This window comes from Pinus tabuliformis, chromosome 7 (assembly GCF_031772625.1).
Source record: "Pinus tabuliformis cultivar Carrire ecotype Pingquan chromosome 7, CPIR1, whole genome shotgun sequence".
Taxonomy (NCBI): Eukaryota; Viridiplantae; Streptophyta; class Pinopsida; order Pinales; family Pinaceae; genus Pinus; species Pinus tabuliformis.
Window position 1 is genome coordinate 1,569,784,409 of NC_142293.1, and position 144,179 is coordinate 1,569,928,587.

The window sequence follows — 144,179 nt, forward strand, 5'->3', positions numbered from 1 at the left end:
CCTCATCTCTACACTCCCCCTATAATCAATAATAATTCCACTCAGAAACTTCTTCTCCGCCTTTGACATTAATGGAAAAGGACACACTCGAAGAGGAAAGTCCCCCTCAAACTTGGTAGCCTACTCTTTAATTGATCCAACAAGATAAGTAGTTACCAATACCCATTCAAATTGAGTTATTTGGCTGTAGGAGAAACAACTCCCATTTTATATCTAAGGTGTTCAATGAGTTCTTGTGAAAGTTCATTTATGAATATATCTACAAGCTATTCATCAGTGGCCAAATATTCCAGTCGAACAACATCAGCAACAACCTCTTATCTTAAAAATGAAACTTAATTGGAATATGCTTGGTCTTTGAATGCATCATAGGATTTTTAGAGATGTTGATAGCACTAGCGTTGTCGCACATGATTGGAATTGAATTATTCAACTCTAACTTGGTGTCCTTTAAGTTCTACTTCATCCAAAGAATTTGTGTGCATGAGGTGGTGGTAGCAATGTAATCAACTTCAGCTGTAAATAACAAGATTGAGACTTGTTTTTTGTTGACCCAAGATAGAGGACAATCTCCTAAAACAGAATGTTTCTCCAAGGTTTCCTGCCCAATCTGAATTAGTATAAGATTTTAACTTAAAATATTTACTCCTATCATAACACAAGCCAGAGTCTATTGTGCCTTGCAAGTATTTAAAAATCGTTTTTACAATATTGACATGGATTTCTCTTGGGATGGCTTGAAATCTAGCCACCAAGCCCCTATCTTGCATTATGTTTGGTCTAGAGGTAGTGAGGTACAACAAGATACCAATAATTGATTTGTAATTTGTTTGATTTAGACGAGGAGTTTCATCATCCTTACATATCTTAAATCTAGTAACCATGGTAGTTTTAACCAACTTACATTCTTCCATCCCAAATTTCTTGAGTGTTTCTCTTAAATACTTGAATTGAGAGATGAAGATGCCATTTTTAGATTCATTAATTTACATCTGAAGAAAGAAGGATAGTTCTCCTATCATAGACATCTCAAATTATTTCTACATGGACTCAGCAAATCGGTGTCCCATTTGTTCCAAATCACCGACAAAGATAATATCATCCACATAAACCACAAAAATTAGTAAATGATCATTTTATGTTTTAATATACATATTACTATCAATAATTCCTCTTTTAAAACCTTGTTGTTGAATATATTTATCTAATATAGCATATCAAGCTCTAGGATATTTTTTTAGTCCATACAGGGCCTTCTTCAGTCTGTAGACATAATATTCATTCTCTGAGAGCGTGAACCATTCTAGTTATTCTATATATACTTCTTCTTCCAAATATCCATTGAGAAAGGTTGATTTCACATACATTTGAAATACCTTGATATCATTATGATTGTCAAAGGAAATAAACATTATGATGGCTTCCATTCTTGCTCCAAGTGTAAATATTTCTTGAAAATCTATTCCTTCTACCTATGCATATCCTTTGAAAGCTAGCCTTGCTTTGTTTTTTTAATACTTGACCTTTTGTGTTTAGCTTGTTCTCAAATACCCATTTGGTTCCTATAATTTTTTTTCTTTAGCTCTGGGGACAAGCCCCCAAAAGTTATTTTTCTCGATTTGATAAAATTCTTCATTCATTTCCTTCACTCAGGACTTCTCTTCATTTTCCTGATTGATGTTTTTATTTGAGGATGCGGTAGGAAAACTATTAATTCAATTTCTCCTTAATATTAATAATTTCTTGTGAATTTAATTTATCTTCTTATGTTTCTCTTATTATATGTTCTTCATCAAACAATTATCAAGAGAAAAATAGTAAAGGCAATGGACATAGAAATTAGGCTCCAAGCCAAGGCAAAACCCCTCCAAGGGGAAAACCAAGAAAAAATATTCTCTTCTTATAGAATCTGCTTCAAATGAGAAAACCAAGACCCAAACCACAAGACCAAATCCTCCTCCAACACTAAGTCAACCTTCCAAAAATACCTTCTAATTAGGTCAAAGTCAAACCAAGTCAACAAGAGAATTCCTTCTAGATCTGCACCAATCTCAGAATTTCATCCCCCCAACTTCAAAATTTTAGACTTGTGGCAGGTCTGAAACTTAAAACCTTGAAATAACACAATTACTTCACACGTGTGAGAGAAAAACTAGGGCAAAAATTCAATTTTTCTTCCTTCTAGCTCTTGCTTCTTTTTCCTTGCCTATCTTGACCTTCTTCTTCATCTTTGCACTTCAGATTAAGGTCCTTGATTTAATATCAAATTCGTGAGCAAATGTGGTTGAACAAATTCTATTTATACTCTTATGGGTGGGTTGAATACCTGTCTTTGGGCCGACTTATCTTTGGTAGAGCCAACTTGTGCTAGGAAGCTTATTTTGACTTCTCTAACCCAATATAATTTCTTTTGCAAGGTACATATTACCTAGAATGAGATTAGAATCATGTTGTTGAATTTCTTGACTCATGACAATAAATCCTATGACCTAACAAACCCTAGAAGCATGAATATCATGCTTTTACCAAGAAGACCATCAATAAGAATCATGAAACCCATGCTCTAAAATAATATTTTTCCTTTCTTCTTTTGTTTGTTACATAAGATATACATATTGACATGAGTACAATAACAATTATGAAGATCGAAACTAGTTACATTATCTAACAATTTCTGGGCTCGATTTGTGATAGAAGAGCAAGTTTTTCACATCTTCGATTGTCGATGCATTTCCTTCTAATTTGGACACTGAGTTTATAACCACCAATAATTTGAATTTCTAGGTGTTGTTTCTACACATACCTGGAAGGATTTTCATGCCTCTGTATTTTCTCTTCTTCTTCTTCCTTTGCTTTTAGTTATTCTTAATCTCAGAATTCAGAGGATGAATACTCTTCTTCACTTGAGTTCTCATTTTCTCCAGAAGGGTCTGAATGTGGCAATATTTCATCCACTACAATCATCAATGCAATATTCAACCATTTTTTTCCTCTTGTTGATGCACTTGCAGCCCTTACTCTTAACTAAGTATCCAAGAAATATGCCCTCATTAACTGAAGAGTCAAATTTCCCAAGATTTTTATTATTTTTCTTGACCTAAAATTTGCTCTTGAACACTTTGAGATGTTTCACTGATGTTGGTCTCCATTTCCATAACTCATAGGGAGTTTTATCACTTTTAGGATTGAGTTATTTCTTGTTTTCTAAATAGATAGCTACTTATGTTTTCTCTCCCCAAAAGGTGTGTGAAACCTCCCCTTCATCCATCATTGCTCTGGACATCTCCTGAATTGTTCTAAGGCTTTCTCCACACTACCCCATTCTGTTGTGGAGTTCTAGCCACTAATTACTTCCTCCTTATGTCACATTCTTCAAAATACTCTTAAAATATCTCGAGGTGAATTCTCCACCTCTATCTAATCTTAATAATTTAATATTTATATCTTTCTCATTTTCAATATGAGCTTAAATATTTCAAACTTTTTCAGAGCTTCTAATTTTTCTTTAAACAACATATGTGGCCCTAGTAAAATCGTCAGTAAATAAAATAAAGTATGTTTCTCCCCTTGGGCTATTTGTCCTTGTATGGCCATAGATATCTATGTGAACAAGCTACAAAGTTTTTGAGGTTGAGAATTACTTTGTGTTAAACTGAGTCCTTGTCAGCTTGCTAAACTGATAAGACTTGTAGACTAAGCTATGGGGCTTTCAAAATCTTTACAATCCTCTGATTGCTTCTATTTTACTGATCTTTATTAGGCTGTCAAATTTATGTGACCAAGTCTAATATGGAACAACCAAGCTTGATTTGTCTTACTTAGGTAACAACTCACTTTGGAATCATGAAACACATATACATTGTTGCGAGTCCTGACTACCTTTCCTACAAGCTTCAAATTCTCTTCTTTTTGCACCTCATAGTCTTTAGATTAAAAATTTATAGTATATCCATTATCATACATTTGACTTACACTGAGAAAATTGTGCTTGTAGACTTCCACATACAACATTTTGGGCCTTGGACTTCTTATCAAGACTGACTATGCCATTCCCCTTAAGTTTTGTTGGACCATTATTTCTAAAGGTGACATTATTCCCTTTATATTTTTATTTTAGAAATAAAAATTTACTTTCCCCCCCCATTCATGTGTTTAGAGCAGCCACTATCCACATAACATTTTTTTTCTTGATCATGTGCATACATATCAAGTCCACATTCATCATTTTTCTCAGTGTTCTGCTTCCAACTCCTCTTGTTCTTAAACAAAGTTGGTTGTGCAGTGTACGATAGTTTAGAGGAGTACTCAAACTTGATTTTGCACTCACTTTCATTATGCCCAAAACTATTACACTGGAAGGATTCAATTTCATTCATAAGGGGAGAGAAATGATTTCTATTCTTGGGGAATAAGTTCCATGCTATAGAATTTTGATCATTTCTATATCTGAAATTTGCATCTCTTTCAACTTTCACAACTCTGCAATTAATGGATTTATGTCCAAAGATACGACTTTTATAGCAATGACCATAGAACAATTGTGGGTGTATGATACTTAAAATTGTTGAGCATGAGTTGGTCGTTTGTACCTTTGTTGTCTTGTTGACTAATTTAAATTTTTGTATGGAGGTGTATTTTAGAGGTTAACATTCTTTCCCCAATGCTACGTGCTTCTTGATGAGCCTCATCATCGGGTAATTATATGGGCCTTAATTCACCTCCTAGCTTAGTCAAACCAACTTTTCTCACAACTTATTACATGTTTTTGATTACATTTTGTTTCTGAGATGAGTTAGAGTTGGATGTGATGCCTAGTGGACTAATAGGCATTGAATGCATGATTGAAGGAGAAAATCAAGGAATTTTGGCAAATATTAAGGTTAAAACTCGAATGGGGCAAGGGAGAGGGATTGTAGGAGGAAAATCCTCCTCATTTACTTCTCCCCCATTCGAATACTCCTCCATCCATCACACCAGCTTGGAGTGCAAGCAGCCAAGCCATGAGGATTAGAAGGCAACCAAGCAAGTGAAAGACAAAGAGCTAGTTTATCTCGAGTTTGGGAGATGAGCCACCCTAATTTTAAGGAAGTCATTGGGGACTTCAGTTGTATAAGTAGAGAGGCCTAGAGCCTCATTAGGATTTGAATTTTTGTTGTAAAACTCTAAGCTATTGTCAAGCTCCAGACTTGTGAAAGTTTTATTGATGTAATTTTTTGTTTTGGTAATAAGAATGAGTTTTGTTTTGAGCGAGCACTGAGTTAACTCAGAGGGCTGAAGCTCTTGGGTTAGGGTCAAACCTAGTATCCAAGGCTCCTCTTTTCTGTATCTGTATGTTTATATTAGTCTCATAGCTTCATTGTTAATTTTCTTTTAGATGTGTTTTCATTGCAAGTAGTGTAGATTGGATTGGTTGTTTATTAGTCTGCTTCCATTTGTGAATTATTTTAGTAGCAGGTTAGCAGGGATAAAAGGATTACTACAAGGTTTTGAATGGGTGTCTTGGCCTCATTTCCTCCCTTTGGGATCATTATTTGAGGAAGGGACCCTTGTGTAGCCCCAAAAACACAGATTTCTATTTATTGCATAAGATTTAGAGTTTATTGTATTTAAGTTAGCATTTGATCAGTTTTGCAAAGTAGGATTTCATTGCCATCTCTTCTATCTTCACTCTTGCAGTAGATCTCATCCATGCTTTCATTCCCTTCAACAACTTTCCTCATGCATCATTTAGGCATTTAGTTCGTTAATTCTGCTTTTTTTAGCTTATGAGAATGCTTCTTGTTTACATAGCTTTTTTGGAATTATACATGTTTTATGTAGAGAAGGTGCTTCAGGAAGAGACAAAGACTTCATAGCCAGCAACCACCTTCCACTCCATCCACCATAGTCATTCCTTGTTTTCACCATTGCATTCACTAGTTTTCATCATTTTTCATAGAAATTCTTCTAAGCACATTGAGCGAATCCAACCATCCTCTATCTTTGTTGTTGACTTCTGAGTGATCCTAGACCTTTCCTCACTTCATTCCACCCATGTACCACCTTCCCTAGGCCTTACATCACCTCCAACACCTCCCTTTTTTCTCTTGGCTGTATCCTGTAGGTTTACAGGGAATCCTATAGGTTTCTAGTACATCTTGTAGGTTTTCTTGAAATGGCCTGTTTTGAGGCCGAATTGAGGAAAAACCTCTCAGAAGTCACCAAAAGCCTCCCAAGGGTCTCCCACACCATCCAACCATCTCCTAACCCTTCCATCCATCCTCCAACATCCTTAATTCACCTGCCACATCACCAAAAGAAATTAGTTTTCATACTTGATTTTGCATGAAAAGACAAAAAGACAAAAACAGATTTAATTAAATAATGTCTTTCGGTAGAAATCACATGAGAGATTTTTTTGGCCGACGTGTTTCGAACCAACGCATCGGCCAAAACAATATCTCATGTGATTTCTACCAAAAGACTTTATTTAATTCATTATGGGTCACAGAAGCTTGACACATTAGTGATGTTTGATGCTTCTTACTTCCATGCTTAGGTAGTAGCATTTGGTTGATGTTAATTTAGAATTATTGCAAAGCATAGTTTCTTGGCAGTTAATTAGGAAATGGTGTGATTTAGCATTGAATTTCGGTCTTTTCCATTATTGCAGTAGAGTAGCTCTCCCTTAGAGCAGATTTCCCTTTCTTCCATCAAGAAACCACACTTATTCTGGATCCATAGAAGTCTGGATTGAAAACCCGAGTGGTATATCGCCAGCTGAATCATGACAAAAGGAAGAACCATCACTTTTACTTGTGTATACAACACTGTCACCTCCATGTTTGTACGAACCCTTGGTTGACAAAGTAAAGCTGGTAGCCCAGGAGTTGCATCATTCTTGATGCAATAATGGCACTCATCACTTATCTAGCTTGTTGTTTGTTTATCTTCATTGACTCTGCTTTGTAACACCATTGCAAAACGTTGGTGGGCTTCAAATCCTACAAACTTCAAACTTTTCTTCCTTTAGAAGAATTTTGTGATTCAGAGTATCCCAGATTTGGCTTGTTCCCTTGAGGCCTTTGACAACTCAAAATTTTATTTAATTTATCTATTCCTTCAGCAAGCTTTCTATCTAAATCCTTCTCAATTGGATCTCTCAAGGGTTGTTCTCAAAGAAACAATTTCTAGTTCTAGCCTCCGTGACAATTTTATTCCCATTCAAGAATCAAATCATTTAGAACCTCTTCCTTTCATTTTCCTTCCTTAGAACTTGAAATTCAGAGACAAAATTTATTGTTTACATGTTTCTGAAATCATCTCCTCCTATTTCTTGATCAACTCTTGTATCAAGAGTCTATTCTCATCCTCTAGTTTTTCATACGTCTTTTGTCTTTCTTCTAATTGAAGAGCTAGGTTGTCTTTTGTTTTAATGGATTATTCAATTTTCTCTCTTTGATAAGAAAAATCCTCATTATCAGAGTTGTTCATACCTTCTTCAACTCACAACAATTTTTATTTTAATTTCTTGTTCTTCTTTCTATCATTATTTAACTCATTAAGAGCATTAATGATCTCCCCTTTCTGATCCACTACTCCTTCTTTCTCAAGGTCTAAGTCATTCTTGGATTTGGAGTCGGCTTTGAATTCCACGATTTATCACTCATTAGGATCATCTGTAGAAGAATCCTCATTGTTTTCTTATGATACATAATTGTCTTCGTATGAACCTTATCCTATTTTGGATTTTCTTTATAAGGAAAATTAGAAGGGTTCACAACTCTTCCACAATCAAAGCATTTGAAGGGTAGATTTCCTTTATAGTACCTAAATCAAGTTTTAATTTTCTAGAAAAATGAACTAGCTCCTAATCAAATTCATAGTTGGAACATTCATGGTGATCTGTGTGCTCCTTGGTCTTCTTAAACACTTTAAATGCCACCTCCTTTGCTTCAATTTTCTCTATTCCTAATCTCATCTCATATGTTGTGAGGGTTCCATGTAGCTGGTCCATTGTGATATATTTCAAGCCGATCATTTCGTCGATGGTTGATATTTTTGCATTGAACCTTATAGGAAGAGATCTCAAAACCTTTTGAACAACTACTTCATGTTTGAGATTTTCACCAAGTCCTATAATCATGTTTGTTACTTCATCAACTCTAAGGATATATGCTACAATAATTTCTTCTTCATTCATCATTAAACTCTCAAACCTCATTCTAAAGGTTTGAAGCTTGGTTTGCTTAACTTTCTCATCCCCTTCATTACTCTTATTAAGTTTATCCCACACTTCCTTTGCTGACTCATAGTGCGTAATATTTACAACTTCAGATTGACTATGACCAAAGAGAATGACATTCTTGGGATTTGCATTGTTCCCATAAACCATTTTCCCATCTGCATTTGTAGGAGGAGTTGTTGGGACAACATAATCTACTAACAAAGAGCTCCAAACATCTACCTCTAGGGACATGAGATAGGCTTCCATCCTAAATTTATGAAAAAACATATTTTGTCCCATGAAAGATTGGTATATTACTTGAGTAAGCATCTTGATTATCTTGTCTAGACATGATTTCTTATAGATTTACCTTCCAATGGTTAAATTGTTCCTGAAGGAACTAGGCTCTAATACCAATTGTTGGAATAAGGAATTACTGGGGGGAGAGGGGATGGGGGGGGGGGGTTTGAATTAGTAATTCAATGCTAATTTTAACAATGAATCTAAATTTTTATTTTTCTCTTAACTTGGAAATAAAAAATATGAGAATTCACGACTAAATACATAAGAAACAATGTAAACCATTCACATGAACACACAACATCAATCATGATTAGCATACACACATGGAAATAGATATTTAATGTGAAAACCAAAAAGGGAAAAGCCACTAATATATTTGTTATCATGATGTAATAATATCTCCTAATTAATTGCATTACTTTGTTTGTGGGAACCCACTCACTGGAGGCCCCAACCCCCTTTAAATTAGCAAGACATACCTTACTAAGAGGAACTAACCTCTTATGAATGCAGGCCACAACTTGCTTCAACCAACTCTCCTATTTTTCATACAATTTTCATACTAAGAACAATGGATTACATCTATTACAACAAGGCTTAAAGAACCTAGTCTATTGTCTCTTATAACACTTTCCTATTTGTTGCGCATCCACACACTTTGCTACTTTCTTTCTTACTCTTTCATCTTTGTTGCACACACTTCTCTTCACAACACCTTTATAACTTTCCCACCCACTCCACCTTTCAACCCCTGCATGCAAGCCCTCTCATACAACACACTTATGTTATGCTTCACAAAACATGTATTTCTTTCAAACCCATTCCATGATTCAACCTCGACATCCAAGCCATCTCATTCAACACCCTTCTTCTTTGCATACTCAACACTGTCTTCAACACTTACATCCAATCACTATTCAGATGGTAGACTTTAGCAAAGCCTCGTAGTTTTGGATCATACATTAATTGAAACAAAGTACCTCAATTAGAAGTAAAACAACATACAATTAGTGAATTTAATTTCACAGAATGGTTTCTTTCATGAAACCAAGGACATTTAGTTTTCTGGCGTGGAGCATGTTGTTTGTTCAATTTGATTTCCTCAACCAACTTGATCATTCATTGTGACTTTAACTTTCTTGAATGACTCAAGGACTTGGTTCATTCAATTTTGGTATGGCCTTGTGTATTGTGTCTCTCCAACCTTTCTTAGGACCATGATTTTTATCCAACTCTCTATAGATCATAGAATTTGATAGGATCTTGAGGATCAATGCCTGTAGTAGATTTGACCTGAAAATATATTAAAATTGCAAATATACCCAAAAAATATCAAGATAGATCCAAGAATAGAAATAGAAATGCTTCTTTATCAATATCAAAAACCTTGAGGTAGGGTAACACCATACAATCACTCCTTAAAGAAGGAGATCACTCTATAGACCATATGCTTATCAATACAATAACTCTTGACACCTCTCAATGGGGAGTCTCTAGCCTCTATATAGGCATCATACATACAATACTATGGGTAATTACCATGGGTCTCTCAATACCATAAATCCATTACAATGGGCTTATCACATTATTCCCTAACTACTTGTAGTCCCTTAAATAATGTGGGTTAACCACTTTATTTATTAATTATTGCCCATTATTACATTACATTATTACATTATTCCCATGGGTACCTCCCTTTGTACCCCATATTACCCCCCCGAGGTATACTACATTCCACCCCCCTTAAACATGTTTTGTCCCTGAAACATGACAAGAGTAGTCCACTGGTACCATGCACATGCATCTAGCCACCCCAGAGAAAGGTGAACACTCGATCTAGCTAGTACCTCGCTCACTTGAGATGGATGTTGGTTCTGGTGGTTCCTTTATGTTGATTTTTTTTGGGTGGATTGCCACACCTCTCTATCAGTTGCCCAGGTGTTGTTGTCCTTATTGCCAATTTGTTTCCACCTTGTTGGTCATTGCCTTGCTGGGTGATGTGGGTGGTAATATGTTGAAGCTTTAACTGATGGAATATCTTTCATTAATTCCTCTACTCTTGGTGCCTGAGTGGTGTCTGGTGCTTTTTCTGGCACCTCCATTATTGGTGCCTGAGTTGTGTCTGATGCTTTTTATGGTACCTCGTTTGATGTATGTGTTTGGTTGTCGACTATCAAAGGCTCATCATCTGATGCGTCAGTGTCGTTAAAGCTTTGTGCTTCTGCCTCCATAGTCTTTGCCTAGTTCTTAATGGAAATATCTTGCAATGTAATTTTATTCTTTTTATACCAGAGCTTCATGAATTTGTTTTGCACATTAATATTGATAGTGCCCACCAATTCCATCCAAGGGTATCCCAAAACAACATCCACATTATCCTATCTGAATGATAAAAATCAAAATGCAACACATACTTATACATAGAAAACTTCAAATCTTTATAAATTTGAATATCCTCATTATCAACTTGTGATTTTGCAATATGTTTTGTTGAAACTTGTAATTTTTATATATTTTCAGGTCGGTTATACTACAAGTGGTATCAGAGCACTCTCTTGGGCGAAGAGGGGGAGCATTGTTTTCATTTTTTGTAGGAATTTTTTGGGCGACAAGTTTGCAGATAAGATATGAAACTTTTGGTGCAAAATTTGCAAAAAAAATCATAGGTTTGGATTCTTTGTGGAAAAATACCCAAATTCAAATCACAAATCGGTCGAATCGGAGTCAGGATGATGTAGATATCGCTGATTTAAAATTAGATGTGTTGTAGAATTTTTTAGGATGATAATTCGTGGGAGGCGACTCTCTAGTCAATTTTTGCAGTTTTTTATGCAAAATTTTAGAAAACATATCTAAGCTCCTCTTGAAAAATTACCCAATTTCAAAAACAAATAGCTCTAATCAAAATTCCACAATGTAATTTTCTTCTTTTTATAGAAGAGCTTCATGAATTTCTTCAGCACATTAATATTGATAGTGTCCACTGGTTCCATACAAGGGTATCCCAAAGCAACATCTGCATTATCCATATTTGAACTATAAAAATCAGAATGCAACACATACTTATCCATAGAAAGCTTCAAATATTTATAAATTTGAACATCCTCATTATCAACTTGTGATTTTGTAATATGTTTTGTTGAAACTCGTAATTTTTTTGCCACGTTAATATTGATACAATTATACTTGCAACTAGGATTGATAGACACAATGATCTTCTCCTTCTGAAAATATCCATGAAACTATAATAAGGAGATACTGTCAGAAAATAACCCCTTATGTTTCTCATTATCCTATTTTCTAGCATGAGACCATTTGTCTAAAAGGGATTTTTCATATTCTTCATCACGAAGGCTTACCAACTTTTTGCTATAAAGTGAATCCCACCATATGGTTGCCTCATGCTTAAAATAAAATTGTGTTATATTATTCCAAAGTTTCATCCATGTTGACATAATAATTTTTTAGGAATTCTTCAATAGTAAGACCATCATCACGTCTTGTAAAAATCATCACAGTAGAAGCCATGAAGTAGAATGAGGGTTTTGAACAAAAAAATTACCTACTTTATGCGGAAAATTTAAAAGGGCCACAACTCGGTCAATATGGCTCGGAATCCTTATTATAGCCATTTTCAGAAATAAAACAACCATTCTCCATATTTTGAGTGATAGAAATCCCGATCTGGGCACTCTGGGATTCTAGATTCGTGCTGCAACTGTCCTGCCGTCACAAAAAGTTATAAAAAAAGAACCGATTTTAAATCAACAATATATCCCTCATTCGGACTCTGATTCGACAATTGGGAAATTTTTCAAGAGGAGCTCAAATCTGCAATCTTTTTTTTTGAAATTCTGTACAAAAACTGCAAAAATTGACTAGAGAATTGTTATCCATGAATTTTCATCATAAAAAATTCTACAACACAGTGGATTTTAAATCAATGATATCTCCCTCATACGGACTCTGATTTGGTTGATTTTGTTTTTTTGAATTTGAGTATTTTTCTACACAGAACCCGGATCTGTGATTTTCTTTTGTAAATTTTTTACTAAAAGTTTCAGATCTGATCTGCAAACTCATCGCCCAAAAAATTCTTGCAAAAATGAAAAAAAATTATCCCCCTCTTCACCTAAGAAAGTGCTCTGATACCACTTGTAGTAGATTTGACTTGAAAATATATTAAAATTGCAAATATACCCGAGAAATATCAATATAGATCCAAAAATAGAAATATAAATGCTTCTTTATTAATATCAAAACCCTTGAGGTAGGGTAACACCATACAATCACTCCTTAAGGAAGGAGAGCACTCCACAAGCCATATGATGGTCAATACAATAATCCTTGACACCTCTCAATGAGGAGTCTCTAGCCTCTATATAGACTTCATAGATATAATATCATGGGTAATTACCATGGGTCTCTCAATACCGTAAATCCATTACAATGGGCTTATCACATTATTCCCTAAGAACTTGTGGTCCCTTACATAATGTGGGTTAACCACTTTATTAATTTGGAAATTTCTCATTATTACATTACATTATTACATTATTCCCATGGATACGTCCCTTTGTACTCCATTCTATCCCCCCCTAGTTATACTACAAGGCCAAAACATTTGATGCCACCTACCATCCTAACAATGCTAACTATGCAACATTAAACACTTGAACTCCTTGAGCATATCACTTAAGTATGCAATTCAAATGATTTAAATATTTTCTTGGTGGCACAATATATCCCAAGGGAAATATTTTTTACCTTTTTATCAAAAAATAAAAATGGACATAGTTCGTACAACAACTAGTATTTTCAGACCATGTTTGTTTTCATAGTTATGAATGAAACCTTACTTCCATGTAGATCAAATATGATCAAATGTGATGATCAAACCAACCCAAGCTTATCATCATAGACTAAGTAATGACCAATTATCTGAGAATTCAATCATGATGGCTACAGAAGATAATTTCCTCATAAAGGTATAATCAAAAAATTAAAACCTTTATCTATTTGTATGGATGATAACAAGCACAACTAAGGAACATATGAAGAGGCATTAACCTCTAATGGGCTTGGGTATAAACGTATCTTAATAACCATAAAATTGTTTACCTCATTTTAACTTTTTCCTTGAGCTTCGAGTCCTAGAGCTATAGGTATAATATGAGATACCCAATGGAGATGGCATTGACTTCCCAAATACCAATGTACGCAAACTAGAACCCAACCTATTATAGTCAATGAAAGGAATATGTTGATTAATATATGCTACCTTCATAAGCATAGGAAATTCCCTCATCACTTTTGATCTAGCCCAAGGATAATTTTAGGGGCGAATGTTCGCCCTTTGGCGAAATTAAGGGGTTTTAAATTTTTAGTGGGCGAATATTTTGTATCATAGTACATTTTTACAAATCACCTCAAATAGCCCACCTTATTTTAAGGGAGAGGGTAAAAAAGGTAAATTTAGCCCTTGAAATTAGGACTTACAACCTTCCATTCGCCCATTTTCAAGAATAGGTTTTATTGTAAATTAATAAAAATATAAATAAATGAGAGGTATGGTAAATAAATATAACATTTTTTATATTTACTCCATAAGTCACCTTATATACATGTAAGAGTAAAGTGGAGGTATGGTAAATAAATAAAACGTCTTTTTATACTTACTCAAAAGGTATGGTAAATAAATAAAAATATAAATAAACTAGACGTATCGTAAATAAATAAAACCTCTTTTTATATTTAGTCCATAACCCTCGTTCTATTTATGAAGGCTCAAGAAAGAGGTTTTATTTAAGTGAATCCTATGGGCCAAATACCAAATATAAATAAACGAGAGGTATGGTAAACAAATAAAACATTTTTTTATATTTACTCCATAAGTCACCTTATATTTACGAACACTCAAAAAATGGGTTATATTTAGGTGAAACCTATGGCCAAAATACTATGGGACAAATACCATGGACTAGATTGTTAATAATACCATGCAAAAAACCATTATTAACCCTAATATTAGAATTAATAAAAATAAAAATGGCACATCGTATTGACCCATGGTATTCACCAAAATGACACATGGTATTGACCCATGGTATTCACCCAGAATGTAGCCTATTTAAATGGGGGAATTAAACCAGCATGTAGCCTATGCTAAGATTCACTAGGACTTTACAAAGTTTTATTATTTAGTGAAAGACTCGCCAAGATCTTACAAGATTTTATAATTGAGTAAAATATTCGCCACGCCTGGTGAGAGATTCACCAAAAAATTATATATAGATATTATATTATTGATAAAATCGCCTTCCATTTTTCCTATATACCATGGAGATTCGCCCATTTATTATATTTATAAATTTAGGGGGGGTTCTTAAAATTTTCCCTGATCTAGCCTCACACTCCACTTAACCATTGGAACATAGATCTAGAAGCATGATGTAATAGCCCTTTCCATAGATAACTTGAAATACATTTTATTCAATAATTAGGTGTGATAGATTGGCATGAAAGTGCAATTAGGAGATTCAATGCCCATTTCAACTAAGTCAACCCTACTCATAGTGAAAGGCATGTTATATGATATAGTGACCATGCTTTGATCCTCACCTAGATTTGGTACCTTCAAGGACACGTCAATTGCAAGTCCCTTAGAGGTTGCACCCACCACTCCCTCTTATGCCTATTCTTGTGGCATACCTTTTGTACTTGTAGATACCAACACTTCTATAGGTGGATCCATCCTAACCCCCTTCAATTTCTATCAACATTGCTTAAGCACAGTCCTTACACTTGCCATTTGAATTATACCTTCTTTGAAACTTTCAAATATGCCTAAGGAGATGTGTGATCTTAAGCAAAACATATCTTCAATTTTGAGTTAACATACCTCATCAACTTTGTCTCCTTCTTCCCTCTTTAATCATTAATTATGAACCATTTACATTTGTGAAGAGACGCCTTTGCTTGGGAAATCTCATTAAATATGTTGTTCGAAGGTTTGTTGATTTGGATAATGTAGATGCATTTTGATTACAAGAGATGATGGGAGTTGGGGCCAAAATTATTAGGAATTTATCCAAGTTTATGAAATGCTAAGATTTTTTTTCTATTGATTATGTATGTAGTCTAGGTGTTTGACTACGTGGTAGAGAAAATACATCATGAAACTAAGCAGCGCTACGTTTCTTCACATGAGATTTAGAGCTAAGTTTTGGAAAAGTGTTGTAAGGTAGATCCTTCGATATTTTTTTTGAAAGGGTGGAGGAAATTGTATGGGTGGATGTAGAGCCCATCAACATGGCCCCCCGTTGGAGGAATTAGAGGATAGGCAAAGATTGTGTTGGAGAAAGATTAATCATTTTTTCCTTTTATAGAAGCTTAATGCCGGATTAAGGCATGCATTGATTATAGAGGGAATTCACATCATATGCCAGTTCTCTTTCAGATTTCTAAAGGGGGGCTTAAATCCTTCAAGTCCCTTTAAGTTCAATCATTGTTGATTAGAATATGAATATTTTTTAAACTTAGTAAAAAGGGATTAGAAGTATTGTGATGTCTCTTAGAGGGAATCCACTAGCATTGAATTTTCCTTCAACCTCAAATCCTCAAAAAAAGAAAAGAAGTGTAATAAGTTCATTTGAAAATAACATAAGAAAAAAGAAGATTTGATTTCACTAAAACACCAATTGTTTTAATGTATAAAATTGAAAATTTTAAATTGATTAACAATTTGTTTTTTTAGTAAAGAATATACCAAACTATTAATTATGTGATCAAATGATTCCATATCACTTATTTTAGAAATAAAAATTTACATAGTATAAGTTTGAAACTTATTTTATGAGGTTTGAGTCTGATTTTTTTAACTTTCAAAATGAAAGATGTTTGAAGTTTGTTATTTATAAAAATACTTTAAATTAAAAGTGATTAGAATATTTGAAACAAACAATTTATCTACTATGGGATAATTTGTCTTTGAATTTAAAATTTTACATGAAGTTTATATTATTCTTTAAAAACTAATATAGAATGACTTATAAATAAAAAGCAAAATTATTGTATAATGTAAAATAAATTATAAATACCAAATAAATATATTATATAATATAAAATAAAATTATATGTTTTGTTTTCTAATCTCATTACAAAAGAAAGAGAATAAATAAATAAAAGTAAAAAATAAATTATATTGGAAACAAAGAAAACATGAAAATGAAATACATTTTAGCATCTGCATAAAAGCTTATGGAGAAAGAACTGTCCTCAAAAGGCAGCCTTGAAAATGTAAAATTACAGTGGACTTGTTGCAAACGACATATCGTGAGGTTTGATAATAAAAATTTACGGTGAACCTGTTGCAAACAATATGAAATGAGATATAATGGAAAAGTTTTGTTGTAAAAATCTGAATATCCACACAAATGCAATGGTACTGCAACGCGATGTAAACACTCCACTACTACTTGTCATCTGATTAGACTGCACCACTCATCTAATGGTTCCATCCTCCAATATTGTTAATTGAAACGACCCAGCCGTGGATGAATGAGATTTTACATTAGGTTGTACTGCGAAATATAAAACATGTACTAGTGTTGGATTCGGCGTGCAGGAAATATCAGCGAAATAATGTACTTTAGGTTGTACGCTGAAATTATTAGGGATTTATCAAAGTTTAAGAGATGCTGATATTTTTTTTGGCTATTGATTATGTACGTGTTTGACTGTAGGGCAGACAAAATACATCATGAACCTTTGATTTTTTTTTGAAGGATGGGAGGAAATTGTATGGTGGCTGTAGTGTCCATCAAGATGGTCTTCTATGGGAGGAATTAGAAGATACTCTAGCATTGTGTTGCAGAAAGATTAACCATTTTCTCTATTTAGAAGCTTTGGTGTGGGACCTATATAGAATTAAGTCATACATTGATTACAGAGGGAATTCACTTTATATACTATTTATCTTTTAAATTTCTAAAGACTTGAATCATTAAGTCCTTTTAAGTTTAATCCTAGATAATTAGAATACTAGGGGTTTTTAAACCTAGTGAAAAGAAATTGGAGATATTTTGATGTTTCTTATTAATTTGCTTTCAATTTCACATCTAAAAAAAGTCTTAGATTTATTTGAAAATAACAGAAGAACAGAGAAGACTTATTTCACTAAAATACCAAATTATTTCAATGTATAAGAATGAAACTTATTTTCAAATGACCTTTTTTTTTTGCTAAAGACGATCCTTCTATTTCATTAATCCAAAAATAAATTACATATTTTACAACTATTCACTCAACAGAGTAGACTCAAAACAAGAGTGTTGTCCGCCAAATGTAAGAACTTTCAACCCAAAAACGAATAATCGACAGATCCTTATGGAAACCGGCCCTAAACATGCTGACTAAAACCAAGCCGAGCAATTGCCCGCATCAGCACTCACTCAACCTGCCTATTAAGTCGTGGTCTCCCAATCCACGTCTTAAACTGATGTCAGAGATGAAAATAACCCCAAGGAGGCGGACCGAACTTAACTCCCCGGCCCCACAAAAATGCACGACCAATCCTGATCGTTGATCTCTGCCACAAGATCCGACAGCTGGAATGAAAATCGCACCACCCAACATGTCAATTTTTAGCATGCGATCAAGGCGGTTTTCCAAACGGCCCCACTGCCACGTGTTGTTCACTGAATGGGATCGTTGCAAAAAAGGAAAAACAACTTCCTGCTCGTGAGGCTCACGATCACCCCAAAACCGCTTTGGGTAAGGTATTTCGATCGGAGGCAAAAGGTTTAGGTTATCGGGGACGCCACGGGCTCCCAGCTCCCGATCGCTTGCCAAAACAGCGCCGCCAGGGACATTGTGAGAAAAGGCTTCTGCCAACCTACCAGAAACCCCTAGAAATGAAACTCTCGCTCTACCACCGCTGATGACCTGATTGAGCGTGATTCCCCGAACATCAAACTGCTGAAGCTCATCACTTGCTATAAACCCAATTATGTGCTCTCCTATGCTCATATCGCTTCTGAGTTATTTGTTCTGCCCTCCATAGTCCTGCTCCAAAACACCAACCAATCTTCCTCTGCCTGGTCTTGGCATTTCGCATTTCGAGCTAAATGGGAGTTTTCATAATGTTATAAAATCCATGTAATTACAGGTTGACTGTTTGTTCTAAATGAAATTATTGAAAAAACCTCGTTATCCATGTAATTACAGGTTGACTGTTTGTTATAAATATAATTATTGAGTAAGTAATATAATTATTGAAAAACCCCGTTATCTTTAACTTGTCAATCAATTTTAATTATTAGTATTTTTTTTTTAATTCCTTGAGGCCTTTCCCAACGTCGTACCCCAGCTGATTCTCTTCACTGAGTTAATGATTAACTTAGAATTTGCTTCCACAATGACATTGTGTCAATTATCCTGAATCAGGAATTCTAAACAATGCTCCATAGCCAGAACTTCTGCCATATTGTTGGTGGCTCTCCCTAGGTGACCATAGAAAATGAACAGGATGTTCCCTCTTTCATCCCTTAAAACTCCGCCATGACCCATCGTACCCGGGTTTCCCTTTGAGGCACCGTCAACATTGTACTTCAAAAAACCCTTGGGGGGAGGGTGCCAAAAATCAAGCTCAAAGTCTCTAATGAGAATCTTCCTTTCCAGGCCCTGAGGAATGAGACCCTGTAACCCTAGCTGACAGAGGATCCTCCAATCTGGTGCCGAGGGAGGATTCTTAGGGAGATTTCAGACAATAGAACCCACTGTCTCTTGAAGCTGTTTTAAGATTTGATCTATAAGGTAAAGGGGTGGTTTTTTTACATCCTTGAAAATTATGTTATTCCTTTCTTTCCAAATGTTCCAGATGATGAAGCCCGACGTTAGAGCTCAAGCAATGCTAAGGACTTAATTATTCAAAAAATTACTTCTCCACTTGTTTAGGGTGTTGATGATGCTTCCTTTATCCCTACCCGACTATTGGAAAATGGAGGCGAAAGAATCCCACAACTTGGAGGAAAAGGCGCAGTTGTTGAGAAGGTGCTCCATTGTTTCCTCTTGAGCTTCACATAGCTGGCACCTGGAAGGCCCCAAAACACCTCTTTTCCTAATATTGTCCCATGTCAAAATCTTCCTATGCTGGACTAGCCACATGAAGAGTTTAATTTTCATCCAACCTTGATGCCTCCATAGTCTTTGCCATGCTTTGTTCGGAGCCTGGGAGGCCAAACCAAGGAGAATGAGTTTAGCTTCCTTAAGATTAAAGGTGCCCTCATTGTTGTTGCCCCATCTCAGCTGATCATTCCCTTCTGAAACTAGAATTTTCCTTCGATCTAACTCTTGCATTAGCATTTCAGCTTTGGCTTTTAAGGGGTTGTCATACCTGAAATCAAATTTCCTCCATGTTCTCCACTTTCCTACACTGTTGGTTTGATCCCAGAAATCCTTTACTTTGGTTAATCCTTTAGCATCTGTCTCTGCCTTAAGTTCCTTCAATTCCTCTTTTAAAAGAATGGGTTCTTGTTGCCATCTGTCCTCCCAGAACAGAGCTAAGTTTCCCTCTCTGATTTCCCAGAAGCCATTATCTTGGACTAGACCTCTATTGTTCTAGGCCTTGTTCCACATGTGTGATCCCTTAATGTTTCCATCCATTCTTATATGGTCATCACTTTTCCATGAGCTGGCATATTTTTCTTTCCAAATTATAGCCCATTGAGTCTTTGGTTCCTTTAGCCAGCACCACCATAATTTGGCTCCTAAAGCTTTGCTTAAAATTTCTGGATCATCCAATCCTAGACCTCCATGTTTTCTAGGTTTGCAGAGTTTTTCCCAAGCTACCAAGGCCCATTTTTTCTTTTCCTCCCCCTTGCCCCAAAGAAAGTCTCTCTGTATGGTTCTAAAAAGCTACAAGACTCCTTTAGGAGCCGGGAGAGCGGAGAGCATAAAAACTGGGATAGATTGCAGAACAACCTTTGTGAGCACCAACCTGCCAGCCAAGTTTAAGGACCTCATAGTCCATTTCCTTATTTTGTCTTGCAGTTTATTGATCATCGGCTCCCAGATGCTCTTGTGTAAAGGCTTAGCAGTAAGAGGGACCCCCAAATATTTTGAAGGGAGAGAATCTCTTTGAAAGCCCAGAATTTTAGCAATGTTCCTTTGAATGGAAATATTAATATTGAAGAAAATATCTTAGATTTGGATAGATTAACTTCCATACCTGAATCCCTGGCATATTCATTTAGGATTTGTTTGAATGCCTGAGCTTCTTTGACTGTGGGGATTCCCTGCAGCATGGTATCATCCACAAACTATTGATGTGTCCAAGCCTGTCCCCTATCAGAAAGTTGGAGACCTTTGATCTTACCGATTTATTTAGCATGTTTGATAGACCGACCCATCCCTTCCATCATGAGGATGAAGAGAAAGGGAGAGAGAGGATCCCCCTGTCTAAGGCCTCTAGAGGGAAGAAAAGTATCAGAAGGGGAGCCATTGACCAAAATTGAGAAGCTGAAGGAAGTGACCAGGGCCAAGACCCACCTCACCCAGTTGTGAACAAACCTAAAAGCTATGAGAATTTTCCTGATATAATTCCAGTTCAACTTATCATAGGCCTTAGCAATGTCCAATTGCATGATCATACCAGCCTTTCGGTTGATAGTCAGAGAGTGTACCACCTCATGTGCTTGAATAATATTGTTAAGAATTTGCCTTCCTTCCACATACCCAGATTGTTCCATAGAGACAAGGATAGGAAGGAGAAGTTTGAGTCTATTGGCCACCACTTTTGATATAATCTTGTAAACCACATTACATAAAGCTATCGGTCTGAACTTGTCAGGAGTTTGGGCTACCTCCTGTTTAGGGATCAGGGCAATGAAGGAAGTGTTCAGAGCTTTCAGAATAGTTCTATTTATCCTAGAATCTTCTACAACATTCAGAATATCTTGTTTAACAATATTCTAGCAAGCCTTGAAGAAGTCTACATTGAAACCATCTGGGCTAGGTGCTTTACCGTTTTGCATTTCTTTGAGCACTTCATTGACCTCATCTTCGGTTACTGGCTTGTTAAGGTTGTAATTGTCCTCACTGGGCACCAGCCTAGGTATATGTCTTGTGAAGTTTCTGATGGAATTCTCTTTGTCATATCATGTTTCCTTGGCTATGCCCCGAAAGTTCTTAACAAGTGCTTCTTCTATCTTTGCATGATAGTTGTGAAGAATACCTCTCTCGTCCTTGATTACTAAAATTTTGTTGTGAACTCTGTTCGCCATAGTGGATCTGTGGAAAAATCTAGTATTTCTTTCTCCTTCTTTGAGCCATTGAACCCTTGATTTTTGCCTCCAAAATATTTCCTCTTGTTTGCATAAATTCTCCCATTCTTGATTACATTTGGTGGCTTGATCATTTCTGGTTTCATCAAAGCCATCTGTGATAAGGGCTTGGTTGAGTTCCTGCATTTTACCCTCTACTGCTTTTTTAGCTACAAAAATATTGCCATGTTCCTTCTTGTTCCAATCCTTGAGCTGGAGCTTGATGTGTTTTAGTCTTTTCTGAAGAAGGAACATTCTGGATGGGAAAGCCAGATGTTTTCGAATTGAAAAGGTCTATTCAGGGGAGTACCAATACTCTGCACCTCCAAAGGGTAGAGTTCTTACCGATATTTCCTTATCATTGAGCATAAGGTCTTCTGATATTATAAATCTGTCTAATTTTGAAACCACCTTAAACTCTCCTCCTCTTTTGTTGTTCCAAGTAAATATGCCATTACTAGTTACCATATCCACTAACTTCATACTATCTGTAAAAGACTGAAACTTCAGAGAGTCTTTACTTAGAACTCTGGTTCCACCTTTTTTCTCCGAAAGCAATTTAATCATGTTGAAATCCCCTCTCAGTATCCATGGCATGCCTGAATGTCTATCTCTGAGTTCCTCCAGAGAATCGAGAAATTTGAGTTTACTCTCCAGTATTTGGGGGCCATACACATTAGTGACCAGGTAGGTTTCCTTATCTCCTACAGGATGTATGACCACAAAAAGATATTCTCTAGATGCCTCAACATCTAAAATGTCTATTTTATTTGGATTCCAAAGGGTGAGTATACCACCTGCTGTATTCTCTGCTTTGACTTCCAGAAACTCATAACCATTGAGCCATTTACTATGAATCTCTTTTAATTTTTGAATGGAACATTTGGTTTCCTGGATGAAGATCACATTCGGAGCTATTTGTTTCATTCTATTACTAATCAGTCTCTGTTTTCTTTTACTACCCAGACCTCTAATATTCCAAGAAGTAAACTTCATTATTAAAGATTGGTAAAGGAGTAGCTAGTTAGGTCTTTCATCTTACCTGAGTCTATCATTAGCTTTCCACATTCCATCAATAGTTCATTCTGCTTTTTCCTGCCTCTTTTTTTCCTAGGTTTCTGGGTGCTAATCCTGGTGTGGATTTCACCGTTTTTACCCCTTCGCTGCTCTGATTTTCCTTGTTTCTTTGCCTCTCCGACCCTTTGTTTTGGGTTTTCCATATATATAGTTGCTGGACTTTGTTGAACTCCTCTGGAGGTAAAGTGTCAATCCCTTCTTTGGTTCCTTGAATCAAAAAATCCTCCAGAGCTATATTCTCTTTCTCAAGAATCACCTGAAGTTCTTGATCTTTTGTTTCCATCTCACTTTGGGTCATCTCATGATCCATTTATGTTTTAGCATCACTCACCAACGTTTCCGTCTGCAGATTTTTATCTGGTGTTTGTTCCTTGTCCTCTTCTTTCCCTTCCTCCATTAAACCTTCTCCCTTCATCTAGTCTACTGTAGTTATCTCTTCTTCCTCTTCCAAGACTTGGAACCTATTTTGACTAGCTTGTTGCCCTTCATATTTTTGTGTCTTTGACCCCCTCTTGCTTCCTTTTCCTTTGTTTGCCACTATGAAAGCTTTCAGAGTCTTTCATTGCAATAGTTTTACTCTTATTCTCTATTTTAGTGAGAGGGCAATCCCTGAATAGGTGCCCATGCTCATGGCATTTGCAACATCTAAATGGAATATGTTCGTAATCTACAGTTTGAATCCATTCTTCATAAAAAACTTCCAAGATTACCTTATCTGGTAGAGCTCCAGAGAGATCCATCTCCACACATATTCTGGCAAAGGAAGTATACTTTCCCCTCCTAGTGGCTTCAGAAGCTTTGAAAAACTGACCTAACTTATTTCCTATGGCTGTTAAGGACTTTGTTTGCCAATAATCAAGCGGAAGAGAATAGAGCCTTACCCAAACCGGAACCGAAGTAAAGGTTTCACATTCTGGGACAAAATTCATGATCCAAGGTCTCATATAGAGACCTGCTGCAACATAGAAGTAGGGCCCACCTTCAAAAACTCTATCCTTATCTTCGATGTTAGCAAATACCACAGTAAAAAAAACCTTTGATCCTAGGTGTAGATCAATGCTTCCTTTTGGTTTCTAGTGATATCTTATCCACATTTGTAAGGCTTTTTCAGTGGGCCATAAACCCATGAATTTGCAAATGATTGCATAAGTTTGCATATGGTCCCTATTCGCCTACAGAGTAGGCTCATTTAAAACAACTCTGGGAGTCACAACAGCTTTTGGCTTACATGGGCCCATGTGTGCTTTGTTTTTTGTTCCCTGTTCCTTGTCTTCTTCCTCATTTTCTTTAGTAATATTATTCTCTTTTGACTTCTGTCCATCTTGTTCCTCTTCACTGTTCCTATTCCTTCCCTTTGAAGGTCCTCTATCATATTCCATATATTTTTTCCCCCTGCTGGTCACAGCCTGTTTGAAGGAGGGAGTGGAGCTCCCTCCTTTGCACTCCTCCATGGAGAACTGCCCTTGCAACAGCTCGGAAACCCTAGATGTTTCGTCCTTCGTCGCTCCGTCCACCGCTCCCTCAGGTTCCTATCGTTATCTCTAGTTTTGTTTTTCTCATTCGAAATTAAGACATTTCATTATGTAAATGAAATATTATTTTCAAATGACTTAATCATTTAATATTTAATTTAATATATTATAAAACTAATACTAAAAACATAAAACTAATATTTTAAATATAAATTTGTAAATTGATTAATAATGTTTTATTTGAAAAATATAAAATAGAGAATATGCCCAACTATTTGATTACATGATTCATATCATTTGTTTTAAAAATAAAATCTTATATTTTACATAATGAAAATTTAATATTTTTAAAATGAAAGGTGATTAAAATTTGTTATTTTTAAAAAATGGTTAAGTTAAAATTTTAAAGTGATTAGAATTTTTCAAGGAAGCCATTTATATATGATTTTATATAATAATAAAAAAATTAGAAGTTTTGAAATTGATTTAGTTCTTTAGAAAATAATATAGAATAAAATGTAGGTATTTCTCTAGAGAGGATATATAATTAAAGGCAAAAAAGAATATTTAAAAAATAAATTATATTAAAAATAAAAATCTTTTTTTTAGTTATAGTGAGTTTAATGGTTAAGAGTGTGTGTTTCTTTTAAAGAGATTATAGTTTCAAAACCAAAGGGGTAGAGTATGTATACCTTTTTAGAATTAGAATTTAAATGACCACACGGAAGTGGATCTCTTATCCCACCAAAAAAAAAAATCTCACACACCAATTTGGTGTCTAGCTTGACCATGAACTTAAAATTAGATAATCATAATAATAAAAATAATATATGAATATTAATAAATAAAAAACAATAAAAACATGAAAATGATATACATTTTAGTATCTCCATTAAAGCTCATGCTCATGGGAAAGAACAGTTGTCAAAGGGCAACTTTGAAAATGAAAAATTACAGTGAACTTGTTGCAAACAAGATACAATGAGGTTTGATAATAAAAAGATTTACAGTGAAGTTGTTGCAAACAATATGAAATGAAATAAAGTGGAAAAGTTTTGCTGTAAAAATCTGAAGATCCACACAAATGCAATGGTACTGCAACGTGATGTAATTACTCCACTACTACTTGTCGTCTTATTAGACTGCACCACTCATCTAATGGTTCCTTCCTCAAGACATTTTCGTGTGCTTAGATTGCACCATTAATGTAAAGATTAGAGAAGTTCTTTCATTGAAGATCTCCAGTCCACCAATTGAGTTCAAAAGGCCAATGAATTACCGCCGCGTTGATATGTATAGAATGCAGGGATGGCCTACCCTCTAAAAGATTGAAACATGATTGACATGCCCTAAATGAATCTTCATATGATCAGATCTTCAATCTAGTGGTAAGAATTATTATTCAACTAGCTGACATCTTTAGGCGCAAATAATTATTTTGTTGTTAGGATGTTGCAAATTATAATTTTAAATTAGCAGTTGCATGTCAACAACATAATAATTCATACTTCAGGATGGAAATAATCATTCCACATGGATATTGGTGGCCATTGAGTGGGATGTTGTCATCTTCCAGCCAGGATGGATTCAGGGTATAATAAAAGGTAGTGGCAAAGAAGTTTTTATAGCATTGGGTCCATGTTGCACGAACCATTAGTGTCTATAGTGTGCACTTGCTTTACATCTCACCTAGTTGGACCAAAAGCTGCAACCATCCAGTGCTATGCCAAACATAATTGTTGGACGTTGGACTTCCACGAAGGGATCTTTTTACTTGAAATCAGGGGAGGGAAGGCCAATAGTTGTGTGGCCTTCTTATATGGATCAAAAATGACATCTCAAGTGTTAATTCCGTTGTACCACTTATGTCACTCACTTGCCTCCACATGTCTTTTTCGTGGAGTGGACCTCACTTTTGTTTTTTTGGCACTGTTTAGGATTCCTTCGATTACTCAACCTTGTTTCACTCCCTATTCATTTATGTTCACGGCTGAAACCTTCTCGTTATGCTCCACGAGTGGTTGTGTGTGAGGTCTTCATTTATGGTGAGGTGAACCTTTGTTATCGCTTGTTATGACATCTTGTTTGCTTGGTGCATTGTGTTGTTTGATGCTGCAGTGTGTTTAGCCGCAGAGGTGGGGGTGTGGGCATAGTAAAGGGTTTCGTTGTTCGACTGCTACGGTGTATTGTTCGACCACAAAGGTAAAGTGTGTGCGCAGTAAAGGGTTTTGGCTCTTGGGTGGCATTGCATTGCTACAGGGTTGTATGTCGTCGATGCTGGTTCAGAATTGGAGGGACCTTTGTTCGATTTCTCTCGCTTGCACGACCTTGTTTGACCTGACAATGGACACCATGGTCGGCTTGCTGTAGAAGGTATTTAGAGCTTGGCATTGTCGTTCCATGGTAGGATTCTTAATCTTGCCAGCCATACTAGCAACTGTGTTTGTCAACACCTCTATTTGCTCAGTATTGATTGTGGCTTCAATTCGTGGCTTTTGTGGCTAAATTGGCGGCTTTTGTGGCTTAGGTTGAAAGATAAAATTGGGGTTTATACACTGGTTGGCTTTTTTGGATTTTTGTTTGCCTTGTGTGAACATTTGCAGTATTTGTGGCTTCAATTCATGGCTCATGTGGCTTAATTGGTGGATTATGTGGCTTAAGTTGAAAAAAAAAATGGGGTTTTTGCACTAGTTGGGTTTTTTGGTGGCTTGTTTGCCTCCTATGGATGTATGGAGTATCTGTGGCTTAATTGGTGGCTTCAGTGGTTTAGCTTGAAAAAAAAGTTTGGGGTTTATGAACTAGTTGGGTTTTTCGGTAGCTTGTTTGCCTTCTGTGAATGTATGGAGTATTGGTAACTTCAATTTGTGGCTTTTATGGCTTAGTTTGAAAAAAAAATTGGGTTTTTGTTTTTCCATTGGTTGGGTTTTTCGGTGGCTTGTTTACCTTCTATGAATGTACAAAGTATCTGTGGCTTATGTGGCTTAGGTTGAAAAAAAAATTGGGGTTTATGAACTAGTTGGATTTTTCAGTGGCTTGTTTGCCTTCTGTGAATGTATAGAGTATATGTGGCTTCTATGGCTTTGGTTGAAAAAAAATGGGGTTTTTGCACTAGATGGGTTTTTTGGTGGCTTGTTTTCCTTCTGTGAATGTATGGAGTATACGAGGCTTCAATCCGTGGCTTCTATGGTTTATGCTTAAAAAAAAGTTTGGGGTTTATGCACTGGTTGGGTTTTTTGGTGGCTTGTTTTCCTTCTGTGAATGTATGGAGTACCCGTGGCTTAATTTGTGGCTTTTGTGGCTTAGGTTGAATTTTTTTTGGGGGGTTTTGCACTGGTTGGGCTTTCTGGTGGATTGTTTGCCTTCTGTGAATGTATGGAGTATCTGTGACTTCAATTCGTGGCTTCTGTGGCTTAGGTTGAATTTTTTTGGGGGTTTTTTCACTGGTTGGGATTTTCAGTGGTTTGTTTGCCTTCTGTGAATGTATGGAGTATCTGTGGCTTCAATTCATGGCTTTTGTGGCTTAATTGGTGGCTTCTATGGCTTAAGTTGAAAAAAAGGGGGTTTATGTACTGGTTGGGTTTTTCGATGGCTTGTTTGCCTTCTGTGAATTCATTGAGTATCTGTGGCTTTAATTCATGGCTTCTAGTGGATTCTGTGGCTTAGGTTGAAAAAAACAATTGGGGTTTTAGTACCATAATAATTATTTTGTATAACAGTATCTGCATAATCCACTGAGTTGCTCGAGCGAGTCTCTGCATAAAAAATTATTTGTATAGCAATCTCTTGATATTCAAATAAATTATTATGACTGAAGTCTCTTGAGATTTGTTTGTATAACTGATTATTATTACAAGCAAATTATTATGCAAATAATTATTATTACAAACAATTTGCAAATTATTATAATTGTTTATTGCAACTGATTATTATAACTGAAGTCTCATGAGATTTGTTTGTATAACTGATGGGGCTTAATTGTTATGAATTCACATTACTATAATGGCCACCTTCATCTCTCTTTAGAGTTGCAACGAAAACCTTGAGTATTTCTTATTGGAGACAATTTCTTTCTTATTACTGTCGCTGTGTACAGAATCCTGAGCCTTGGCACTCTCAGCATGAATTTTTTGTATGCATCATATGGACCGTCTCTTTCTTAAGGGTTTAATTGCTATGAATTCACATTTCCCTCATGACTACCTTCATCTCTCTTTAGAGTTGCAATGAAAACCTTGACTATTTATTATTGGAGACAATTTCATTATGATTACTACTGTTGTGTACAGAATCCTGAGCCTTGACACTCTCAACATGGATTTTTTGTATGCATCATATAATTATGAAAGAGAGACTTATATTGTAGTGGATGAATGAAATTTTACTTTAGTTTGTCTCGTGATTTAGTTACAAATTGATCCAAAACATGTACTAGTGTTGGGTTCAACATGCACGAAATATTAATATGTGCACATGCTATACATATCAACGACTTAGATAAATGTTGAAATAATGTAATTTAGGTTGTACTGCTAATTGGTTCCATTTAGCACCAAAAATCATTTTCACATGCTTGACAGGGGATGTGATACAAGTGTGTACTATGGGCATAAAGGCACAATGATCAAGAACCATGAAAACTGGGTCTACTAGACTGCAACTTATCAAAATCTACATACCGTAAAGGAATTTTGTTAAGTAAATCACAACTAATTATTTATTTAAACCCTCCTTGCATGTGGGAACCCATCCTATTGAAAAGTCCTTGCATGTAGGAACCCATCCTTTTGAAAAGGTTAGGTATGTTATAGGTGGTATCAAATCTAAACTTCAAGCTAGTAAAGATGAAAATTTGATACCCACTATCCTTAAACAAATATTAATGGAAAAAATATGTCATAATCCACATGCTCCATATATGGTTCATAAGTTTCATGGTAAATTAGGATATCATCAAAGAATACCAACACATACTTTTCTAGAAAAGGTCAACAAATATTCTTCATAGGGCTCCAAAAGGTGCATGAGACATTGGAAAGCCCAAAGGGCATCACTAAAAAATCATGATGACCTTCATGGATGCGAAAATTTGTTTCAGGAATATATGCCTTCTTCATCCTTATTTAATGATAGCTTGAGTGATGGTCCAATTTAGTAATGAATTTAACATTGTCAATCTCATCTAGGAGATCACCAATAACTAGGAGGGGAACTTTGCTTTTTATGATTAGCTTATTGAGGGAATGGAAATAATACCCTGACCATAGATGATTATTATGGTCTAGTACTTAGATGAGTGCCCCTTTATTCTAACAATTCCTTAGCAAATGTTTCAATGTTTTAATTTCATTCTTCTAGTAAATAGAGTTCCAATAAGGGCACACATTCGGTGGTAGACTACATGGAATCAATGGGATACTACGGTCATGCTCACATTGTGAAGGGGGCTAACCCCTAAGCATCTCAAATACCTATTGATGTTTTGTTTTGACCAATTGAAAATTAGGGTGCATCTCTTGTAGAGGAATATCCATCACTTAAATGGCATCTAATTGGATGATATCACCAAAATGGATTTTCTTTAGGAGATTCTATATACAATGAGAACCAATAATTTCAAGGGAACCTAACTTGAGCCAAGTGAGAGTATGTTATAACCATCCTTAATAAGGCTAATGGATAATTCCCTAAAATATATGGTGATAGAACCTAAAGTTCATAGCCATTCTACATCGAGCATTGCATCCCACCCTCTCATTGTTATAAAGAACATGTCATATTTGAGTTGATGCTTCTCCAGTTGTAGTTCAACATTCTCAAACATACTTGTGCATTTCATAGTACTATCATTTGTTAACATAATTTGGAAGTTGTGCATTGTTTGGAAATAATAAAGGGTTCATTCTACCACTTGACAAAGAATGCAGTTGTGGACGTTATCATAGTCAGTTAACATAACCACTTTGTCATATTTGATGTATTCAATCAACTTCAAGGTTTAGGGGAAAACTATTGGATAACACATTGAGGAAAATTAGGGGTTCCACTTGAGATGTGAGTTATACCAATTCCAATGTTGGGTTGTGTTATATTCTTTCCACGGTAAGAGGGGGGGTGGAGCACCCCCTTCCTTGGGCGCGATGGTTTTCGGTCTATGGTATTTTGTACATCCGGTCAAGGGAACTACGATGACATTCTAATCCAGGGTTAATGGATTGGGGTTTATGGATGCTTCGGGATGTATATATGTATATATACGTATATATATGTATCTATATCTATATATATATATAGATATATATAGATATATATATATATATATAGATACATATATATACGTATATATACATATATATACATATATACATCCCGAAGCATCCATAAACCCCAATCCATTAACCCTGGATTAGAATGTAATCGTAGTTCCCTTGACCGGATGTACAAAATACCATAGACCGAAAACCATCGCGCCCAACGAAGGGGGTGCTCCACCCCCCCTCTTACCGTGGAAAGAATATAACACAACCCAACATTGGAATTGGTATAACTCACATCTCAAGTGGAACCCCTAATTTTCCTCAATGCATTATCCAATAGTTTTCCCCTAAACCTTGAAGTTGATTGAATACATCAAATATGACAAAGTGGTTATGTTAACTGACTATGATAACGTCCACAACTGCATTCTTTGTCAAGTGGTAGAATGAACCCTTTATTATTTCCAAACAATGCACAACTTCCAAATTATGTTAACCAATGATAGTACTATGAATTGCACAAGTATGTTTGAGAATGTTGAACTACAACTGGAGAAGCATCAACTCAAATATGACATGTTCTTTATAACAATGAGAGGGTGGGATGCAATGCTCGATGTAGAATGGCTATGAACTTTAGGTTCTATCACCATATATTTTAGGGAATTATCCATTAGCCTTATTAAGGATGGTTATAACATACTCTCACTTGGCTCAAGTTAGGTTCCCTTGAAATTATTGGTTCTCATTGTGTATAGAATCTCCTAAAGAAAATCCATTTTGGTGATATCATCCAATTAGATGCCATTTAAGTGATGGATATTCCTCTACAAGAGATGCACCCTAATTTCCAATTGGTCAAAACAAAACATCAATAGGCATTTGAGATGCTTAGGGGTTAGCCCCCTTCACAATGTGAGCATGACCGTAGTATCCCATTGATTCCAAGTAGTCTACCACCGAATGTGTGCCCTTATTGGAACTCTATTTACTAGAAGAATGAAATTAAAACATTGAAACATTTGATAAGGAATTGTTAGAATAAAGGGGCACTCATCTAAGTACTATATATATATATATATATCTATATATATATATATATATATATATATATAGATATAGATATATATATATATATATATATATCTATATATATATATATAGATATATATATATATATATATATATCTATATATATATATATATATATATATATATATATATATATATATATATATATTGTAACATTGAAAGGAACATAATGAAAAAATCAATCTGGTAGTCCCGGTTTTGAGATCCCGGGGAAAATCTCTGTGTATATTTGTTTTATGCGTTATGATCTTGCCTTCGTTTATTTTCTGTTTTTAGAATTCGTATGCAGCTGATTTATGTACGGGGTTAAAACCTACATCCAACTCGGATGTGGCTTCATGATACCTTTCCTTAGAGTGGTTAGGTTGGGACACATATATTTCTAGTAAGTGTTTTCCCTTAGATTTATGCCTTTGACAATACCTTTTTTCACAAGTATAACATATTTGAGGCATTAACGTTGTACCATTCCCATTAGGGACTACTTGTGGACTTTCAAGGGCTGAGAAGGAAGAGAGACAATTGTAAAAGGCATAGGGGAGTAAGGGTAGTACATAAATGATTTATTTTTCACCTATTTGTTAATAACAATTGTTGTGGCTCAAAAAACCACCCCCTTGGGTCCACTAGAAGGGAACATCATCTCTGAAGTCAAAAAGTCAAAAGTGGTTTGTGAAATGCTCCAAAAATCATGAATTGGTGTCTTCAATGCTCTTGTGCAGTTGTAGCCAAGCAACACTAGGCCTTACAATGCTCTGTGTACACTAGCTTCAAGCAACAAAGAGCCAACAATGCCCAAGTAGCACTGTGTTGGAGAAAGAGAGTGCAATTTTTCATGGATAAGGTTGGATTAGGTCAAAATTGATCAGTTTGAGAAGGTAAGGATCAAAGGACAAGACATGGTCAAGAAAGTGTCTGCATTCGATGTGATAAATCCCTAACAAAACCCATAAAAGAAAGCTCTCCATAGATCCCAAAGGGGGAAAATCAACATATGTCGAAGTGTTATTAGAGTATTTACATATAGTTTCTATATGTGATAAGATCGCAGAATAGGTTCAATAGATAGTGAGTGTTGGTGAAGAGGAGACTATAGGCAAGGACCTCAAGAGAGCACAATGATGCACAACATATTATTATTATTATTATTATCCATTGAAAAAATCATAGCTTTCTATTAAAGATATAAAAAGTTACATATATTAAATGCTATGTAGCACATTCTCCAACTATGGAGAGGAAACATGCTTCAGGCTCAGAAAAGAGTAGGCCTGCCATCAAAATTATATTAATCCATATAAAAAATACATATCAGAGTCAAAATTAACATTAATTCATCCTACAAATGCTCAAAATAAATATATATGTTTGTCTACTATTGAGGATCCTGAAACTCAAAATATACAATATAAAGATAGTGATATTTCTACTTATAATATAATATCCAAAGTGGCACGTGTCCAAAATTGTAGTGTGCTGTAAATTAATCTGTAATAAAAGAAGGATGTTGGTATTCATGTGTCCTTTTGTCCACATGTTCTAGAACCTGTCAGGAGCCCAGATGATATCGAGAGACGTCCTCAAACAAGATATCCACTTTAATGTTTCTTTCCTTGTAAACGTGACAACAGGATACATGGTCAAATAATTGTTTTTACTGTAAAATTTCCTCAAGAATAGGAAGTAGTGTGAGATTGTGACATCTGTGTGTGGCATTGAACCAGTTAATGACATTTAGTGAATCCCCAAATATTTGCAAAGATAGGCAGTGATGTTCGTGTAACCAACATAAAAGTAGTTTTAAAGAGAAAAGTTCAGCATAATTGTTGGAGCCCTCACACAAGACAATTTTTGACTTAAGGAAATGTTGTTCTTTAGGTGGAGAATGAGACCACCACCACATGAACCATATTAATTGGATGGCCCATCAAAATAAGACCAAGGAATTTGTTTGTTAATTAGTTCCTCAATGATAGTTCTTTGTATTTAGTGATGTTTCTTGGAAGGTAAAAGGACGTAACTAGCCCCTACTTCAGTATAGATGAGATTAGGTGCAAAGGATAAATCCCTAAAAGTGGATTTGTTCCTATCCAACCACACCCTGCCAGCAAATAAGAGGTAGGATGTTTCTCCAAGCAACATCATTAGAAGCATCCCACCAAGATGTCCAAATCTCCAAAAGAATATTTCCCCTCGAATCTAGAGCACATCCAAGATGCTGCTTGGATTTTGCCCATATGCTCAACATGATGAAGGAACATTGCAAAAAGAAATGAGTAAGCAATTCTTCTACATATTTTCATAATATACACCAATCTGGGTTTTCTTTATGTCACTTTTGTATATTATCCCAAGTAGGGATTTTATTTCTAAAGATGCACCATAAAAACAATCTAGTTTTTGTAGTGGAAGCTAACTTCAAAATTTTCTTCCACCGCCATTCTTGTTTATCTCCTACTCTATTAGCGATCTGAAAGCTATATCCAGCTTTTGGAGAGTAGTTTCTAGAGGGAGAGTAGATATAGAAGAGAGATTCCTCTATGTCCATAATCATGACATGTGATTGTCTTAAGGAATTAATGTAATTTGTCCATAAAGATGCAAAATCACCTTCAACGTTTAGTTGGGTCACAGAATTACATCCATGAGATAAAATTGATGTCCTATTTTCATCCACAATCTGGTTAATGAAGGTGAGCCCTTGCTTGTCAAGGACTTGTATTAGATATATGGGAAGTGTAAAATGTACATTTCATCTGACCCATGGATCTAAACCAAGTATGACCCTTTCTCCATTTCTAACGTTCCATGTGATACCATTGCCAACCACCCCAAAAGAGGATGTGACTGCTTTCCATATGATGGATGCGCTAGAGGCTCATTTATTAGGCAACGGAATCCAATCATCCAGAGTGAGGGGAAATATATACTTCGTAAGAACTACAACATTCCAAAGGCTATCCATTGAAAGAATTCACCACCCAACCTTACGAGCTAAAATTTTCACGAATAGGTTAAGTCCCTTTAGCCCCCAACCACCCCAGGATTTTGGAAGTGCAATATTATCCCATTGAACCCAATATAGAACCACATCTTCTATGGATATTGCTGAGAGAAAACAAAAACAAATTTTTGGAATGGATCCAATGGTCCCTTTTGGTACCCATGTATGTGCTATCTAGTAAACCAAAATGGCCTCGAGTAGGGACTTGATGAGGATTAAGCTACATGCACGAGACAACCACTTGAAACTCTAGTGTTTAAGTCTCTTTTCAATTTTAGCCAATAGCCACATCTAGATTGCATTATTATATTAAGTTGGCTTTATATAGAATCCAAGGTATTTTAGGCTATCCTGAAAAGTTTTAATAGTAAAAGGAAATATTGCTATATCTCTCTTGACTTCACCCCTTGACATACCAAAATAGGAAAGAGTAGACTTCTAGACATTAATGAGAAAATAGGTTACCTTCTAAAATAAACCAAGGGCCTCTTTAATAACATCTAGATAATGTTCAAACCCATTACAAAAGATTAAAATCTCATCCACAAATAAAAAATACGTGATAAATAAGTTGTTTTCCACCTCGATCCCCTTGATATCTCCCCTCCTCTTTGCAACCAGAAAAAGCCTTCTTATTCCTTTAGTAACTAAAAGGAAGAGGAGGGGGGATAGGGGAAAACCATGTCTCAAGCCTCTTTCAACATGAAAAAAAGGAGAGGTTGCTCCATTTATCAATATAACAAAGGAGGTAGAAGTCACGTAGCTCATGACCCAATTGATAAAAGGAACTTCAAACACAAGATGAGTGAGGATCATACGAATGTAGACCTAGTTGACCCTATCATATGATTTTAAAAGGTCTATTTTAGCCAAAATACCTTTAAGCTTCCACAATTTGATGCTATGAAGACCCTCTTGAACCACTCCAATCGCTTCATGAATCTAGCAACCCTCCAAGAGACTAAATTTCTCTTTGGAAGCATTCTTGGAAAGAATAGGCTTGATCTGAATGGCAATGATTTTTTCTATGATTTTGTAGATACAATTGCATAACAGTATAGGCCTATATTCATCAAAGGACCGAGGATCATCATTTTTGGGTATTAGAGTGATGAAGGTCATGCTGAAAGGGTGATAGAATGTTCTGCTCAATCATGTGTCCTTAACCACCTGAAGCAAGTGGTTCCCAATCAGATAAAAAAAACCTAAATAAAATTCTACAATTCATCCATTCAGACCCACGCTCTTATCCTTTTGCATTCCCTTTAAAATCACCTCCAGTTCCGAGATGATATTGGTTCCATCAGGTTTTGATTATCATCCTCATGGGAAAACGTGGGAAAAACTATGACATGCACACCACTTCAGCAACAATGGCCTCCTCCAGTGCCTTGAAAATATTTTTAAAGTTTCCCAAGAGAAACAATCTCATCAAAAGTAGTGGCTTTACTTCCGTTCGACCTAAGCATCTCCCATATTATGCATGTCAATGTTTGGCCCTTATCATAATTTTGGAAGAACTTGGTGTTCTCATCACCATAGTTAATCCACACCACTTGACTTTTTACCCTCCACTGTTACAACATATTATTGGTATAATACAAATTCAAGATATTTTCCCCTGTTTTCTCATGTTCTTTGTTTATATTTGCATGTTGATTATGGATAATTTTTATATGTGTATGTGCTAATAGTTATTGTGGCGTACAGATTCTTGGCCCTTTTCTTTTTTTTGAAGGCATTCAAGAGTAGGGATGGGAGTGTAGATATCTGAAGGATTTTCCTCAAGTTCGCTACATCAATTGGAGTTGTTTGTTGTGATATAAAGGTATAAAAACTCACCTTTCTCTGTGATTTACAATCTAAATGTGCATGCAATGGGATTTTATTGAGTTGTATTGTGATTTGATTGCAACATCCTTCGTCTAGGTAGGCCTTTGGTAGGCCTATTGGGTTTAAAGCAGCGTGCTAGTGTAAGATTTTTTTTTCCCTTAAACAGAATTAGCGACTCCATTAGGGAGATCCCAGTGGATGCATTTTTATAGTACCATGGCATTAAAGGCCCTTCTATTACTTAGTTAACTCTGCAGTAGAGTGTTAAGCTATTCTTGCTCAGTTTTCTCTACACTAAAGCATTGAAACCTTTTTTTTTGGGTTTCTGCAAGGTTTAACTTGGAATTTCTTCAGTTTTTTGGCACATGTTTTCTCCCACATGGTGTTTATTATCGAATCCATATTTTTTTGTGCATTTTTATTATGTAAATTAATCTGAGTTTCATAGGGTTTTGAACTCTCTCTTCAGTTTGACTCTCACCAGAGAAATTGGTGGTGAGATACCTCTTTTTCATTATTGTCTTATCATCCCTCTTCTATTCACTTGCTTATGAGTGTGTTACTATGATCACTTGTTGGATTTTTCCTATTCATGCATATTTTCTTGTATACTATGGTTTTGGTTTTGAGTGTGTCTTTTTTATTATTTTCCTTTGGTTTCTTTTGTTGTTCATCATAGTCGTGATTCTGATTTGATTCTTGTGTCTGAGATTTTAATGAGTTTGTGAGGATTTTTTTCATTATTTCATTTGAAAAGAAAAGATTCCTACCCTTCTATACATAGGTTTCATTGAAGATCAATATTTGCATGAGAATTTCTTTGCATTTTTTTCTTTGAAGGACAAGTCTAAAGAACCACATATGATTCATCCATATGACCTTGACATAATAAACAACCAATTAAATTAATGCCTAATTAAACTTTATTTGAGATTTTTACTTTCTCTAGCAGCAAACCCACTGTAACTCAAGTTAGGATCTTGGATTAGGGTAGTGAGGTAAAATATCTAAGCCCACAAAAACAAACCTAGTATCTTGAGTTAGTGAGAAAAAAAATAATTTACAGTGGCATGTTTCTTGCAAATCCCTTCTCACACAAGGGTTAATTGGTGAGCCCCAATATTGTAGCAATAATGCTACAACTCCTGGAACTCCCTTCTTTAATTTTATCAACCCGGTAGTTCGTAACAAACTTGGAAGCGACAGTGCTGTATGCACAAGTACTAGCTCTTGCCGCAGCTGTCACTTGGTCAGCTGGCACAAGTCAACTAGGAGCTTAAGCCAACTTCTATGAGCTCTTAGAAGAAGCTTTTTAATTGATGGATGAAAGCTAACTCGAAGGAAGTTAATCTAATTGCAAAAAGAAACTGAGAGCCAAAAAGAAACGCAAACCCTAGCAAACCCTAATTCTACCAGCTAGTCCTACTGACGCAAAGGAGAGCATGCAAACTACTGAAAGAGATACCATTACTTCTATGAAGGTAAAATACATGTGTCTAGACTACCTCTACCTGAAGAAAACATCTTTTTGTATTTTTTGATTAAGTTGTTGGAATTATCATGCATGTGCTTTTAACTATTTTTGACTGTGCAGAGGTGGATCGAGGAGGAGAAATGCTTGGGAAATGTTGGGAAGGTTCAGAGAGGGTCTAAGGGGTCCCTAACACCCTTCCAGAGAGTCTCACAAAGTCTGGCTGCCAAGAAACTGTGTTTATGAGCTTCTACAGGAAGTCTGCAGGGGGTTTCTACAGGAAGTTCAGAAGTTCTACAGGATGTTCTGTAATTCTTCTACAGGATGTTTCGAAATGGGATTTTGGAGCATGGATGGAGGGAAAAAGATGGAGGAATGAGTATGGAGGTGAAATAGGGGTGTGAAGAGGTTTAGGGCTTGTTGGATGAGGCTAAGGAGCGATTGGATTTGTTCAAGGATGGAGGAAGCGATGATGCACAAGAAGATGAGAATCATGACAAAGTAAGCGAATGAGGCAAACGTAAGGTAAGGGTTATAAGTGAAGGGTGAAGCAGGTAGGTTGGATGGAGTATGGGCAGGTAAGGAAGGATAACAGGTACTCTGCAAGTGGTTTTTCAAACTGAACAAACAAAGACATGCAAGAAAACCAAGATCTAGTTATGCTACCCTAATATGATCTAGCTAACAGTAACAAGAATGGACAGCAGCTTTATTTGCAAGGAAACCATGTACAACACGTGAGCAAGAACATTCTAAAAGATCTGAATGCATGACTAACTTCTACCAATCTATTCTAAACATAAAAAGCTACTTTAACCATCAAAAGAAATCTAAATAACAAAGCAAGATCTAAATCTAAATAGCAGATTTTATTTTAAGAACGCAGCAAAGACACATGATAGTAAACAAAGGAGGTACTGGGCACTTGAGATGGGCCCAACCCCAAGAGCTACAGCCTCCCAAGAGAGATTTAGAGCTGGTGCAAAGCTGGATTCATCTTTATTGATCAAGAAATGAAGAGTTACATCAAAACTGTCCACAAGAAGAACTTGAACATGAGCTGAAAGCAAAGCTAATCTATTGCCTAAAAATCGAACTACAAAATGACTACAATAAGACTATGAAATGACTAACTACCAGCTACTATCTACTGGTTAACCAGCTAGCTAACCAAAATGAGGCCCTAAGCCTTCTTATTTATACAAATTGAAGACCCCAACAGTCCTCCTAAAATTTAGGGACTCGGCTGCCCAAAACTTGTAGTTAACAGCAGTCCTACTTGACTTGCTTGGCTGCCCTTGTGCTAATTGATTTGGTGGCCTTTGAACTCCGAGCTGATGGTGGAGAATTTGAGGTAAGGGCCCATAAATGAAGGGGACACCTTCCTACAAATCCTCTCCCTTGTTCTCCCACGAATTTGGCTGCCAAGTGCTCATTAAGACCTTCAATTTTGTCTCCAAATTGACCAAAAAGGCTACACAAAGCACCCATTAGACTTGTTGGCATAATGACTAACCAAATTCACTCTATTAGCATAAATATAATCAAAAACATGCAATAAAATAATGAGAATGGTGGATTAAGTCAAATTAGGAGGTTGAATGAGCCCAAATAATTATCCATTTTTGGGGCTCATCATCACCCCCCTACTGAAAGTGTTGCTCATCCTCTGAGCAACCAATCTCTCTCCTCATCTTTGATGGCCCTGGTGGCCTCCTTGTCATGCCAAGCTTCTGAAGTGATGTCCTCTTTTCTGTCATGAAACCATGCTTCTTTGCTTCTTCCCACTGCCTGTTCCTTTTCCTAGTGAATTCTCAGCCTTGGTATGAGTGTGCAAGTATATTCAATCTGATGGCAGCAATGGTGGCGAAAGGAGATGAAACCAGTGGAGGATGGAAGGAAAGAGTGGTTGCATGTCTCCTCAACAGTCTTCAAGCTTCAAATCCCTCTCCATAATTGATTCTAGCCTACCCAAAGGCTTCTACAGGATGTTTCTGGTAAAAATACAAAACTTCCTGTAGAAAGTTGAACCATGACTAAATTGTGTCCGAACCCTGAAAAGAATGAGTGTTCATAGAGGGGATGGATGTGCTTAGGGTGGCCAACACAGGTGCTACCTCCTTAGCTAAAATCTCGGCCGATTTCTCCTTTTGCTGCCCTTTTTCCAAACTTCCTGTAGAAAGTCCTGTAGTGGCTGTTTTCTGTCTTCCTGTAGAAACAGTCTTCACTGTTTTGGCATGCTTGGCTGAGGGCGCCTTCTCCTTGACTGTGCTGTGGTTACCTTGGGTGTGTCCCTACTTGTTTTGACATTTTTAGTCCTCTCTGCCCGTGTTTGAAACCATTTCTCCCTTGGTGTTTGTGCCTTCATTCCTCCCACGGTTTTGGCCTCAACAATTTGGCCTTTGCTCCTTTTCTTCTCTGTTCTTGCCTTGCCTGAATGTCTTGCATTTCTTCATCATTGGTTTTCTCATATTTTTCAATGTGTTTTTCTTCCTTGCCATCCTTTATTTTTCTTCAGCACTTCCACTAACTCATCAACATTAGTTCTTTGAGTATCCAGCCTTGTCCTCCCCCTCTCGCTTTTATTTGGCTCCTTGTATTTCTCTTGATCATGTAAAAGATCCCACCTATTCATTGTATGACTGTACTATGACAGGACACAAACTTTTTGTTCTTGGTTGGTTAATTACATGCCTTGAATGGTCCAACCTATGATTGATTTCCACCTTACACTTATTTCATCTCATTAGTCTTATGGTCAACTTTAAGTCGCACCAATGTTTGTTAACTCTTCATTTGTGCAATTTTGGCCACCTTCAATTAATCCTTCTTGCTGTAACTGGTTGTCAGCTGCCAAACTTGATCTGTCACAGTAAATAAATTTTTCATTCCCAGCCTGATCGCTTTTATAAGCACTCTCAAAGTAGTGTTCCCCTATTCTCGATTTAGACAGCTCCAAACTAGCTTGGATCTGTGACATAATCCCTTTACAATCCTGGATCACCTGCATAAAATTCTGATATGATACCTTACTCTGTTTTAACAATTATGTTCATGCATGCAAAAGACCCTAACCACATTTTTTCTTCTGTTCTCTTCTTTTTTGGTAGAAAGAGATCTGAAGGACATTAAGAATTCTTCAGCTATCTGGTTATGAGAGGAAGAGTTTGCTTCTACAGATAGAGGACAGAGACCAAGTTTTCTTCTCAGGACAAATTCAGATATGAAAATTTTAAAAGTTACATCCACAGGCTGGCTCTCACAGCTGCATATGCCTTCTTTATAAGAGAATTTTAGACCAGAAACGTGGAGAGATGCAGAAAAACTGAGAAATTCCATGCAACACACAATCACACTGCTATTTTTGACTTACATGCAAACTGGTCTCTAATTCTCCTGCTCCAGATAGTTCAGTTCACAACCTTTCAAAATATATATCATGTGTGGAAGAGTGCTTTCGAGCCTACCCTTCTCGGAACTCCAAATCTGATGAGGGAAAGCTCAGGTTTCTTTGTTCCAAAACGTTGTGTCATACTTCCTGCAGAAGACCCACCTGTTTTCTGTAGAACACCCTTGCATAGGTGGGTTTAAGAAAAAAATGGCTGAGAAAGCTTGGTTTGCTGCTATGGGGCTGGTATGGAGCTTGTTGTAGCTGTAAGGAATGTGATAAACTAGAAACAACATCGGTGAGAGTTCGATTGGCCATTATGAAGATTTCCGTTGATGGAGGGTGAGCTGGCCAACTGCACGTTGGCCCCATGCAGACTGTTGGTCCCCACTGTAGTGTAATTATGAACTGTAGTCCTCTGCCTGTAATCACTTGCCATTAGTTGCACTGGAGTTTGGAATATCCACAGCTGTCTGTGTTTTTTTCAAATTTCACATGAATGACCATACACGTATGCTGCGTGATTTTTGGCTGATTGCTAGAGAATTGGAAAAGGAACTTATCGGCTCAATCTTGCTATATTCGTGCTTTAATTCCACCATTCCATTTGTTTAAGCATTTCTTCAATTAGATTCATGCAACAGAGGAACAAGTTTTAGTCACGTACCTGAAGTCGTGCATGGTTGCTGTGAAGCTGAGATCTTTCATTCGCTGCATGCATTTGTTTTTGTGATTGCATGTGGCTTGGCTGTTGATTTTTTTGGTTGTTTTCCTTGTGTAGGTGTCCTCTAGCCAGATGCATGCTGCAGGAGTTCATTTCCAAGCTCAGATCTGCACCTTGAAGCTGCTGCTACTGATTTTTCACATGACCAGAACTTGTTTTCGCCATTACTCCCAAACGGTAAACCGGATCGATCTGAAAATAGCTGAGCATGTTCCTATCATCATGATGCACCTCCCATAGCAAAATCGTGATCAATGGATGCACGAATTTCGAGAAAAATGGAAAATGGCTGAAGATTTCAGAGATCGATTTCTCGGAAACTGTGCATCAGAATCGGCTGAAACTGCTTGGGTAGGTTACCATCACTCATATGCATATCCCCATGAAACAGGTTTTGAAACGGATGCACGGATATGGAGAAAATGCAAAAATGGTTGATGGTGATGGAGGCTGATTTCTTGGAAACCGTGCACCGGAATTGGCTGAAACTGCTCAGGCATGTTGCCATCACCCTTGTACAATTCCCCATAAAACGGTTTTTCAAATGGATGCATGGTTTTCAAGTTATGGCAAAAACAAATTTTGTTCTAGGTATTTTTGCTTCAAGGCATTTTGCATTTTTGTTGCATGGTATGAAAAATGAATTTGGGTTGTGATGCAGGTATGGAGATGATGGAGGAGGAGTTGGAAGATTGCATGAGGACTTCTGAACCCTTGAGGAAGCTACCATGTTCACCAAACCACCTTTTTGAAATCCATTTCTAGCTTCCTACAATTTCTACAGGAACTTCCTGTAGAAGCACAATGAAGAAGCACAACGAGGTGGAAAAGATGATGGAAAAGGGTGAGGGATGGACACAGAGGTGCTTGCAGGCCTAAACAATATATTCCAAGCCTTAGATTCCCTTCCAAAATCGAATCTGGCTCGCTTGAAGGTTCTACAGGATGTTTCCTGTAGAAATATAGAACTTCCTGTAGAAGGCACAAAACTCCCTTGGACTTGGTTGTGAGTGATCCTCCTGCCCTGCAATGTCCTTGCTGCAACCTGAAATTAGCCAATGGAAATTAGTTTTATTTTTCTTTTTCTTTTTCTCCTTTTTTTTTTTTTTTGAAAAACAACTAGGGCGCCTCATGGAGGTTTTCACCCTAATTGCCTGCCCTGGGCGCCTCCAAGGGAGGTTTTCACCCAGAGATCTTATTATCTTTTCTCTTTTTTTCAACCCATTGACCGCCTCATGGAGGTTTTCAATCGATGAGCCAATCTAAGGCGCCTCCGAGGAGGTTTTCACCTTAGATTTCTATTTTCCTCTTTTTTCATTTTTTTTCTTTTTCTTTTTTCTCTTTTTTTTCTTTTCTACCCTACCCTACTTGAAAAACAAAATCGTTCTCAAGTATAAGAATACTTCCAATGGAGCCATGTGCACATCGAGATTAGAGAAAAAATGATGTGAAGGCTCGAAATGCATGCTTGGACAACTATCCGGACTTTAGAGACCAAATGATCCGACTTTGAAGGGATCAAACATAGCTAAGGAAGAGAGTACCGCTGCAACTTAGTGACCGTCTGAAACCATATCTCAATATAGCTTTGATATCCATGGTCCTTTTGCTGATCTGGATCATTCTTCATGTCACCTTCTATCATGACCTTCTCATCTTCCTCTTTTTGCTGATCTTTCTCTTGAGTACATGGAGGATTTGATGGTAACCATGAGGGAAGTTTCTCTTTCTCTGCTTCTGAAGTCTTCTCTTCATCAAGTAAAGCCCATGGTTCTTTGATCTCCTCTTGTGAATCTTCTTTTGCCGGATGTGATCCTTCAATGCTTTCAAGATGATCTCTTTTTTGCAATGCTTTTCCTGAGCTATGGTGAAAATCATTGAGCTCAAGAGGAGTCATTTGGATATGTTGTGCCTCAGCTTTGCAATTGGGTTGAGCTGCTCCATTGTATGGTTTTGGAAATGGTGGTACGAGTAGTTGAGTGGAGGTGTGTAATTGAGATGCAGGTGGATGGCATTGTGGTTGGGTAGGCATTTGGGGCTGCCTTGGTGGAGTAGGAGGTGATGGTTGTGGATGAGCAGATGGTGGAGAAAAATAAGCAGGAGGAGTGTTGTATTGGGGCCTCCACTCCTAATGAGGTTCATTCCACTGAGGCTGTGGCTGAGCATAAGAGTGAAACGAATGAGCAGCTGGTTGGGCATAATATGGATCTGTGAAGGAACAAGGAGGAGGTGTGAACCAGGAAGGATGAGCAGGGGGACCCCAAGAAGGCATGAAAGTGGCTTGATAGGGGTCATAATAGGTCTCAGGTGTCCCTTGCAGTTCCTGCTGGTAAGATTTAGGTCCAGGCGGCCTCCTTTGGTTCATATGATAGAGTGGTTCAGTGGCTCCTTTAACTCTTTGATATGCAACTTTAAGTCCAGGCAAGGAAGGGCACTGATTCGTAGGATGGTATTCTTCACAGACAAAACACACTTCTAGGGAGTGCATTGGACATTCGTTCCTAGGATGCTTTCTAGTGCACCTAGGACAAAAGATGACCAAAGCCCTCTTGGCTTCTTCTTGCTTCTTTTGGATCCGCAAGGTATCCAGTTGCATGGCAAGAAACTGCCTCATATCACTCTTGAAATCTTCCAGCTGATTTGCAAACTCGTCTTTGGACAAGGTACTGCTCCCAACATTTCTGCTTGTAGCCATTTGCTCTAGAGGAATGGTTTCTTCTTCTTCTTCCCTTGAGGTTCTTCAAATATGTCTTGTTGTCCACCTAAGGGTTCTTTAATCACAGCCATCGAAGAAGAGAGAATGTTGGCTGTGTGAAGCAGTGGGGGTGTTGTGCAATCATTTTTCTAACTTATCTCTACTCCTGCAAGGCATGAAATGAAATCTTTTTGGTTGATTTTTTTGCTTTTTTCTACTTCTACCTGCAAAACTAAAATAGGTTGAACTGCAACTAACTATCTTGCTGAAACGAAAATGCGGAATTGAAATGAAAGCATGAAAGGACTAATCTATTTTGCACAAATGAAATTGTAAGAATGAAATGCTAGGCTACGCTTGCGGAATTGAATTGCTAATCTACACTTGCAGAAATGAAATTGCGGAATTGAAATGCTAATCTATGAAAGCGGGAAATTCTAATCTACTTTTGCAAAAAAGAAATTGCATAATGGAAATGAAATAAACTACTTAGCAGAAGGTTGTAGTAGAAAATAGAAGAATAGCAACAATCACTAATACTCTGATGCTTCCCCGGCAACGGCGCCAAAAAGATGGTGAGCCCCAGTATTGTAGCAATAATGCTACAACTCCTGGAACTCCCTTCTTTAATTTTATCAACCCGGTAGTTTGTAACAAACTTGGAAGCGACAGTGCTGTATGCACAAGTACTAGCTCTTGCCGCAGCTGTCACTTGGTCAGCTGGCACAAGTCCACTAGGAGCTTAAACCAACTTCTATGAGCTCTTAGAAGAAGCTTTTTAATTGATGGATGAAAGCTAACTCGAAGGAAGTTAATCTAATTGCAAAAAGAAACTGAGAGCCAAAAAGAAACACAAACCCTAGCAAACCCTAATTCTACCAGCTAGTCCTACTGACGCAAAGGAGAGCATGCAAACTACTGAAAGAGATACCATTACTTCTATGAAGGTAAAATACATGTGTCTAGACTACCTCTACCTGAAGAAAACATCTTTTTGTATTTTTTGATTAAGTTGTTGGAATTATCATGCATGTGCTTTTAACTATTTTTGACTGTGCAGAGGTGGATCGAGGAGGAGAAATGCTTGGGAAATGTTGGGAAGGTTCAGAGAGGGTCTAAGGGGTCCCTAACACCCTTCCAGAGAGTCTCACAAAGTCTGGCTGCCAAGAAACCGTGTTTATGAGCTTCTACAGGAAGTCTGCAGGGGTTTCTACAGGAAGTTCAGAAGTTCTACAGGATGTTCTGTAATTCTTCTACAGGATGTTTTGAAATGGGATTTTGGAGCATGGATGGAGGGAAAAAGATGGAGGAATGAGTATGGAGGTGAAATAGGGGTGTGAAGAGGTTTAGGGCTTGTTGGATGAGGCTAAGGAGCGATTGGATTTGTTCAAGGATGGAGGAAGCGATGATGCACAAGAAGATGAGAATCATGACAAAGTAAGCGAATGAGGCAAACGTAAGGTAAGGGTTATAAGTGAAGGGTGAAGCATGTAGGTTGGATGGAGTATGGGCAGGTAAGGAAGGATAGCAGGTACTCTGCAAGTGGTTTTTTAAACTGAACAAACAAAGACATGCAAGAAAACAAAGATCTAGTTATGCTACCCTAATATGATCTAGCTAACAGTAACAAGAATGGACAACAGCTTTATTTGCAAGGAAACCATGTACAACACGTGAGCAAGAACATTCTAAAAGATCTGAATGCATGACTAACTTCTACCAATCTATTCTAAACATAAAAAGCTACTTTAACCATCAAAAGAAATCTAAATAACAAAGCAAGATCTAAATCTAAATAGCAGATTTTATTTTAAGAACGCAGCAAAGACACATGATAGTAAACAAAGGAGGTACTGGGCGCTTGAGATGGGCCCAACCCCAAGAGCTACAGCCTCCCAAGAGAGATTTAGAGCTGGTGCAAAGCTGGATTCATCTTTATTGATCAAGAAATGAAGAGTTACATCAAAACTGTCCACAAGAAGAACTTGAACATGAGCTGAAAGCAAAGCTAATCTATTGCCTAAAAATCGAACTACAAAATGACTACAACAAGACTATGAAATGACTAACTACCAGCTACTATCTACTGGCTAACCAGCTAACCAAAATGAGGCCCTAAGCCTTCTTATTTATACAATTTGAGGACCCAACAGTCCTCCTAAAATTTAGGGACTCGGCTGCCCAAAACTTGTAGTTAACAGCAGTCCTACTTGACTTGCTTGGCTGCCCTTGTGCTAATTGATTTGGTGGCCTTTGAACTCCGAGCTGATGGTGGAGAATTCGAGGTAAGGGCCCATAAATGAAGGGGACACCTTCCTACAAATCCTCTCCCTTGTTCTCCCACGAATTTGGCTGCCAAGTGCTCATTAAGACCTTCAATTTTGTCTCCAAATTGACCAAAAGGGCTACACAAAGCACCCATTAGACTTGTTGGCATAATGACTAACCAAATTCACTCTATTAGCATAAATATAATCAAAAACATGCAATAAACTAATGAGAATGGTGGATTAAGTCAAATTAGGAGGTTGAATGAGCCCAAATAATTATCCATTTTTGGGGCTCATCATTAATCACGAGGTTATATCATGGCCAACAAAGTGATCTACACCACTTCATTTAGTATTGGTGTTGTTGGTATGAATGTATTACTTGGGAGCCTATTTTGGAAGGTTTCGGGCTTAGATACACTACCCTTTCATACCTAATCAACAAATATTTCCATAGTTTAGGTTGTTGAACATGGTATAACACATAATTCATTGAATTTGGACATAAATAGTGTACGCAGAATTCATAAATAACCAAAAAACTCAAATATAGTGATGTCCTTGTAATAAAATTTTTCCAAATTTAATGAAATATGTGTTGTATCCTTAATGGCCATTATTTTAGGGGACTAACAGAGGTGATGGCAAGGGATTCATCCTTTTTGTACACAAGGCAAAATCTAGTCAGGAGTCTCTCGGTTTTCCTGTAGGGTGCTCCAAATTTTTTAAGAGAAATTAATTCCGAGTGTAAGAGAAATTAAGCAGGAGGCTAACATAATTTTCCCAACCATTTTCTCATAGACAAGCTGGGAATTCATTAACTAGGTTCTAGATGTGGGAGGATCCCTTTGATCTCTCATTTTCTTGTTTTCTCCCTTATATTGTATAGGTGAATGTTGTTTGGTCATGTCTAGTGGCATTAGGGAATTTGTTTTACATGTTTGTGTCACCTTGGGGTGGCCACCATTGCAAATTTTCATTTATGTCATTCTTGTGACCTTGAGGGTATTTCTCCCTATGTGGAGGGTCCACTTAACTATAGATGTAGACTTAAGCCTACTACTAACATAGATACACTTATGTCATGACTCACTTTGGGTGCTACTCAAGCGGCCGAACCTTTTTTTCACTGAGTGGTTGAAAGATGTCTTCCACCTCATCTATATACCTCAAAACTCATCTCTCAAGGTGGGGGTGTATACTTGTCTAGATATTTGTACAGTACTTTACCCAAGGTATTTCTAGATAACACCACTACCTCTATGATGAGACTTACTATGTCCAAACCTATAGTGATTGATGGTCTACCACCAATCACATCCACATATACCCTTATGACCATAGGTCTTGTTCACACCACATTCATAGAGAACCCTTTCTCACTCTAGTAGAATCCTTATAGATCCCTTTTCCTTCCATATAGCACATCAACTATGGGTACCTACACATCATCGACCACATCATCTCCATTCATATTTGGTGGAGGTTCTAGCTTAGCCATGTCTAACATACCTATGTCCAATGTTGGAAGTTTGAACTTCTCATTCACATTTGGATTCTTGGGCCCCACAATGGGTATTGGTATATCAGTAGGGAGTACTATATACCCAATAGTGGGTTTTCTTATAGTTGGAATCCTTTTTCCCAGACCATGTCATCCTCTAGCATAATTGGGGGCACTTTGTTTCTATTGGGTTCACTAATCCTTGGGGAGGTCAATTGTCAAGGGGATCTATATTCGAAGGAACCATGTGATTTCCATGGAATGTCCAAGGGGCAGGGAACACTTTACATTACAACATGTTTAATAATTGGGTTATTAATTCTTTTAGTCAACCCTTTGGAACACCTTTTGGCCTAGTAGGTCAACAACCTTTTGGGAACCCTTTTTCCACTAGGGGCATTCATCATTGGGGCATTAACCATCATGATGTTTACGTGGGTGTTGGAGCTAACAACTCTAGCCAGACTAATTACATAAGTCAACTTAACACTAGAAACCAAGATATGGGTGGAGCACCTCATCCACTTGGGTCATACGGGGCACCTACCCCCCACCCCCTCTAAGCATTGTTCAACTAACCTTTCTTAAATACACTTGATTTTCCTAATTTTTTTTATGTTAATGAATGATCCCATAAGGCATAATCATGCATGGCCACTAGTACCACATAAATTGCTAGAAAATATATCTAAGTTCGGTGGTAGGCCTAGAGATGTTGTAGCCCACATTACCACTTATGAATTGTGGTGCTCTTGCAACTCCTTTATGGATGATAACATTCAAATGCATCTTTTCTAGTGGACTCTTACTAGTGATGCTACCAAATGGTACATTGAAATAGAGTGTGATGCTTATGATAATTTCATGTCTTTAGCACAAGACTTTGTCAACCACTATCAATTTCCTAATAATTATGAGACTTGAATTATAATTCTGACTAAATTCTATCAGGATACATCTAAGTGGTTCACCAAGTCCCTCTTGCCTAGGATTGTTGAAGATGTGGAAAAGGTAGAAGTCCAAACCAGGGAGCAAGCCATCATGCATTCCCATCAACTAGACTTGATTTATTCTCAATAGGGTACCTTATATGATTTCATTCTTAATGCTCCTTGATCATCGACTGATCCACTGAATCAGAAGCTCAGAACACATGCCAATGGTGTAGTGGGGTATGTATCCTCTAGAAAAATAGGCAAAATAGCTTCTAATATGGGCCAAATGAATATATTTTCTAGTGCCTTAGTTGGTAAGCCTTCTACTCAAGCTCCTAATGCTCTTGTTCCCACCTCCAAGGTGAACTTTGTTTAGTCCACATCGAAAAATAACCCTTAGCAACCAAGAATTAAGAAGAAAAAGAACAAGCTTAATAAAACTTCGAATAAGAAACAAGGAACATCATAAACCCAAGAACACAAATTTCATTAAAATTGGAATTATACCATGGATTTAGAATTTTTTTACTTTAACTAGATTGGGTTTTTCCAAATATAGGAACTAGAAAATCACTTAATTCACTGCTTTGAATGGATATATTCACTATTTTTGTTATAAAATTATCATAATAAACTACGTAACACATATTTATATAAATTTGGAGAAGAAAATATTTCAAGTCTTAATGAATAATAATAAGTTATTATTAATTATTTTTATTCTTGTTTTCCTTTTTTGTGATAAAATTATCATGATAAACTACATAAAATAGATTTATATAAACTTGCACAACCAAATATTCGACGTCTTAATCTTGGGTTCAAATTTCATCTAATATTATTTATTGTAGTGTATTAAAAAGTTGACTAATATTATTTGATGATAAGAATATTATATATGTTAGTATTACTAATCAATTTAATTATAATTTGATATAGTAAATTTTAAAATAATTATGACATAACCAACCTTTTTGACCTTTTAACTCAAAAAAACTATGTTGATATTGGAATGCTTCTCTTAATGCTTTCCGAGCATAGAAATAAAATTCCAAATATTATGAGTAATCAATTATGCCCTAGAAAGGTCCAAGAGACTATATTCACTCTTAGTGGATGTTAATCATCATCATCATTGCCATCATCATTATATATTATTATAGGAAATTTAGACCACTTTATAGTTGATAAGATGAAAATAAATTATGGATTGAAATAGTAATATAATTCATTTTTATTATTTGTGTTTTTGTGTTCAAATATAATTTGATTGAGGCTTGCTCATGAATAATAGATTAATGCGTGAGAATTATCTTTCTTATAAAATTATTTAATGGAAATAACACTAGTAATGTCCATTATCTATTATTAATTATTTTAGCAATCATAGTCAAATATGAATAACAATAACCATAGAGTAGTATAGATCGGTTTTTTTCAAATACAAGAGGAAAGAGGGTATACTGACTAGACTAGTTATTGCATGTGTTCAATATTTATTTTTGAATTGTTTCAATAATTTTTTAGAGAAAAAGGATAACGTTTTTATTAATATGTGAAGAAAAAATAGTACAGGACTAACTTTTGTGGAAAAATTTACACACAAGGATCCATTACTTCATAACCCTATGGCCCTAAGAAGGTTACTATATAGAAAAATGTATGGCTCGACTGAGACAACAAACAATTCCCATTTATATGTTCAAGGAAGCTTTCATTCATGCAATTCCTATTGCTATAAAGTTTGAGCTAATACCCGATGTCCTCATAGGTTGATGATGGCTCAAGTTCGACGCAGAATCCTCTTGCTCCAACCAGGAGATCTCTCTCTTCCACTACTAATCTAGGCTTGCACACACGCGCAAATGAACATGGAAAACAAATAATCTTCCGCATATTCCATTAGCTCAAAACATCAAGTATAACATGAACAATTCACTACAAAATTAATGTAAAGAGAAGGGAACATATATCTCTATTAACCATGAATCAAAAGTACATCATATACCTTTAGCTCTAGAATTCCTCTCCAATCTCCAGTAGAGTCTCCAAATATGATAAGATGGCCTCAAATAAAATATGGGTTCCATTAGTAGGTTTTATAAACAAGAATGGGTCTCGAGGCTTGTACCAAGGGCAAGGGAGAAAACATGGGAATTCCACCATAAAGTGAGATTATAATACTCAAGATACATGAACAAGGTCTTGAATAACCAAACAAATACTCTATAATTTATATCTAACCTTTAAGTCAGATATCAATGCCATTAGGAGGTTTGGAACAACATGTTTAGATATTGCGTCCATAACCATAGTTAAGAAGGAAAAGTTTCTTCTTAGAGATTTTATGAATTTTAATAGGATCAATCTATGTGAAGGAGTCCTAAAACCCACTAAACATGAATTTTTAGGTGATATTTGGTCTCCCATTCAGAATATGGGCACCATTAGTAGTTTTTTCACAACAGGGGCAAGCCTTAGGGCCTACACCATGGCTATGGGAGGAAAAAAGAGGGCCTCGATCCAAAAAAAGGAATATTCTTTATTTCAAGTGCCATGAATGATTCCTTAAACCATGACATGGATCCTTCATTACATATATTTGGCCTCCAAGTGGGAAATTACTACTAGTAGGAGTTTTTTCACTACATGATTGGATATTAAGGCCTTAACCATTTCTGGAGAAGGAAGAAAGGATAATTATGCCCTATATGAATCTTCTTGTATTCAACCATTGTAAAGGACTCTTAAAAAAACCAAATATTCTTTTTGTAAGTAATCCTTGGTCTACCATAATGAATATCAATGCCATTAGTAGGATTTGCACAAAAACAATGGGTCACAAGATTAGTATCACGATTAGGGGAGAAAAATAAGGTCCTTAAGAGATAAAAAAATAGTGTTGGATCAAACATTGTGAATGATACCTAGAAACACCAGATAAATCCTCTCTTTGTGATGTTATACCTCTAGATTCCATGTTAACACCATCAAGACCTGTAGGGGAAATTTTAAGGATCCATATTTATTGTAAAGTGTATAAACATGCAAGGCATTAGAAAATATTATTTATTCTTAAAATGAATACCATTAATTACTTCGTTATTCTTTTGTAAGAACATCCAAATTTCTAAGGATTTTATATATATTCTAGAAATTTGGCATAGTTTTAGGAAAAAAAGAGGAAATTGGTGAACTTCTTTTAAGAAAAAAGCTAAATTAGCCCACGAGAGTAATGTATCCTTTGAAATTTTCATTGACATCAAGGTTTTTCCCACCACCTATAGGACTTGATGGCTTAACCATAGTCAATACATAACATAACCTTCTTAGCCATTATTTGGATATTATTGAGATCAAGCATTTTAAGTTAGTTTTTGAACCACCAAATATCACCTTTTGTAAGGGGATACATGTCCTTCAATTATCAATATGAGTGACATTAGTATGTTTTTGACACCAAGGATGGATATTGGGGCCTTAATCATGGTTAGGAGACGAAAATAAGGGTCTTGGGAATAAAATGATAATTCTCAAGCTCATTGGCCATGAACAAGACCTTGAATCACTATACACACTATCTCAATGGAATATTGACCCTTTGGTGTGATATGGGAACTGTTAGGAGGATTTATGTACAATAAATGGTTCTCAAGGCTTTAACCATGGTTTTCTTCTTAAGCATTGGCAAGTTAGAATTGGGAAATGGATGGGCCTTGGGCCATAAATGAAGTTTACAAGGATAAAGAGCCATTAATAATGATTAAAAACTGAATAGATGCATTTATAGTGGATATTTATCCTCTGGATGGATTATAAGTTTCATTATAAAGTTTTTCATAATAAGAATGGGGTTGGGATCTTTGAGCATTGTTGAGGATGAAACTACATCTATAGGTCTTAGAGGAAGCTTTTAGTGTTGAAGAGTATATTTTGCAAATGGTTGAGGAGTAGTGGAATCAAATTTTTTCATATGGTTCAGAGTGAAAGGAGCACATGTAAATTCTTAGAAATTTGAAGTTCTTGGTGGGTTTGAAAATTCTCACCTACTTATTTTCTAGGGAAATTTATTCATATTTGAAAATTTTAGTGGCTTAGGATACACAAAAAAAGGGTCTTATTTGTTTTAATCATTTTCAATATCTCCATTTTTACATTATATTTGAATTCGCTATACAATTTCATCATGGATGAAACTATATACACATATAGTTCTAATTATGTAGATTCCAAAAATATATATTTTTTGAAAATAAATATTGTTCAATTTTTTAGATTTAATTTTCTCTTGACATATACTCTTAATTTATAAAAATAAAAATATAATATTAAAAATTTGACAAAAAGTAGCTACATGCAAATACGAACTAACTTTTATAATTCAACATAATTGCATTAGGAAATCAAGAAATTAGGTACTAAACTGCTTAACTAACCTAAACATATCTATCACATTTTGTAAAAAAGTTAACATACCATTGTTGGGAAACTTGGATTTCCACATAGTCATACCAAATTTCTTTTAATAAAAAATATATATTATGAAAGCTAATTTGATTTTTTATATTTCATCTTCTTGCTTGATATTCACATTATTTGTGAAAATACCTCTAATCATCCCTACAAATCAATAGATTATTGTCTCACCATAAACCATCATAGTAAATTAGCAAGTTCTTTCTCCATATATGCGCTAGAAGGTTCTTATATTAATTTCATGGAAAACAATTCTTTACTAAGTAGGATCTTCATTTTCGATATTATCAAATCAGAATGAGATAAAAAGGCATTCCCAAAACAACCATTACAACACATGAAGATCATTATGAGTTTTTGGTTATGTCATTTGGACTTACAAATACACTTAAACATTTCAAAGCTTAATGAATTATATTTTCAAACTCTTTCTTAGAAAATTGGTGTCAATATGTTTCGATGGCATACCTAATCTACAGAAAATATTTCCAAGAGCATGTACAACATGTTGACAAGGTATTAACACTATTTGAAGCGCAACAAATATATAGAAAGTCTTCCAAATGGGTGTTTGGGTTCAAGAAGTTCAATATTTATATTATATTATATCATATGAGTCTGTGAAGGTGGACCCCAACAAAATCAAAGCTAAGAGGGAATGGACAATCTCTGATACCTTGAAGAAACAAAGAGTATTCTTAGGATTGACAAGATATTACCACAATTTTGTCAAGAATTATCCTAAAATAGTAGCACCTCTAACAAAATTGTTGACAAAGGAAGCATTTTCTTGGACTAAAGAAGAAAATAAATATTTTGAAGAAATTAAAGTGTGTATGTGTAAAACTCTCATCTTGGCAACACTTGACTTCATAAAAACCTTCATTATGGAGTTTGTTGCCTCATGTCGTGGCATTCGTGAAATTTTGATACAAGAAGGAAGACACCTTTCCATTGAAAATATTGAACTTAAAGGGAGAGAACTTGCCTATACCCATCTATGAGAAAGAAAGGTTAGTCATACTACATGCAGTTAAGTAATGACATCCATACCTAATAGGAAGACACTTCAGAGTAAAAATAAATCATGATACTTTGAAGTACTTCTTGGAGAAAATATTATCTTCAAAAGAGAAACAAAACTGGGTCACAAACATGTTGGGTTATAACTTTCAAATTATCTACAAAAATGGAAAAGAAAATATTGTGGTAGATGCACTCTCAAGGAAAGAGGAAGACACAAAGGTTTTATTATGTGTTATGATCATTTTTTAATCTGACTGGGTGGAAGAATAAAAGATATAATGGAAGGAAGGTGATAAGGCATGCATTATCATTCAACAACTATAGGAGGACTCTGCTGCAAGAGAAAAATTTATGTGAATAAATGGTTTGTTATTGTATCAAGATCACTTATCCAAATATAAGTATTCTCAACTCAAATAGAAGGTCCTTTTGGAATTACACACTTCTCATGCAGGAGGACATTTGAGGTCCTTGAAGATATACCATAGGATGAAGAAAGCTTTTTTTCGGGAAGGTATTAAAGAAAATGTGCAAAATTTTGTGGTGGAATGTGTGGTATGATAACAAAATAAGTGAAAATCAAGATTCCATGGATAATTAAACTATTACCCATACCAAGCTATCATTGGGAAGAATTTGAAATGGATTTTGATAAAGTTTTACCCGAATATGAAGGAAAGAGTGTCATTATGGTAGTGTTAGATCAAGTGACAAAGTATGCTCATTTTTTCTCTCTTTCTTATCCTTTTAAAGCAAGTATAGTGGAAAAATAATTCATGGAAACAATCCAAGAGACACATGGAATATCAAAGATGATTATATGTGATAGAGGTACAATTTTCACTAAAACATTTTGGACTAAATTATTTTCCTTTTTAGGTAATCAATTGGCTCATAGCTCATCTTACCATTCTAAATCTCATGGGAAAACTAATATTGTGAATAAATGTTTAGAGATATATCTATATTTCTTTGCATATAGTAAATAGACACAATGGGCCAAATGGTTTCCCTTGGTAGAATGGTGCTATGATACATCGTTCCATACTTATTCAAACATGTCACCATTTATGGAAATTTATGTATATCATCCTCCATCCATCACATCACCCTTGAAAAGGAATATAAAGGACCAAAGTTTAGAGGACCAGGTTTGGCACCAATAAGAGTTTCTCAAGCTATTAAATTACAACTTGGTTATGACACAAAATAGGACTATAGAGCAAACAAATTAACATTGTAGTGAAAGGGAATTTGAAGTGGATTTGGTATTTGTGAGACTACAACCATGTAAATAGATATCCCTCAAGAAATAAAAAGAGGAAAATAAATTAGCATCGTGGTATTATGGCCCCTATAAGGTGTTGCAGAGGATTGGAAGTATGACTTACAAATTGGATTTTTCTCCATCTTCACAGTACATCTAGTCGTCCATGTTTCTTGCTTAAAGAAGGTATTCAATGATAATATCTGAGTCAAACTATTATATTGGATATTAATGAAGAAGGGAAAATAATATTAGAAACATAAACTATCTTGGAGAAAAGGACTAAGCAGTTGAGAAATTAAGCAATTACTGAGTAACTCACCGAATGGAAGAACCTATCAGTACAAGAAGCTACATGGAAGATGAATTTTTAATGCAAAAAGACCCTTAGATGGTCAAGTGTTAAGGAAAACAATTTTTTGAAGGGGAGGGGTATGTTAAGTCATATATAAGCCCCATGTTAACCATAAAACCCGTTATTAATCCCTGGATATTGAGTGATTACATTTCTATTGTTATATTGTTGTGTAGGCTAGAAGCTCTTGTGGTCCCATTTTATTATAATTGTACAATTTGTCTCCTATATATACACTAAGGAGACCTAGTCTTAGGATCATCAAATCTTGTATTATACATTTTATTCATTCTAAAAGGAGCTTTCCTCCTGAAAGAGGACTATATTTATTTATTTCTTATCACTTTTTAAGATAGAAGGTTCATAATGAGAAACCTTCGATGATAGAGTTAAGTAGATAGAGACACTAATGTTGTATAAAGACATTAAGCGCTTTAGAAATATGTTGAAATAAATTCAAAGGGTTTACATACATGTATGAATTGTTAATTATATAATGTTGCATTAATACATGATTGGTTGGTTTTCACATGATTGTTTAATATCTCTGACAATTGTGTTATGATTTTTGAATAAATGAAGATGACTAATTGTATTACTATGAGTAGTGTTTAGGTTAACAATGAACCAATAACTATTTTTATAGGTATGATATTTGAATACAAATATCTCAAAGGAAGCTTAGATATGACATTCAAAGAGAGACATGGAGAGGACATGCATGTGTTTTGTGGGTTAAATATTGCAAAATATATATTATTTTAAAGAGTTTAATAGGAAATGATGTTGCTGTGATTGAGGACTATATGAAGTGTTACTAGAAAACTATGCCTAAATTAGAATATCTATTAAAGAATTTTGAATTTTGTTACCTATTTTTGATAAAGGAATAGACTTTGTGTGCTATTTTTACGTCGTAAGGCATTCCCTCTGAAATAAACTTTGCTATTTGCCTACGTGTCATTACTTTGCACCATTAGATGATATGTTAGACGATTGAGCTAGGTTGAGTCGTTCGATTATGCTGAGGTAGTTGTAACTCCCTAACTGCCTGACCAGTGCAAATTTGATCCTCCATAACAGTTTTGGCTTCGCTTCTAGTTTCAGCTTCGCATCATCAATTGAAGGTTGGGAAACACTATGAGCTCTCTATCACAATACTTGGACTGCAGTTTTGTCCTGCCTTCCCACTCCTGGACTATTTAATGATTAGCTTCCGCTGCTTATGAATCTCAGTGCTGATTTCCATTTCTAACTCTGATTTTTTTTCTTGACAGGTAATTCGAATAGGCTTCAACTGCTGAAAGATATAACAAGATCATTTAGACCTGGTGTTTTAACTGCATTAATGGGTATTAGTGGTGCTGGAAAGACGACTCTCATGGATGTGCTATGGAAGAAAAACGGGAGGTTATATTGAGGGGGATATACATATCTCTAGTTTTCCAAAGGTACAGGAGACATTTGCCAGGGTTTCAGGTTATTGCGAGCAAAATGATATTCACTCTCCTCAGATAACAGTATGAGAATCAGTAGTTTTCTCTGCTTACTTATGCCTTTCACCAGAAATTGATACCAAGAGAAAGCAGGTAAACATTTATGGTGATTTTAATCTTAAAAATATACTCTTGATGCAACAGAAATGTTGAGAGCCACTTATGAACCACCTGTGGACTTTAATATAGTTTCTTTGTTTCATTCTTAATATTGGGTTTCCTAAGATTGAGATTGTTCTATTTAACAGATGTTTGTGGATGAAGTGATGGAGCTTGTAGAGCTTGATAGCTTGAGAGACACATTGGTGGGTCTTCCTAGTGTGAGTGGTCTATCAACTGTGCAATGGAAGAGACTAACCATTGTTGTAGAACTTGTTGCAAATCCTTCAATCATATTCATGGATGAGCCGACATCTGGTCTGGATGCCAGAGCTGCAGCTATCGTGATGCGTACAGTTAGGAATACAGTGGACACAGGCCGAACTGTAGTCTGTATTATCCATCAGCCAAGTATAGATATTTTTGAAGGATTTGATGAGGTAAGATACATCTCTAACTCCTTACAGGTTGTTAATATAGCCAAATCTGAAATTGTGATCAGACACCCACAAAAAAAATATGAAAGCATACATGAGACCACATGTCATGGAAGGAAAAATATTTTTCACTAGAAATCCAAACCACTGACAATAATCATAGGGGACCAATTAGTAGTGATGTATCTGGAGTTCGGAGAGCTATATTTAAATTTCAAATCCAAGGCCATGGAGTAAAATATTTAATATCAAAGGTCTTCAACAAATGGCTAGTTTTGAAGAGGTTATAAGATGGATTGTAGGAAGAAGTAGATGGTTCTGTAAATTTCTAGAAATCTTTTAGAAGCCCACCAATATCAATGTTTAGAACAATTTTCACTGCCCACTCTGAAGGGCAATGCATTTGGACACCTAGGTAAAACCTGATAATCTTGTGTGTAAAGCAATGCTTATTGAACAACACCCTGCAAATATTTAATGATGCTTACTTTCCCAAACAATCCCAACTACAATGGCATTCTTTCTTTTTTTGCAGTTGTTGTTGATGAAACAAGGTGGTCAAATTATATATGGCGGTCTAGTAGGTCATCATTCAATCCATGTCATAGAGTACTTCCAGGTATATGATTAATGTTTGCTAATGCAGCATATGTTATTAAGGCATATTACAGTTTATTCAAGTCTCATTGAATCTAGCAACTTGAAATGTCCTAGACAGGCTATTGAAAGTGTGACAAAGATTACTGATAAATGTAACCCTGCAACATGGATGCTAGAAATCAGCTCTAGAGCTGCTGGGGAGTGCCTTGAGATAGATTTTGCTTAAATTTATAAGAAGACTCGTCTTTTCCAATAAGTCCAGATCAAACTCTCTTATAATGCCCATAACAGATTTCAAATAAATATGTATATCATATTACATCAATTATTTGAGTGATACAGAGGGATCACAGAATCGAGAGAAACAGGGAAAATAAAACCTCGTTACAGTGCAAATATCGCCTCTGTGGATTCATCTATCAGAGGTAAGCATTTTCTTGAATGACTATGCTAAGCTTGCAGGGCGTTATACAATTATTGTTGATTGCACCGTGGAGAATAAGGGATTTTTATCAAAAATGCATATGCCTATTTTTCTTCATGATAAGAATGTTTAGATTGCCTTGTATTTCCATTGAATTTCTTTATTTTCTTGTATGATAGTTTATTTAAATAATGTATAGTGATCGTTGTGATGATTCCATGACAAGAGAAAAAACTCCAATACTAAAACTTCAATCAAAATTTCCAATCTAAATTCATATTGGTATTTTAAAGTAGCACTGAGATGAACAAAAGTTTCCCAGGACCTATGAAAATTCTAAAGTTTGATTCTCAATTTGACATGGGCAATAGGAAATGAAAGCACTAGGCGCTACAGAGAAGAGGCTTCATCTGTTGAAAGATATAACAGGAGCATTCAGACCTGGTGTTTTAACTGCATTAACGGGTATTAGTGGTGCTGGAAAGACGACTCTCATGGATGTGCTATGGAAGAAAAATGAGAGGTTAAATTGAGGGGGATTTACATATCTCTAGTTTTCCAAAGGTACAGGAGACATTTGCTAGGGTTTCAGGTTATTGCAAGCAAAATGATATTCACTCTCCTCAGATAACAGTACGAGAATCAATAGTGTTCTCTGCTTACTTGCGCCTTTCACTAGAAATAGATACCAAGAGCAAGCAAGTAAATATTTATGGTGATTTTAATCTTAAAAATATACTCCTGATGCAACAGAAATGTTGAGAGCCACTTATGAACCACCTATGGACTTTAATATAGTTTCTTTATTTCATTCTTAATATTGGGTTTCCTAAGATTGAGATTGTTCTATTTAACATATGTTTGTGGATGAAGTGATGGAGCTTGTAGAGCTTGATAGCTTGAGAGACACATTGGTGGGTCTTCCTGGTGTGAGTGGTCTATCAACTGAGCAATGGAAGAGACTAACCATTGTTGTAGAACTTGTTGCAAATCCTTCAATCATATTCATGGACGAGCCAACATCTGGTCTGGATGCCAGAGCTGCAGCTATCGTGATGCGTACAGTTAGGAATACAGTGGACACATGCTGAACTGTAGTCTGTACTATCCATCATCCAAGTATAGATATTTTTGAAGGATTTGATGAGGTAAGATACATCTCTAACTCCTTACAGGTTGTTAATATAGCCAAATCTGAAATTGCAATCAGACACCCACAAAAAAAATATGAAAGCATACATGAGACCACATGTCATGGAAGGAAAAATATTTTTCACTAGAAATCCAAACCACTGACAATAATCATAGGGGGCCAATTGGTAGTGATGTATCTAGAGTTCGAAGAGCTATATTTAAATTTCAAATCCAAGGCCATGGAGTAAAATATTTAATATCAAAGGTCTTCAGCAAAATGGCTAGTTTTGAAAAGGTTATAAGATGGATTGTAGGAAGAAGTAGATGGTTCTGTAAATTTCTAGAAAGGAAGATCTTTTAGAAGCCCACCAATATCAATGTTTAGAACAATTTTCATTTCCCACTTTGCAAGGCAATGCATTTGGAAACCTAGGTAAAACCTGATAATCATGTGTGTAAAGCAATGCTTATTGAACAACACCTTGCAAATATTTAATGATGCTTACTTTCCCAAAAAATCCCAACTACAATAGCATTCTTTCCTTTTTTATAGCTGTTGTTGATGAAACAAGGTGGTAAAATTATATATGGTGGTCCACTAGGTCGCCATTCAATCCATGTCATAGAGTACTTCCAGGTATATGATTAATGTTTGCTAATGCATCATATGTTATTAAGGCATCTTACAGTTCATTCAAGTTTCATTGAATCTAGCAACTTGAAATGTCCTGGACAGGCTATTGAAGGTGTGACAAAGATTACTGATAAATGTAACCCTGCAACATGGATGCTAGAAATCAGCTCTAGAGCTACTGAGGAGCGCCTTGAGATAGATTTTGCTGAAATTTATAAGAAGTTTCCTCTTTTCCAGTAAGTCCAGATCAAACGCTCTTATAATGCCCATAACAGATTTCAAAGAAACATGAATATCATATTACATCAATTATTTGAGTGATATGGTGTTATCTTTTTTGCATGTATCATATAGAGCTAGTTAAAGAATTATCCACACAAGTTCAAGGTTCCACAGATCTTTACTTTCCAACCAAGTTTGCCCAATCTACATCAGCCCAATTTATTGCTTGTCGAGGAAGAAGCACTGGAGATATTGGCGAAGCACAGATTACAATTTACTCTGTTTGTTCTTCACAATTATATCGACACTCTTTTTTGGCACCATCTACTGGCAGTGTGGAATGAAAATGTAAGTACGACAAACATTTGCTTAGCAGTGATAATAAATAGAAAGTTTATATGGCTTATAATTTTAGTATTATATATCCATGATCCACAGATGTTCCAAACAATATATCAGGGGTGATGCCAAAATTGAAGCATTGCAACTTGATGGAGGAATTTTGGGTTAAGACCTTTTAATATAAAAATCCTTTTAAATATAAAAAAGAACAAATTCATGACCAGAATCACAAAATTGGCAGAAAATATTTCTTGCCATGGGACCCGATAATTTTAAAAACAATAAGTATTAACTGTTTTGTTTGCATCTGTTGCAGAGAAACTAAAAACGACTTGTTAAAGGTCATGGGGGCTTTGTATGGTGCAACTTTATTTCTGGGAGTCACTAATTCCTCTTTAGTGCAATCCATAGTGGCTGTGGAGAGAAATGTCTTTTATAAAGAAAAGGTAGCTAGAATGTACTTTGCTTTACCCTACGCTCTATCACAAGCAAGCTTAGTGACTATAAACCTTCTCAACCAAACTTTAAAATGATTTTCTACCTTCTTTAGCCAATATACATACATACATACATATATATATATATATATATATATATATATATATATATATATATATATATATATATATATATATATATATATATATATATATATATATATATATATATATATATATATATATATATATATATATATATATATATATATATATATATGATAGCCTAAAACTAAAACTTCACCTATTTTTCATTCTAATAATAAATATTTCAATCAAGAAAATACATTATATTTGATAAATTATAATAGACACTGACATTGCATTACTACATTAGATTGAAATATACCAACATGTTATCTAAATTGCACAATATGTTGTTTGTTTCAGATTGTAATTGAGATTCCCTACATACTTGTAATTGAGATTCCCTACATACTTATTCAGACAGCCATGCATGGATTGCTCACGTACACCATGATAGGATTTCAGTGGTCTGCACTGAAATTTTTCTGGTATATATTCACCATGTTCTTCACCTTTCTCTATTTTACATATTATGGAATGCTGGCTGTCATAATCACTCCAAGCTACCAAGTTGCTTGTGTTGAATGGTGAACTCAAAGACCACAAACATGGCATATCAGAAGATAACTAGATCTAATAATTCAGTAACATGAATATAGTGGACAACACATAGTAGTTTGAAACAACAGTTAATATTTTCTTATCCACACAATATAAAAGTTACACCGCGTAGTTTGAAACAACAGTTAATATTTTCTTGTCCACACAATATAAATGTTACACCGCTGTCGTGAAGGGATTACAATGGCTTCTCGAAAGACTGAGGCACCCTCTCAGTAGATTCACTCTACTCATTCTAGCTATATATAAACCTAACTACAATGCTCTCCCAACTTGACTTGACAAGAAAGGAAACAGAAATTACAAAAATATCTCTCTGTCAAAGGAATCATTAGCCAATATAACAAATAATCGTTCCTCAAGAGATGTTCCCTACTTAGCATGTGAATCTCCCATCATAAATGACTCATAATGTGAGACGTATCGGTCACAACTTTCATATAATATGTCATAAACTTACATTGGTCAAAAATAGAAGATGCCAAGCATCTATATGGAAGGAATTTTCATAGATCTATAAGTCGTCCTGCAAATCTTCAAAACTCATCTGCCCCTTTTTTTAAGAGTTAGAAGCCCACCAATATCAATGTCTAGAACAATTTTCACTGCCCACTCTAAAGAGCCATGCATTTGGACACCTAGGTAAAACCTGATAATCATGTATGTAAAGCAATGCTTATTGAACAACACCTTGCAAATATTTAATGATGCTTAATTTCCCAAACAATCCCAACTACAATAGCATTCTTTCTTTTTTTGCAGCTGTTGTTGATGAAACAAGGTGGTCAAATTATATATGGCAGTCCACTAGGTTGCCATTCAATCCATGTCATAGAGTACTTCCAGGTATATGATTAATGTTTGCTAATGCAGCATATGTTATTAAGGCATCTTACAGTTTATTCAAGTCTCATTGAATCTAGCAACTTGAAATGTCCTAGACAGGCTATTGAAGGTGTGACAAAGATTACTAATAAATGTAACCCTGCAACATGGATGCTAGAAATCAGCTCTAGAGGTGTTGAGGAGCGCCTTGAGATAGATTTTAATGAAATTTATAAGAAGTCTCCTCTTTTCCAGTTAGTCCAGATCAAATTCTCTTATAATGCCCATAAAAGATTTCAAAGAAATATGAATATCATATTACATGAATTATTTGAGTGATATAGAGGGATCACAAAATCGAGAGAAACAGGGAAAATAAAACCTCGTTACGGTGCAAATATCGCCTCTGTGGATTCATTTATCAGAGGTAATCATTTTCTTGAATGACTATGCTAAGCTTGCAGGGTGTTATACAATTATTGTTGATAGCACCGTGGAGAATAAGGGTTTTTTATCAGAAATGCATATGCCTATTTTTCTTCATGATAGGAATGTTTAGATTGCCTTGTATTTCCATTGAATTTCTTTATTTTCTTGTATGATAGTTTATTCAAATAATGTATAGTGATCATTGTGATGATTCCATGATAGGAGCAAAAACTCCAATACTAATTCTTCAATCAAAATTTCCAATCTGAATTCATATTGGTATTTTAAGGTAGCACTGAGATGAACAAAATTTTCCTAGGACCTATGAAAATTATAAAGTTTGATTCTCAATTTGATCTAGGCAATAGGAAATGAAAGCACTAGGAGCTACAGAGAAGAGGCTTCAACTGCTGAAAGATATAATAGGAGCATTCGGACCTGGTGTTTTAACTGCATTAATGGGTATTAGTGGTGTTGGAAAGACGACTCTCATGGATGTGTTATGGAAGAAAAATGTGAGGTTATATTGAGGGGGATATACATATCTCTAGTTTTCCAAAGGTATAAGAGACATTTGCCAGGGTTTCAGGTTATTGCGAGCAAAATGATATTCACTCTCCTCAGATAACAGTACAAGAATCAGTAGTGTTCTTTGCTTACTTGCGCCTTTCACCAGAAATAGGTACCAAGAGTAAGCAGGTAAATATTTATGGTGATTTTAATCTTAAAAATATATTCCTGATGCAACAGAAATGTTGAGAGCAACTTATGAACCACCTGTGGACTTTAATATAGTTTCTTTATTTCATTCTTAATATTGGGTTTCCTAAGATTGAGATTGTTCTATTTAACAGATGTTTGTGGATGAAGTGATGGAGCTTGTAGAGCTTGATAGATTGAGAGACACATTGGTGGGTCTTCTTGGTGTGAGTGGTCTATCAACTGAGCAACGAAAGAGACTAACCATCGTTGTAGAACTTGTTGCAAATCCTTCAATCATATTCATGGACAAGTCGACATCTGGTCTGGATGCCAGAGCTGTAGCTATCGTGATGCGTACAGTTAGGAATACAGTGGACACAGGCTAAACTGTAGTCTGTACTATCCATCAGCTAAGTATAGATATTTTTGAAGGATTCTATGAGGTAAGATACATCTCTAAATCCTTATAGGTTGTTAATATAGCCAAATCTGAAATTGTGATCAAACACCCACAAAAAAATATGAAAGCATACATGAGACCACATGTCATGGAAGGAAAAATATTTTTCACTAGAAATCCAAACCACTGACAATAATCATAGGGGGCCAATTGGTAGTGATGTATCTAGAGTTCAGAGAGCTATATTTAAATTTCAAATCCAAGGCCATGGAGTAAAATATTTAATATCAAAGGTCTTCAGCAAAATGGCTAGTTTTGAAAAGGTTATAATATGGATTGTAGAAAGAAGTAGATGGTTCTGTAAATTTCTAGAAAGGAAGATCTTTTAGAATCCCACCAATTTCAATGTTTAGAACAATTTTCACTGCCCACTCTAAAGGGCAATGCATTTGGACACCTAGGTAAAACCTGATAATCATGTGTGTAGAGCAATGCTTATTGAACAACACCTTGCAAATATTTAATGATGCTTACTTTCCCAAACAATCCCAACTACAATAGCATTCTTTCTTTTTTTGCAGTTGTTGTTGATGAAACAAGGTGGTCAAATTATATATGGCGGTCCACTAGGTCGCCATTCGATCCATGTCATAGAGTACTTCCAGGTATATTATTAATGTTTGCTAATGAAACATATGTTATTAAGGAATCTTACAGTTTATTCAAGTCTCATTGAATCTAGCAACTTGAAATGTCCTGGACAGGCTATTGAAGGTGTGACAAAGATTACTGATAAATGTAACCCTGCAACATGGATGCTAGAAATCAGCTCTAGAGCCGCTGAGGAGCGCCTTGAGATAGATTTTGGTGAAATTTATAAGAAGTCTCCTCTTTTCCAGTAAGTCCAGATCAAACGCTCTTATAATGCCCATAACAGATTTCAAAGAAATATGAATATCATATTACATCAATTATTTGAGTGATATGGTGTTATCTTTTTTGCAGGTATCATATAGAGCTAGTTAAAGAATTATCCACACAAGTTCAAAGTGCCACGGATCTTTACTTTCCAACCAAGTTTGCCCAATCTACATGGGCCCAATTTACTGCTTGTCTGTGGAGGAAGCACTGGACATATTGGTGAATCACAGATTACAATCTAGTCCATTTGTTCTTCACATTTATATCGGCACTCTTTTTTGGCACCATCTACTGGCAGTGTGGAATGAAAATGTAAGTACGACAAACATTTTCTTAGCAGTGATAATAAATAGAAAGTTTATATGGCTTATAATTTTAGTATTATATATCCATGATCCACAGATGTTCCAAACAATATATCAGGGGTGATGCCAAAATTGAAGCATTGCAACTTGATGGAGGAATTTTGGGTTAAGACATTTTAATATAAAAATCCTTTTAAATATAAAAAAGAACAAATTCATGACTAGAATCACAAAATTGGCAGAAAATATTTCTTGCCATGGGACCTGATAATTTTAAAAACAATAAGTATTAACTGTTTTGTTTGCATTTGTTGCAGAGAAAATAAAAATGACTTGTTAAATGTCATGGGGGCTTTGTATGGTGAAACTTTATTTTTGGGAGTCACTAATTCCTCTTTAGTGCAATCCATAGTGGCTGTGGAGCGAACTGTCGTTTATATAGAAAAGGCAACTGGAATGTACTCTGCTTTACCCTATGCTCTATCACAGGCAAGCTTAGTGACTATAAACCTTCTCAACCAAACTTTAAATGATTTTATACCTTCTTTAGCCCATATATATATATATATATATATATATATATATATATGATAGCCTAAAACTACAACTTCACCTATTTTTCATTCTAATAATAAATATTTCAATCAGAAAAATACATTATATTTGATAAATTATAATAGATACTGACATTGCATTACTACATTAGATTGAAATATACCAATATGTTATCTAAATTGCACAATATGTTGTTTGTTTCAGATTGTAATTGAGATTCCCTACATACTTATTCAGACAGCCATGTATGGATTTCTCACGTACACCATGATAGGATTTCAATGGTCTACAGTGAAATTTTTCTGGTATATATTCACCATGTTCTTCACCTTTCTCTATTTTACATATTATGGAATGATGGCTGTCACAATCACTTCAAGCTACCAAGTTGCTGTTGTTGAATGGTGAACTCAAAGACCACAAATATGGCATATCAAAAGATAACTAGATCTAATAATTCAGTAACATGAATATAGTAGACAATGCACAATAGTTTGAAACAACAGTTAATATTTTCTTATCCACACAATATAAAAGTTACACTGCATAGTTTGAAACAACAGTTAATATTTTCTTATCCACACAATATAAAAGTTACACCGCTGTCATGAAGGGATTACAATGGCTTCTCAAAAGCCTGAGGCACCCTCTCAGTAGATTCACTCTACTCATTCTAGCTATATATAAGCCTAACTACAATGCTCTCCCAACTTGACTTGATAAGAAAGGAAACAGAAATTACAAAAATATCTCTCTGTCAAAGGAATCATTAGCCAATATAACAAATAATCGTTCCTCAAGAGATGTTCCCTACTTAGCATGTGAATCTCCCATCATAAATGGCTCATAATGTGAGAGGTATCGGTCACAACTTTCATATAATATGTCATAAACTTACATTGGTCAGAAATAGAAGATGCCAAGCATCTATATGGAAGGAATTTTCATAGATCTATAAGTCGTCCTACAAATCTTCAAAACTCATCTGCCCCTCCTCTTCAAAACTCACCTACCCCTTTTTTTAAGAGTTTAGAAGCCCACCAATATCAATGTCTAGAACAATTTTCACTGCCCACTCTAAAGGGCAATGCATTTGGACACCTAGTTAAAACCTGATAATCATGTGTGTAAAGCAATGCTTATTGAACAACACCTTGCAAATATTTAATGATGCTTACTTTCCCAAACAATCCCAACTACAATAGCATTCTCTCTATTTTTGCAGCTGTTGTTGATGAAACAAGGTGGTCAAATTATATATGGCAGTCCACTAGGTCACCATTCAATCCATGTCATAGAGTACTTCCAGGTATATGATTAATGTTTGCTAATGCAGCATATGTTTTTAAGGCATCTTATAGTTTATTCAAGTCTCATTGAATCTAGCAACTTGAAATGTCCTGGACAGGCTATTGAAGGTGTGACAAAGATTACTGATAAATGTAACCCTACAACATGGATGCTAGAAATCAGCTCTAGAGCTGCTGAGGAGTGCCTTGAGATAGATTTTGATGAAATTTATAAGAAGTCTCCTCTTTTCCAGTTAGTGCAGATCAAATGCTCTTATAATGCCCATAATAGATTTCAAAGAAATATGAATATCATATTACATCAATTATTTGAGTGATACAGAGGGATCACAAAATTGAGAGAAACAGGGAAAATAAAACCTCATTATGGTGAAAATATTGCCTCTGTGGATTAATCTATCAAAGGTAAGCATTTTCTTGAATGACTATGCTAAGTTTGCAGGGTGTTATACAATTATTGTTGATTGCACCGTGGAGAATAAGGGATTTTTATCAGAAATGCATACGCCTATTTTTCTTCATGATAAGAATGTTTAGATTGCCTTGTATTTCCATTGAATTTCTTTATTTTCTTGTATGATAGTTTATTCAAATAATGTATAGTTATCATTGTGATGATTCCATGATAAGAGAAAAAACTCCAATACTAAAACTTGAATCAAAATTTCCAATCTGAATTCATATTGGTATTTTAAAGTAGCACTGAGATGAACAAAAGTTTCCCAGGACCTATGAAAATGCTAAAGTTTGATTCTCAATTTGATCTGGTCAATAGGAAATGAAAGCACTAGGAGCTACAGAGAAGAGGCTTCAGCTGCTGGAAGATATAACAGGAGCATTCAGACCTAGTGTTTTAACTGCATTAATGGGTATTAGTGGTGCTGGAAAGATGACTCTCATGGATGTGCTATGGAAGAAAATAGGAGGTTATATTGAGGGGGATATACATATCTCTAGTTTTCCAAAGGTACAGGAGACATTTGCCAGGGTTTCAGGTTATTGTGAGCAAAATGATATTCACTCTCCTCAGATAATAGTACGAGAATCAGTATTGTTCTCTACTTACTTGCGCCTTTCACCAGAAATAGATACCAAGAGCAAGAAGGTAAATATTTATGGTGATTTTAATCTTAAAAATATAGTCCTGATGCAACAGAAATGTTGAGAGCCACTTATGAACCACCTGTGGACTTTAATATAGTTCCTTTCTTTCATTCTTAATATTGGGTTTCCTAAGATTGAGATTGTTCTATTTAACAGATGTTTGTGGATGAAGTGATGGAGCATGTAGAGCTTGATAGCTTGAGAGACACATTGGTGGGTCTTCCTGGTGTGAGTGGTCTATCAACTGAGCAACGGAATAGACTAACCATTGCTGTAGAACTTGTTGCAAATCCTTCAATCATATTCATGGATGAGCCGACATCTAGTCTGGATGCTAGAGCTACAACTATCATGATGCATATAGTTAGGAATACAGTGGACACATGCCGAATTGTAGTCTGTACTATCCATTAGCCAAGTATAGATATTTTTGAAGGATTTGATGAGGTAAGATACATCTCTAACTCCTTACAGGTTGATAATATAGCCAAATCTGAAATTGCGATCAGACACCCAAAAAAAAATTATGAAAGCATACATGAGACCACATGTCATGGAAGGAAAATATTTTTCACTAGAAATCCAAACCATTGACAATAACCATAGGGGGCCAATTGGTAGTGATGTATCTAGAGTTCGAAGAGCTATATTTAAATTTCAAATCCAAGGCCATGGAGTAAAATATTTAATATCAAAGGTCTTCAGCAAAATGGCTAGTTTTGAAAAGGTTATAAGATGGATTGTAGGAAGAAGTAGATGGTTCTGTAAATTTCTAGAAAGGAAGATCTCTTAGAAGCCCACCAATATCAATGTTTAGAACAATTTTCACTGCCCACTCTTAAGGGCAATGCATTTGGACACCTAGGTAAAACCTGATAATCATGTGTGTAAAGCAATGCTTATTGAACAACACCCTACAAATATTTAATGATGCTTACTTTCCCAAACAATCCCAACTACAATAGCATTCTTTCTTTTTTTATAGCTGTTGTTGATGAAACAAGGTGGTCAAATTATATATGGCAGTCCACTAGGTAGCCATTCAATCCATGTCATAGAGTACTTCCAGGTATATGATTAATGTTTGCTAATGCAGCATATGTTATTAAGGCATCTTACAGTTTATTTAAGTCTCATTGAATCTAGCAACTTGAAATGTCCTGGACAGGCTATTGAAGGTGTGACAAAGATTACTGATAAATGTAAGCCTATAACATGGATGCTAGAAATCAGTTCTAGAGCAGATGAGGAGCGCCTTGAGATAGATTTTGCTGAAATTTATAAGAAGTCTCCTCTTTTCCAGTTAGTCCAGATCAAACGCTTTTATAATGCCCATAACAGATTTCAAAGAAATATGAATATCATATTACATCAATTATTTGAGTGATATGGTGTTATCATTTTTGTAGGTATCATATAGAGCTAGTTAAAGAATTATCCACACAAGTTCAAGGTGCCACAGATCTTTACTTTCCAACCAAGTTTGCACAATCTACATGGGCCCAATTTACTGCTTGTTTGTGGAAGAAGCACTAGACATATTGGCGAAGCACAGATTACACTTTAGTCTGTTTGTTCTTCACATTTATATCGGAACTCTTTTTTGGCACCACCTACTGGCAGTGTGGAATGAAAATGTAAGTACGACAAACATTTGCTTAGCAGTGATAATAAATAGAAAGTTTATATGGCTTATAATTTTAGTATTATATATCCATGATCCACAGATGTTCCAAACAATATATCAGGGGTGATGCCAACATTGAAGCATTGCAACTTGATGGAGGAATTTTGGGTTAAGACCTTTTAATATAAAAATCATTTTAAATATTAAAAAGAACAAATTCATGACCAGAATCACAAAATTGGCAGAAAATATTTCTTGCCATGGGACCCGATAATTTTAAAACCAATAAGTATTAACTGTTTTGTTTGCATCTGTTGCAGAGAAACTAAAAACGACTTATTAAAGGTCATGGGGGCTTTGTATGGTGCAACTTTATTTCCGGGAGTCACTAATTCCTCTTTAGTGTAATCCATAGTGGTTGTGGAGTGAACTATCTTTTATAGAGAAAAGGCAGCTGGAATGTACTCTGCTTTACCCTATGCTCTATCACAGGCAAGCTTAGTGACTATAAACCTTCTCAACCAAACTTTAAAATGATTTTCTACCTTCTTTAGCCCATATATATATATATGATAGCCTACAACTAAAACTTCACCTATTTTTCATTCTAGTAATAAATATTTCAATCAGGAAAATACATTATATTTGATAAATTATAATAGATACTGACATTGCATTACTACATTAGATTGAAATATACCAATATGTTATCTAAATTGCACAATATGTTGTTTGTTTCATATTGTAATTGAGATTCCCTACATACTTATTCAGACAGCCATGTACGGATTGCTCACGTACACCATGATAGGATTTCAGTGATTTGCACTTAAATTTTTCTGGTATATATTCACCATGTTCTTCACCTTTCTCTATTTTACATATTATGGGATGTTGGCTGTCGCAATCACTCCAAGCTACCAAGTTGCTGCTGTTGAATGGTGAACTCAAAAACCACAAACATGGCATATCAGAAGATAACTAGATCTAATAATTTAGTAACATGAATATAGTGGACAACACACAGTAGATTGAAACAACAGTTAATATTTTCTTATCCACACAATATAAAAGTTACACCGAATAGTTTGAAACAACAGTTAATATTTTCTTATCCACACAATATAAAAGTTACACTGCTATCATGAAGGGATTATAATGGCTTCTCAAAAGCCTGAGGCACCCTCTCAGTAGATTCACTCTACTCATTCTAGCTATATATAAGCCTAACTACAATGCTCTCCCAACTTGACTTGACAAGAAAGGAAACAAAAATTACAAAAATATCTCTCTATCAAAGGAATCATTAGCCAATATAACAAATAATCGTTCCTCAAGAGATGTTCCCTACTTAGCATGTGAATCTCCCATCATAAATGGCTCATAATGTGAGAGGTATTGGTCACAAGTTTCATATAACATGTCATAAAATTACATTGGTTAGAAATAGAAGATGCCAAGCATCTATATGGAAGGAATTTTCATAGATCTATAAGTCGTCCTGCAAATCTTCAAAACTCATCTGCCCCTCCTCTTCAAAACTCATCTGCCCCTTTTTTTAGGAGAACAACTCTGAGCAACCAAACACTGACATTCTGTCTTCACAAGGAAGGTGTTCTCTACCAAGCCTAGCTTCTCTCTCAGAATCTTAACATCCCCTTTGCAAAGGGTTTCATTAGAATGACAACAACCCGCATTTAAAGCATTTCTCCACCCCTCTCCTAATTAGAAATACAATTTTGGGTTCTCTACTAATTTTCTCCACACCCATTTAATCTAACAATGGACATAGAGCATGTATATTTATACATGTGTGTTGGAAATACCATTTTATACTTTAATGTTTATTATTTTTGTTTTATTATTATTACTTGAATTTCTTCTTAACAAGTGGTTGTGTTTCTTTTGGTTTTAGTGAAAGTATGGGCTCCAATGTTGGCTCTCTTATTATGGAGTATAATTCATCTTTGAGAATTTTTCAATTATTAAATTAGGTTAGTCAATTGCTTAAAATATTAAATTTATTTCAAAAAGTTTTTGTTACTTTATAGGTTGGACACTGGCTTGAAATATTAAACCTATCTCAAAATGTTTTTGTTACTTTATAGATAAGCCGTAGATTTCTTGGCTCTATGATGAAAATAATGAAGGGAAAATACATGTTAATCTGTTACTTGTGCTCTTTGATTGAAAAATACACGGTGAGAGAAAAATGCATATTATGCTAATTGAGGAATGTTCTTCTCTTGTCAAACTTATAGTATTGAATTTAACACACTAACACTTTACAACAATGAACTAACAATATTCATGATGAAAATAGCAATATGGAAGATTTATTTGCATAATGAAAAAGGAAATATGGGAGATTCCGATCACGTTCCAAGGCATTTTTTAAAATGTGGATGTGACAAAAGGTTGTTGTGGAAGTTGTTGTTTGTATATGGGAAATTTCTTGATCATTGTGTATAATCCTAATGTTGATAGATATGTCTACTAAGTGGTTCTAGTTAATGGGGCATTGATTTGAGCGTTCAATATATTTTTATTCTTTATCAAAGTATTCTTTTGTTGTATTTGTATTCTTCAATTTATGCCTTACAACGTTTCCTTTGCAACCTCTAGTGCAAATGCTAGTTTATATTAGCTGTGAAGACCTCCATGAGTAATGCAAGTATTCTGAATTAGATGTATTGTGTTTCTATGTTTTTGTTGAATATATATTTCAGGAAAATGTATTGTCACAAAAGGGAAAATAACAAGTTGTGTTTCTATGTTTTTGTTGAATATATATTTCAGGAAAATGTATTGTCACAAAAGTGAAAATAACAAGTTGGATTTTTAAGCCGTAAGGTATTTCCTTCTGAAAAAGACTTTCCTCTCTGCCTTTCTGTCATAACCTTGTGCCCTTAGATTTTGATGTTAGACGATTAAAAGATAAACAACCGTTGGATTATCAAAAATAGTTGGAAATATTTCGTTATTAATTCAGTTTTAAAAACGCCGTATTAAGTATCCCCGATGATCAAAAGTAGTTGGAAATAGTTCGTTATCAATTCAGTTATAAAAACGCCTTATTAACTGATCCATCATCCCGTTCAGCACTAAACATTTGCTACCCTCCTGTGCAGGAAAGTCTCCACCACAGAGTTGCTGGGCCGCTGGGCATGGCGACAGTGTCAAGGTACCCAATTGCGATTTTTCTGCCTTATACAACTGTGCTTTCGAAAGCCAGCCACGAGGACATGCTCTACGTGCACATGCTATGTCAATGCTGCAGAAACAACAGAATATAGGACATGCACATGCTATGTCAATGCTGCAGAAACAACAGAATATAGGACATGCACAACTTCGTCTTCGAAATGAGAGCACCACACTGTAGTGAGTCGCTTCATTATAACTGTCATTTATGAAAACTCCTTCCCACTCTATTCCACCTATGCCAAAGGAGAGTTGGCTTGCAACTGCTCGGCACAGAGTTTTTATTACTGCAACAATGGTTCAATTCACTTTGGGTGGAAAATTATTTTAGTATTTCTTAAGGCCATTTCTATTACTCTTGCCATTTCAAAATCTTTTCATAACTAATCCTGGATTGCCATAAATCATAGAAGCGCTGCCGATTTTAGCAGTGCAAGTGCCATAAAAGAAATTGTTGCAGCAAACGAAATTTGATGTTCTTCATGTAAAGTAAAAGTTTTATTGTAACTTTTAAACCTCTCAACTCTGCTGTGAATTAGCTTCTGTTAATATCTGATCGTATCCTTCCTCTCACTGGGTGGAAACACTGACTTATAATCACATATGGTTTATGTTTTAGAGTTATTGGTTTAAGTGTGAATTAGTTGCTGTTAATATCTGATCGTATCCTTCCTCTCACTGGGTGGAAACACGGACTTATAATCACATATGGTTTATGTTTTAGTGTTATTGGATTAAAAATAAACACTGAGATCTTTAGACAATGGGTGGCCACTACAGTTAAAAGCTTCAAGTTCAAAGGGGCCTTTAATATTTTAAAAAACAGATGTTTTCTAATTTTAATGTTTTTGGAAAAAAATTACTGTTATTTTTATTTATGTTTTTTTAATTTAGTGTATTTTAAAATCTAAAATTTTAGGGGTTATTTTATTTTTTTTTATTTTTATTTTTATTTATTTATTTTATTGTTTTTTTAAATGATATATTTTATTTTTTTTTAAACTATTTATTTCTTATTTTTACCCATAATTTTATGTGAATTTTTAAATATTATTATTTTTAAATATAAAATTCAATTTTTTTTTTATAAAATTTGTTATTTTTCTAAACAATTTATTTTAATTTTCGATAGAAAATTTTAAAATTATTAATTTTTGGTAGAATTATTTTGTGCATTGAAATATTATACATAAATATATTAAAAAAATATTAAATATATATATATATATATATATTTTTTAATTGTGTAAAAATAAAAGAATATTTATTTAAATAAACATTGCAAACAAAACATTTAAAAAACAAACATTTTTAAAAACAAACATTTTTTCCAATGAAAAATAAAAAGTGTAATAGGACAACTTCAACATTCAACATTTTTTTTTTTTTTTTTGCATAATTAAGAGATAAGAAAATATATGCCTTAGGAACAAGTGATACACACAGAAATCCTATCCTGAATGTTACAACCATTTTTAGTAATATAGAGTATTTAATTAAACCATTTTTCGTAATATAAAGTATTTAATTAATTTGTTTTAATCAAAATCCCAAAAAAATGTGCTTTATGATATATACAATTTGTATGAAAGTTTTGGTCCTTTGGAACCTTAGTAACACAAGTGATACACATACAAATCCTCTTTAGAACAACCATTTTTGGTAATATAAAGTATTTAATTAAATTTTTTTAATCAAAATCCCAAAAAATTGTGCATTTCTCTTTATGATATATACAATTGATTTAAAAATCCTTCTAAACTTAAATGCAGAAAAAACTCATATTAATAAATAATTAAATTAATTGTTATTTTAAAAAAAATTAATATATTAAAATTTTCCTTTTGATCCATTTTCTTTCAACTTCTTTTGGTATATTTTGAATCATCTATTTTTGATAAGTTGCTTTGTTATAAGAGCTTTTGTATTCATTGTTGTATGGCTTAGTTTTGGGAGCATTGTGTTTGTATGAAAGTTTTGGTCTCGTGGAACCTTAGTAACACAAGTGATACACACAAGCGATACACAGAGAAATCCTCTTTCAAATGGATGTACAACCATTTTTGGTAATATAAAGTATTTAATTAAATTTTTTTAATCAAAATCCCCCAAAAATGTGCATTTATCTTTATGATATATACAATTGATTTAAAAATTCTTCTAATCTTAAATGTGAAAAAAACTCATATTAATAAATAATTAAATTAATTGGTATTTTAAAAGAAAAATTAATATATTAAAATTTTCCTTTTGATCTATTTTCTTTCAACTTTCACTTTTGGTTGTTTCACTGAATTAATGAAATGTAGCTCCAAAAAAAGGTATATTTTGAATCATCTATTTTTTATAGGTTTCTTTGTTATAAGAGATTTTGTATTCATTGTTGTATAGTTTAGTTTTGGGAGCATTGTGTTTGTATGGAAGTTTTTGTCCTCTGGAACCTTAGTAACACAAGTGATACACACAGTAATCCTCTTTTCTTTGTTATAAGAGCTTTTGTATTCATTGTTGTATGGTTTAGTTTTGGGAGCATTGTGTTTGTATGAAAGTTTTGGTCCTCTCGAACCTTAGTAACACAAGTGATACACACAAGTGATACCCAAAAAATTGTGCATTTCTCTATATGATATATAAAATTGATTTAAAAATCCTTCTAAACTTAAATGTGGAAAAAACTCATATTTATAAATAATTAAATTAATTTTTATTTTATATATATATATATATATATTAAAATTTTCCTTTTGATCCATTTTCTTTCAAATTCTTTCAATTTTGGTTGTTTCACTGAAATGAATTATTCAAATGCAACTATCATTTTGGAAGATATATGGAGGTTGGAACCCCTGAAATGAATTATTCAAATGCAACTATCATTTTGGAAGATATATGGAGGTTGGAACCCCTAGCTTGAGAGCCTCTCGACCTGTGACTTATGAAAATTTTTCATAGCATAATGTCTATAAATAATCACCCCTTTACAATAGCATAATTTCTATAAATAATCACCCCTTTACAAGGATCTTTCCGATGGGGATGTTGGGGATGTCTTTAGACCTGGGTTTGAAAATATGAAATTGTGTGGGATGCCTAAAGGTAAGTGATTGCAATTGCTAGTTATGGTATATTGTCATGATATCTTATTTGTAGAGATGTTTGAGGCCAAATCTATGAATTTTTTTTTAAAGATAATTTTTTTTAAAGGGGTAATCGTTGAAATGAAAATACTTATAATCATACAAATAAGTTCAAAAAATAATTGTGGAATAGTTGATAATTATATTACTTACTCAATAATTACATTTAGAACAAGCAGGGCACCTATAATTACATGGATAACGAGGTTTTTTCAATAATTAAATTACTTAATAATTACATTTAAAACAAACAGTCAACCTGTAATTACACGGATTTTATTACATTATGAAAACTCCCATTTAGCTCGAACTCCAGCTAAAATGGCATTGAGAAAAAATGAGGAAGCATATAAATACCTTCCATCAATATAATCCCCCCATTCCAGAATCGATGTTGCTCCATCTTGTTGCGAAAATTGATTGGTGAAATAATTAGCAATACCCCACTTTATCCAAACAAGACATTGCAAAGTGCCATATAAGCATCTCCCAAATCCCTTCATACCCAGACTTCCTAATAGCATGCTCCATGATACAATGCAAAGTAACTCCAACACTATCATACACATCATAAGTAACGTAATCAAAGGAATATAGCTCTGCCCGAAAAAGAAACGATCTGATTTGAACAGCGCCAAATGATAGCAGCCCATGCCCAAAGAAATGGCAAGCCATAAATCCCATGCTATTGGGTATTTAAGGCGCTTAAGAGTACATTTGGTCAACCGAAATGCATCTCTGCATTCGCATGGGCATGAACATGGCAAGCGATATTTAATGTGACTGGACATGCACCGCAGCTCCACCATACCATGCCCATAACATGCACCATGTGTAGATTCCCAGGCTAATTCCTCGTTGGTAAAAGCTCGTTGTACTTATGCAGTTAATACAGGTTGGAGACAAGACCGCCCTGACTCCTTTGGTGCAGACGTAATTAACGCAGGGACACTTTCACTCACGCGTTCAATATTTCAAACTGAGCACTCCCGCTAGAAAATTTTGAATTTTTTTGGAAAGAACTTAATAGTGATGCCCCAGTAAATATTGGACGTTGAAAATGGAACACAAAATTTAATTTCAATGTTATCTTTCAAAATTTAATTTCAATGGGATCTTATGAAGCCCTAGTAGCTACGTGCTCTCCGGACCTCCCTCGAGCTATTGACATATCAGCGTTCACCTTCAGTTTTGCACAGGATTCCGTATTCCACCGAAAACTTCTGGTTGAAAAATAAAGGGCTTTTTTTTCGGTATAGTATAGTGTTTCGTTGAACCACTAAAATTCCCTTTAGTATTTTAAGCGGAAAAATGCTTCGTTAGTCAATATTACGGTGAATTAACGAGGTTTAAGTTTTCTTTAATTTTGCTTCAGCTTTATATGATTTATATAATAATGATATAAAGTACTTTCCTATAAATTATTTTGAGTTTAAAAGTTTATTAACTTTTATAACTAGCCAGAAGTATGACATTGTATAAACTAGATGATTTAGTGCAGGATTGGGTTTTAATGGGACTATGACTGAGTAAAATTTCTGACATTGTATAAACTAGATGATTTCGTGCACGATTGGCCTTTAATAGGACTATTACTTAGTAAAAATAGATAGACTATCGATATACACTTTGCAACTAAGCATTTAGGATACACAACATCCAATGTTTTATTATAAAATAGATATCCTTCGCCTAGTGTAATTGTTAATGAGCTTTTTCTAGATTGAGGAGATTATGGGGAGCACAACCTCATAAAAATATATAAGCTATTAGTATACACATTACAAAAGAGCATTTAGAATATACAACATTCAATGCTCTCATGGAGATGCATATCCTTTGCTCGCTGTATAAGTCAATGAGCTTTACCTAGTTTGTAGAGACTATAGGCACTACAACTTGCTAAAAGTAGATAGACTATTAATATAAACCTTTCAAAAGAGCATGTCGTATATACAACTTTCAATGCTATCATGTGAGATGCATATTGTTTTCCATTTGTAAAAGTTTATAAGCTTATTAAATGGTGTATATGTTATATTATGTTTTGGTAGATGTATATTAATAATTTATCTGTTTATACAAGGTTGTAGTCTCCAGTCACATTACGGTTTGTATGATGTTAGATTTTGCATTTTTTAAATGTTAGATTTTTGTGGTTATTGTAGTTATTGCTGGACTAAAAAAGGCTTTTTACTCAAAGTGAGTATATATTGTAAGGTAACGTTATGTTGAGTTACAAGACTAAAATATAAATAAATACAAAGTTATGTAATACACGGCAGTATTTTTAGATCAAAGTTTGTATAGGGAGATGTTGTGACATAGTATTATTTTAAGTTATATGACCCATCAAATAAGCAAGTATGCGATAATATTTCAAAAATTAAATTAACATAAATATATGTTAAATTTGAATTCATTATATCAGGATAAAAATTCATGTTTTTAGTGTGTAATTTTTTTTATTGCTTAATATGAAACAAATTAACATGTAATTAAATAATATTTTTTAATAATTTAGATTTAAAATAAATATTCATAAAAATAGTTTATTAGTATACACTTTGTAAGAGATTATTTATGATATTTTCCCATATGAATATTTTTCACTATTAAAAATAGATAGATTATTAATATATAATTTGAAAAAAAAAATGCAAGAAGCATTCCTATAGCTCAATATAGGGTAGATGTATAAGTGTCATGTAAGTATGTGAACAATTTTAAATGCAATCTCAATTAAAAAATAATAAAAAGTTAAAAGTAATAAATGATGAACCAAATTATGTGATTTATTGGAATTTTATTTAAATAAATAAAAAGTTAAAATTAATATAGACCCAATATGAGGATGAGTAGCAACATTTAGATGTTGGCTCAATTAATAAGAAAATTTTAAAGTGATAAAAATATTAGAATTCAATTTTTTATATTTTTATTTTGTTATTAACTTATGAATAAGCTTTGTTACAATACCATGGGCAAATACCTATCAATACCGCTCTCAAAATCCATAAAAATATTTCACTACCAAAATATTTTATTAACTTGTAAATAGGCTTTGCTTTAATACCATGGGCCAATACCATGGCCTATCAATACCACATGCCAAAAAATCCATAACTTATTTCACAATCAAAATATTTTATAACAATATGACAAGATTCTTAGCAATGGATATTCATCTCACTTTACCACGGATATTATTAACTCGTAAATAGACTTTGTTACAATACCATGGGCCAATATCATTGTTTATCAATACCATATGCCAAAAAACCACAACTTATTTTACAATCAACATATTTTTAAAAATATTTCATTTTAATTTAATTTAACACTTTTTTTAGTTTAATCTAAAAGGATAAAGTTTATAATTACTTTTCAGATATATCTAAACTCTTTATCACATTAAAGTATATAAATAATAGCTATAAAATAAGATCCATTTTACCATATAAATTAAAATAATAATTTTGCAACCATGTTTAAATTTCATTAAGAAGCACATAAAAACTTAATACTTACAATATAACAAGACTTTTAATCATGTATATTCACCTTCACGTTACCATGGATATTATTAACTTGTAAATATGCTTTGTTATAATACCATGGGCCAATACTATTGTTCATAAATACATACCCAAAAACCATCCCTCATTTCACAACCAAAATATTTTATAATTTTTTTTTCAATATACTTATATTACATTTTTTTGGCCAAGAGACACTTTCGAGCCAACTATGGAAGAGATGTTGTAATATCCTATCATGTTATGTTATGTAAACAGTTTCACTAGATAAAATTACATAAGAATAACAAGTAAAACTATATATATATATATATATATATATATATATATATATATATATATATATATATATATATAATTTTATTACATTTCAACTATGGAAGAGATGTTGTAATATCCTATTATGTTATGTTATGTAAACATTTTCACTAGATAAAATTACATAAGAATAACTAGTAAAACTTAAAAAATTGTTAATTATAATTATTAATTAAAAATATTTTGACTAAGTAAAATCACATATAAAATAAAAATTTAATTTAAAAAATAAAATAAAATAACGGATTAAGATAGATTGGTAAATTACTAATAGAACGTTAAAGTGATAAAAATAATAAAATTAATTTTTTTATATGTTGATTTTATTATTAACTTATGAATAATTGTTTTTCAATACCATGGGAAAATACCATGGCTTATCAATACCACATTGCTCAAAAACCATAACTTATTTCACAACTAAAATATTTTATAACAATATGAAAAGATTCTTAACCATGGATATCCACCTCCACTTTACCGTGGATATTATTAACGTGTAAATAGGCTTTATTTCAATACCATGGTTTATCAATACCACATGCTCAACATTATAACTTATTCCACAATCATAATATTTTATAGCAATACGATAAGTTTCTTAACCATGGATATTCATCCTCATTTTATCATGGATATTATTAACTTTTAAATAGGATTTGTTACAATACCATGGGCCAATCCCATGTATTATCAATACCGCATGCCCAAGAACCATAACTTATTTCACAATCAAAATATTTTATAAAAAAAGTTATCTTAATTTAATTTGACCTTTTTTTTAATTAAATCTAAAAGGAAAAATGTTATAATTACTTTTGAATTATATCCAAACCCTATATCACATTAAATATATAAATAGTAACTATAAATTAAGATTCATTTTACCATATAAATTAAAATAATAATTTTACAATCATATTTAAATTTTATTAAAAAGCCCATAGAAGCTTAATACTTAGGGTATAACAAGATTTTTAATCACTCATATTTGCCTCCACTTTACCATGGATATTATTAAATTGTAAATGGGTTTTTTAAAAATACCATGGGCCAAAACTATTGCTCATAAATACATGCCAAAGAACCATCCCTCATTTCACAACCAAAATATTTTATAATGTTTTTTGAATTTAAGTTTATTACATTTTTGAAAAGAGAGATACTTTCCATCGAGAGATTGTCATGTTATGTAAACATTTCGACTCAATAAGATTACATAAAAGTAAAAAGTAAATCTTTAAAAAAAATTCTTGATTATAATTATTAATTAAAATATTTTGACGCACTAAAATTACATAACAATAAGAAATGAATTCAAATATATATATATATATATATATATATATATATATATATATATATAAAACTAGGTGGAAATGCATGGGTTATTATATGGATCTAATGGTTGTATACTGGTTATATGCATGGTTATATGACACTTCTCGGTCATGGCTTTATTCATGCTTTTACGTGTAACTGAATATAATGAATGAAAGACATAATTGATGATACGAGAACTAATGTGACAAACCTTTTGGTTAAACCTCAGTTAATTTTTCAGTCCCTTATATTCAACCTTGCATTCATTCCTTATGTTAAGCCTTTCATATCTACCAAGTGTTTGACAAAATGTTAGTCCGGGTTGGGGATGGTTAGGTTAAATCCTAGTTCCAATTTTGTTTTGTAAGCATTGTCTTAATGTATTTTATGATTTCTGGATGTTTCATGGATTTATGGCCTAAGGCATGGCCCCAACCCTAGAAAGTAGCCTTAATTTATGCAGTCGTTGGCACTGCATTGGCAAAAAAATGCAAGAGTCACATTGATGCAAGCCTATGGGAGCGACTCGGAACCCATAGTCACATGGAGGCCTCAGCAAGGGAGTGATTAGGGCTCAAGTTAAGGGAAAAAGTGAGTTGTCTCACAGGTTTGACACCTAGAGGGTTAGGGTTACTCCTAAAGGTCATGTGACACATGAGGAAAGTTAGTAAGGTCTTAAGTTGTCGACTCCATTTCCTTAAGGTCACATACAAGGTTGACTCATATCATAGTGACCCTAAACTGATGTTTACCCTGGGAAAGCTGGTGGAAGTGGGTAAAGGAGGGAGGACGCAGTTACACAGTGGTATCAGAGCAGGTTGCATTCTCTTTGGGTCATATCTAATACCATAGGGTGGTATCATAGCATGGTTTCACTCTTTTTGGATAAGTTTGATGTTGTCAAGGTTACGATTTTCACACATGGATCAAGGTATAGACTTGGTATGATCATGCATGATGTTGTTGTGATATTATGTTATTACATGGATATGTTTATGATTATACATGTACATGCTAATGTGGGCTGATCTTGTAGATGAGATAAGCCTCCTATGAACATCACTTAGGTAGGGATTTGATTTTGGTATCTGTTTGGTTTATCTGACATGGTATTCTTTTAGGAATAAGATAATTCAAGATGAAAATAAAAATGGTAGACTACAATTCCCATGACTCCCCTCTACAGATCAGTTGAGCATTAAGGAGAAGAGTATTCCCTTTGCATAACAAATATATTAAGGAGCTTGACGGTAGAGATCAGAATTTGCAAAGAAGATAATGACAGGTCAGTTGAGGCTCAAGAAAGAATTGCAATAGCTTAGGAAAAAATGGTAGAGGTTAATGCAATAATCCTTCAGAGCTTGTCAGAGTTACAGAGATAGGGTCAACTGAGGATCAATTAAGAGGAGGAAGAGAAAACTGATCGACCCTTTGGTAGAAAAAAATTGGGGATGTTGGTCATAGCATTCCTCAGATTTATGCGGGTGTGGACAATAGGCAGGTGGATCAACAGGCATCTATCATTGAGATGGATAGTAAGGTTTGTGATCAAGTTATTTCTATTTTGATTGATCTTGGATCTAACTATAGCTATGTTAATCCTGACTTGGTGGACAACTGTGGCTTGAGAAAAGAAGTGCATTTAAATTCTTGGTTGGTGCAACTGGCTACGAGTACAAAGAAGAGAGTTCATCATTGGGTAAGAGCTTAAGCATTTGAGTTGAATGGTATGCCTACAACAACACATTTGAATGTATTTCCATGGGATCATATAGTATGCTTTATGGGTATGGATTGGTTGTATCTCCACATGACCAAAGTAGATTGCTATGACAATGAAATTGATTACCAGAATGATAATGGAAAGAAGAGAATCTTGTAAGGGAAGATGAAGCCTACATCAGTGAGGATTGTCACAACTATGCAAGCTAAGTGAAGTTACAGGAAAATATGTATGTTTTTTGTAGTTCATATGTCTAGTAACAAGGGTAAGGATGTTAAGGATGCATAAATATTCAAGAGGTATCATGTATTGTAATAGTTTTAGGATGTGTTTCTAGCAAAGATTCCAGAGTTTCCTTCACATATGGAAGTAGAATTTTCTATTGAGCTGGAACCAGGGGTAGCACCAACATCAAAGGCACCTTATAGGATGAGCACTTGAGAACTACTAAAGTTCAAGTTGTAGTTGAAGGAGATGCTTGATAAGGGATACATTAGACTAAGTGCATTGCCTTGAGTGCACCAATATTGTTCGTGAAGAAGGACGATGCTACTCTTAGATTCTAAATTGATTATAGGAAGTTGAACAAGGTGACAATCAGGAATAAGTATCCATTGTCGAGGATTGATGACTTGTTTGATTAGTTGAAGGGATAAATAGTGTTCTGAAATATAGATCTGCGAGCAAGATATTATCAGGTACACATCAAAGAAGAGGACATCTACAAGACTTCCTTCAGGACCAAGTATGGGCGTTATGAGTGTTTTGTAGTTCCATTCATTTTGACTAATCCTCCAATTACTTTTATGTGTTTGATGAATAGTGTGTTACATCCTTATCAGTACAAGTTTGTTATTGTATTCATTGATGACAACTTAATATATTCTAAGAATGGGGAAGAGCATGTCAAGCGTTTAGCAGCAGTCTTGATATTTCTAAAAGAGCATCAATTGTATGCTAAGTTTAACAAGTGCAGTTTCTTTCAGAAAAAATTACACTACTTGGGACATGTTGTTTCCGAGAATGGCATAGAAGTATATCTGGAGATGATAAAATCTATCTTGGAGTGGGAAAATCCTAAAAATGTGGAGGAGGTCAGATCATTCATGGGCTTAGCAGGTTACTATAGGAGGTTCATCAGGAACGTCTCGTGCATTTCATATCCTATTACATCATTGCAGAGGAAAGGTAAGAAGTTTGAATGGAAAAAGGAGTGTGCAACTAATTTTGAGGAGTTGAAGCAGTTGTTGACAAATGATCCAGTGTTAAAGATTACAGATCCAGACAAATATTTTGTAGTGTGTACAGATGCTTGCAAGAGAGAACATGATGGAGTCCTTATGCATGAGAGACAAGTGATATGTTATGAGTCTAGGAAACTGAGTGAGCACATGCATAACTACATGACTCATGATCTTGAGTTGGCAACTAGTATTCATGCCTTGATGATGTGGATACATTATCTTCTTGGAAGGAGGTTTGTGTTGATCAACAATCATAGTCAGTTGAGATATTTGTTTGACCAACTGAATATGAACACTTAGTAAACCAGTTAAAGAATGACTGTGAATTTTGTTGTTTGTGGATGATTTCAATAAATTTATGTAATGTAAGCATTAAGAGGGGATGTTTGAATTAATGCTTACATCCTATATTTGAGATGGTTGTTTGAGATGGTTAAGAAATTCTCTCAACCTCTCATTCTAAGCTAGGAATAAGTTAGATTTGAGAAACTCTATATATTAGAATAATTTTTGAATGTAATGTGTGTGTGTGTTGAGCGCATACACCTTTGTGTGCAATATATGAGTTCCTTTAGCCATCTTTAACATGGTATTAAACCTATGTAGTGTGGTGAGTGATTGCAAAAGATTATGCTTCAGATTGCGTAGCGAGAGATATCAAAATCGAGAATTCATATGGTCTCGGTGGTATGACTCTGAATGATCAAGCTGTGGCATTGAAAATTTCAGCAGAAGTCGTGCCAGTGATTTGTTAAAAGGGATAGAATCAACAAGTATACCTATAAATGAATATCCATTGAATTTTGATGATGAAGAATTTGAACCTCTTAAACTTTTTTAGAACAACGCAGTGAAAAGGCTCAACACGAATGGTTGTCTAGATAGTACGGTAGTTGTGGATCTTGGGAAGAATCCCTCATTTGTTGGAGACATGGGAGTGGTCTACGACAGCTTGGGATGTTGTTCAATAATTGACTTCGGGTGGTCCTTGATTCGGGAGTTTAGGAGTTGAAATCGAGAATCCAACTTGCTGACTACACCTTTACAAGGGTTATGAGGCAACTTGATGGAGTCTATAATGATAAGTTGTAAACCAATTAAAGAATGACTCTGTATTTTGTTATTTGCTGATTATTTCAATTAATTTATGTAATGTAAGCATCAAGAGGGGATGTTGGAGTTAATGCTTACCTCCTATATTTGAGATGTTTGTTTGAGATGGTTGAGAAATTCTCACCAACCTCTCCTTTTAAGTTTGGAATAAATTAGATCTGAGAAACTCCATGTATTAGAGTAATCTTTGAATGTAATGTGTGCGTTGAGCGCATACACCTTTGTGTGCAATATATGAGTTCCTTTAGCCATCTTTAACATGGTATTAAACCTATGTAGTGTGGTGAGTGATTGCAAAAGATTATGCTTCAGATTTCGTAGCGAGAGATATCAAAATCGAGAATTCTTATGGTCTCTGTGGTATGACTTTGAATGATCAAGCTGTGGCGTTGAAAATTTCAGCAAGAAGTCGTGCCAGTGATTTGTTAAAAGGGATAGAATCAACAAGTATACCTATAGATGAATATCCATTGAATTTTGATGATGAATTCTATGAAGAATTTGAACCTCTTAAACTTTTTTAGAACAACGCAGTGAAAAGGCTCAACACGGATGGTTGTCTAGATAGTACGATAGTTGTGGATCTTGGGAAGAATCGCTCATTTGTTGGAGACATGGGAGTGGTCTACGACAGCTTGGGATGTTGTTCAATAATTGACTTCGGGAGGTCCTTGATTCGGGAGTTTAGGAGTCGAAATCGAGAATCCAACTTGCTGACTACACCTTTACAAGGGTTATGAGGCAACTTGATGGAGTCTATAATGATAAGTTGTAAACCAATTAAAGAATGACTCTGTATTTTGTTATTTGCTGATTATTTCAATTAATTTATGTAATGTAAGCATCAAGAGGGGATGTTGGAGTTAATGCTTACCTCCTATATTTGAGATGTTTGTTTGAGATGGTTGAGAAATTCTCACCAACCTCTCCTTTTAAGTTTGGAATAAATTAGATCTGAGAAACTCCATGTATTAGAGTAATCTTTGAATGTAATGTGTGCGTTGAGTGCATACACCTTTGTGTGCAATATATGAGTGTTTTTAACCATCTTTAACAAAATTAACATGATCGCCAATTATTAAGTTTAATATTACGTAACATATTCAATGATTAAATTTAATATCATTTTACATAATCAATATCTAAATAAAATATGAATAATTGGACTTATAAATGAGTGAATTGAATTATCAAAGTGTGACCTTTAAGCTACGTCCAAATTCAAGTTTTGAATGCCATGTTGTGGTTTTAAATGTCGTTATTATTTTAGAATGTGAAAGTGAAATTTGTGAAAGGATTATTTTATTTAAAATCACGTGGAGTCTAGTTCACAATGTTAAACAGAAAATTACCCATTTATATGACAAATAAAATATCGAAATGTCGTTATCTTATTATTGCGTAAATAAAATGCTAAAGTTATGGAAAATTTTAATAATTTTTTATTATTTATTTTTTTAACTAAATAATTCAAGCTCTCTACACCATTTAAATTTCAGATTTGATACCAACTAGACACCAATAGACGAAGCGATAACACTCACCTATTTACACCCGCCGCAAACAAATATATCTTACATCTCGATGTTAAAGGGAAGTAAATAGTTCCTGAACTTGATATATAATTGTGGAACATGAAGTGCAGCGGCCATGGAAGTTTCTCGTTGATTGGGAAGTGCTATCGTGATCCGAGGAATGAGGGCTCATGTTGCTGTGGATTCTGTCAAGCAGAAAAAACAAGCTTTATATTGAAAATATAATAGGTTGTTGCATATTCGGGTTGTCACATATCATGTATCATATATCATAAACATCATGTATCACGCTCGGTAAACACTTTATCAAGTTATGAGCAGAAACATTCAAAGAAATGAATTAAATGAATAAATAAATGTGTGCACCGAATATATTCAAGATGTCCACATAGTATATAGAATAAAACAATGCATATATCTATGTGAAAGTTTTGTCCATGCTTGATCTTAATCAAAGAACAAAAGAAAAATTTAGACAGTGAGATAAAATGATTCTCCAGCTACAACACCCTCACAGTTGACTAGTACCATAATGAAATATCTTTACAAACATTAATGTATTTCAATTTCAGCATTACAATATACATTTCTCAAAATAAATGAATATCTGTGAACTATATCATATTTTAACCACACAACAAGAAAATGTTTAGTATAGCGTGCAATCTCTTCACCCAGATGTTTATAAATCTCCAAGAAGGTTGTCGGTTCAGCGATGGTATCCAGACTTGGCGTCCATGGAGATTGCCAAGAGGAACCCTGGATTGAGGGAGGCAGCATTAGATTTTCCGTCACTATGTTGACGTTATTGGCCGAAAGAAATGAAGCGAGGTCTTCTTTCTTTTTTAATTCGAAGCTTCACACGCAAGGTGGATCCGTCGGTGGAGCGAGAAGAAGAAACAATCGTGGCTGTGGGGTGCACTAGCTACGAGTAAGCGCCAGGGCTGCAGGTGTTGGGATTCCCATATCCTCCGCTGCAATAATAAGTAGAATCTCCGAACCAGGCAGACGAAACATTCAAATCTTGGTATAACGAAGGGGGCATCGTCGATATCTCCTTCCATGAAGATGAGTGAAGCCAATGAATGTTTCAATCTCCCAAAACTGCAGGTGTCCTCACATCATGCCCTTGCACAAATCTTGGATGGCTATACTCGATACTACCAAAATCCGTGACCCATAGAATCTGAACCGAAAATCTTGGATGGCTATGCTCGCCAGAATCCGTGACCCATAGAATCCGAACCGAATCAGAGCTTTCTGCTGAAGTTTATCAGTGACTTTCTACTGAAGTTAAAGTGGCGGAAGCCTGGGCAGCGTCTTCAATTTTGAGCACATCTGAGCAATTCCGTTGCATCAACAACTCCTGCTTGCTCTCACATCACTATTAAGTTCATTCCAAAAAAATTCAAAATTTTCTAGCGGGAGTGCTCAGTTTGAAATATTGAACGCGTGAGTGAAAGTGTACCTGCGTTAATTACGTCTGCACCAAAGGAGTCAGGGCGGTCTTGTCTCCAACCTGTATTAACTGCATAAGTACAACGAGCTTTTACCAACGAGCTTTTACCCTGCCGGAATAGGAAGGCGGTCGAGTCGTCGGGAATTAGCCTTGGAATCTACACATGGTGCATGTTATGGGCATGGTATGGTGGAGCTGCGGTGCATGCCCAGTCACATTAAATATCGCTTGCCATGTTCATGCCCATGCGAATGCAAAGATGCATTTCGGTTGACCAAATGTACTCTTAAGCGCCTTAAATACCCAATAGCATGGGATTTATTGGTTGCCCAAAGAAATACCCATGGCTATGATGATTACAATAACCCTAGGTTCAAAGAGCGGCATAGAGTAGGTATGATACCATTTGTTAGGGCCCCCTTCCAGTGCAATCAACACAATTCAAGTAATAGAACAAATCAAATTGACACAACCCATCATAATGTACAAGGGTCTTAGGCTAAGGGGAGAACCTCTCAAGCGTAACGCTTGGCACACATTGGCGTTATTCTGATTAGATTTGACGACAGCACTAGTGAGAAAAGCGATGGGAGAAAACCCACCTCCTTTGTGTCCCCGGAGATAATCTTCCATGGCCCTTCTCGCTAGGAGGGTGCTTGAAAAGCCATCCACTTTAAACCAGAAAGTGAGTGCAATGTTGAGGAATACTTCTGTCAACGTTGGCCCTATAATTAAGGAAAACGTGTTGTATCTGTCACTTGCAGAGCATTCTCCGCTCCCTGAGACGTAGTTATTGAGGGTAGACGAAGCGCTGTTTCTTCGACCGACTTTGTTTCTTTTAGGTTGGAAAAGTGTTATGCGCTGCTTCGTCCACTCATCATCTTCTGCAAAATGTGCTGGAATGCATATGCATGTGTTAGTCAGTGGAAAGCATGCATAATCAAGAAATGTGCAAACTGCAGCTGAGGATTCGACCTGGGGGTCTCCCACTATCAATGTATCATTCTCCACACGCAACAGCCCCTGGTTGCAGCCATGGCAGTCCTTACTCAGGCAGCGCTTACAGGGGAGTAGGAACAGGGAATCAAATTGTCTTTTCAGTATTCCCGCCATTGCATGAGCCATCATCATTGTGATCTGTGCCACTGTATTGAATAAAATGCATTGACATCCCATTCCTCTTCCATCAATACAAGTGCAGATTTCTGCAGTGATTGGTACACGTTGTAAGGGGAAGAATTTCAGAAAAATAGAGTTTAGATTATGTTCATTGGACATATACTCCATGAATTGGCGCATCAAGGAATTGGGCCTCTCCATTGACAACATTACAACCTGACATTCAACTAGATATTGAGGACACTTTGTCAGTCCCCCCAATGAACATGTTTATTGCGGACACGTCATCTATCCCTCCAACAAACATGTTTCCAGGCCCGATAATTGATTTATTTTCTTCAATTTCTGACCTGTTATGGTGGTCAGTACATCTTTGGCACCGATCTCCAATTTAGGCGTGCCTCTTAGAATACATCTATAGAAAACTACTAGATTTCCAATGCATGTGATTCCTAATGTAGGAAATGTAACAAAACCTGTTAATGTTTCACTTAATGTAGTCTAGCCAAAAGCAAGTCCACACAGCCAACCCAAACAACAAACTAACCTTATAATAAACCCAAACTTCATCATGTGCAGGCCTTTCTGCCGCTTTTTAATGTTGCCATTTCGCAATAAAATGGGAGGAAGTAATTTTCACAAACCATGTAAATGAGAAGTATGAGTGCTCCACAACTTGTGCCTGCAGATGGTGCTTGCAGCGGCATCATCTCCATCGCCACTGCTGAAAGAACGAATACGCCAAGCAGCAGGACCAGATGGGCAGTAGTAATGATCGCCATGAAAATACTCTCTCTTCTCCGCTCTGGAAACCATCCACAATCGAACTTGGCTCTATGTAATCGATAATGGTAATATATATATTTATAGGAAAACAACCTTTAACAAAGAAAATAATTATTGACCTTCAATCCATTTTAAGCACATACTCACTGGGTACGGAAGTTTTGTTGCTTTCCCTATGGGAATATGAGTTGTTGCTTTCCCACTTGGAATACGATTACCAGGTCATACAGGTGTCATGGTGATATATCTTGAAAATAATTTGCTTGCCAATGAACGTTAAACGAGGGGATGTATATACAATTTAGGGGACGTATATACAATTTACTGTTAGATTTTGACAAAAATCTAACAAATTATTTATCCAACGATAAGACATATATAGCCCCGCTGCTGTATATTTCTTACCATATATATTTATAGGAAAACAACTTTCAATAAAGAAAAGAATGATTGACCTTCAATCCAATTATATGGATACACTCACTGGGAACGGAAGTTTTGTTTTTTCCCACTTGGAATATGAGTACCCCACGTCGTACAAGTGTTTCCTTTACATTATCTCGTTGTGTTGACAGACGCATGAGCCCCGCTTTCCAAATAAACTGTGATCAGATTTTTATTCTCTAGATTTGATGTTTCACACATAAACTATGATTAGGTTTTATCTCTAGATTTGATGTTTCTCGATTTGATGTTTCACATAAGCTGAGGTTTTATTATCTATTCATGCAATAGCGATCTAATGTTATAGCTGCATTAATGCGAACAATAAATAAATCCAATGTTATAGCTCACATTCATATAAACTGAGGTTTTATTCTAGCAGGGGCTCCTGTCACGAGCTTGCTCTTTCTCTGTGTCTCTTCGTATTTCTCTGGTGGCCAACTCCTGATGAACCAGTGATGAACCTACTTGGATCTTTCACACTCTGCAGGCCTCAACAACGGCGTCCACGCCTTCAAATGGCCTTGGTGTCCCTTCGATCTTTTGGTGAACTTCCTGCGAACTTGGGATGAAAGCACAGAGAAAACTACTACCACAGCGGGCTTATAAATATACAGAGGTACTCAATAACAGAATGGCATACTCATTTTATTCAGAATGGAGAAAATTCTCACAGGATGCTTACAGAGCTTTTATAGAAATGGATTCTATACAGAGATAGACTAATCTCGCATTTACCGGACTTTTCACAGCTCAAAATTGAGCAAGTTACTACCGGAGGCTGCTGGCGAGGTATAGGCTCTGTCTCAGAATCAGACTTAACACCCAAACACTTGACTCTTCTAATGGTTCGGCCACTTTAGGTTCTTATCAGTGCCGAGCACACTGATACGCAGGCTTCTCAAACCAACTAAGGACTTTGAGTGATTTCTCGTGTTGCAAGCAGATCAGACTGGATGTCCGCAGATGCAGAGCAGGAGAACACTCGACTCAAACACACACACAAGACTCTTCAAATGCCGATGCCCAACAAGTGAACCTTACCCTTCTTATATAGGATGAGAAGGGGGAACAAACATTACTGTTGGTCGGACAGAAATGACTTAAAGCTTAAAGAATCATTACTTTTCAGTCTTTATCAGAGCGACGTCCGCACAAATATTCGGGTCCATAAAACAGACAGAATAATTGCTTTCGGGTAACGCATGAGATATAGTCTGTAAAGTAGATTCGGACATTATGGCTATCTACACAGTGGATACTTTTGTACAAAAAGCCCACGGGAAAAGACTAGATAAGAATATTTACACTGTGGAAGCTTTTAAACAGTAAAGCCCACGGGAACTCTGGTCACAATTAAGCCCTTGTGACTGGTACGTAATCAAAATACAGTCAGATCAGGGAATCTGTTTCTTTTATAAAGTAGATCATCACATGCCTTTGTATAAATCCTCTGGACTATCATGGGTTTACCCAGTATGATTTGATGCTGGACTTTGGTTAAGACATACCATTCTAAGTGCTCTCTCATGTATTCCTGGAGGGAATAATTTGTCATGTGAAAAGGATCCCACTCTTGAACTGTCATTTCTTTGACTGTGCTGTATATGCGATGGAAACATTCCCCAATGTTGTACTCAAAACATCTATGACAATATTTTCTTTCATATCCTTCATGATATACTGGGTCCATGGCTGTTCTGTTAACTCCGTAATCTGTCCACCAATTCTGAAACCATTCACATTGTAGATTTTTCTGGGATGCTGCCATTGTACTGAATTTCAACTTTGTGTAATGGGTTTCTTCTCTGTCATCAACATTCATGAAGTCCCACCACAGCTTTTTATAATCTGAAAAATCATAAACTGTGTCAGGGAACATTACTTTGGGATCATTTCTGGGCCATCGAGCACACGGTTGGACTTGGGGTTGGTTGATCCACAAGTCTCTGGTTCGGTAGATGCAATAATAGCTTTCATAGATTCCTGTGTCACGGCCTCCATGGTGCCAGATACATCCAATGTCATGAAAATTCGTTTCCAGGGCCCGTCTTGCGGTTCCAGCATCTGCTTTTGCTTTGTCATACATCATATCATGGATCCATTTTCTGCCCTTTGGGTACACCTTTCTTTCAGGTACATAATGCTGGAGATTAGTGTGAGGCTGTAAGTTGGCATCAAGGACTTTTGTGTTCCTTAATTGCCATGTGGGTCTCCAATTGTCTCTGTATGTATCCCAGTCTTGATTATCTGGAATGGTTCTCAAGACCTCTTGTTTTTGGTGCTGGTCCCACTCAGTAATAATCATCATGATATGTGCTACATTTTGTTCAAGGTATTCCTTGCTGAGAAAGTCAGGAAGACAATTTTCCTCTCCTTTGATGTGCTCAATGGAAAAATCAAAATTTGCAAAGAGCGCCTGCCATCTGGCAAACTTTGCTTCTTCTGGTTTCTTGATGTCCTTGGATAGGACTTTCTTCATTGCTGACGCATCTGTTCTGAGAAGAAAAGGCTTGTTTATTAGATATACTGCAAACTTGTTGATGCAATTCCATGCAGCTTTCACTTCTCTTTCAATAACAGAATAATTCTGTTCTGCTGGGTTCCATACTCCTGAGGCAAACTGTACCACTTGTTCTTCTTTGGCAACTTTTTGTTTTAGAATCCCTCCCCAGCCTATGTCACTAGCGTCGGATTCAACTATCTTGAATGCCTCATCATCTGCTATGTATAGTATAGGCAAGGACTTTACCTTTGCTTTGATTTCTTGCACTGCTCTGGTATGGACATCTGACCATTGAGGGGGATTTTTGCCAAGCCGCTTATTGAGCACATTTCTGTCACTGGCACAGTCTTGATAAAAACTGCTTACATAGTTTAGGCAGCCAAGGAACCTTTGCAGTTGTGTCTTGTCTTTTAAGACATCTGGAAATTTGTCTGCAAAGTCAATGGCATGTTGTTGCAGAGAGATTTGTCCATTAGAAATCTGGTGGCCTAAGAACTTTATAGAAGTCTGGAATACTTCTATTTTCTTTTTACTAAGCACAAGCCCATTTTTCTTGACCAACTTCATGAAAATATTTACATGCTTAAAGTGATCATCAATATTTTTGGAAAAAATTAAAACATCATCAATATATACAAGTAGCCAATCAAAATATGGCTTAAAAATATCATCCATGACCTTTTGAAACTTTGAAGGAGCATTTTTAAGACCGAATGGCATGACATTCCATTCATAGTGCCCTGCAGGAATACTAAAAGCAGTTTTGAACTTATCTTCCTCATTAATGGCAACTTGCCAAAATCCTGCTTTTAAATCAAATTTTGAAAATATTTTTGCCCCTGCAATTCTCCTGATCAAGTCTCCTTTATGTGGAATGGGATAAGTATCATCAGCCAAAACTGAATTTAGAGGCTTGTAATTTATTACAAGTCTAGGGATACCTCTAATTTGTTCAGCTCTTTTGTTTACATAGAATCCATAGCAATTCCAGGGGCTAGTGGATTCTCTGATCAATCCTCTGTTGAGCAATTGCTGAATTTCTTTCTGGCATAGTTCTCTGTATTCCTGGCTCATAGGGATTGCTCTGCTTTTACAGGGCTTTCCTGTGTATCCTTCTTTATAGGGCAACTTAATGGTATGTTGCTTTCTGTGCCAAAAAGCATTTGGCTCTTCTGAACAACATTTTTCTTCCAGTTTTCCTTTCAGTTCTTGGATTCTTCTTTTGATTTGGGGTAGTTTCAGCTGTTCTTCTACTCTCAATGTGCTTTTTAGATCTTTAAGATCTGACAGCAAAGATTCTGCTTTGTCTAATTTCTGCATGGCTTGAACCATTGTAGAAACTCTTGGAGTTGAAACATAAGGAAGCTCAATTCTTTTTCTTCTACCTTTAGATGTAGGTAAAGAAATGAAATAACCAGCTCTACTTCCTTTCAACCTGGCTGAGCCATGAGGTTCCACTGCGGCTAAAAAAACATTCCCTAATATACAATCAACAGGGATGTCTGCTATGGAAAACTTCATGTATACACAGTGGGTATCAAAACATAGTGAAGCTCTAGGAATTTCATATTTGAGTTTCTTATTTCCTAGGCCTATAACTTCTCTTTCAGCAGAGACCCAATATTTCGCTGGAACATTTCTGATGTTAAGAATATTAATATCTGCACCAGAATCTAATAATGCAGTCATGAAAAATATCTGGCCTTGGATACAGATTTTTACCTTGACATGATGTTGCTGATATGTGATGGTAAACAATCTCATATCTTGAAAGCCAAAATTTGGGTCTGACCTTCCTTCAGCAACTTGAATTTCTTGGCTATGGGCTGTTGTGTTCCAGGATTCTTCTTCTTTTTCTTCTTGAATCTCCTTGCCTTTCTTAATTTCTGCAATTTGAGCTTTGATTGCAGAAATCTCTGCTTTGAGTTGGTGGATTTCACCGCTTACTTCTCCCAAAGTCAGGGATCTTACTTTCCCTGGTTTCTGGTGATGCATCTGGAAAGACTTAGTGTTTCTTTCATAGGATGCATCGACAAACAAAGGTTTCTTACCTGATTCTTTTGAGGCTTTTGATTTAAGCTGATCTGTGAATGCTTCTATCAGGCGGTTCTTCATGGCTCCTTCTTCCATTGTCCTAATATGTGATAAAATCTTCATTTCTGCTTCTTCTTCAGCAGATGCCATTAGGACTTTTTCTTTAGGAGGCTTTGTTCTTTCTTCTTCTTCTTCGCTGGAACTGTACAGAAATTCAGAATCATCTTCATAAAATATATGACATGCACATTCTTCTGAATTAGAACAAGAACATTTAGATGATTCAGAATCAGTATACTGGCCCATATTAACTTCAAATTCTTCTTCTGAAGTGCTAAAAGAATCAAGAGACGATTCCTCTAATTGGTGCTGCTGGGCTGAGTCTTTGATAATAAGATTTGGGCACCTTTCTGTAGCATGGGTCTTTGATTTGCATCTCAGGCAAAAGCTTGGACCTGAATGCTCTTTTTTAACCTGTTTGGCCTTTTGAGCATAAACAACTGTCTTTTTTCCCTTATTAAGCTTTGATTCTTCCCCTTGGGGACATCTTGAAGCTGTATGCCCAGTCTGGCCACACAACCAGCAAGTAATTTTGTTCCATTTTTCTTGCTTGGATGTATGCAAATGGATGTCAGAAGGAGTATAATAATGGGTTTTTGGGATATATTTGTAGTGGCCCTTCTTTTTATGGCTTTTATCCCTTGTAGAATACCTCCTTTTATTTTTTGGATAATCCCTTCGATTTTTGTAGAAAGTCTCTTTGAATTCTCTTTTGGCCCTCTTCCTAGACTTTCTCTTTTTGACCAATGGGTCATCTATTGTCAGACCATATTTGCTGCAAATGGACTTTCTATCTGGCAGTCTAGACAGTTTTTCCAAAGACTTGTTTACCTTCGAGCTGGTACAAAGACTTACTAGTGTCTTTGTAATAAGGGAATAAATTTCTCCCCATGTATAAGACTCAAAAGGTAACTGAAAAATTTCTTGCAATCTAATATAGTCAACAAATCTAGAGGGTAGAGCAGCTAGATATTCCTGCTTCCAGAGCAAGTTTTTGGAATCTTTCACCTCATAGATTCGCTGCATCCAATCTCTATGGAAATCATCAAATTGAGACATCTTATGACATTTGAGGTTCATCAAAATGACCTCATGTTTGTTGGCAATTTCTGTCTCACAACCACACCAATGTTCTAGAATCATTGATGTTAGCGCACCAATCATATTGCTTATTACAGTACCATCAGGATTATGAATAACATCTCCTTTTTCATCCTTGAACACTTCTGCTTCCATGGTCTCAATAAGTTTAGGAGAAGATTCAGTTTCCCACCATCTGAGAAGAGTACTTGTAAAACATTGGATGATGGTTCTGCAAGCATCTACCTCTAATTTTCCTCTAAGACACATGAGTTTATATTCAGTATACATTAAATCAATCATCTGGCGAATTTGGCCAATGCTCATGTTGTCTATGTTCCATTCTCTGTGGGAATCAGGGAAGAAAGTATGGGCTTCAGGCAATTTTCCCTTCCCTTCAATGTCAGGAGCAGAGTATCTGGAAAATCTATGTTCAAGAGGCTCATAGATTGGGAGGATTTGTGTTTCCTGAGATTTTTGTTCTTCTGTTTCTGGTTCCCTGAATAAGGAAGCAATACTGATGTGTTCAGACTCATCAGTCTTTGAGATGGTTTCTTTGGGGAACAGCAGAGGGAATTTCTGTACATTCCTTATTGGATTCTCAATCTTTATATTTCTTTTTACGAGGAAAGAATTTGGAAATGGCTTTTCAACTTTTGTGACCTGCATCCTTTCAAATTTCTCATTTAAGCCAGTAAGGAGTGTCTTAGTTACATCAATATGTCCAACTAAGTTTTCTCCTATTTCTTCAATCTTATTCAATGATTCCTTGGTGTAAGAACAAGTCATGCTGGAATCAAATTGTAAATTATTCAAACAAGAATTTACACAATTGAGAGAAGACTGTACAATATCTACTTGCTTCTTTACCTCTTCTGCTTTAGCCATATTCATTTCTAGACCCTTTAGAGCAGTATTGGTCCAATTTAACTGTTCACTAGCCTTTTGAATTCTACCATCAATTCCTAAGGCATTATCATCTTTTTGAACCAGGGGAATGGCTTTGGCTGCATTTGTCTTTTCTCCCAAGATGATTCCTTTATATGGGGGAAAAGTAGTAGGGGTTTCAACTGTGGATCCATCAATTGCAGTCCATCCATGCTTATCAGTCATACTGCTAGAAGTAGCACCAGTTAAAACATTTATAGGAGCAATTTTATCTTTCCATGAGTAGAAGGATATCCAAACATTATTTACTTCCATATAATGTTTCCAGTCTGTGGCTAACTTTCTTTTCTGATCTGGGGTATATCCCTGGTCAAATTCATCTGCTTGAGGATTTGTATACAAATCCCAATTCAACATTTCTTTCATCCATTTAGAACTGATTTGTGATTTTAAGCATCCATCCATAAGTGCAAAAAACTTATGCATTTCCATGACTGCAGGTTTTTTACAGTCAGAAGGAATCTGTTTGAATCTGCATTCTGGAATCAGTTCTGATTGCTCAAGTTTCCCTAACCCATACCTCGGCTTTGCTGGTCTCATTAAGCAAATCATCTGAGTAAGCCTAGGGTCTTCTTCTTCTATTGAATGGATCATGAGAACATGATCTGAATCGGGCTCAGGCTCATGTGGGAAAGGAATATCAGAACATTTAGGATTCGGGCATGAGCTGATAGAAGTGGATGGAGGAGCAACACCAGTGCGAGGATTATGGTGCAGATGAAAATTCTGTTCGGCTAGAGTAAGCAGATTTACGACATTTGTACAATCTGGACATTTTACTTCTAAAGAAGAAAAATTAACAAGCTGAGCTAATTCAAAAAGCTGTGGATGTTTACAAGAAGAAAAGGATGATGATGAACAGGCAGTATCGACAGTGGAAGGATCTCTGTAGTATTTGGATGATTTACAAGCAGCGTCTATTCTTCTCCGATCAATAGTTGACCTGCGAGGAAAGGGTATGACTGCATTGGAAGCATTTTCAGTTATGTTGGCAGAAGTGATATTTCGGGGAATTTGTGGCCTGGAGTAGTTTACAACCCAATGTTCAGGGAATTGCAGATCTTCCCACTTTATCAATAGATGTTCAATCTTTTGATTCTTTGGGTCAGTTTTGACTACCACACTTGATTTGGAATCTCGACTGGGAGTATGACGGATTGCTGGCCATAAAGTGTTGGTATGTCTGAAACAGGCTTTGGTCTGGATGGCTATGTTGTTCCTCTTTCTCTTCATATCAAAACCCGTAGTATGGATTTGCAGCTGTAAGATATCTTTAATGGTTTCATCAAACACATATATGGAAAAGTTTGGGAAACAATCAAAGTATACAGGGCCATCAGACAAAATAAGCTGAGGTTTTATGCGATAAATAAATCCACATTTGTTTAACATAAGCTGAGGTTTTATTCTCTATTCACGCAATAGCGATCTAATGTTATAGCTCCATTAATGCCAACAATAAATAAATCCAATGTTATAGATCGCATTCATATAAACTGAGGTTTTATTGTCTATTCACGCAATAGTGATGTAATGTTATAGCTCCATCGAGGGGAGTATAAGCTACCGTTAGATTTATCCAAATATATTGTGTCTATACATTAATGAGGTTATAGCATTGTATTTAGTGATGGCATTGTCTCTATGTATTAATGAGGTTATAGCATTGTATTAAAGTTTACGACATAAAGTATAACTCAATATCTACGGGATTATAGAGTTGATGGTTTTTTTAAGCTGACACTTATTTTTTCATTACTGATTAAAGATAATAACATAAAAAACCTAAAAAATATGAAGATGAATTATAAGATGAATAAACATAACTTTTAAACTTATTAATTTATTTAATAAGATAATATAAGATAAAAATGAAAAAAATAAAAATAATAGCAACATAATTTGTTTGGATTTTATTAAATTATGAGTCATAATGTACCTTAGTCTTAATTATGAAAAAAAACTTTTAACAGAATTCATAGACTTGCCACTTGTCACTAAAGAGACCTAGAATTAAGTTAGTAGGATTACCATTATATATGTGAACCTAATGCAGCTACCCACAATCCATGCTAGATAGGTAAACTAGATTTCAAACCTTTGTTAGGCCCCTATAGTGGATGGAAAATGCCTTCTAATGCATGAAGCCCACCATTTAGCCTAGCCTAATGCATTATATTTCATTAGACACAATGAAGGTGATGAACCTCGGTATTGCAACAAGAATGTTGCAACTCCCAAGGCTATCGACTTTAATTATCAACCCGGAGTTCGTACAAACTTAAGAGGTGTCAGCACTATATGTGCAGCATACAATGTGTCATTCTTTTGCTGTCATGATGTAATGGAGTGCATGTACTAAAGTCAAATCCTAAACTAATTGTAGAAAATGAAATGTTCGAAATGGAACCTTAACCTATTGCAAGAAAGAAAGTACAAGGAAAGAGACAGAAATTCAATGCTAAATCACACCATTTCCTAATTAACTGCCAAGAAACTATGCTTTGCAATAATGCTAAATTATCATGAACCAAGTGCTACTATCTAAGCATGGAAGTAAGAAGCATCAAACATCACTAATGTGCAAGTAAAGAGACTGAACTAAATCTTTTTTTGTTTTTTTGTCTTTTTATGCAAAATCAAGTATGCAAACTAATTGCTTCTATGGATGTGACAGGTGAATTAAGGATGTTTGAGGATGGCTGCAAGGGTTATGAGATGGTTGGATGGTGTGGAATGGAGTGAGAAAATGCCTAGGATCACTCAAAACTCAAAACCAAAGTTGGGAGATGGATGGATTTGCTCAATAAGCTTGGAGAAGTTTCCTCGTGAAATGATGAAATTGGTGAGGGTTTAATGACCAAGAAAATCAAATCCAAATTGGATGGGACAAATTTTTTTATTAACTAGGATGTCTTAGGTCCTTATTCCAAGTAGAATCACTCAAGAAGATCTCTGTTAACCCATGAAAAAAAAATAAAAAACATTACTAGTCGAGAATCTAGAAATTCGAGAATTAGTGAGCTAGTAAATTTAAAAAATGCCTAACCAAATCAAGTGCAGATGCAATGGGATAATTTTTTTTATGAACTGGAATGTTTTTGTGATCTAATGCAAGTGGAATCAATTCGATTGAAGCTCATTAGAATGCTCTAAAAAATAACATAAATTTACTGTTCTTTTCTAAAAAGGAGGTCCAACAATCTAGATTTGGGAATAAGAAGACTAATCCAAGAAACTCAATGATTATTATGAACTTCCAAAGCTTTTCCAATGATGAAATAATGCTTGTGATTCTGCAAAAGAACTTACATCAACCATTTAACTCAATCCTACAAATGCAGAAATAGCAAGAAATAAAAACTAGAGATGCATGTGAATAAGCAATGAAAAGAAGGAAAGAAAATGATACAAAATGGCTCTGAGGTTGTTGGGATGGCCAAGCCCAAGGAAACTCAAAGACTTATGGAGGAAAACAAGATTTAGAAGCTGAACATGACACCAATCTTCATTATTTTCATCAATAGAATTACATCCATACAAGAAAATACAATGGAGCTGTAAGAATACAAGCTCTCTCCACAATAACACTAATGAAAAATCTCTCGCTAGAGGCAAATTTGACTTGGTACTTCTACAAAATGATTATGAATCATTCTCCATGAATGGAGGAATCTTTCCCCACCGAAATCCCTTGATTAGTGGATTTAGTCCCTAATACTAGGAATTTTGCATTAAATGGCAGGGAACACATTCCTAGATTTTCTCAATCATTCCCTAGAGTAAAATTCGACTTGGTACTTATACAAAATGATTAAGAATAATTCCCCTATGGATGGAGGAATATTTCTCCACCGAAATCCCTTGATTAGTGGATCTGCTCGCTTGGTTGGTGGATATGCCCCCTTGATTAGTGGAACACATTCCTAGATTTTCTCAATCATTGGAGTTCCACAATTTGTGCCATAATTCCATAATATCTTGTTGAATTATTATTTATTATTGATCCTCCCTTAGTAGGGAACAAGTCCCTAAATTATCTCCTTTTCCAACTCTTCATAATCTGCCCAATATTCTCATAATATTCCACAAAAATAAATAATATTAGGCACAAATATTGAATTATTCATAAACCTTCCAAATGAATATATTAAAGTTAAAAATAAATTATCTAATGCAAAAATAGAGGTTTAATGTGTTGAAGGATGGTCATATGCCTTAATTTATGTTTTAAATTAGAGGCACGAGCTTTCATTTATGTCTAATTTAGAGGCCCATCATACCCCCCTGCTGAAAGTGTTGCTCATCCTCTGAGCAATTTAGTGACCTCAGTGTGCCTCATCCATGTCCCTGGTGGTCTCTCTCTTGTGCATTAACAATCTTGGATGTAAGCTCTGCAAGGACGGGCCCAAAAACATATTTGTTCAAAAGAATAATCATTGTTTCTTGAGACGATTAGCTTGCTTTCTTGCCCTTATTCAAGATGAGTTCTTGAATATTTTTTTAGTTTGGCAATGTCTTCCACACCCTTATTGGAATAGCAAGTCATTTATTTGCCTTAGGACTGCCTCCTGTAGGATTTCTGGGTCACTGTAATTCCTACAGGATCATCCTGTAGGTTTACAGGGGATCTTGTAGAAAGCACAGTCCCTTTGTAAACTGAAGTAAAGGAGTGGAAAAAATGACAGAAATGGTGGAGGAATGAATGGTAATGAGTGGTAAAATAAAAAATTGAGTGATAGGGGCCTCTTTGTGATCCTCCTTTGCTCTTTGACCATCCTTCTTGTTGACCTGCAAATGGAAATTTCATGAAAATGGAGAGGATGCTCTCTTTGTTTTTTTTTTTCAAGAATGAAATGGGATGGATGAATGATGAATAGATAGTGAATATGAATTGTTTGGAGGGCTTGGAGTGCTATGTTGACCTTGGCCTTTGCAAAAATTTCTTCTTTTAACTGCTGTCCTCATTCCTTGAAATCATCACCCTTCATAATTTGATTTTTCAACATTGCATGAGTGAAGGAGTGAGCTGCAATCAACTAGTTGAAGGCGGCTGAGACTGTTTACCCATCCTTAGCTTATAAAACCTTATCTCTCATGCATTGACAACAAATTTCTATCTATAATATGATCAATAGAAGAGGTCAAGAATATTGCATACCTGTACCTACCTGATGGTTGTTGGAGAGACATGGATGCTGTTGCTGAGTTGATGTTGATGTGCAGGTGTTGGATGGTGATGCTGATGATCTTGATGCTACTGCTAAGCTCTGGAGGAGCTCCTTTGACCTCTGGATCTCCTTTAAAACTGCTCACTGCCAATCCTGTAGGTGTTGTTCTGTATCCTATAGGTTTACAAGACAATGACTTGTTTTATCCATATCTCCCAAACGGTATACTAGATTGAGCTAAAACTTTTTGAGCATGTTTCCATCATCATTATGCACCTCCCCATAGAAAAATTTTGGTCAATGGATGCACAGATCTCGATAAAAACTAAAAGTTGCTGAAGATGATGGAGGTTAATTTCTTGGAAACCGTGCACTAGAATTTTCTGAAATTGCTTGGGCATGTTACCATCATCCACATGCATCTCCCCATGAAACACATTTTTAAATGGATGCTCAGATATCAAGAAAATGCAAAAATTGTTGAAGGTGATGGAGGCCTATTTCTTGGAAACCAAGCACTAGAATTTGCTGAAATTACTTGAGAATGTTACTATAATCCATATGCATCTCCTCCTAAAACATCTTGCCAAATGGATGCATGGTTTTCAAGTTATGGCAAAAACAAATTTCTGCTCTATGTATTTTTGTATCGTGTAGTAAAACAGAGCATCCTGTAGTTTTTTAGGACAACAAGAAAAAATGAGTGGTAGAAGCTTGAGAATGATGGGTGGACGGTGAAAATAGATGAGAGTGATGGATTGACATGGCCTTGGCCTTGTTGGAGCATTTTAGTGAAGTAGGAGAAAGTCAAAATTTGACTTCTTTTGACTAGGCTTGACCAATTTTCCTTTTGGTACCAACTTTGTTCTTGTTGCTTGCAAATGTTAGAGAGTACATGTATGCATGGAGCAAGGATTCTTTTATTTTTTTCTCTTTTTTTTCTTCTAGGCCTACTAGCCGCCTCAATGAGGTTTTCAACTAGTAGATCTGCCTAGGAGCCTCAAAGGAGGTTTTCACCTAGGATCTTCTTTTTTTTCTCTTTTTTTTTCTTTTTTCCAATCCATTGAATGCCTCATGGAGTTTTTAAATCAATGAGCCAATCTAAAGTGCCTGTAAGGAGGTTTTCACCTTAGATTTTCATTTTTTCTCTTATTTTTCATTTTTTTTTTTTTTTTTTCTACCCTACCCTATTTGAAAAACAAAATCACTTTCAAATATAAGAATAATTTCAATGGAGCCATGTGCACATCAAGATGACAGACAAAATGACGTGGAGGCTTGAAATGTATTATTTGACATGTACCTAGATTTTAGAGACCAAATGATTTGACTTTGAAAGGATCAAGCATAGTTGAAGAAGAGAATGATGTTGCAACTTAGTGACTGTCTGGAACCATATTTCAAAATAATTGTGATGCCTCTGGTCCACTTGGTGATTTAGATAATCTTGTATGTCTTCTTCTATCATGACTTTCAAGTCTTCCTCTTTTTGTTGATTGATCTGTTGAATACATGGAGGATTTGATGATAACCATGAGGGAGCTTTCTCACTCTCTAATTTTGCTATCTGTTCTTCATCAAATGCAGCCCATGGTTCTTTGATCTTCTCTTTTGAATCTTCTTCTTTTGGATGTGGTCTTTCAATGATATCAATATAATCTCTTTTTTGCAATACTCTTCCTGAGCTATGGTGAATACCGTTGAGCTCAAGAGGAGTTGTTTGGAAGTGTTGTACCTTAGCATTGTAAGTGGGCTGAGCTACTTCAATGCATGGGTTTGGAAATGGTGGTACATGTAGTTGAGTGGGAGTGTATATTTGAGATGGATGTGGATGAGGTTGTGGTTGTGGTGGAGGTGGATGGTAAGAATAACATGGAGTTTGGTATGGAGGATATTGAGGAAAATACTGAGGATATTGTGGATGGCTCCCATAAGTTCCTTGCCAACCTTGTTGCGAATATTGGTTTTGGGGTTGAGATGGCCAATGTTTCCAAGGAAAGGGTGTGTTCCAATTACTTTGAGGTGGATGTGCATAAGCTTGAAATTGTGAATTAGGCTCTTCCATCATATCTGGCTGAATAGACTGCCATGGTCCTCTTGGAGCTACATAACAATGCTGCATTGGAAATTGACTTGCTCCATTATCCTCTTCGTGAACTTCATTCAACCTTGGTAATGAAGAGAAACATTTAAAATCATGTGATTCTGCATGGACAAAACAAACATCTTATTTTTGCCCATTTTGTATTCTTAACATTTCTACTTGTTTGGTTAGATTGCTAAGAATTTCTATTTTAAAGTCATCAAATAAATTTCCAAGTTTAGCTTGACCTATCAATCTTGATGTTGATTTACCTACTCTTGCTTTTCCTCTTGATATGTGTTTGCATGTTTCACAAATTTCCTCAAATAATAATTGATATACATCACCTCTACTCATGAGATTAAGGAGATCAATCCACTCATCCCTAATTGTTCTAAGTAAGAGGGTTTTTAGTGTGTCGGATCCTAAATGATGTAGTTTTCCCCTTTTAACATTGTACATGAACCTCTCTATTAGATCCTCAAAGCTCTCATCTTCTCTTTGATTCATTCTAAATATTTCTTCTTTAAGATCATGATATTTATATTTTTCTATAAATATTTTTTGCATATCATTCCATGATCTTATTGAATTAGCCCCTAAACTCATGAACCATTTAAGAGATCTATCCTTCAAAATTGTCGAAAACAATCTCACTTTTTGAGCTTTTAATAAGTAGCCATAAGATCTACAAACAATCTCAAATTCAAAGAGAAAGGTTTCCTAATCCTCTGACCTGAGACCATGAAATTTTGGAAGAAAAGATGGAGGGATGTTCTTCATGTGCACACTTCCATAAGTATCTTGAATGGGAAATCCGATAGGATCTTCCTCATTGTCATCATTGCCATCAATTTCTTCTACATTATTCGCCATCTTCTTCTTCTACCTGCAAAAGTGAATGGTGATATGGCTCTTACTGCACCATGTGATCAAATGGGGGGGTGGGTTGGTGTTGGAAAATTTTGTTTTTGTTTTTATGATTGAATGAAAATTATAATGCAATGCAATTTTCTACTTTTAAAATTAAATATGCCTAATGAAAATATTTTTTTTGTTTTTGCAAAAATTAAAAAGAAATGAATCAACTAGGGAAGAAAACAATGCATAATTTGACACCTCCCTGGCAACGGCGCCAAAAAGTGATGAGCCTCGATATTGCAACAAGAATGTTGCAACTCCCAAGGCTACCGACTTTAATTATCAACCCGAGATTCGTACAAACTTAAGAGGTGTTAGCACTATATGTGCGGCATACAATGTGTCTTTCCTTTGTTGTCATGATGTAATGGAGTGTATGTACTAAAGTCAAATCCTAAACTAATTGCAAAAAATGAAATGTTCGAAATGGAACCTTAATCTATTGCAAGTAAGAAAGGACAAGGAAAGAGACAGAAACTCAATACTAAATCACACCATTTCCTAATTAACTGCCAAGAAACTATGCTTTCCAATAATTCTAAATTATCATGAACCAAGTGCTACGAAGTAAGAAGCATCAATCATCACTAATGTGCAAGTAAAGAGATTGAACTAAATCTGTTTTTGTTTTTTTGTCTTTTTATGCAAAATCAAGTATGCAAACTAATTGCTTCTATGGATGTGGCAGGTGAATTAAGGATGTTTGAGGATGGTTGAAAGGGTTATGAGATGGTTGGATGGTGTGGAATGGAGTGAGAAAATGCCTAGGATCACTTAGAACTCAAAACCAAAGTTGGGAGATGGAAGGATTTGCTCAAAAAGCTTGGAGAAGTTTCCTTGTAAAATGATGAAATTGGTGAGGGTTTAATAACCAATAAAATCAAATCCAAATTGGATGGAACAATTTTTTTTATTAACTAGGATGTCTTAGGTCCTTATTCCAAGTGGAATCACTCAAAAAGACCTTTGTTAACCCATGAAAAAAAAATAAAAAACATTACTAGTCGAGAATGTAGATATTCGAGAACTAGTGAGCTAGTAAATCTAAAAAATTCCTAACCAAATCAAGTGTAGATGCAATGGGGTAATTTTTTTTATGAACTGGAATGTTTTTGTGATCTAATTCAAGTGGAATCAATTCAATTGAAGCTCATTAGAATGCTCTAAAAAATAGAAGAAATTTACTGTTCTTTGCTAAAAAGGAGGTCCAACAATCTAGATTTGGGAATAAGAAGACTAATCCAAGCAACTCAATGATTATTATGAACTTCCAAATATTTTCCAAGGATAAAATAATGCTTTTGATCCTGCAAAAGAACTTACATCAACCATTTAACTCAATCCTACAACAAGAAATCATTAATACTAAATGCAGAAATAGAAAGAAATGAAACTAGAGGTGCATGTGAATAATCAATGAAAAGAAGGAAAGAAAATGAGCTTTGAGGTTCCTGGGATGGCCAAGCCCAAGGAAAATCAGAGACCTATGGAGGAGAACAAGATTTAGAAGCTGAACATGACACCAATCTTCATTATTTTCATCAATAGAATTACATCCCTGCAAGAAAATACAATGGAGTTGCAAGAATACAAGCTCTCTCCACAATAACACTAATGCAAAATCTCTCCCTAGAGGAAAATTCAACTTGGTACTTATACAAAATGATTAGGAATCATTCCCCATGAATGGAGGAAGCTTTCCCCACCAAAATCCCTTGATTAGTGGATCTAGTCCCCAATACTAGGAATTTGTATTAAATGGCACGGAACACATTTCTAGATTTTCTCAATCATTCCCTAGAGGAAAATTTGACTTGGTACTTATACAAAAGGATTAAGAATAATTCCCCATGGATGGAGGAAGCTTTCCCCACTGAAATTCGTTGCTTAGTGGATCTGCTCCCTTGATTGGTGGATCTGCCCCTTGATTAGTGGAACACATTCCTAGATTTTCTCAATCGTTGGAGTTCCAAAATTTGTGCCATAATTCCATAATATCTTGTTGAATTATTATTTATTATTGATCCTCCAGTAGTAGGGAACAAGTCCCTAAATTATCTCCTCCTCCAACTCTTCATAATCTGCCCAATATTCTCATAATATTCCACAAAAATAAATAATGTTAGGCACAAATATTGAATTATTCATAAACCTTCCTAATGAATATATTAAAGTTAAAATTAAATTATCTAATGCAAAAATAGAGGTTTAATGTGCTGAAGGATGGTCATATGCCTTAATTTATGTTTTAAATTGGAGGCATGGGCCTTAATTTATGTATAATTTAGAGGCCCATTAGAAGGTACAAAGCCAAATACTATAAAATTTAATTCAAGGGACTCTAATTGACTTCCTTCCCATAATATGTTACTTACAATCATGTTCACAAGGAGAAAATGAATATGAGCAGAGGAGAAAAATGCCCTTAATATCATTGGTACTTCTAACATGGAACCAACAAATGTTATTATAACAAAAGGGTCTTAACTCCAACTCTCTTTCTAAATTTTGGTAGCTTTATAGTATGAAAACTCTTGATACTTTGTCCTTATATTGAACTCTCTTCCTATAGACTCAAATGATGTATTAGTTGGTACTAACTAATCCTAGATTTGATAGGGATTAGTTCGTACTAACTAATCCTTGATTTGTTAGGGATTATTTGGTTTTCTTAGGAGGAATACTTTCCTTCATGCCACAAAATCAAGAAGCACTATGTTTAGAGTAACCAGAAAATAATTACATCTTCTTCTCACCAATTTCTCCCTTTAGAAGACCTTCCCTTTGACAACAAGGAATGAGCCCAAATTTTCCATGAACTTTGTTTTGTGGCTGACACTAGTGGCTAAGGTGTGATGAGATACTTGAGAAACACTTGAGTTAAAGGATGAACATTCTAGGTTGTTTTTTAGTGTGGGGCCTATTTATTTTATTCACAGGTAATTCTCAACTATCATTGTTCCTACTTATTTAATGTTCACCCCACCCCTAAAATCTTGAAAGATTTGTCTGACCATATTTTTTCCATATGGTTTATGGGAGGAAAGGAGTGAATGATACATTTCATTAGGGTCCATGTTGTTATACATGGTTGGAGTTGTTTTCCATGTATAGAAATGTGGGTATGGTCTCTCTCACTACCACAACTAAATTAAAGTTGGGGTGTCATTGGTTTTAACACAATTTCTTATCTATTTAGGTTTCAAAATCTATTTGATCATCTAATGTGTAGAAGAGGACATTCAACACCATCCATGCCATGTCATCAATGAGACTTTTTGATATAAAACTATGCTAATTTGAATTTCTCATTGACTCTATTCCAATTACTTAGTCCTTTAGTGCAAGTTATTACATCAATTCAAATAGAAGTTCTATACCCCATCCCTAAAAAATCTAGTTTATAAGTTTAGATGCTACTTCGGATTTCATTGACTTCATGAGCCATCTAGGGATTTTGTTCCATATCTCTGTGAGCATCATCCAAATATTTCCTTATTTAGTTATGGAGATCATCAATTTTAAGTAGAATTATATATGCTTTAAGATTTCCAAGGTATCCTCCATAAAATAACCCTACACCATGCTTTTGACCTAAAGTCTCCTCTTACATGAATTTCCATGCATATTTCTCTTTTATATCCATAACTCTTTAAACTCACACCTTTACTTCTTTTTTCTTAGTCTCATCTAACTTTTATCTAAGCTCTTCATGTATTTTATCAACCAAGACATGTAAGCATGCTACCTCCTTTACACTATCTTGTTCCTAGGCTTTCCAATCCTCCATTCTTTAAGAAACTCAACAATCCATTATTGAATATTCAGTGTGTTAGAATCTCCTACCTCATATGCTATAATGGGAGTGGAGGGTGATATGGATAACATCTCTCACTAGTACCTTGGAACTAGGTGATATGGATAAATATATAGTTCGACCTCCCTAGTTAGAGACGTAAGAGAATCAACAAAGTATTATCCTTAGAAACCCATATGCATATCAAATATATATAACGCCTAAAACTCATTTCCCCTTAGGACCTTGCAAATCCAGGTTTCTATAGCATAAGCTACAAAAATCCTACATTAGGTGGACTATAAAATATTGGGAATTCCTTCAATGTATTGATACTTAGATTTGAGTAGAAAATTGTATCAACGTATTAAAACAAGGAGTGGTTCTTCATAGAACCATTACGGGAAAGTCGAGACCTATCTTAGAAGATTCCTTGTGTAGTTCTCATCATAAGGGTACCACTCTCTAGTAACCTTCTTTTCAATGGAATTGACCATGCCATTGTATAAGACCTATATCAATAGATGCCTTGTTTGAAGTGAACCATATTGGTATATTCTCAAATAACACTTTTGGTGGGTCCATGGATTACTTGGTTACTATCAAAATCTTGACCATAAAAAATCCACCCAAGGTCAAAACTAGTTCATGGAGCTTAGCCACTTTATCACTGAGCTCAACAAAATTATTTAGCATAGGATAATAATATTTGCACCCTAGAAAGTATGGTTTATGTAATAAAAAACATGCATGAATGAATCAATATGTTGGTAAATCACATCATAGTATGTTTTTCATATCGAAGGGATTAACACTTGAATTATCCAAGAGAGGAAACTTTTGTAGATGAAGAAAATTACAATAAATCTGCCTTTCAAGATAACCATGTCTCAAAACACTCCTTTTAAGATAACCATATGGAAGCAACATCCCAAAATAGATTTGGATAGGTTTTATGGTTCCTACACACGAAATTGGGTTACCTAGATGGAACTCAACTTTCCTCTCCAAGGCTTTACTAATGACTTGATGAAACTATGAGTAGGGGTGTAATTCTTAGATAGGGTTCCTCGAAATGGTGGAAATGGAATAAGAAATCCTATGGTGGGTACATTTATTGGACCTATCTTGTGAAGCCCATATATAGTGATTTTGACATGGAAACTAGTTATTTGGGAAGGTTCATGAAATTGCACCGAGAAAGCATAGTGGAAGAATTTATGGAAACCTTTGAAATATTAACCATATACATAGAGTGCATGACCAATTCCTTATTTTAAGAATGATTTATTAGTGTTTTAAAGGATGTGATTAAAGCATGAATACTAATGTATTATTTAGCTAATTGGTTGGATCATTGTCAATGGGATTGCAAATCATAGGATGTAGCCAGTGCATAGAGGAAAATATGCACTTTTATTCATTTCCCACTCCCTCCTTTACCATCCACAACAAACCACTCTCCTTCTTAGCCTTTTAAATCCCACATGTTGACCCTATGAGAAGCCTTCAAATGTCAATGCCTCAACTTTGCTATAATTTTGAAGAGAATTGTTTCAAAGGGAATATATGTAAGGAATGAAAACTATTTCAAATTGATGGGTCATTGCTTGACCACCCCAAGGAAGCTTATGAACATGCCACCCTAGATATTCAATTAGATGACCATATCCCTTCCCTTAAGGAAGAACACACCTAAATTTTTCTTAAATGCAATGCAAAATTTCCCTTCATTATTTCTCTTCCTTTTCGACACCACAAAAGTTGGAGTAGATTGTCTACATCAAGTAGAAAAGGTGATAAGGTTAATTAATAGTAGTAACAATCATAGTTTTATTATAAGGTACATGGAAAAGGAACTCATTGTTATGTTCAAGTGGTTCACAACTTTCAAATTATGATGTCCAACAACATTTTGTTAGATGTGATTGAAAGTGTGAGAATATGACACTTCAAATGGGGGATTATTAACTCAAATACCACATCTTCGCTATTGAAATGGGAAGATATGATGTGGTGCTAGGAGAAAATTGTTAAGAATAGTGGTTCTAGTTCCCATGGATTTGAAGGACCTATACCCAATTTTAACTAAGGAGGGCCATAAACACACTCTCAAAGGAAAAAAGCCTAGCTCCCTAGAAATTATCAAAGATCATTGTATGGAAAAACTATTGTAAAAATTCCACTTTGGGATTAATTCCCAATTCAATACCATCCAAATTATGCATATCAGAATGCTCCCCATAGGATACCAACCTTGATTTATAGTTGATCTTGAATAAGCATCAAGCTACTAGTGTTTGACACATGCCCTTCATGAGATGAGCATGACTATGTCACTCCACTAATTTTAACTAATTAACCACACAATGTGCATCCTTATTAATATAATTTTGCACAAAATAATGAAATTGAAAATATTATTCATGAATTTTTTGAGGCAGATGTCATGCCTACTAGCCCTAGCCCTTGCACATCATCAATATTCATGGTATTTAATAGAAAAAGTAATTGGTGCATGGGTTAATATTATTATATTCAATAATTTGACCATCAAAGAAAAATCGCCCATACTTGTTATTCATGATATCTTGGATAGATTTCACATTGCCAAGTTATTCACTAAATTGTACCTTCACTCAAGATACCAAAAGATCAAGATGAAGAAGGTGGACATTCCTAAGCCAACCTAACACACTCATGAAAACCATTGTGAGTTCTTAGTGATACCCTTTCCACTTTTCAATTCCAAATGCATGTTTAGATCCATAAAGATTATTTAATGATATACATATGCATAGAAAAACATTTTATGGGAAAGGCCCTTTTTAAAGTCAAAATTTAGTAAAAAATGTGAAATCAATGCTTCACCTTTCTTCTTTCTCCATAATAAGTGTCATTTAATCAACGTGCATCTTATACTATCACTTAAAATGACATTATTTATGTCACACACTTATTCATGTTATTTTGTATGGATTATAAAAATGTCATCAAACTAATTCCATATAAGAAATATTTAATATTTTTTTAATTCATAATGATGATTATTCTATACTTTCAAATTTCTACTGATAAATTTTTTATGGTTTTTGTTTTTATTTTTATTTATATATTTACTTTATTTTAAATTCCTTGACCATGGAATTGAAATGATGGCCTTGTCAAAGAAAATAATCCATTTTTTCTAAAGTTGGAGAAGGTGAAATGTTGCTTGAAGCAAACTCGATTACCTATAATTAAGTGTTTTTAAATTAAAATTGTTAATACCATACAATTTCGTTATGTATGAAATTCGTTGAGTGTACTATTTTTCTACTATTGAATGGTTGAATATTTTGTTGAACTAAAAAAAATTCAGAAAACAATGAAAACCTACATTTTCCCATAGCTAACCAATGGTTTGTTTTACTAAGTTATGATGTCCTCAGAGACTTTTTTGATTGATTAAATATGTTCCTCATGTTTACAAGAATTAGCAATAAGAAATACACAAAATTGACCTTCAAATCACATAGAAAGATGAAAAAATTGTTCAAAACAATGATTTCCTTTGTAGATGTCAATTAGTTTGCAAATATTCTTATGTATTTTTAGGGAGGTTGAGGTTGTTCTTTTTGCCACTTTTTATTTTATATAAGAGGAGTGTCCAAAAAATCCTTTAAAAAAATTATACCCTAAACATCATAAAAGATTTCACCATGAAATTGGAACCTTTAAGATAAATAATCAATAAATGTATAAACCTTGATCTCTGAAACCTAACACTTATACATCATCACTACTCAAGGAAATTGTATGCCATTCCTAACTTGTTATTGTGAAAATGGTTATCACTAGAAAGTTTTATATTGTAGGAATTTGTCTCAAGTTCCTTGGCATCCCCAAGGAAAACAAGGTTTTTAGGACCTAAAAAAAAACCTTGAGCAAGGCCTTGAACTACCGCAAATAGCCTCTCTATGGGATCTCTGACCTATGGGTGGAATACAAGAACCATTAGGAGGTTTTATGCACTATGAAAATGGGACATGGGGTCTCAACAATAGTCAAATATGGAACACATGCTCTTTATTCCCTATTTGAATATTCTTGAGCTCAATATATGTGAATTAGTCATCTAACTACCACACATATCTTTGTAGGAGATCTTTGGAAGTTTACTAGGATTTTGGTCACCATTACTAGATCTTTCATACTATGAACAGTTTTCAAGACCTTTACCATAGATGCAGGGAGGACAATGATGGTCTTAATCACTACATGAAGATTATAGAGCTTAAAGTCCCATGGAATATGAAACATTCAATAAGTCATCTCTATTGGAAATATTATTTTTGTTGATTTGAAAGACAGATGGAGACTATTTATGTCGATGATAAGGATTGGAAAATCAAGATTGTTGGAAATATTGTTTTTGGGACTTTTAAAGGAATTTTTACTCCAATTACCTAGCTCAAATGGGATCTAGGATATATGATTGGAAATATTATTCTGAGACATTTCCAATGGTAAATGACAATCCCTCTAATTCCATATGAACGACGATATATGAAATATTTTGTTAAGATGACCTGACCAAAGTACATGTAGGCCCCATTTGGATATGCTATTTCTAAAGGATTTTTTACTCAAATTACCTAGATCAAATGGGAGCATAGGGTATATGGTTGGAAATATTGTTATAACAAGTTTAAAATAGTATATGACACTCCTTCTAAGTCCATAGGAATGGGGAGATATGAAATATTTTGTCACGATGTCCTATCCAACATACAAGCAAATCGACTCAATCATTTTTGCAAGTCAATCACATAAGTGAATGTACAAATAATACAAATAAATACCATATGAGTTCATTTTAACATAAATTCATCAAAGAACAAATTTGAGGTCACAGGAGGAGTTGAGGAATAAATTTTGGGTTGATTCTTGTAGTCTAAAGGTGGAAGCAAAATGTGATTTATGGAGTGAATGAGAAATCTTGGCATTTTCATTATATCATTTCATTTGTGATGTTTAAGGTAGTGAAACTTGGAGGAGATATAAAGAGGATCATGTTTTACTTGTGGTTAAAGTATCATACATTGGTTGACTATAATTTCGAAGATATTCCTAAAGGAAGTTAGGCTTACTTAATGCTCTTGAAATCAACTTCAAATATTCCAGGTTGACATTTTCATTATAAGTTTTCTTATGGAATGTTTCAAACTATAAAACTTGGAGGATATAGATAAAATATCTTAATGTACCTTCGGTTCACATTTCATACCTTGATTCACTATAATTTTAGAGACATGGTTGAAGGAAGTTATGCTTCTTGAATGCTCCTGAAATTTTCTTCAAATAGGTTAGCTTGGTAGTTTTACTATATATTTCTTACTATGATGTTTCATAGTCTAAAATTTGGAGGATACATGGTATAAATCTCAAACCATAATTTGGTTGTAATTTCAAAGATATTATTTGAGGAAGTTAGTGCCTGTAACAACCCCTCGTTGATTTTTCATGAAATAAAATAAGACTAGGGTCATGGGACACATATTCCAAGATTAATGGTGTGAAAAAAATTATAGTGGGCATCACTTGTTGTTTATTTATGGCTATGGAAATTGGAAAATGTATTGGAAAAGGAAAAGAGGCATTAATTGGCATTTAATTATGAAAATAAAGGAAAATAGGAGGAAAGGTGTAGGAATTTACAGGGTAAGTTCCTCAGATAGAACACCAAAGGACACCACTCACAAACATATCACAGATCAATACACCAGTATTTTTGACGTGGTTAAAACCCTCAAAGAGGGAAATAGTCCATGGCTTGAGCCAACACAGCCACTTCAAGCAATTTATTAATAAAATAATGAAAATTTACATAAGCTTCTCTCATGAACGGTCACCCTACAAATGACCCTCCATTCTCTTTAAATAGAGATCATGGACCAATCGGGTTTTAAGCCACATATCAAGTGGTAATACCAAGGAGAGAATGAACTGTCAGATCACTTCATGTCTAAAACATATTGTGACCATCGGATTGTAAGCTACAAAGTACATAGTAAAGAAACAAACTTTACCTAACTCTACACTAGACCAAGTTATACTTAACTATTTCCTATGTGTCAGAATATCCTAACATCCCCCCTTAAGAACAACTTGGGATAGGATTGAAGTATGTACAAATATGACATAATAGGAGAAGGAAGGAGGCATTAGAGCCTATCCCCCCTTAGTGATAACTTCCTAAACTCCAACCATAAATTGAAGTTTAGTAAACTTCGCCTCTGTGAGAGCCTTTGTAAAGATGTCTACAACTTGATCATCGGTTGAACAATATTGCACTTCAAGAACATGTTCATGAATGAGATTTTTGATGAAGTGCATGTGCAGTTCAATGTGTTTGTTACGCTGATGTTGGATTGAATCTTTGCATAGTTTAATGGCACTTTGATTATCACTCCAAAGTGTAGTCTGATGTTGCTGCTGAAAGCCAAACTCTGATAAGGTTTGACGAAGCCACAAGGCTTCCTTACTAGCTTCTATGGTGCCACGATACTCTGCTTCTGCTGAATAAAGATAAATGACACTTTGTTTCTTGCAAGCCCATGTAATAGGTCCATAACCAAGAGTGAATACATAACCTGCAATAGACTTCCGATCAGCAGGGTCACTAGTCCAATCGGAATCAGTGAAACCGACCAATAGAGGAGATGCTTATGCACTGTAATGAATCCCAAACTGAATTGTACCTTGAACATAATGAAGTTTTCTTTTAGCTGCTTTCCAATGAATTTCATGTGGTTTTTTCATAAACCGAGCAATAAGGCCAATAGCAAAGGAAAGGTCAGGATGAGTGTGGGTTAGATACAAAAGTTTTCCTATAAGCTGATGGTATAAGGTAGCATCAACTTCAAGGGAAGTACAAGTGACTGAAAGTTTGGCTCCAGAATGAAAGGGAGAAGGGGATGGCTTACAGTCTTCCATGTGAAAGTGGCGTAGAAGATGACATACATACCTGGACTGGGAAAGCGAAATACCTTCCTTGGATTGCAAGACTTGAAGACTAAGAAAATAATGCAAGTGTCCTAAGTCTGTCATTTCAAACTTCTTTTTAAGGCTATACTTCACATGGTTTATAAGGTTGGGATCACTACTAGTAAGGATAATATCATCAACATAAAGAACAAGCATGATAAGAGACTTACCCACTTTCTTGGTGTAGACAATATTGTCAGAATGACACCTAGAAAAGCCAATATCTAAAAGAAATCTATCCATTTTGGCATACCAAGCCTGAGGGGCTTGCTTGAGACCATAAAGGGATTTCTTAAGCTGACATACAAGGTTGGAGTCTGTTTGTATAAAGCCAGGAGGTTGTTCCATATAGATTTCTGCATGTAAGTCCCCATGCAAGAAGGCAAATTTAACATCCATGTGATGGACTTCCCATATGAAAGAGGAAGCAAGGGAAAGAACAAGGCGGATAGAGTTCATTTTGGCAATAGGGGAGAAGGTTTGAGTATAGTCAATGCCTTCAACTTGTGAAAAACCCTTAGCAACAAGACGAGCTTTATGTTTATCAACCTTTCCTTCTGGTCCAAACTTGGTTCTGTAAACCCATTTGCATCTAACAAGTTTTCGTCCCTTTGGAAGAGGAACAAGATCCATGTATCATTTTGAAATAATGAACGATATTCTTCATTCATAGCTGCATCCAAATCTAGATGGCCTGAAGCATCTGCAAAGGTGTTAGGATCATGATTCACTTAAGCTTGAGCCAGTAAAGAAGAGGCTCTATCGAACTAAGAACATGTATGTCGCTGATCTATATGACCACCTGCAAGAGCACCTGCTGCATCCCGAGTAGCACATACCCATTTTGGAAGCTGAGGAGATGGAGGAGGATCCTGAGAAGGTGGGGGAGGATTGTCATCCTCGCTGTCATCATCTGAAGAAGAAATGTTTCAGAAATAGAAGGGATAGAGAGAGGCGGCACATCTGCTGAACTAGGCTCGTAGGCTGATATATTTTCAGCAAACTTTACATCTCTTCTAATCATAACACTTTTGGAGTTAAGTGGAATAAGTCTATATCCTTTGACATATCCAGAATATCCAACAAAAGCACATTTTTCACTCTTAGGTTCTAAAGCTTTATGTTTCTCATCTGGAATATGGACCCATGGTTCACTTCCAAAAACACGAAAGTGACTTACATCTGGATTAATTGAGCTCCATGCTTCTTCTGGAGTGATATTCTTTTAAACCTTAGTAGGAGTGTAATTTACTATGTAATTTTCACAGTTAATTATTTCTACCCAAAAATTAAGACTAAGTCCTTTAATTTGAAGCATATAATTAGCCATTTCCTTTAAGGTGTGATTCTTCCTTTCAGCCACAACATTTTGTTGTGGAGTATATGGATTAGTATGTTGCATTTGAATTCCATGCTCAGTGCAAAAGTTGATGAATTTTTTGTTAACATATTCTCCGCCATTATCAGATCTTAGTTTAAGAATTTGATGTCTAGATTGTTTCTCAACAAAGGCCTTAAATGCCAAGAACATGTTAAATACTTCACCCTTGAGTTTTAAGAAGTATACCCAAGTGCATCTAGAGAAATCATTAATGAAAGTTAAGAAATACTTGTAGCCAGAGAATGAAACAATTGGAAGTGGACCACATAAATCACTATGCACAAGCTGTAAAGGGGTTGAGGCGTGCCAAGAGGCATGTTTTTCAAAACTATCTCGATGATGTTTTCCAAGTATACATCCTGAACAAACACCATCTCTGCAAGATACCATAGGAAGACCTGTCACCATATTTTCTTTACATAGATTTTGAAGGGAGCAATAATTTAAGTGACCAAATCGCTCATGCCAAAGTTTGCTCACTTCATCATTATGAGCAACAAATATCGAGGGAAGATTTGATGACCCAAATTTGTTAAACTTATACAACCTTGTAGAATCATCAGCAATGCCAGTAGCTAAAATCTATCTAGGATATCTTAGGTCCTTAATTACAACATTGTGAGGTGAAAATTCAACGATTTTACCTTCACCTGAATGAGTTATCTAATACACAGATAGAAGGTTGTAGGATAAGGTTGGAACACATAATACATCATTAAATTTACCATTGTCTAGATGAATAGGTCCAGTCCCTACAACACTAAGAGATCTATCATCACCAACATATATATTTTTGGTGTTACAATCATTTTAAGAAGAAAACATGGCTTTGTTTTTGGCCATGTGATAATAAGCTCTAGAATCAATGAGCCACTCATGAGAATGAGAAGAATAAGATACATTTAGTGCATAACCAGACCGAGATGCTTGACAACCACATGCAGAAAGTGTTATTCCTTAAGAGGAAGTTGAAGTTGAAGAGTGCTCCAAATGGATGTTATGCTTCTTCATTGCTGCTTCCAAGGCTTCCATTTTCTTAAAGCATTTGGATTCTAAGTGGCCATCTCGATTACAAAAGTTGCAATTTCTATCAGTCTTCTTCCCTTTGTTTCTATTTTCCTTATCATTTTGTTGAATTGATTTTTCATTTTGAGACTAAAATTGCTTAGGAACCTTGTTTGGTTTAGGACCATTCTTTTTAGGATACTACTTCTTAGGATTCTTTGAATTTGGTTGTTGTTGGGTGGCTAAGTATTTCTTATAAGAGTTTCCAAGATTAAGAAGACCAATATGTAAGAGTTTTTCTTGTTCTCTTATTAAAGAATCACAAAAGGCATCAAAAGAGGGGGACTTGTAGTCTTGTCCTTGCGAAATAAAGGCTTCTCTAGTAGAATGGAAGGTGGAAACAAACACAAAGTAGGCTGGTCCCAACTTAGTAAGAATGGAATAGATAAGGCTACCATATTCTTTCTTAACCTTAACACCTTCCAAGAGATGTCTAAGGGTCTTGAACTTGGAAAAAAATCTTCAATGGAAGAAAATTTTTTGGGGTCCAATGTAAGCAACTCATTTTCGAGTTGATGGGCTCTAATTTCATTTTTAATTCCAAAAACTTTAGTAGGCTGTTTCATTGCTTCATTAGGGGTATCATGTTCTATGATATGAAATCTAAGGTCTGGAGAAATAGACATCCTATCAATGAACGTGCATGATCTTACCTATTTTCCCATTTGGTTGCCTTATCTTCATCTTTAGGTTTAGTTTCTTGGTTTGAGATTATTCTGTAAAGACCTTTATTTGTAAGTAAATCCATAACGTAGGACCACCATTGGAAGTAGTCGGTGCTGTTAAGAATAACTTGGCATGGACTTTCCATTTTAATAGAAATTGAAGCTTTAGATTCTGAAACTAAGTGTTCCAATTGAAAGATCTTGAAAAAATAGTCTAATTAAAAAATAAAGGCTCTGAAAATGGCTTCCGGATGAAAAAGTTATGGCTTTTTGAAGAAAATTTATTGAAGATGTCGACGAAGTGTGTGAATGTTCAGAAGTGAATGATAATGTTAGATTTAAAAAAAAAAATCCCCACCCTTTCCAAAATTAATCTAATTAGCTCACTTAAAAATAGATTTTATGTGACCCACTTTTTTAAATAATTGAAAGTCACTTTTACAATGGTACTGTATGAGCTACCCACTAAATTATAACTTAAATAAAAGATAAAGAGACTTTAGAATTATAAGTGACTCACTTTTTATAATGTGTGAGAACACTTTTACATAAAGTAACTTTAAAACATAAGTTACATGTGTCTTTTGAAAAAGTAACTCAATAAAAAGAAAGACTTGAACTCAAGACCTCTATTCTCATAAAGTAACTTTGGACCAAGTGAGCTAGTTTAAAAGCTTAGTAATTTTTGAAAAAGAGGAAGATTTTGTTTTGTTTTTGTTTTTTTTTTTCACTGAAGCTTTGGGGTGCCTGTTTACTTGAAAAATCCCTTTTTGCCTACAAAACAAAAAACCACACAACCCAACACGAACATACAAAAAAAACGAAACCTTATGGCTTGAAGTTAGGTTTCGCCAGAAACAAAATATTTTCCTCAATGTTTCTGATTTTCCAAGATCACAATAAGGCGCGGCGGAAAAGAGCATATGCATGAGAAAAATCCTTCCTTTCTATTTCTAATTTTCCTAGATTGCACAAAGTTGCGGTGCAAAGAATATACGCAGAAATGAAAGGTATAAATCCGGTAATATAAAACAGAGAGATAAATAAACCGAAATAAGCAGAGTTAAATAACTAAAACTGCAAATAAAGACTATATACCTCTAGATCTTAAAAATGACGTAGCTAGGGCTACCAAAAACCTTTTCGTGTGAAATGAAAGTGGTTACTCACTAGAACATATGCTCCTAAGACAATAGAGTAGTCCTCTCAGCCCAAAAGTGGTCAGAAACTGTATATCTAGGAAATGATAGTCAGATGCAATTGTACCAACTTCCGATTTGGATCACCAATGGATGCAGCCCTCAAATAGCTCTGATACCATGTAGGAATTTACAGAGTAAGTTCCTCAGATAGAACACCAAAGGACATCGCTCATAAACAGATCACAGATCAATATGCCATTATTCTTGACGTGGTTAAAACCATCAAAGAGGGAAAAAGTCGACGACCTGAGCCAATGCTGCCACTTTAGGAAATTTATTAATAAAAGAATGAAAATTTACATAAGTTTCTCTAATGAATGGTCACCCTAAAAATCACCCTCCATGCTCTTTAAATAGAGATCATGGACCAATCGAGTGTTAGGCCATGGATCAAGTGTCGGTAATACGGAGGAGAGAATGAACCGTCAGATCACTTCATGTTTAGAACATATCGAGACTGTCGGATTGTAAGTTACAAAAGTACATGGCAAATAAACACACTTTACCTAACTCTACACTAGACCAAGTTATACTTAACTATTTCCTATGTTTTAGAATATCTTAACAAAAGGGAGATGAAGAGACACAAATGCGCATGAGAGGGATATTAGAGGAAAAATGAAAGAAAATGAAGAAAATAGAGGCAACAATGATAAAAAGGCTTCAAAGAAATAGTTCACAGCTTTTTTCAGTTCAATTTTGGTTGTCTCCTTTCATTCTCTCTCTCTCTCTCTCTCTCTCTTTCTCTTTCTCTTACACTCTTGCATACTTAGAGCATTCCTGGAGCACTTTGGTACTCACTTCGATTTGGAGCAAGAAAGGAAAGAGAAAGCAAGGGAAAGTAAGGAAGCCTAAGGAGACAATGGGATCAACAACTCTAACTAGATTTCTTTGCACGTAACACGTTTCATGTATGATTTCCTTGTTGATTTTTAAATGCATGGTATATGCATGTGATTCCTTGGTTATGTGTTGTCATTGTCTTGGTTATTTACCTAGATTGATAGTAGTTTCAACCTGGAATTTCCATTTATTGGATAGCCATGGTGTTGTGGGTTTCCCCACTTATTTTCCTTATTCATGATTATTTTTCCCTATGGTTGTGGGTTGGAACAAATGATCTGGAATACCTAGAAAAAATTGGGTTGAGTTACTAATTCCTAGAGACGTAGGTTGGGACAAACACTCTAGAGCCCTTGTTGGGTCGAGTTATGAGTTCCTCGAGCTGCGATTGGAACAAACACTCTAGAGCCTTGAAAGGTTTTAGATTTATTTCCTAGTTCCTAGAACCCTAGACAACTTGGGTAGAGATGAATTTGATTAATGTTAATGGTTTTTGGATCATATAGGTCAAATCACTATGGTTGAGGGTTTAGGTGGTTTTGCCTCTAGAAGCCCTGGTTGGATTTGTCTTGGTTTATTCCATGATATATCACATTCATGCTTTGAATATGGCATAGGGTTGATTAGATGAAAGAGAGATTTGGTTAAGCCCAATCAATGGTCGGGTGGTACATGGAAGTCCCTGACTTGGTTGGCATTTTCATATGTTAATATGAGATATTTTCCTATTATGATCTATGAGAATATGTGTTGATTATGATGGTTATCTTATGGATGATTTTCCATGGTTTATATTCTAGTTATAATATGATTATATGTAGGTTATATAATGTATTCTATTTATGGATCCATACATGTTTTGATAAGCTAATGAAAGGTTGATGAATGCATGGACTAATAAGTGTTATTTCAGCTATGTGGAGAGGGCATAGATACTTCTTAATGATTGTCATATGAATTTGAGACTCTCCTGATCATATATCCATTCATAAACTATAGCTTCTATATTTTCCATGTGTTTGACGAAATGTATGCCATGGACTAGACATGTCTTGGTCAAGAAATTATCCAAGTTTTGTATGGTTAGCTTTGTCATCATGTTAGTTATGATTATGGAAACTTACAGGTAGTTCTAAGTAGTGGTATGGAGGCCCAACCTGAAAATTGGCACAAATTCAGGAACCGAGACTCTAAATTCATAACCGCATGGAGGCAGGCTTATGCATGCAGTTGGACCCTCATAACTACATGCATGTAGTGTTGTGCGTGTGGTTTTGGACTCAAGGCAGATAAGAAGAGCCCCATCTTAGGGAATGGTCACCTGGGGTGGTCATTTGGTCCCTGAATGGTTTGTAGCCTCTAAGATATGCTAGGAAGGTTTCAATTTTTTGGCCCAACTTCCATAACTGGAATTTGGAGGTCGATTCATGTCATAGTGACACTTTTCTAATGTTTACAGGGTGGTATCAAAGCTTCCAAGTTCATATGTTCATCATGCATGTATGTTGGTTTCTTCTTGTTATGGACCTCATGGCCTAGTCCAAGTATGCAGTTAGTATATTGTGCATGATGTCAATATGTTGATATGATTATGTATATACATGTATCATGCTAATATGGAATGATTTGTGCAGATGTGATAGCCTCCCCTGAACTTTATAAGCTATGATTTTGATTATTTTTCTATTTGGTTTTATCTGACATGACATATTTGCAGGAGGTAGAAGGTCAGAAATGACTAGTAGAATGGTGGAATTTAGTTGATGTGACTCTACTTACAAATCACAAGCAACAATGAGATGAGTACTCTCCTAATATGGCAGATACACTAAGAAGTTTGAAGGTAGAAATCAAAAGTTACAAGGAAGAAAATAACAAGTTGATTGAGGCATAGGAAAGGCTTGCTAGAGCTCAGGAAAAGAAAGCGAAAGTTAATGCAATGATGCTTCAGAGTTTATCAGATTTTCATAGACAGGGACTGTTGAGGATCAATCATGGATAGGAGGAAAAGACTAATGGGGATTATGGTAAAAAGTCTTGATTAGGACATACGTTGGATAGAGAGGATATCGTAAGAGGTGGAAGATTCTTGGATAAACCTGACAGGAAGGGTAGTACTTATGGATCTCATTCTAGTTCTAGTTCTGAGAGACATCATCACCATCATTGCCATCATCCTTACAAGATGAGTGAGAAGCATTATTTGCCAGAGGAGTTCAAAAAATCCAAGCCTCCTACATTTGATGGATAGATGAAGAAGTCACAAGACGTAAAAGCATGGTTGTTGGGAATGGGGAAGTTCTCCAGATTGCATAATTATTCAGAGAACATGAAATACAAGATAACTACCTTCAGTTTTAAAGGAAAATCAGACATTTGGTGGGAATATGTGAAGAATGTCAGAGGTATTAGAGAAGAGGAGTTGGTTTGGGATGAGTTTGAGAGACTTTTCAGGAAGAAATACTTATTTGAGAGGTACTACGATGACATGGCTAAGGAATTATATGATTTGAAGATGGGCTCTATGATGGATGATGAGTACACTAGCATATTTATAGAGCTATTGAGGAATGTGCCTTACCTCAAGGAGGAGAAAGAAAAGATTCAAAGGTTCATTAGTGGGTTACCAGTAATGTTCAGAGATCAGATCAAGTTTGATAAGCCTACATCATTGGAGGAAGCCATCATGAAGTTAAAGCACTACTATGAAAAGTTAAAGCACAAATATGATTCTAAGTAGGATTGGAAAGGTAATGAGAAGAATAAAGGAAAGTGGGCTAAGAAGTGAGGAAGAACCCAGGATGCAGGTGATAAGGGGAATGTGGCACCTAACAAGAAGTATATTGTAGTTGATAGAGGACATGAGTCTCAGCCTAAGGAGCAAGACAAGAGTGATGGTAGGCAACATTTGAGGTTTTGGACTTGTGGTAGAGAGCATCATAGTAGAGATTTTCCACGACATCAGGGTGGCAGAATTTATATTTACAGTGCCTAGGAGACCTAGATAGTTGGATATGTCAGACAAAGTATCCCTCAGATCTATGGAATAATGGATCATAGGTAGGTTGATCATTAGACATCTATTATTGAGATGGAAGATAAGCTTCACGATCAAGTTGTTTCTATTTTGATTGATCCTGGATCTAACTATAGTTATATCAGTCCTGACCTAGTGGATAATTATTGCTTGAATAAAGAAGTGCATTCATAATCTTGGTTGGTGCAGTTGTATACACGGACAAAGAGAGGCGTTCATCATTGGGTGAGATTGTGTGAATTTGAGTTGAATGGTATGCCTATGGGTGAGCTCATGGAGATGGGTTACACTTTTTGGTGAGAGAGGGCACATTTTAGGTGAAAAGAAACAACTCGATCGAGCCATTTTAAGTGCTCGATCGATCAATCTTTGAGCCCTTGATCGAGATGTTTGAGGACTTAAACAATGTAACCCAAGGTTATCTAGGTGCTCGATCGAGCCATGTTTTTCAAATTCCGCGCTAATACAACCTAGGCATGGAATTAAAAAAAGTGGCTCGATCAAGCCTTAAAGCTAGACTTAGCCTTAAAGTTAGATCTAGTTATAGGCTATATCTAGCCTTAAAGCTAGATCGAGCCTTAAAGCTAGATCGAGCCTTAAAGCTAGATCAAGCTATAGGCTAGATTGAGCTTTAAATTTATATCAAGATTTTATTTATTTTTTTATGCTAATGGAAAAACCTGTGAGCAATTTATGAAACCAACATTTCGGACTAGCTAGGTGAGTCCATCATCAGGGCAATGGCCCTGATGATGGACTCACCTAGCTAGTCCGAAACGTTGGTTTCATAAATTGCTCACAGGTTTTTCCATTAGCATAAAAAAATGCTGCCAGCCTGTATGGAATCTCTCTTTAACAAGATTTTATTTAACCACGTTAAGGGCTTGATCAAGGGTTTACTAAACCCTTGATAAAGCTATTTTAATTTCCAAATCAAGCACTCAATCGAGTGTTTAAAGTGCTCTATCGAGCTCCTTAGGTCCTAAAAATCACAACTTCAGCACCCCTTCTGCAGATTTCTCTGCAACCCCATTTTGTTCCCTAACGGATTTAGGGAATAATTTTTCCTTAAGTGGCAGAGTTGATGATGTTGGATTGGTGAAAGAATCCTCTATCCAATAGCATATGATCCTAACACTTTCAAATTCATATGATATTTTTCATCTGATATTTTTTAAACATAATGCTTGAAATTTTTTGGGTTAGTTTCAAAGGCGCTGAATATAAAATCAATAACATAAAATATACACAACAAAAAAAATTCAAAAAATACCACTATCTTTGTTTACAAGTCCTCTTCAAAAGGGTACTCTTGGTTTTTCAATTTATTTAAAGGGTTGAAAAAAATCTTACGTGAACACATCTGTCTCCAAAATGTAATATAAATATTACTTCGCCAACTTAAAAAAAATAATAAAAAAATATAATTTTGCACAATTTTCTTTTTTTATATGCAAAAATTAGTTCTCTCTCTCTCTCTCTCTCTATATATATATATATATCTATATATATATATATATATATATATATCTATATATATATATATATATATATATATATATATATATATATATATATATATAGTAAAAATTACAGATTTTAGACTAAGTTATGCTACATGAACACATGCATACGTCTTAAGATCTGTGAAAACTTGCAAGGACAAGTATTGCATTTAATGGAAAATTGAGAGATTATAAGGCTTGCAAAAAATATCATTATGACAACAACATAATTATCTACTTATTATCAAATAGCATGATCGAGGGTTTCGTAAACCCTCGATCGAGCCTCTAAAAAAAAATAAAAATTGAATGATCTAAACTTAAGATTTTACGACATTTTAAAATTCCAAATTTTATTAAAATTTTTGTTGTCAAGTCGTGTAGAAAATTTATTAAATTTAATATTGATATTAAAATATTATTATTATTATTATTATTAAATTAAATGATGAATCTCAAAAATTTAATATTAATATATTTTAATGTTAATATTAAATTTATTAATTTTGGATTAGTATAATATCATTAACTTTAATATAATATACTTTTTTATATTATAATATATACTAGCACAACCACATTAATCAATGTGGTTCATATACGCCATAGGCATCAACAAAAGAGTCATACAAGTTGACTCAATATGTTAATTTTATTTAGCCTATTTTTTTTATAAATATAACATAATAAAATATATAATATTTTTAAAATCCCGAAGTAATCATAAAATAAATCTACCTTTAAAGAAATAAAACCTAAACAGTTTCAATTGGAAGACAAGAAGCGCTCTATGTATCTTTGATTGAGCTAGCTGGAACATTAATATTCAGGAAAATTTTAGAGAATATTTCCATGGAAAGTTATCATTTTCCCTCAAGGTGAATGTACAACACACATTTGAAATCTTGTATTTTAAATACGTATTATATAAAAAAATTAAATTGTTGTCCGACATAAAAATACATTTTTTTATTTAACCATAATATATTAATTGTCAAAGTATTTTTAAAGTTTTGAAATATAGAGGGGAGAGAAAGGGAGAGAAGGGCAAGAGAGAGAGGGGGAGGGGCACAAATATGGAGAGAGGGAGAGGAGGAGAGATTCTCCAAGAAAGATAGGGAGCTCAAGGGATGGAGTTGGAGGAAAATATAAGGAAGGAAGAAGTTCAAGAAATATAAAGAGAGAAATGTGGAGAAAGAGAGAGAGTGACAAGGGAGAGATGGAGAGAGATTTTGTATGTTTGGGGTGAGATAGAAGGAAAAAGAAGGAGAGACAAAGAGAAGGGGGAGAGAGAACGAGAGAGGGAGGGAGATAGTCAACATAGTTTCAGGACGAAGCTTGAGAGAGATATATATATAAAGAGATAGAGAGAGTGAGTGAGTGACCAAGGGAAGAGACAAAGGTAGGTTGGAGAGAAGGGAAGAGAGAGAGTAATTGAGAGGGAGGGAGAGAGAGAGATGGATTTGGAGGGGGAGAGATAGGGAGGTAAGAAGAAATAAATATAGAGAGGGAAAGGTGGAGAGAGAGAGAGGGAGTGGAAAGGGAGATGGAGAGAGATAGAGGGAGTGACAAGGGAGATGGTGAGAGAGGGAGAGAGGAGAGTATGAGGGAAGAGAGATAGAAGAGGAGACGAAGGGATAGAATGGGAAGATAGAGAGAGAGGGAGAGGGAGAGGGAGAGGGAGGTAGATATAGATATATATGGAGAAACAATGTGTATGTTTGCAAGGTGATATATAGTGATGAAGAAGTAGAGACAAAGGGATATAGAGATATAAATGGAAGGGGGAGAGAGGGAAGAAGAGAGAGATTGATGGAGGGAGAGAGAGATATATAGATACGAAGAGAGAGTGTGTGTGTTTCTGGTGGGGTTAGATAAAGATACAAATAAGGAGAGCTGGAGGGAGATCTCAATATAGATGGAGGGGGGAGAGAAAGGGAAGAACATTTCTTGCACTAGATGCATTGATTTGAGTGCACATATGTTGATTTCTAATCCTATTTGGTTTCTTGCATTAGATGAATTGATTTATGTGTTGATGTTGATTTATAATTATATTTCATTGCTTACATTAGATTCATTAAATATGCTAATTTCTAATCTTATTTGATTGAGCTTGTATGAGGTGCATTTATTTTAGTGTAGATGTTGATTCCTAATCCATTTGATTGCTTGCAGCATTGGTTGCATTGATTTTAGTGTAGATGTTGATTTATAATCCTATTTGATTGTTTGCATTAGATGCATTGATTTTAGTGTAGATGTTGATTTCTCATCCTATTTGATTGCTTGCATTAGATGCATTGATTTCAGTGAAGATGTTGATTTCTGATTTGATGTAACTAGATATATGGTGTACATTAATTTTAAGGTAATTAGTTTAACATTGTGCATTGATTTCAGTGTAAGAACAAAAAAATTATTGATGATGTGCATTATGACTAAGCTTTTGTAGATAACCTCAAACAAAATAAAATCAAATAAAACTTGTATTTGTAACTTTTACATCTCCACATCTTTTAAAATTGAATATATAACTTATTTCAATCATACAAGAGTTTAAAAGTTGAATAAAACTTATTTCCATCATAAGGAATTTATTGAAATACTTGGATAACTACCTGTAAATTTAGGAAAGATGATAACATTATATAAAATTATAGAAATGTTGAGGTATATTGTTTTTTAACCTATATATTAAATTTCAATACAATTGACTTATATCATGTTATGACTAAGCTCGTGTAGGTAATCCCAAAATAAATAATGTTGAATAAAACCTATTTGTTGTTTACATGACATCTTTTAAAATTGAATAAAATTTATTTCAATCCTATTTGTGTTTTTAAATTGAACCTTGAGATAAGAAATTGATTGAAATACTTAAAAAAGTTGTCCATGCAATGATATATGGGTGGGTCACAACAATTTTCACACACACACACACACACATATATATATATTATAATATCGATTACTTCATAATTCAAATAATTTATTTTTAAATTTGAATTGTAATAACATACATGTTGATTGCACTAAAAGACACTTTCTACAAGCCAATATGAAGCATGATTGGAATTATTTCCATGTTCAATATTAAATTGATACATGATATAATTTAGTTCATTTTAAGTATGAAAGCGACTTGCATCATGACTTAAGATTGTACATATTTTCTTAGTCTATGAAACTGTAAATCAAAATTGAACGTATATTTTACTAATGAAAGTTATAGTATATAGAAAAATTTTAAATTAGCAAAATAATTTTAACAGATCCGTAGATTCAAAAATTAATGAGCATCCATAAACAAGATTAACACAAACTATCAATAACATGTATTCACTATTAACTGAAATAGTGAATACATGTATCAATAAACTATCCATATGAAAATATATAAAAATTACAAACATCACATGAACATCCATAAACCGAAATAATAAGCATCCATAAAATAAAATAATGTCTATGATGTACATCCATAAAACGTCCATGTGTGAAAATATACAAAGTCTGTATCACACATGTGAATGTGCCCTATTAAATGAGCTTAAAAATATACAAACTATGACACCCTAAGTACCACCATAACTCCTATGTGAGTTCCACCGCGCAAAGTAAGTGTCCATACGTTGGTATTACAATATAACACACTCAAATTCAAATTAATTAGATATTTATTTGTACAAAATAAACAATATGGAAATAAATAATTTTGAACCACATTTTTAATTACATATACATGAATCTACTAACCTCATTTGATTCCAAATGCAAGTAAGATAGGATGGGGGTCTAATCATGAATATGGGTTTAGTGCTTCCCTTCTTGTGGCTCAATGATTGGGGCCTACATCGATGGAGCCACATCACCAATGCCTCTAAACCTAACATCCCACTCATTTATCCACATAACAGTGGCATCAATAACACTCAGAATATGGGCATGTTGTTACAGATCCATTTGGGCACATTAATCCCATCATCCAGATTAGTGTTTAAGGGCTCATCAAACCCTAATTTCAGTTGCTACATGCCCTAAACAAGTCACCCCTTTGAATGCCTCCTTCCCAGAGAGTTTCATGACATGAAGACATCCAGAAATAGCCTCTAGAGGGACCAGTGCAGGTAATCCCTTGTAAAGGTGTGCTGCAGAGTAGTTGAGTCCACTTCTAGGGTGCTCTGCAGAGCACTTAGGCTTCCTTTCACCTGCGCTGGGTGAGATTGAGTGAAATTCACATAGGGTTTGGGGAATATTCTTATCTTTTGGAGTCATCTAGAATGTTCCCTCACTTATCAACTCCTATGAGCTCGAAAATGGATGAGGAATGAGTTAAGGTGCATCATATCCTCTCATCCCTTCCTCCATGGAACTAATTATAAGTATGGAAGGCCATTCAATGCCACCATTTATGGCAAAACCTCCTTCATCTCCCTATAAATTGACCATTTATCTAAGTGATCAGGGGTTGGATTATGTTGAATTGTAAGGAGATAATGTTGCTATGAGATTTGGCTTTGAAGCAAGTATTGTGATGCTACAAGTTTGTCATGCTTTTGATGTGATGTGGATGGGATCCAAGCCGAAGGAATGGCTTTGAATAAGACACCAATGGTTGTAGTTCCTTCTTCTATTTAATAAAGTGCTTGAACCTTTCTCCATATGTTTGTATTGTTTCATAATGCTTATATGTGTGAATTGTATCTGATTCCTTTTACTTATATTCAATAGATCATATGCTTTGATCGGTTCTTTGTTTTCTGTTGTGTTTACAGGTACTTCTCAATCGTATTAAGTATTGGAAGGAGCGACAAGATCGATACAGGGGAGACGAGAGGAAAGCGGAACTACAAGTAGGTATTCTCATCTTCTCATCTTATCTATTGCTTATAGGAAAAGACTAAAACACTTTAAACTGTTGTTCTAGATACAACTACTTATCTAGGGAATTATTATTTATTCGTAGATACCAAATTCTCCAAAACAAATTGGTGACCATACTGGGGAAATATCACCCTTCCTAGTAGCTTATCCACTTCCTAGGACATTCTTGTAGACCCTAATTGTGTTCATTGACTGTATTTCAGCTCTTCTGCATTGAATTTTGGTCAAAACTTGAGGTTAGATGACTCTTGAGTGGTCTCTCAGGAATTAGCGCAGGCTTGGTCAGGGGACAACGCTCTACATAGCACCCTTGAGTGTGAGACAGTGCTCTGCAGTGTAGTTAGGCCCTCTTTGACCTACGTTGATCCACCTTAGGGAAAATTTTCACCTTTGGATTAAGATTTTACCAACTTTCCTCTGTTTGATTGCTTGCTGATTGATCAATGAATTTCATGTCTTAGAAAACAAGTTTCTATCTCCTTTTCTAGCCCTACTTTGACTTGGTTGATTAATGTTTCTTAAATGTTTTCTTTGTCATTATCAATCCATAGTCAAAGTTAGAATATAATTGATTAATCTTTGTTCGAAAGAAAGTGTTGTAAAGTCTTCTTTTCCTTTGAAACAGAACTGTCATAAAAGTCTTCATTCTTGTTAAAGATTGATTGATTGTATGTGCATATTTCCTTTTTGTTCATCATAACATTAAGGGATTCGAAAAGAAAAACTTGCATCGTTCATATTGTAGTTTGTGAATGCTTGAAAGGAATAGCTAGGGAAATTGCATTAGATGTGCTCTTTGCTCTTTGTCAAAGATCTGATTGCTCTATCCCTACTAGCTAAGGTTTTCATTGTTCAATTGAATGAGAATAATTCTTATCATATTAGTTGCATTTTAGGAATTGCAAACATACATCACGTGGTGAACCTTGAAAGGAAAATTCTAAAGAAGATCAACTTAAAATTTATTTGAATTTACCTAATGGAGCATTGTCACTTAACGAAAAACATTTAGAGGTTTAGGCTAGAGACGTGTTTTGGCATCGTAAAACAAAGCAGTTGTTGCTAACTTGTCTGCAATACATCCCGAGTGTGATACCTCATTCCACGTACGTGAGTATATCGTAGCTCGTCCACGTACCTTCAGGTATATAGGGCAGTGTTACAGTACGTAAAGTATATGGGAATGCTCTCACTGTGCGGTTTTGCATTAGACAACGCTTATACAGACTGGGCCTCCACGTACCTTTGGGTATATATGGGAGGACAACACTAGGTTGCTATCCATCCTTAGGTAACCGAGTCGACCGCCTTGTACACTGTGATACACTGAACACAACATTCGGGGAGATTGCCTGCCCGTACTTCTCGGTTCACCAGGAGGTATTCTACAGTTCACAGTTGCTTGGTAAAACTTTTACCTAGATTATCCCTCTTTTGTTTTGTTATGGTACTTTGATTAAAATAAATTTAATTGATCGTGGATAACATCCTCCACGCTCACTCCCTAGTTGATCTTAGGTTGAAACATATGGCGACAAATCCAGAGTCCACCGACCAAGGAATTCCTTTTGATGGGAATCCTAGTCCTTTTCCTCCTTTTGGAAATATTGGTGCTCCACATATACCTACATTTTCCCTTCCAGGATTTACCATTCGCCTACCAGTATGGTTGTTTTCAACCTCCTTGGTTCAAAATATAGTGATTTCTCCACAATCGAGTGCACCTCCAATTGGACAAAATCAACCTCCAGTTGATCCTAAATTTGACCCTTTGGCTTCTTCCTCGGTTGTTTCTTCCTCCCCTTCTTCCTCTTTGCCTGGTGAAATTATTGGTACTAGTAACCAGGTGGCTAAGAAGAAGAAGAAAGGGAAGAAGAGGAAGAAGAAGCAAATTCAGTAAGCAACCATTGCTTTGAATGCAACATCTGATGAAAAACCATTCATCATGTCTCACAAAGTTCGATATCAATGCAAACTTTGTGTGGGAGACCATATTCTTCAAAATTGTTTTGGTATTCCTCAGATCTTAGAAGAATGGTCTGCCTGCTCACATCATCTTGTGTCATCAACTTCTCGAGATCATGTTGGTGACACACCGTCAACTAGTGGTAGTAAAGTTCATGGAAAGAAGGGTAGAGTTAAGTTTCCCTGTAGGTTATGTGAAGGGAATCACCCCATTCACCTTTGTCCCTATTTGAATGAAGCCAAAAAAGTGTTGGATAACCGTCCTGATTCACCGCAGCAACTTCCATCTGGTTACAGGAAACTATCCCTTAATCCTTCACTAGTTGACGAATTGACTGACTCAAATCAACCATTGGTCAAACCTACTCTCTTTGAAAGTGAATCCTATGAGTCTATACCCGACCCAAATCAATAGGTCGAGGTAACAATTGACCTGATATCACCTTTAGTTAATCGTACCTTTCCTGAAGAGAGTGAATATGATACAACTCAGGTTCTTTTCATTTCGTCAGATTCAAATGAGCTTGGGGGCAACCCACTTGTTCCATCAAGATAGGAGGAAAATCTTCCCATTCTCATAACTCAAGGGGGTTATTCTCCCATTCTTACGGTACCCCCTCCAAGTAGTCTGGTCACTTCCTTTGATTGGGATCGACTGGCAGGATTCTATCTTCCCTCTTATGTGGCTTTCTAGATCATAGTACAAGTTTGTAATATGATTGTATCTGGCACTATTATAGATGAAGGTGCATCAGTGAGTATCCTTTCCTCCACTGCTTGGCAAGCGCTCGGTTCATCGCCACTTGTGCCTGTTACCCAGAATTTGTTGGCTTTTAACAGAGGAACCAGTCAACCATTAGGGATCCTTCCTCAGTTGCCTATTACTTTGGGAGGAAAAACCGTTTATATGAATGTGATGGTAGTCCTAGGCCCTTTAGCTTACAATTTACTTCTTGGGCGTGACTATGTTTATGACATGGGAGCTATTGTTTCAACACTCTTTTGAGTGATTTGTTTTCCGCATGAAGGTAGAATCGTCACTATTGACTAGCTTTCATTTTCCAGTCCAAATGTGGCTTCCATTCAACCATCTTCCCTAAATGGTCCTTTTGTACCAGTGGTATCATCCCCGCCACGGGTTAATTATGTGGCAACTTGTTCCATACCTACATCAACTGACGATCAATTTAGTGATGTTGTACATCATGTACTGGGGGCATTGGAACCATATCTCTCCTTCATGACCTCTTATGAGTTTTGATCGATGGAGGATGAGGAGATTTCCTTGTCTTGTGTCAACCTCGTTAAAAAATGAAATAAAGGACATGAGGAGAGTTCCTTGTCTTGTGTCAACCTCATTAAAAAATGAAACAAAGGACATGAGAAGTGTTCCTTGTCTTGTGTCAACCTCGTTAAAAAATGAAACAAAGGACATGAGGAGAGTTCCTTGTCTTGTGTCAACCTCGTTAAAAAATAAAACAAAGGACACGAGGACAGTTCCTTGTCTTGTGTCAACCTCGTTAAAAAATGAAACAAAGTCCATGAGGATAGTTCCTTGTCTTGTGTCAACCTTGTTAAAAAATGAAACAAGGGTCTATGAGGATAGTTCTTTGTCTTATGTCAACCTCGTTAAAAAATGAAACAAGGAATATGAGGACAATTCCTTGTCTCATGTCAACCTCGTTAAAAAATGAAACCAAGGAGATGAGGATAGTTCTTTTACTGTGTCAACCTCATTAAAAAATTAAACAGCCCCCATCAGGATAGTTCCTTGTCTTGTGTCAACCTCACTAAAAAATGAAACAAGGAAAATGAGGATAGTTCTTTTACTGTGTCAACCTCATTAAAAAATGAAATAGCTCCCATGAGGATAGTTCCTTGTCTTGTGTCAACCTCATTAAAAAAATGAAACAAGGGCCTACAAGGATAATTCCTGGTCTTGTGTCAACCTCGTTAAAAAATGAAACAAGGGTCTATGAGCATAGTTCCTTGTCTTGTGTCAAGCTCATTAAAAACTGAAACAAGGAATCTGAGTAAAGTTCCTTGTCTTGTGTCAAGCTCACTAAAAAATGAATCAAGGTCCCCTGGAGAAAAGTTCCAATTTGAGTCTTTGATTAGTTCTCGTAAAATCCTAGTCAAGTCTTTCACTTGATCTCATAAAATAACCTTCATTCCATCCACCTAATAACCATGAGTATTCTACTTAGGTGAATGTAATGAAGCTTGGGGGGCATGCACCTAGTGGTAAAGTTAAGTTTCCCTGTAGTTTATGTGAAGAGAATCACACCATTCACCTTTGTCCCTATCTGGACGAAGCCAAAAAGGTGTTGGATAACCGTCCTGCTTCACCGCAGCGACTTCCATTTGGTTACAGGAGACTCTCCCTTTCATCATGTTGGGGGCATGTAAACTAATCTCAAGCATAGTTCTTCATTTCAAGCTTGTGTAAAAATGAAACTGAATCCAAGCATAGTTCTTCATTTCAAGCTTGTGTAAAAATGAAACTGAATCCAAGCATAGTTCTTCATTTCAAGATTGTGTAAAAATGAAATTTAATCCAAGCATAGTTTGTCATTTCAAGCTTTTGTAAACATGAAACTAAATCCAAGCATAGTTCCCTATGGTTCAAGCTTGTGTAAAAATGAACCCATTTCCATTTTTAACCCTCGTGATTTCCATTCTATTAGCCTCTTTCGTCAGATGAGCCTTGGTTGTTTTCATCCCATCACCACCATCCCTTTAGCTGATCATATGCTTTCACTTGGTTGTTTTACCCATTTTGAGAAATAGTTGCAATGAGTGGTCTTATTAGCTAGCCTTTTCACATAAATCAACATGTTTTGAGAAGTTCCAACATCACCAGAACCAATTGCTACCCTAGACACTAATCTTTCCTTAAAGTGGAGTCCTCTTTAAGCTCTTTTCAGACTCTCTAAACATGAAAAGATTGTCGAGCGCTTGTCCCTTCCAACTTGTTAACGGATTGGAAACGACATCTCTCTTATATTATTTTACACTTTTTCGGGCTTGAGAAATTAATTTACGAAAAATAACTCGTGGAGTTTTCTTTTTGTCCTTTATCAAACTCTCTAAACATGAAAAGGACCGAGTTATCTTTGTCATTAAACTTGTTAAAGCATCAAATAGTGACAAACTTGTCCATCTAGACAAGACCGAGTTTCACCTTTGCTAGACTCGTATAAACATCACATAGCGATGGATTCACCCGAAGGGTGGAATTATACAATAAGCATATGTTATCCTCCTCAACCTTGATAAAAATAAAGAGGTACTGGTAAGCAATGACTGGGGAAAATGGGAAAAAGGGGTAAACCACTTTATGGTAGTAGGTCGCTCTTGAACATGACACTTTCACTTCATCTCCATGACTATTTGGATTGGGTTATCTGCTTGATGGTTATCATACCTATGGTCTATCACACCATCCATTACTTTGGTTTTGGCTCAATGTTGTCAATTCATTCAGTGTCACTGATATGTTCAATAGAAGTCATTCAGTTAAAAGTCATCCTTTGAAATACCATAAACCTTCATTTTCATGACCATCATTCTTGAACCTTGTGTCGTCAGTCAAATTCCATCTCTAAAATCACTACACTCTTTTTGTGTCGTTGATGTGGGATACATCAAGGCCCTCCTATGACAAGTCGCTTCTTGTCAACATCAGATCATTATCCAAGAAGTTGACTTAGAAACACCCTTCCAGTACCTTGAGGCTTGCATACATCAATGGTAGGTTTCTCACTTCTGGCAATAGGTTGACATCAATGGAATTTGACTGAAAGACTTTGTACAGTGTTTGACATCAAATCATCCATTCACACCGTGCAGAATGTACTGCAGTACCTTGAGGATCATTATCATTATCGTTGATTTCTCTCACATCTATTAACAGCTTACATCATCTACTGGTAATCAGATGGTGTCTTCCCATGTTCGACTTCAGATCACATATTCACATGGTTAGATTCATACTTGAGTGAATGATTGAATGAGATAGAAGACCCTGGATCTAGTTTCATCCATCCGGGCTGCGATTTCAGGAGTACTAAATCATATGTACAATGGCTTTACATTGATGGTCATTCCAATCATGGGTCTATATCTGTAGATGACTATTTATGTACATGTAATGAAAGTTTATAAGTTGAGCATGGGTATGCCTTCCCTCAGCAATTCATGTAAAATCAAATATCATGATATATGTATTGTAATTGATGCAGGTCACCTTCCACTTCGATACCTCCTCATCACATCGTAAAACATTTCATTCGACATTGGCATTTTTCTGACTTCATGCTTTAGGGGGCAGCTGTTACAAATCCATTTGGGCACATCAATCCCATCATCCATATCAATGTTTTAGGGCTCATCAAACCCTAATTTCAGTTGCTACATGCCCTAAACAAGTCACCCCTTTGAATGCCTCCTTCCCAGATAGTTTCATGACTTGAAGACATCCAGAAATAGCCTCTAGAGGGACCAGCGCAGGTAAGCCCTTGTAAAGGTGCACTGCAGAGTAGTTGAGTCCACTGCTAGGGTGCTTTGCAGAGCACTTAGGCTTCCTTTCACCTGCACTGGGTGAGATTGAGCGAAATTCACATAGGGTTTGGGGAATATTCTTATCTTTTGGAGTCATCTAGAAGGTTCCCTCACTTATCAACTCCTATGAGCTCGAAAATGGATGAGGAATGAGTTAAGGTGCATCCTATCCTCTCATCCCTTCCTCCATGGAACTAATTCTAAGTATGGAAGGCCATTCAATGCCACCATTTATGGCAAAACCTCCTTCATCTCCCTATAAATTGACCACTCATCTAAGTGATCAGGGGCTGGATTATGTTGAATTGTAAGGAGATAATGTTGCTATGAGATTTGACTTTGAAGCAAGTATTGTGATGCTACAAGTTTGTTATGCTTTTGATGTGATGAGGATGGGATCCAAGTTGGAGGAACAACTTTGAGTCAGACACCAATGGTTGTAATTCCTTCTTCTAGTTAATAAAGTGTTTGAACCTTTCTCCCATATGTTTATATTGTTTCATAATGCTTATATGTGTAAATTGTATATGATTCCTTTCACTTATATTCAATAGATTGTATGCTTTGATCGGTTCTTTGTTTTCTGTTGTGTTTACAGGTACTTCTCAAGCGTATTAAGTACGAGAAGGAGAGACAAGATCGATACAAGGGAGATGAGAGGAAAGCGGAACTACAAGTAGGTCTTCTTATCTTCTCATCTTATCTATTTCCTATAGGAAAGGACTAAAACACTTTAAACTGTTGTTCTAGATAGAACTACTTATCTAGGGAATTAGTATTTATCCATAGATACCAAATTCTCCAAAACACATGTGTACACAATGGCAAGGAAAAATTATAATTAGACTACAAATTAATTAGCATATATTTGTAACTTAAAAAAATAAAATGTTGAAATATTAGGAATAAAAATTTTTACCTCAACTATTGGTCCATGTGATTGTACACAGTGACTCTCCTCCACATTAGTTAACATATAAGGTAGAGGTGGAGGTGGAGGAGAATCCATGGAAACATGCTCTAGTCAAGGATGGCCTGGCTGATCAACTGCCCCCTCGGATGACCTCATAAACTCATCCATGTAGCTAGGATGTGTCTACATGCTATCATGAACTTATTAATATAAATGCAATCTAATACAAACAAGAAATTGTATTATAAATAATTATTCATAATTTGACAATAAGAGTCAAAATTTTCATATATATATATATATATATACACACACACACACACACACACACACACACCAGGCCTGTGTCCAAAAGGTTGTGCACCTCCCAAGTCTCATGAATGACATTGTGACACATACATGTATATTTCAAAAGTTGGTCAAAGGGTAAACTCACAATAAATTCATCATCATATAAGGGAATTGGTGGGTCACGAGGCAATGGTGGTGGTCTCCTAATCTCTCCATCCAATGTAACACAAGAACTAGCCAATGATGTCTACATGTTGTCTGCAATAGTCTCCCTCGTCTCACCATCGAGCTACGACAACTCCTCTAGATTTCTCGGTAACACCAAGCTCCGAGATGGTATTCACAAGAATCTCGGAGTTGGTTGTACATGCCTAGGGTCCCTACGAGCCCCCTTGTGCTCATAGCTATGCCTCAAGTTGGTTCCATAATAATGAGATCTGGTATTAGTGCAATCTGGTCTCATATGTAACATGAACTCTGCAAATAAATGCTTGGAAAAATAAATGGCGACTTGGTCATGGTGGGGAAATGGGCCCAAGCTCCAATGAATCTATTGTACAAAAAATGGTTTACAATAACATTCCTAAAAATTTTCAGTGGAATCAGACCTTCATGTCTAGCAGCATGATCCAAAGGGATGTCTAACAACTCCCCACAAACATCAATGTCCTTGGTGGCCTCTCTCATCACCTCCCAAGTATCTAGGCCTCTAACCTCATGCCTCCTAATCATTTGTATGGTGTTGGCTTGATGGGACCTGACCCAGGTTCAACGTTAATTAGCCAAGAAAATCCCTACACTACCGGCCCTTTCGGCATCAATCTATGGAGTGCGGATTAAAGTCTCACCTGAAGTAGTATGGGGGGATGCAGGAACCAAGTTTCTACACCCAGAGATGGTAGTGATGTCATTTTATACCCTAAACCTTCCTTCACGTAGGTCGATAAGCCTTTTAGGGCTTATCGATATACTTCTCTTATTCGTCCTTCAGACCTCCACAAAGGTCTACGATCATCCTTCACGTACCCTAGATAGGCAGATCAGGCACTTACACGCCTCTATAATTACTCCTTACTTCTATTTTTACCCAGATTAGCTTAAGTATTGAATAACTTCACATGCATTAAGATGATCTTCGCGTAAACAAATATTCTTACTTGCATTCATATAACAAAGAAAAACATATGGATTCACGCATCAATACAACATTAAAGCATAAACCCAGTATTCATCATAACATAATCATATGCAGAAGTAAAACATATCATAGAGAGATAATTCCAGAATAATTCTCTTAATTTATACTTTAGATCTTGTTTACAGATTCTAACCACCCTGCACACACAGCTGTAGGGGTCCGCACACTTAGCTGCGGACTTCTACCCTAGGCCTCTGCACACACAGCTATAGAGCCTCTTTCCTACACTAAGACTCTTCGCTCTTAGCTCTCACAAACCCATCAATGACTCAAAACATATCAAGACTCAACTAAACTGAACTCCCTTAGACTCTTCTAAGACTTCCCTTTTTATACAATCCCATGGTTCACAAACCATGGGTGGATCTCTTAAAGCGACACAAGTTTCATAAAAGAATGGCGGAAGCCCTTGTTGACTCTTTACATCTTCGCGCTCCGTAACCACAAAATGTGGAGACTTTACATTTCTTATACAAAACTCAGGTTTTCTGCCCCAAAACTTGGGCTTTTAACCCCAAAACTGACCCTAGGGAACCCATTCCCAACAAGCCCCCAACATAAATATGGCGACTCACCCCCGAGTCACTCTGCTGGCATGGAGATCTTGTCATGAAGACCTCCTAGCTCTACTTGTACCACTAAAACTTCGGCATCACACTGCGTCACCACTTTCTTAACCTGTTCCACCAGTTTCTCTATTGTTGGTCCTACACTATCTGTAGTGATTTGCTGCTGTGTTGCCTGCAGGTTCACCAGCTTTCCTTCAATGGTGGTTACGAGCACATAGGCTTCATATAGCCAAGGCCCCAATCTAGCCTCCCTGTATTGTGCTGCATCCACCTGTTCCTTAAGTGTATTTGCTTCCTAGAGCTTTGCCAACCTCTGTGTAATGGCGACGGTGCGCGCCATCACTTTGACCTCGTCGTACCTCTATTACAATTCCCTCACCTCGATTTCTAATCTGTGTAGGTTGGGATCTTCCTGCAGATTGGTAACTACTTCGAGCGACTGTTCAAAGAGTGTAGTGTAATCCTTCACTACAACATCAACTGTTGCAATTGCATCTTTGACAAAGGCCTCGCACTGCTTTCAGACCTCTGGTGGAGTCGAAGGCTGGGCCTTCAACCCAGGGCCTGTAATCTTAAGGTTCAACTCAAACTGAACCTTAGGCAGCTCTGTCCTCGCATCGCACACACCTGCAGTGAGCTTCTGAATTCTGGCATCGACCATCGTATCCTCTGGGATATGCAGCTCCAAAATGGTTCTGCATGCTTCAGCTACCACGACTATGGTGCGCTCATTCTTCTCTTGAATATTCTTAAGGAGATCAATCGCGGAAGTCTTCTCTACAAACATTTGGGCATTCTTAACCTTGTGGTCACTAATTATATTCAACATGCGCTGCTCTTGGGCTTGAAGTTCTGCAATCACACCATCTTGCAGGGTGTGAAGGGCTTCACTTGGAAGCATGGCCAAGTTCAACCCAACCCATTTTAGAGCGCTGACAGTGGCCCTGTCATCTTCCGCTTCTGTAGTCAACACTCCATCCGGCAGCGCGATGGCTCAGGGATCCATAGAGTGAACCATCTTTGCTGCTTCTGAGGTTCTCGAAGCCAAGCTAGTCAATGTCGCTGCCCTGCCCTACACCGGTCTGAGTATCCTAGATCTACAACTCACCGAGACCCATCTGAATGGCGACCAGGGCTTGTTTATGCTACTACTCAAACTGTTGCAACAGTTTCACGGTCACATCCCTCACTATGTCCCCAATGTCATTCAGATCACCTTCCATCAAATTGATAAGAGTGAGCGATGATTTATTGATCTTGGACTTCTTCCATGGCCCTTCTTTTTCCTGTTCCCTAGTGCGCTTAACCAGGAATGGAGTAGTCTCCGGGTCTGTACCACCCTGTCCTAATTGCTTCTCTTCATCCTCCATCTGCGGTGAAGTAGACTTTTGAGTCTTGTTAGAGTCACACTCTTCCTCATCTTCCTTCTCTTCCACTTGCTCCTTAGCAGCGTGCTCTTCTCTATCTTTTTCCTCAACCTCCTTTTTCCTCCTATCCACCAACTGCTATATCTTCAACCGGGCCTCTTCCTTCTTCTTCCTTCCTTTAGACTTGCTAGATCCTGCAGATAAATCTGAGGCTGTACACCACTCTACTGGCCAGTGATCGAGGACTTCTGCGATTACATCGTCTGTTGCGAGGTATGGGAGATCATACCACTTCTGCTTAGGGTCCTTCCGTGCCTGCATGGAGACACAGTGGAAGTCTGCCTTGAACTCCACATATTCTGCCAACTGCTCAAAGATAGTTGGTGATAGTTGTGGCTTGCATTTATCATGGCATGGATGCTCGATTCCATCAACACCCAAAAGATATTACTGTCCTTGACCCTTTCTGGGTCCTTGGTGGCCGAGAGCGAAGCGAAGCAAACTTCACTGCTTCTGGTAGATCTGATGTGATTGAAGGAAACTAACTATCCTTCAGTAATTCCCATGTGACCAGTATGATTGATAGTAGAAGACATGCATAATGGAAGGTATTACTTTGGTCTTTTTCTTCTCTGCAGTTCACGAGGAACTCACTGCAGAGGTAGCGCTCCCAATTGAATTGTACGCCCTCCATGCATTGGGCCGCTAATGAAATGAATGGTGTTGACACTTCATCTGTGTGACACTCCCTCATTATTTTCTCGGCCA

General features: G+C 35.5%; 3 pseudogenes; all 3 read left to right on the forward strand.

Annotated features, from left to right (window-relative positions):
• The first annotated feature begins 18,695 nt into the window (after positions 1-18,695).
• On the forward strand, positions 18,696-63,177 carry LOC149254058 (ABC transporter G family member 29-like; annotated as a pseudogene).
• Positions 63,178-64,832: 1,655 nt separating this feature from the next.
• Positions 64,833-69,049, forward strand: LOC149254059 (ABC transporter G family member 36-like; annotated as a pseudogene).
• A 383-nt stretch (positions 69,050-69,432) lies between these two features.
• Positions 69,433-72,330, forward strand: LOC149254060 (ABC transporter G family member 29-like; annotated as a pseudogene).
• Positions 72,331-144,179: the final 71,849 nt, after the last annotated feature.